This window comes from Coloeus monedula (genome assembly GCF_965178545.1).
Source record: "Coloeus monedula genome assembly, chromosome: 1".
NCBI lineage: Eukaryota > Metazoa > Chordata > Aves > Passeriformes > Corvidae > Coloeus > Coloeus monedula.
The window spans coordinates 135,540,015-135,659,656 of NC_138781.1; the positions used below are offsets into that span (position 1 = coordinate 135,540,015).

General features: G+C 39.7%; 4 protein-coding genes across 8 annotated transcripts; 1 reads left to right on the forward strand and 3 right to left on the reverse strand.

Moving 5' to 3' along the window:
• Window positions 1-1,919: 1,919 nt before the first annotated feature.
• Window positions 1,920-65,511, reverse strand: RAD54B (RAD54 homolog B; the record flags this gene model as incomplete). The annotated part of the gene is given in 16 exon segments (XM_082296877.1): window positions 1,920-2,146; window positions 5,100-5,300; window positions 5,624-5,690; window positions 7,107-7,368; window positions 9,469-9,650; window positions 11,041-11,331; window positions 11,920-12,059; window positions 12,579-12,786; window positions 19,310-19,535; window positions 20,248-20,410; window positions 22,825-23,112; window positions 26,159-26,231; window positions 26,235-26,359; window positions 61,520-61,691; window positions 62,345-62,498; window positions 65,455-65,511. Coding segments are annotated over 15 exon segments (2,763 nt in total). The 5' UTR covers window positions 62,483-62,498; window positions 65,455-65,511.
• FSBP (fibrinogen silencer binding protein) lies at window positions 41,531-47,487 on the reverse strand. The gene is made up of 2 exons (XM_082296896.1): window positions 47,073-47,487; window positions 41,531-42,879 (listed from the first exon to the last, which is right to left on the reverse strand). Exons 1-2 carry the CDS (start codon window positions 47,441-47,443, stop codon window positions 42,354-42,356), a joined length of 897 nt encoding a protein of 298 aa, XP_082153022.1. The 5' UTR covers window positions 47,444-47,487; the 3' UTR covers window positions 41,531-42,353.
• Window positions 65,512-65,734: 223 nt separating the features above from the next.
• Window positions 65,735-84,661, forward strand: LOC309574558 (RING finger protein 151-like). Of its 5 annotated transcripts, none has more exons than XM_082284335.1 (8): window positions 65,750-65,793; window positions 67,191-67,270; window positions 70,578-70,691; window positions 71,599-71,822; window positions 73,055-73,194; window positions 74,967-75,129; window positions 76,484-76,622; window positions 77,543-84,661. In XM_082284335.1, the coding sequence occupies exons 4-8, from the start codon at window positions 71,617-71,619 to the stop codon at window positions 77,774-77,776; spliced, it is 882 nt and encodes a 293-aa protein (XP_082140461.1). In that variant the 5' UTR covers window positions 65,750-65,793; window positions 67,191-67,270; window positions 70,578-70,691; window positions 71,599-71,616; the 3' UTR covers window positions 77,777-84,661. The 5 variants fall into 5 exon arrangements, with proteins under 5 accessions (XP_082140463.1, XP_082140461.1, XP_082140465.1 ...); XM_082284339.1 differs by having other exon boundaries at window positions 76,502-76,622; XM_082284336.1 differs by lacking the exon at window positions 65,750-65,793 and adding an exon at window positions 65,855-65,963.
• A 3,026-nt stretch (window positions 84,662-87,687) lies between these two features.
• On the reverse strand, window positions 87,688-112,812 carry VIRMA (vir like m6A methyltransferase associated). The gene is made up of 24 exons (XM_082277994.1): window positions 112,747-112,812; window positions 110,034-110,149; window positions 109,699-109,785; window positions 109,243-109,291; window positions 108,618-108,786; window positions 107,588-107,710; window positions 106,463-106,765; window positions 104,608-105,760; window positions 103,077-103,568; window positions 102,168-102,322; window positions 100,117-100,199; window positions 99,565-99,658; window positions 98,884-99,428; window positions 98,092-98,327; window positions 97,101-97,353; window positions 95,342-95,559; window positions 94,025-94,157; window positions 93,264-93,416; window positions 91,441-91,601; window positions 91,084-91,180; window positions 89,973-90,139; window positions 89,483-89,814; window positions 88,502-88,645; window positions 87,688-88,047 (listed from the first exon to the last, which is right to left on the reverse strand). Exons 1-24 carry the CDS (start codon window positions 112,807-112,809, stop codon window positions 87,890-87,892), a joined length of 5,484 nt encoding a protein of 1,827 aa, XP_082134120.1. The 5' UTR covers window positions 112,810-112,812; the 3' UTR covers window positions 87,688-87,889.
• Window positions 112,813-119,642: the final 6,830 nt, after the last annotated feature.

A 119,642-nucleotide genomic window follows, 5' to 3' on the forward strand; every position in this document is an offset into this window, starting at 1 on the left:
ATCAACAAAAACAGTCATATGAAACCAGTTAAAAAAAACTTTACTGCAGTATACAGAAATAAATAAAACACCACTCCTTCTGCTTTTTAAAATCAGGGTTGGTCTCAGGCAGGAACATGCAGTACACTTGTCTCCCTGGCAGCATGCCCTGTAACAGAAGTAACTGAAATTCTCCAAAATCCCCTCCTCCCATCTAAGACCTGGCAAGGAATAAACACAATATTGATTACTGTATCTGAGGACTGGCTTACAGGCCTCCCTGCCCAGTGTGATTCAGAGACCTGCAGTAGCCATTCTAAGATTAGCAGACCATTCTCTAAAGAGCAAGCCTTCCTGATCTCTCTTCTGACAGGGTGAGCACTCCTCCCTGCACCACTGGTGCAAACCAGCTCAAATCAGTGTTATTCCAGGGAGTGCCCTACAACAGTCTCAGCTCAGATGGAGCACACCCTGACCTGATAACCCTCAACACCTTGTCCTTGCTAAGCAAAATCCTCACAGCAAATAGGCACCACAGCAGCTGGATAAGCGTGGCCACCACACCACCACACACCTGGTGAAGAACAGGCTCTTCAGCAGCCAACCAAAAATGTTAAAGACTTAAACTACCTATTAGCATAATTCTAATTATTACCAAGAACACAACATGCATGCCAAAAAGATGTTCAGAATTTATGACTTTCTCAATAATTCTCTCACTTCGGTCTTCATTATTTCCTGGTGTCATCCATCATTAGAGTCAAAGGCAACTCAAAAAACCCTCTGAAATAAATATGGATGACAAATAGAGGTCAGTGCACATGGCTTTCAAGTACCAAAACTGCATTAAAATGCATGGAAAATGTCTGATGATGGGTTAGGATGGGCTGTGACTTCATTGACAGTCTAGGGAAAGATGGAGTACTAACAATAACACAGACAATAATTTTAAATGTTTTCTGAATTTTGGTTGGGCTTTTAGGCTCTGTTGCCACAGATACCAAATATCATCATGTGACACAATGCAGGATTATGACAACGGAGCCCTCTTCTTGCTCAAGGTCTTTCAGATTCTGTAAGTTTGCAGTATTTCTGAAAATTATCCATTCTTCTGCTCTTGTGGGCCTTTCAAAGTACTTCACCTAAAAACTACAAGCTGATTTTGAATGTTTGTGTCTTTAAAGAAGGGAAATACAGTCATTAAAGAATATAACATTAAAATGCTCAGTACTTCAGTGTTTGGCAAGATGCACCCTTAAAGGAGCTAACAAAATGAAGATAATACCATACTATGTATGTCTGAGAAATAAAGTTTATTTTCCCAAGTAAAAGCAATAGGAGAATTTCAGAATATTTTGACACAGCATCAAGACGTTGCCTCAGATTTTTGGACATTAGTAGCTATTGCTCTGAAATTCATTAAATTGTAAATTCAAGGGAAAAAAACATCTACCTTGTTATAAAGCTGCATTTATACAGATAGATAACTTCTCATTGTTACAGCAAAAATCCAACCAGAGTCTTGTTAACAAGACATGGATACACATGCATATACATGCATATAGCATTGACTAATTTATAAAATTCAGCTGAAGAGTTGCCAGCTTTACAAGCCATAAATCATTATGATCAAATGAAAACTACAAACCAAAGTAGACTTACAGTAGGAATGTGCATAAAAACAATCTTATTAGTTATGATATCACAGGAATAGAACACTGGAAAGCAAAGTTAGTTTTAAAAATCTGTATTATAATTACAGCAAGTATGATTAACTTAGTAATAACTGTAACTTTGTGTAAACATCAAGAATCACATTTACCCAGAAATCTCAAGGGAAACACACAAAACATAACTGGGCAAAAAGAACAATAGGTAACTGCACACCAGTTGTTTACAAGGCCTATGACAAGGAGGATGCAAGTAGTAGAGAAAGACACTTAAGTTTTATTAGGTGGGGAAGCTGAATTGGTTACATTCTGGAAAATGAAAGAAACATTCTCTTTTATCCTTTCAAGGAAAGGATCAGCAAGAGTCTGATGTTGCCCAGAGAAATGCTTCCATTGCATCAACTGTGACATGGAAAGTGGTTTCTTTGAACTAGGCTTCCCATGGTTTTGTTCAAGCTGGCAGCTTCTAGATATGGGAGGCTTTTCTGAGGAAGTATCTGAAAAAAATGATGCAGTAGACTAATCAGAGAAAACTAGGACAGAAAATTTCAGTGTGAATCGATAAGAGTTGGTGATAACAAATGAGCACATATAATCATTCTGTATCAACAAAACCCAAACATATATCCACAGTAAGAGGGGGAAGGCTGTTTCTTGCTCAGTGATTGAGGTTATCAAAATCACCATATGCTAGCATAAAGACAAATCCTTTTATACATGGATGGGAAAGAAAATATCTTATCTGGCAATTTCCTTTCTTCTGTCTTCCTAATTCTGTGACATTTGGCCTGCTCCCATTCTTTAAGTAAACCTGAATCTAGATGTATGTTGCAGCAAAATTCACTCCAGCTTCAATTTCTTCCCAGAGGAATCACTCCAGCCAGCTAAGAATAGTTTGAGTAGCAGTTTAATTGACTCAGCACACTAGATCTGTACACTCTGTACATCCAGATTATGCCAAGTTGTTCAGTATACACAATACTGTATATCACAGTAAGGAAAAGACTATTGCTGTGAAGCACAGAGAGATTAATTCATTTTTAACGTAGGATCCTAAAGCTCCAAATAGTATCAGGTCATTGCAGTGCACATCACACATTGATGGTTTTATGATTCATCTGATGCATGGGATACATGAAGAAATAATTTTGTATGGAAAAAAATTGCATCATTACTGTTACTGGTTTAAAACTTGTCACCAAATATTTTCATAGCAGTATTATGTGCTTTTTAGGAAAGACCAGTGATGTGAGCAGCACGACTCAGAGTATTCCTGAGTTTTTTAAAGTTTCTGAGAGCCCATAAAGACTCACACACACAAAACTTTCCTTCTGACTGACATATGACATTTGAAGTATATTTGAAATATATTTTTTTACTGGCCAGAAGAAAATTTAGAATGGATGCATTTACAGACTCTGCATTCCTAACTCCTAAAGTACCCTATGATCAAGTAAAACAATAGGCTTACAGCTTTGTAGCTGATCTGAAGGCCAGCAGAATAGCAAGCAACCCATCAGTATGATCCATGCACAGGAAATTTCCTCCTTTCAAGTTTTCTAAAGAAGACCCTAGTGTGAATGGACCACAGGAGATGATGGTTGTGAGACCTGTATTACATTGTTTGGCTCCTTTTCAGTTTATCTTTCGAATCATACTTGCTAGATATGGAAGAGACAAATCAGTGAAATTCTTGGCTTGTCTGTGCAGCAGAATCTACCCCCAATAACCTGGAATCTGGTTCCTTGATGCACTAATTTGACAGTTTTCTGTTCTAAGGAAAGGCAAAGAGACCTTTGCAGAGGTATCTGCATTCTGGGGTGATCAAACATGAGACCACGACTCAGAACAATTTGACTGGGGAGGCAGTGAGACAGCTTGTCCTCTGCTCTTTAGGAAACCAAACCTTCCCCTCACTCTATCATTACCACCACTTAAGTCTAATAATGGCCTTCAGGCTTTTCCTTGATTTACTGCCAAAGGGTTTTGTTCACTGGGACCAGGACCTACCCTTGAAAAAGTCACAGAATCCAAGAGGCCAATGTTGTGGTTGAATTGATAGAACCAATGTGTGTTCAAAGCATAAGGTAAGAAGTCGATGTTAAGACAATTGCAAGCTGCTAAATAAAAATATAAGCACCAGTGTTCATCACAGCAGAAACACAAATATTCTCTGGATTTCTGCACTCCAGGAGCCACACCTGCCTCACTGCATACAACTGGAAAAATGTGGCTAACATTTAACACAAAAGGTGCCTTTCCCACACAGATCCTGTAATAGTACCTAAGTGGAGGATGGCAAATTTACAAGATTACTTATGCAGAAACAGAATGTCTAATTTTTCAATCATTAAAGAAAGATACAAAGATGATTTAATCAGCATATGGAGCAAAAATAAAGAAGATAATAAAATTCTTATGGCTACAGAAGCCCTGTGCTATCACTAGCCATGTCCTCCCCATTTTGGGTAAATTAATATGAGAAAGAAGCACAAGTCTAACCTATTACCTGGGAACATGCAAACCATCAAGCAAAATAGTAGTGGGACTGCATTACTTCTTTTCTTGCTCCTGTCTATTGAGAACACACACTCTTGCACCCACTTCTGGAGTTCTTTTTATTGAGGTTTCTGTGTGCATTTAGACTACATCAGTATTGGTACCACACTATCACACCTGTAAATAATGTACATGGATATTTCATGCCCCAAAAAAGAAATATATCCAGGCAATAGACACTCTTTCCTTCAAGAAATTAGGTGAGCTATAAAAATCAAAATGGATAAGATGCAAACATAACTTATGATCATTTATTTTTTTAAATCCTGTTCCTAACTTAAACCTATATACCTGTACACAGCAAGTATGAAAACAACTTTGATATGCCAAAAGAACAAGAGACAGGTTCCTACAGAAAGGATAGATGTGAATATTTGCTACTTGGTTTTACAACTGCCAGGAAGTCTTCCAGCATGTCTCAACTATTTTAATCATTGTGCATCAGCTTTAGTTAACAGCTCAGAAATGAAGGCTTATATACAGAGAGTTGGCACAGACTTTCACCTGGTATAGCTGTCCTCAGATAAACTGCTTTATAACTTGACTGGGCAACCTTACCAGGTTTTCATTACTGTCCTTGAATATTTTGAAGCAAAATACCATATTGTGCCATTCGGTTGTAACAAATCATTAGTTGACTTGCACATAGCTAATTCAAGGACTTAAGAGGCATGATAAATGAACTAGTTGTTACTGCAAGGAATTAATCTTTCTTCACCTCATTTTGTGAAGGACTCCTATGGATTAGATAAATCAGCCACTACATGGAAGATTCCATAATGAACCCCTCCAATCCTCTTTTACTGAGCATCAAAGTTTTCTCCAGAGATAGACTATATATTAAGAATGGATTCCTCAGCAGTGGCTAGAGATAATGAAAAACAAACTCACTTTGATGGTCAATCTTTCCCATACAGTCACACTCAAGCAAGTCATGAGTAACACAGCTGGAATCTTCATGAAGAGTAAAGAGATTTTTAAGCTCCTCAATAGAAAAATGTGTGTGTTCAGATGTCTTGGAAAGGTCTACAACTGCCCCAGAAAGGTCTTGTTTGCTGATCTGTCTTTGATAAATCTTTTCTTCTATTGAGCCTGTATTGAAAAGAAAAACAGATGAACTGGCATAATTTTTGACCAGTATTTACAAAGAAGCCAAATCCATTTCTTCATAACAATATACATAGGAGATGTTAAATCACTATTTTCAGTTATTTAAGAAAAAGCAAACCAAAGGCAAGTGAATCAATGTGATGTCTCCATCTTAACTGAACTCAGAACAAATATATATTTTTAAAGAACAAATAATATGTATTTTTAAAGAGCAAATTATTTCCAAAAACACTCTCCCCCCTTTCTTTTATGGACAAAATGTCAACATCTGTCTCACTCTGAGTAAGCTGAGCACCATCTCTGACCTGTGGTTAGCAGCCTGTAGATATGAACAGTATGTTTCTGACCATCTCTCCACACTCTAGCCATTGCCTGAGAAAAGCAAGATGAAGAGCATTAACAACCTGCTATACAAGGATACTTTAACTAAAGCTTGTAGCCTTCACTGATTGAATTACCAGTTCTGCTCACTTGTTCAAAGAGATGTTGTCTGGATAATGCATTCCTCAATAACTCTCTGTGATTGTGTAAGTTTTCTGGTATTAATTGTAAACAGTTTTGAAAATATAATTTACTTTCTGACATTTATGCTTCTCTACCTTTCTGTATACTAAAGTAGGAAAGTAGGTGTTTCAATTGTGTAAGTTTTCTGGTATTAATTGTAAACTATTTTGAAAATATAATTTACTTTCTTCCATTTATGCTTCCCTACCTTTCTGCATACTAAAGTAGGAAAGCAGATATTTCAATTATTTCCTGAAAGAAATCCTCTCTTCATATTTGTTTTCCAACCATTAACAACTACTTAATATTTCAGGAATATTGATCATTCTCCCCCATCTCCAAAATTGTTTTTTTTGCTACAATACATCTTTAAAAGTGACTTTCACATTTCTTTTGAAATTCTAAAAATGGTTGTTTGCGCCTCCTTTATTTCTTAAACAAACAAAATGTAAAACTGAGTGCTGCTAGATGATCTCTTTTTTCTGAAAATGTATGGGTTACACCCACATACTCGGTACAAACACACACAACACAGTTTGCAGTCCCTGGCAAGCTGCAGCAATTCTGTCTGATTTAGCAGACTTTTTCAAGCAACAAGACAAGTGACCACATGAGGGTACTGATTCACCCTGGGAAGAGGAGTAAGGCCAAGAATCAGAGCTTATTTCAGGTATTAAGGACACAGCATTACTCTACAATAAAAAGTTTCTTACTGAGTTCAAAAAAAGATTTTTTAATTGTTATTTTTTAAGGACTATTTTAACTGAAGAGTCTTACGCCAACTAAACAATCCCTTGAGGCCAACAGTGCCTTTACAAGAATAGCGCAGCATTGGCTCTCTTTTCTTTCTTTTGGCATCACTGCCATGTGATTTTCTCATTCTTGCCATTCTGATCAGAGTCTCTCCCTTTTTCTCAGGGATTGCAAATCAACAGCAACATTTGCTATGCAATCTAATCCCATTTTCCTTTTAGAAACACAGCAACTCTCCAGATAAAAAAGACATCAAGAGACAAAGAAGATACGTGACTCACTCCTCCAAAGAAACCAGAATTTAATCTTTTTATTTTTTACTGCAAGAGAGCTTCTAATGATCCCAAGATATATAATAACACAGAGAAATATTTCTTCTTTTCTTAGAAAGTTTTCCCTCATTATTGTACTTGTCCAGATACTGTGTGATAATTGGTAGCAAGAAGACATGTAAAGCCAGGCAATTCAAAATCAGTCAAGAGTTCATTTGGTGCCCATCCCAACCCACACATACACAGTTGTTTACCAGACCTGAATATCTGTAGCTGGATTCCAGTCGATATCATACAGGATCAAATGAGATGCTCCAACCAGGTTCAGTCCTACTCCACCAGCCTTTGAACTCAGCAAAAAGATAAAAGCTGGGCTGAATTTACTGTTAAAAGTATCGACAATATGTTGTCTCTGGGAGACAGGAGTATGTCCATCAAGTCTAGTATAGGAGTATCCATAACGTTTGCATACATCTTGTAATATGTTTAATGTCTGAGTGTAATTGGATACCAACACGACTCTGTCAAACAGTAGAACAAAGTCATCATCCTAAACCTTGGTAAAATTAAAGTTCAATAACAAATTACTGAAGACATCTAAGAAAATAAAATTAAAAGTGAAAAATTATACATCAACCCAAGGTTACTTTTTCTATTAAATAAAACATTTCCTATTAATTAGAAGCACATACTAGATCTGGATGCCTTATACCTACTGTCAAGCATTCAAATGTTAAATAATTAATGCCTCCCTTTGCAACAGAATTTGGCATAATGCACAGATTGCAGGCATTCAGAACCAATCACCAAGATTTTTTTTTAAAATCTGTTTATACAAAATAACTGTTGTTAAGACAGCATTTGCAGAGGATGTTGTAGGAGCTAATAAATAACATATAAATATCTCTACTTACTGATAAAGCTACTATGAATTTCTACAGAAAAACTTACAAAATTCTAACAAAAATCATAATGAAAGTCAACTAGGAAAGCAGAGATTCTTTCCTGCATTTTATGGCTGAAAAGAATGGGGATGAAGACTAGTGAAAGATAGACACTGGGGTTTTTTAGAAAGCAAAATCAGTCTGATGCCTTACACTAATACCAAACTATGTTGGTCTATTTTCTCTGAAATTTTGCCTAAATAGGTTTTAAAGGTCTGAAAATCTAGAATTGCTATCCTCCCAGATACTGAGGATGATTCTACTAAGTAGACAAATATCTTTTGAATTTAAGCCATAAGTAAAAGAATAGAGCATTTTCTGCCAGATCTCATTTGGAGGTCTTTTGTAATCTAAACTAAATGTAATACATTTCATTATTTTTTTAAAATAATTTTGATTAAAAACAAGTTCTGAAGAACTAGACTAATAATTTCAGGGGAAAATGAAAATATTAACATTTTAGAAGTGGCTTAGAATATTTTTATTATTACACTTTACAACTGAACTACATCCATGACTTGTTTGTAAAGACTTTGCAAGACTTTTTTTGTCAATCAACACAACATTCACACCTTTGTTTTCACTCAAAAACAGAATATAAATTTCAGGTTAGGACTGGAACTGAGTCTGTATATTGCAAAAACTATTTAGTACCAATGAAAACAGAGAAACCAAAGAAAAATAAACATGAACTGCACTGAATTAAAGCAACAAAACTTAAAGGCATGAAGTAATGCCTCAACTCAACAGTTCCTAAAGCACTGCTACAGGGAGACGCACATTTTTCTGACACCCCTGGTTTCACTGACCTACACGAAACAAGGCCAGTACATTTAGCTATTCAGCTGACATTGGTTTCAATGGATGCTAAGTATATAAACTCCAGCAACAGGCTCAACTTTCTGATTTGCAAAAAGAGAATATCTTCATATTCCATTACATCAGTGTCAAGAGAGCTGCTGTTACTTCCCACTACTGAATTACAGTGTGTGCTATTTAAGCATGAGTTGAAATAAAAGTTAAAAGTTAAATACTTCTGGAATAGCTGGGCTTTAAGGCATGAGTCCATAAAAAATTGTCCTGGGGCACCAGGTCATGTGAGATTCCCACAAATCAGCAATCGCACAGAAATTAATCATGTGCATCCTATTACCCCATAATAAACAGAAGATTTCCTACATGTCAGTGGCATTTACCACAGGGGAAATTTGGGCATGTTCATCTGTTTAGAGTGGCTGCCCTGAACTTTAGAAAAGGCAGCAAGCAGTGAGCAGTTAAGCATAATTAAAGAGGAAATAACTTACAATCTAGTAATGAAAATATTTTAGTGCAATTTAATAGATTAACACATCTTCTCAAGAAGATACAAAGCATTGGAAAGCCTCTGCAAGTACAGGATGCAGCACAAGGGCTGTAGCAAACTATCTTACTTGCTTTACAGTGTAAAAAATACAAGTATCTCTATCTGGAAAAAATATGAAGAGCATCTTTAAAAATTATGTCAAATTCTAGTTCATAATTTAACAAGAAAGCCAGGAGTACAATGCATAAATTAATTTGGCAGCCCTGCAAACAGCTGCAATACCTTTATTTTGAATGTTACACCCCCACGTATTTGAAAAGCAAATCAATATCCAGAAGGTCACTCCCATTACCTCCCTTCTACCTTTCTTTCACACTTGCCTTTCAGAAGAGTTGAGCTCATGGATTGCTGCTAACAACTTCACCAGCACCTGCAATTTTCCTGAATCAGTTTCAGAGAAAGTGTCCGAAGTGTAACCTTGTGGGAAGACGTCTATTACACCTTCATAGAGGCTGGACTCATCATAGTCCTCAGACATAGGATCATGGCTTTTTTCCTATTGAAAATAAAAGGATTAAAATTCCATATCCCTTCTAACATGATTCTTTTAAAGATTGCTATATTTTTATCACAAAGACAAAAGGAGGCATAAAAAGCTGCCATAAAGCAATATATTATGTCGGCATGAGCATGACAACCTCCCAACACTGGATTGAAAGCAAAGTTTTAAAACAGTTATAGTGTTTATTTTAGTTTACACCCTTGTCCTGGGGTGACTCAGTCACCCTCTAATCTAAGACATTGTTTGCAGCTAAGTAGAAAGTTGAAATACTTAAAACTGAAAAATGTGTACACCTTCTCTACTTAAACAACCACACAAATGTATTTCCACAGTAAAGACATATCTAAACCTTAGGAATGAGAAGGAAATCAATACACTGTTTATTCTTTCTAAATCCCATAGTATCTTATTATGAAACTTCCCAATCATTCACTCTGTTTAGGAAAATATTGTCATTAAGATTCAGTTATACCACTGGAAATGAAGAAAAGCTAGCAAGCAAAACCAATAAAATAGCAAAAATATAGGTAATATTTTGCTGTACTTAGAAAATCAATGTTCCACAAGGAGGAAAAAGCCAGACTACTCAAATGCCAAAACCACAATGGCAATAAATGACTTGCACATACAGTCCTTTCCATCCCTATATTTAATAAAGGCTTGTGGTTTTGCATATGAAAAGTTTCTAATGCTTATAATACTATGAAGTAAAGGCAATGAACTTTACTTGTCAGTGTTGAAAGTCACAGAGATACTGTACTGTGGATATTCCACCAAAGTGATGAAGTACGTCTTTTAAGAAAGATTTACATTTCCACTCACTTTACTTGGACATCAGCTAGAGGCCATAGAAGTTACTATTACCAAGTTCTAACTATCATACTAATTACCTATAGGAATAAGAACATTTCTATATATTCAGTCCCAGGAGAAGTGGCAATGGAGATATCTAGTATCACAGACATCTCGAGCCTGCAGCTCCCAGTGTCATTAAGTTTGAAAAAGTGAAATTATCATGTGGACAGGGAGGTTTCAGAGAAACCAGTAGACAAAGTACATACAATAACCTCTAGTTAACAGTGTTCTTTGTAGAAATCACATTTATATGTATTTTTACAAATATTCAGAGTCAAGGTTAAGAGGGAAAATACATTAAGAAAGAGAAAACAGCATAAGGCAATAGGAAACTGGTGAGATACCTTCCCTGACTACATTAAGATTTATTAACATTTGTGCTTTTGAAAGCAGACTTCCTAGAGCAAGTTGTATATGAGAGTATGGAAATGACCTTAAGCAACATGCACATTGACCATAACACAGTTTTAGTGACCTGTGCCTGCTGAAATGGCTAATTGCAGGCACACACCTCCATGCAAATATATACCTTTATAGCTTTAAACAGAAGACATGGATGATTGCAAAGTTTTTTCAAAGCACCTATACACATTAGGTGAGGACTATTTTCTAGTCTGCCTTGTAGACAGGATGTAATAACATGAGAACTAAGCAGTTTTCGATACAATTCAAGTTGCAGCACTGCTGGTCGGCAGAAGATTATGCTCTCCTTTTTGGGGGGCAGAAATTTGTTTATAACCTCCTGTGTTCTTCTTAGAATAAAGAGTCTAGTGAGGCGTGTGAGTTCTGCTGCTCTTTTTACTCCTAATTCCTTTTCCTCCTAAAAGAACAAAGCACAAAATCAATTATAATCTTGTATTTCATCAGAACAATGTTCTGTATAATTTTAATTAGGTATTTAAATAACATTTTAAAAGTATGATACCACTTTTTGACACGGCACTGTAACGACCAATTCTTCTTCAATCAGTACCACTGCATTAGCTTAGTTCTATGTCTGGTTTCTAAAGTCTTAAACAAAGGAAAATAATGTCCCAGACAACATCCAAAGCTTGAATTATATTCTAGAATTTCTCGAGATGCAGTGAACACATGCAGACCTCGCAGTACTGCAGAGAAACTAAGAATGAATGAAGGAAGTATTGTCACATGGCAATGCACATGGCATTTCCAGGAATGCAGGTGCTGGAAGCACAATTGTTGACTGATAATTAATAGGCAGCCGAAATGAGGTGATTTTAACATGTGTGTACTCCTGCTCCCTTTGGAAAACAAGTGACTTTATGTCAAATAGGAAGGTGAAAAGCTTCAGCTACTATTAGCAGTCCCAAGCTTCACTTTACTCTAGAGAATGCAAATTTCACTTTACTATGGATTTTCTTCTATAACTGGAGTTTTAACCAAATACCTCTGTTGCTGAAGGTTCTCTAGATCTGACAATTGGTTCCTCATATATCTTTCTATACGTGGATAGAGAACCGAGTATTCCTGGATTCACAAACTCTATTAATGCATAAAATTCTTGCAAGTCATTTTGGATCGGAGTACCTTGAAAAAGAAAAAAAAAATTCTGGAATTGGTAGTTTTTTCTTTGATGGAAGTACATTGAATGCAGGGTTTAATGTTGAGAATGCATCTTGAAAACAGATGTTTTGTTTCAATGTGAATTGCTCTGAGTCCTGAATTGATCTAAAACTTTACCAGGAACAACAAGACACTGTACTCCTAACCAAACAGACTGCACATCTAATTGTTCTGACAAAAGAATTTTAAAAGTCAAGTTCTAAATCAATTTTATTAAATAACTACAATGAAAACATTGAATGTATGCAGAGTCCTGACTCCCTTACAGAAGATCCAAGCTCCTTGCTTGCCCCTGAAGACTGACAAATTTTGCTTTTATGTAAAAAAAGATTGGGAATAACCTGTTTTTACAAGACCAGAGAGTTCTTCATTTAATACCCATTTCAAAAATTCACACTGATCTCCTGCTGAATATCTTTTTCTTTTACCCCAACCTAGCACTATCAACATAAAAAAATATTCAAAGTAACTATAGATACTAACCAGTAAGGATAATTCTCCTCTCACAAGACAGACTAGTAAGGGCTGTAGTTGTCTTAATAGTGCTATTTTTCAGACGATGTCCTTCGTCACAGATTAGGAGGTTAAATTCTACAGCCTGAATTTGATCCAAAGATCGCAGCAGCATCTCATAACTGATTATCATAACTGAATAAAGTGGAGAACCGATGAATTCTTCTACTTTGTGGTCCTGCAGGCATAAAGGAAAATACATCATCCAACTATTTCTTTGGAGATCACATCCTTAAAAATCATCACATTCCTTAAAAATCCAGTAACTATAGAAATTTCTTCTTGCATGACACAAGGTATTTACTATCTCCTTCATGACTTCGGATTATTGATTCTTTCCTAATTTGCAAAGGAAATCTGATACAGCAATTTAGAGTTTTACCACCTCATTAAGAGAAAATTTATTATTCTTTTAAGCCTTCAAATCCTCGGAGACACATTACCATGAAGGTGAAAGGCAGGGAGCTCCTGTGACAGCTTCCCAGTGCTGGCATTTGGGTGAGCTTCAAATGAATAATTAAAGCCAAGATAATGGGGAGACACAGGTAGCTCCTTGTATATTCCCTTTGGATCTCAGCCTGGTAAAGTCCAGTGGGAAGTTACCACATTGTACCAGAATTCCCTTTGTAGTTTTTAATTGAATATTATATTATTGAATATGATATTATATTGATATTATTAAACCTAATGAATAGGTTCCAGGTATCAGATTGTAGAAGAGCAAAGTTCAGGTTGCTCAGAGCTCAGCTGGGAAGGATTCTGCAGGAAGCTTTCATGGAGGCCAAAGGAACTCACAAGTGCTGGGAGTTTTTCAAGAATGCTCTTCTGGAAGCATGAAAATAGTTCATCCCCTTTGAAGATAAGAGAAACAGGTGAAGCAAGAGACCCCCTTGTCTTAACTGTTAGCTTCTGAGTCAAAATCAAAAACAAAGTGTAGCAGTGATGGAAATGTGGATAAATACCTCTTGAGACCTACAAGGGCATTGCCAGGGCCTGCAGAGATGCAGGCAGAAAAGCAAAAGGTCAGCTAGAAATTAATCTAGCCAGAGACATCAAAAACTGCAAGAAACGGTTCTTCAGGTATATAAAAAACAAGCAGAAACAGAAGGAAAATATTGGCCCACCGATAAACAGGAGAGGTGAATTAGTCACAGCACATTCTTTATCTCTGTCTTCACCAGCAGTGCTGGGTTCCCTGCCCAGGGAACAAAAATCCAGGCTGATGCAAATACAGACCCACCAGCATCAGTGAAGAGTGGGGGGTGAGCTATTACAGGAGCTTGACCCCTATGGATTAATGGGCCCTGGCATTGCCCAGTGGTGTTAAGAGAGCTGACTGACATCATTGCAAGGCCACTCTGCATAACCTTTGGAGAAGTCAAAGGAGAGCAGGGAATATCCCAGAGGACTGGAAGGATAATATCACCCCCATCTACAAGTAGGGCTTAAAGGAGGAACTTAAAGTTATAGAATGAATCTTTATGGGAGCTCTCACTGATGCCTTTTCCTGGTCTTTAAAACCAAGAGTCAAACATGGTTAAAAGGGAAAAAGGGATTTTACCTTGGTATTTATTTTAAGGATCCTTAGATGCACTACGTCCAGGTTGAATGCACCCCAATGCACACCGTAATGCACACCCACAACAGATCTGGTATAACATTATAGGTCTTACTAATTAGCATATCTATCAAAGATTCCCCAATGACAGGCTCGAGTGAGCCCCTCCTCCCCAAGAAACCTTCCTCTGGATGGTTCTATTTTGTGTTCTGGAGAGGACCTTGGGGTCTGGGGCATATTGACCCCTAACTACGAAACTTCTAAAATGTTTAGTCTGTTAGCTTAACAAACAAGTCCAAGAATGTAGGCAAAAGCACTAAAGAATACAGAAGTTGTAAAAAGGTATAAAAGGGGTTTAAAAGAAAAGGCAAAAAATCATCATGGCATCATCACAATTCAGATGGAGCACAGGATTAGGAAAAGCCAACATGAACTCAGTAAGGACAATTTGAGCTTGACAACCCTGACCACCCTCTGTGACAAAGTAACCTGCTTGGTCGATGTGGGGTGGGCGGTGGACATTGCCTGCCTGGATTTCTCCAAGGCTTTCAGTATGGTTTCCCACAGCTCCTCCTGGAGAAACAGATGGGCTGTGGTGTGGATGAGTGCTCTGTGTAGTGGTGGGACCTGGCTGACAAGGGCACCCAGAGGGTGCTGGTCAATGGCTCCTTTTCAGATGGTCAGCGTGGCATGGGTGGGGTCCCCCAGGAATCGATGCTGGGCCCAGCGCTGTTTAATATCTTCGTAAGTGATTGGGAAGACGGGATCAAGTGTACCACTTGATGAAGTTTCCCAATGATACCAAACTGAGTAGGAAAGTGGACACTGTGGAAGAGAGAGCCATCCTGCAGGAAGATTTGGGTAGGCTGGAGAGTGGCTAGCAAGAATCTGATGAAGTCCAGCAAGGGCAAGCATAAGGTCTTGCACCCATAAGGGAAAACATAACCCAGGTGTGCAGCACGGGCCGGGATCTACCCAGCTGGGGAGCATCTCTGTGGAAGGGATCTGGGGATCCAGGTGGACAATCAGATCAATAGGAGCAAACAGTGCTGTGCTGGCACAGAAAGCCAACGGGATGTTGGGCTGCATCCACAGGGGCATCACCAGCAGAGATCAAGAAGTCATTATCCCACTCTGCTCAGTGCTCATCAGGCCACGCTGGAATACTGTGTTCAGTTTTGGTCCCTGCTGTGCAGAAAAGATGTGGACAGGCTGGAGAAGGTCCGGAGAAGAGCCACAGACTGGGAAGCCTGTCCCAGGGGCAAAGGCTGAGACAACCGGGTTTGTTCAGCCTTGAGAAAAGAAGACTTAGGGGAGACCTTATAACCTTTAAAGTGAAGATGGAGACTCCCTTTTTACAAGAAGTCACATGGAAAAGACAAGGGATAATGGGTACAAGTCACTCCTGAGGAAGTTCCAATTGCACATGAAAATTTTTCACAATGAGAACAATCAGCTGTTGGAATAATCTCCCCAGAGGAGTGGTGGAGATGTGGCTGGACAGAATGCTGGGTCATCTTGTCTAGACAGTGTTTTTACCAAGAAATGTTGGACCGCATGATCCTTGAGGTCCCTTTCAATGGGGTATTCCACAACTATTCTATAATTAATTTTGTTACTAGCCCTTAACATTGATGGGTTGGCCAACAGGTAAGCTCACCCTGGGACTCAGAAAATAAGAGTCCATAAGCAGCCCCAGAAAACATGTCTGTCTACTGGTATATTTCTAATCCTTCTATTACCAGTCAGAAAATGACTGCAACTATCTCCACTCATATACCCCTCAAGCCCTTTTCCTTCAACAGACACCAAGAATTTTCATGTCTGCTGAAGGAAATGCACACACTAAATACTGTAATGGGACGGTGAGCTTCCTCCAAGAAGGTTTCCAGAAATAGCTACATTTCTGTGTAGACTTGTAAATGTACTAGGATTGTTTACCTGTCTTGCAATTATGCATAAAAATGGAAAAACCTACTGTGGGCATGTCCCTTACCTTTCCATGTGGCTCCAGATGCTAATTTCGTGAATGCTTCTTCCTATGTCCTAGCAGTGTTCACTAACTAAGCAAGCTATGGGTGCAGCTGACAAGCTGGAGAACCTCTTTAATTGTGAAAGCAAATCAATCTAGAGCCTTAGAAGGTATTTTTATTTCCAAACAAGATCAGTTACCAAACACAGACAACTAAGTCTGGAGCCAGATGGTGTAATACATTGTAAAAGCAGCACCACTTAATTATCACAGCCTTTAGAGCCTCCTAGCAGATGATTCAGATGAATCTATGGGATGAGTCCAGCACATTAATCTCACAAAGTACCATGCAGTAGATCAGTCCCCCACATGCTGCTCACAAAGAGGCCCAGCGTGTCAGAGGAAGCAAGGATTACTAAGGACCAGGTAACAAGAACAAGCACCCATTTTCCCCAGGTGTTTGGAACTAGACTGGAGCTTTCCTGTTCTTTCCAGGACTGTAGTTAACTGCCTGTTTTCTTGTTGTATTTTTACTGCCATTTTCAAAACAGGAGCAGACAATTACCCAACACAGGAACAGAGAGACAGAGGAGCTCTGTAGGGAAGACCCAGTGTTGTCCCAGCCCACTATATAGGCTCCACATTGCAGCCTTGAAGACAGAGGCAATGCCTCTCTGAATTTCTCTTGGGATCGTCAAGCATCAGAAGATGCCCAGGGTTCAGAAATCATTTTCTTTTCCTACATTTTCAAGCTGTGAGCTGAGACTATGGGGAAAGTGCTGAGGCACTGGGGAACAGCCTCCAACATCTATCCCCTGGTAAAAGATCAAGTGTTCAGGACAGTTTGAACTCCTTAAAAAAAAAAGGCAGGAGAGTCCTGACTTATTACAAGCCTCCTGCAGCCAAATATAATGTATTTCCTACTGCATGTAACAACAGCAGTGGATGATGGATGAAAAATTAAAATAAATTTACAAGCTAATTTCAAGTAATTAATTCATACTCTTAACTGGCTGCAAGATATGTCTATATTATAGCCTCCATTTTAACAATTACCCCAAGTGACTTGACAGGTTTAAGCAATTTGCCTGGAGCCATGTATGGAGCAATTGTCAATCAGTATTAGAAGTCCATAATGTCCCAGACTTACTCTTTGAACAGACCTTTCTTTGCACTAGTTCAAATCCAATGTAGCTGGTGAAGTGTAAATTCAAAAATGCTGAATCATAAAGCAATGTAAACCTATAATTAATTATTTTTCCAGATATTTTCACTTAAAAACTGAATCGAAACCACTCCAGTAAGAAGTGATAACTCTGTAGACAGATAAAGGAATTATTCTCTCAAACACATCTCAAATGCTGAGAATATGAACTAACAAGACCTAAAAGCAACCTTTGTGGGGATGCCTGCATTTTAAAAGCAATGTTCTGTACACGGCATTTGCATTTTAACATAATTAAAGTGTAATCACATTTTAAAAGCAGATCATATCCTGGTGTTTTAAAAAGTCTATTACTGAAGGATTAGGATCGGTTTGTGGTGTTTCAGCATGAAAGTGAGGAAAACATTTTAAAAAGTCTACCAGTTCTTTGAATGCATTCCTTATAGACAAGAACAGAAAAAAATGTTTGAGACAAGTTCTTCCTTTTAAGTTATACTGGAGAAGTAACAGTATGGTAATTGCTGTTTTTCCAGAGAAGAAAGACAGTAAATTATTTTGAAATACCTCATTATACCCCAGGCAAGTCATACTGTGTCTTCCTTTTGCATGACAATATATTCCATGGTATTTGGGAACACAATCTTTAAAGCTGCTGAATGTCCCCAATCAAATAGGTCCAATGAGATGAGTTATAAGTAAGAGTATTAAAGTTATTTAAACTTAAAGAAAATGAAAGCTACTATCATTTTGGGGCATAGTAACTGTCATCAAATTCAGGCTTTCTCCTCCCAACATTACTCATAAAAACTGCAAGAAAACGCTCAATTATCTCTAACTACCCTTTTAGGTTAAAATGTTGCCATATTATATTTTGCCTTGTATCCATTTCTTTTAGGAAATTTCACATCTCCCATCCTAACCTATATTATATTACAGTTCCTGACAAGTCAGTTTGCTTCATTTCCACAACCTGAAACAAGTTACTAAGAAAAGCAAACAATGCAAAATACACCTATTACACATGCATTGTCTTCAGTGGAAGATCAGCAGTTTCAAGAGTTTGGCAATAATGAGTCAAATTTGAAGAAATATTTATTGCTACAAAATTTTGTACAGTCTACCAAGAAGTAAACTTCCATTGAAAACTTCTGTTTCATCTGAAATACTCATTCTTCCATACAGACAATAAGCATAATGCAAGAAACTAAAGGCAAATCTGGTTGATGTAAGGATTGGATAACCTTTAGAATGAAGTACTATTTGTTTCATCAGTCTACCTGTATGGAATTATTAGATTAAAAATAATTTTGGAATATAAGTATCTTTGTTGCAAGCACCAATGCAGGTACTGTAAGCTCTCCACTTCCTTTGAATTCATGAATGTTAATACCAGCAGGAACAGCTTCACTATAGGAGAGGACAGGGATCAGCATCATCCTGCTTCTTAGTAAGATTTGCACTTGTCTGCAATCTTCTAGAGATGAGAGATAGTCTCATTACCTAACACTGAGACTCTAGGCTTGGTAACTCATGAGACTTTAAATCATCTCAACAGAGATCTAATTCTTGACAGTGACAGTAATGGGAATAACCTCCTGAAGTACCCCAAAATAGGCAGCCAAAACAAAACAGAAGTTTTCAGTACAGAACAAAAGCAACTACCACAGAAACAGAGTACAAGGTAGATGCTTTGGTATGTAAAGCAGGGAAGGTGTGCACTTTGAGAGACAACAGAAAACTCCTTAAACTGAAGAGGTACAGAGACGAGCATGTCACCTTTTACAACTTCACAGGTGAAACCAGAGGAAACGTAAGACAGACATATGCTACCTGTGAGCTTGAGTTATGACCGACCGCAAAATACCCATATGGACAATTATGTGAAGAAGAAATAATGTATTACAAATAAATATTAACAGAGAATTACTAGGCTTGGTCTCTAGTTTAAAAAAAAAAAAAAAAAAAGAGGAAAAAAAATCATAATTCCTTTTGGAAATAAATCTTACCTGATCAACTGTAAAGACTTTGATTCTTTCACTTCCCAACCATTTCTGAAATTCCTTTTTCCAGTTTTTCACCAGACTCCCAGGGGTGACCACCAGTGCTCGCTTTAGCACAGGTTTGCATCCATAGGGCCCTTGACGGAGAAGAGTCCAGACAAGTGCAATGCATTGCAGTGTTTTTCCTAAGCCCATCTCATCAGCAAGAATAGCTCCAAACCTGCCACTAACTCTGCAAGATGTAATGAGGCAGTGGTAACATTTTAAAAGACATATTTATAATTGTTCACAATTGGTTTAGGGATTTGCTTCTGCAGTTGTTTTATGAAGTATAAAGAACCTATTTATACTTATTATGGTACTGTAATAAGTATACTGTAGGTTTTTATTCAGTTATAGTACAAGATCTTAGAATGAAAATTCTCATTTTCCACAGTAACTCATTAGTCCTCTAAAACTAAAGTTTAAATCTGCTTTTAGAACTAAAATTATTATCCAATACCTTAAGGAATCTATTACACTATAATTTATACTTTTGAAAACAATGCTGTATTTTTTTCAACAGGTTGAAATAACATCCTTTTTATTCTAAAAGCCTGAATTATAAATTACATTAATAACTTTGAATTATATGAAATATAAATCCCAGAAAGCAGTGTTCTTCAGCATGACTTTGATTTTATCTGTGTTTATAAAACTTGGTATGTAGAAATGACTGGCCTTTTGGTGCACTAGCATCTCATGACATCTGGCAAAATCATGGTAAGTGTGATGGTACATTTAGGTCAGAAAAAACTTGTGCAGCCTCTTTTGGGAGAAAATTACTAACATTAATCAACTGAACAATTGCTCAAAACTTCAAAACTTCCCAAGATGTCACATTTCAAACATGGGCATGAAAATACTATAGGTATTAAAAGCCAAAAGGATAATTATTACCTTACCTCATTCCCATTACACATTCATATAGAAATATAATTCCTTCTTTCTGATGTTGGCGGAGATTATTTGCAATGTAAGGATCTACAACTACATCCACCACAGGTAAACCAGCCTTATTGAACATCCACTGATGACTTGAATTTGGTCGTGGCATAACTAGAGAATCTTGAAGTTCAAAGCATAATGAAGTATTACACAAAAGCATTACTTTTAGTCTGTTAGCAAAATCCGTTAGGGTTAAAGTCAATGATCTAATGACTGTTAAAAATACTGTTTAATATATCGACCATTCTCAGACTGAAAATGCATTTATAAGTACCTAGACTGCCTTCTACATAAAAACATTTTTTTAAAGAGGTTTTCCAAATAGTTTGCATTCTTCTCAAAGGTAAAGGTGATAAACTGAGAAATATGACGGGTTTTTTCCTGATGAGGTGAAACCGCCTACCCAATAAAAGCTGCATGATGACTTTGAATTCAGAGTTAAATTAGAAAAAGTTCCAGAATACTTCTGAATTGAAAGTCTAAGAAAAAACCATAAACAATGACCTACAAAAAATCTAAATACTGCATTTCAAGGGGATATTCTTGTAGCTTCCCAGAAAGACTTCTCTGTCCAAGAAACAGAGAAGACAAGAAACAAGGCACTGATTTGCTAAAGAAAAATAAGGAAGGATTGAGCATGACCTGACAAAAACTGACACAGTGCATGAATAAAAGAAGTTGACAGGTTTGAAGACATACAGAGGCAAAGAGAGAATGAAGTGTTGAGCAACATCTGAGTAATAGTTTTGCTTGCCATAATCTGTTTACAAACATCATAGTTTTGCTAGACAATGTCCATACTGGGTTGCTTCTGCTGCTGCTACATACCTTCACTGAAAAATTGGATTGTCAGAGGACAGAATGAGAAAGCAATTTATAGCTTCTGGTATTTTTATGTCACTAGAGTAGATCTATACTGATAATTTATTCATGGGAATAGGTTGGTTGAAGGCTTGTATCAGTCAGGAAGATTTTGTTTCCTACTGACAAAGGGTTGAGTTCTGATGGATTAAATCAAACTGCATGTGTATATATTTAAGACCCAGTGGTAACAAAAAGATAACCTTTCTGACAAAAATTTGGATGAAAATGAAGAAGAAACAAGGCTTGGATAAACACTGGACTAAAAGCTTAGAGATTGTATGTGGAAGATGTAGTTCTGCATCTTTGTCAGTGTGCTCTGTTCTGCTGGCTTTCCGTTTTGTAGAAGGTGCATTTTAATCAACTGTAATCATAGACTTCAACATGAAAACCTCTGACTGTTTCAGTATCAAGGTCCTGGGCTTGTAAAGTATCCCAGTAACTTCTGCAAGAGGTTATGCAATCAGGCATTAAATAATGTGATTCTCCTGTGTAAGCAAACCTGAAGACAGAGAATCCAACCTATTGATGTCTTGAGGGCTCCCAAAATCTGATAGGAGGTATTCAAATTCACCAGAAGTCAGAGATGACAACTAGAATAAAATGCAACTTTTTAACAAACTAGTGCAGAAACAGTAAACAAGTAAATTTATGTGCTGAATATATTGGCTTTTTTTTGTAAGAATGTTAATGCAGCATCATCTCGCAACCACAGGAAGGAACATTCTTAGATAAAATGTAATCAAGTTAAATTAAGACCAGAAGCTGGTGTTAATCAGGATGCCCTACAAAAGGGCCAGTGATATCACTAATTACCACTTGATTAAGATTTCATTGTTTATTTACATAGCAGCTAGGTAACAGCTTCAAAAAGTCCCATATCATATCAGGATATGAGGTAAGAACTAGGATGGAGGTATTATAGTAAGAATGTAGAAAAAAAAGTATATTTTTAAAAATAAGAATGGCTCTGCTTAGCAATGTTTTTTACACTCATTATCTTCCATCTGAAAGACAGATTCACCAGCAGAATATAGTTCCTAAATGGTTTGTAGACAAAAGAATACTTCTGCTTAGATAATCAACACCACTTCCTGCACCTATCAAATGTTTATGGGGTCCCTCTTACACAACTGCTTAACCAGCCTGTTCCTACACAGTATGTGAACTCTTATGGCTCTTCAGCACACCATACTTCTAGCACTATAAAACTAAACATTTATTCCAAAACATATCTGGTTGAGTTTGAGTACTGTAGTTACACTCCCTGGATGAGATGGATCAGGAATTGTCAGACACAATTCTCTGAAAGTGGCATAACTTTTCTATTACTGATCCTCCTCTGCAATTACTGTGCTGCCCCAGGGGGAAGCTGGAACTCATCTAGAACTTCTAGCATGTGTCAGATTGTTTCTCTGATCAATAAACTCATTTCCCTTGGCAAAACTCTCAGAAACTACTCTAATGTGTTTCCACAGCCATCTGTAACAACTAAGAAAAACTTTATGCAGTGCAGAATATTTTACTTGTTAGAAACACACGTGACAAAACCCTAACATGATTGAACACTAGTACTATATGTCAGAAATACTTCAGTAATACATGGAATTACACATTCAATATTTTTTGAGAGTCAGAGGATGTTTAAATAAACTTTAAAATTTCAATCTTACTTGAAGTATTTGGATCATGGCGAGGTTTGCAGCTTTGAGAATCTTTGAGCATATTCTCTTTAGTACTGGGTTGACAGACATTTTTGAATGGTTTACAGAATGGTTTTGTAATAGTTTCAGATAATGCAGCTGGAACTGTGTCGTGAGTCCCTATTCCAGCCTGAAAACACCTGCCACTGCTGAAATCATCTGCTGAAATTACACCCATCACTTCAATTTCTTTTCCGCCAACCATCAGTGTTTGACCTTCATGGAGACTTTCTAGCTCTTTAGCTTTATATCCAGTACCTAAAAGAACATAAAAATTAATTAATTAGGACAACACAGCAAGTACTACTTCCTTAACACTAGTACTCATCTGCAGGAAGGAAAAACTGTGCAAAGGTATCTGAAACATACGATTGTTACACATAAAGCCTTTCCCTCCTTAACAGAGTGACATGTGAGTGCTAACAATCAGAATTAGATAGCAGAGTATATGAGCAAATACTTGGTCATCCTCATCACCAACTAAGTCTACTGAATGTCAAACAACTGCTCAAGAGACCTTTTAAAAATTAGCCCCACATTGTAAAATCCAGCAGTTTGCCTTACTAACCATCCTAGGTCCTTTTCCCTTTCTTTCATGCCCCCAAAAGAACTCTCCTAACCCCTCTCACTATTGATCTAAACAGGGTATTCTCTACTTTAAAAATAATTCTAAATTTGTTTTTTTACACTTAAAGATTCAGATGCACCTGAAATCTTCACTTCTACATATGCTCTGGAACATGCTCTGATTATTGCCAAGATTTATGAGTAAGTTCAATAGTTGTTGGGCTCAGTCAGGTGGGCATTCTCAGAGCAGCTACAAATACTACTGGTCTCATTACAAAATACAGCTACAGCTGCCACTTCCTTTTAACACAACAATGTAGGAAAGAGTGGGGGTTCCTTGTTTTAAAGAGCAGTCTACTGGTTGAAGCTCTCACACAAGAAACAGAGGACATATATAATTCATTTTATTAACTCAGAGATGTCAAAGCCACATCACTTCAGAATTCTTTATCTCAATTGTTGAATTTGTGTAAATTTAGATAAACAGGCTTGAATCCTTAGTCAGGCCAAAACAAACAAACAAAAAAGGCATGATTGTGTAGACCAGCAGTTAAATCACTCAGCTGTGAAGAAAGAAGCAAGGCCTCCCAAGGCACATTTTATCCAACAAACACCACATTTAAAGACTCCTGGAAGCTGTTTGCAAAGCTCAGGTCTGCCACTTCTAGGAATGTGAAAGGTTGGAAGGTGAAGGTCTGGGTTTGAATTCCTTTAAGAGGAAAAAATTACTGAGGTATTTCACAGCCTAAGCAAGTGCTGAAAAATAGTCTGGCCTAAAGGGAGACACTTTTTTTTCTTTCCTTTGAAAGTATTCAGAAAGCACATAGTGAACCTTGTTTGGTTCTTGAAAGAACACTTGCTTTCAGGAAAGAGCTGAAGATGCCTGAACACAAGAGAATACACGTGTCTTCCTGAACAGGGTGCTTGGGGAGGGCATTTATGATCTCCTTTGCTCTGCATTTTTGTTTTCTGTTATTGCCTCTACATAGCTTCAGGCTGAGCATACTGAATACAGGTGTATCCCTGTGCAGATTCTGGTCAGAAGAGTCTAATTCTAAGACAGGATGGGCTTTAAGGGTAGATGGAAACTGGGAAGGCAAAAAGCAAACCTACAAAGCTCAACTGTTTATGCAGCTGCCAGAAATAACCATTTCTGTAACATACAGCAATTTACAAGACAGCACGTCCTAAATTCTTTGCAATGCATTATTAAGGAATTAGGACATTGCAGGGGAGAACAGAAAGATGTTCTGCTGCCTCAAAAATGAGCTATAATCTGTGCTGGTTTTAGGTTCCCCTGTGCCATCCTTGATCCAGCCCTGGTAAGCCTAAGGAAAAAGAAAATTCTTCCTTTGCCTTTTTCTTCCCATTTAAAAATAATAATCCTGGAGCCTCATACACATTCACTATAAACTTCCCAGTATTACACACAATTTTGGAGGTAAGCACCACTACCTTTCCTTCTCACTCAGTGAGCCAAATAATTGCAGAAATTTAAAACTCACACTGCTTAAATTGGTCAATTTATTATTTTCTTAGAATCAATAAGAATTGAAAGCAACTCTGAATGGGCAAGTTAGCACTAATGACATTGGTATTGTTGTGCTCTCTAACACCATCAAACATGGTAAAAAAACTTTTACCAGAGAAAATCACAATGTTCATTTTTCTATTGTGTTTGCTGCTAATTCAAGATGACAGGACTTGAAAAAACACAAGAACAACAGGGTGGTGGCTGATGCATTCCAGGCATTACTCTCTTTCACTCTGCCTTTTTCAAAAACAAGCAAGTCTGTACATATATTGCTTTGCTATAAATAAATTCAAATTAACTTCTAAGTCACAGACTGATTTGCAAATCAAAACTGCCTGGTCCTAACAAGGCTCACAATGTCACAATTGTAACAAAAGAGCAGAGAAGCCATCTCTGACCTAAAATAAATCACATTATGCTTTGCAGAAACATTGTCCAATCCTACTCCCTTACAAAATATCTTTGGCTCCATTAGCAAAGTTAATTCTTGCTTTGCTTTCAGTAAAAAATTACTGCTTCAAGTTGATGGCAGCCTATGGTTTGCAAGTCTTATTTTTAACTCTGATATCAACCCAAACTATGTCTTACAGCAGCAGCTGCTGCTAAAACTACAAGACTAAAAATTGCTACACAGTTGACTTTGGCTGGGCTGGAAATGTTGCTGTTTGCCTGTCTTTCCAACAAAGATAATATTTTTAGCTGTTTGACTGGCTGAAATGTAGAGATCCAACCTCTGAAATTCCTGATTGCCCTACCGGTGACTGGAATATCTACAAGAAACTTACCTGTATCTTTTCCCCAGATTTTAACTCCTTCATTTCTTCATTATGTGAGCAACTTTAATCAACTACTCATCCCTCATTTGGCATTTCTGAATTAGTACAGCCATTGATTTCCAGATCCTCTCTTTGGACTAGCATTTGGTGCTTCTGTGAATAATGTTATTCAGCCTGCTCCAGCCTCCCCCATGCATCTGCCTTATATGTAATAAATATAAAGCTTTCTTGAAGTCTTCCCCCACCCCCCCCCCCCAAAAAAAAAAAGACAAACCAAAAGCAAACCCAAAATCTCTACTGTGTTTTCATCCTGTGGTCCACATTGGTATGAAGAACTAAAACATCTAAAGAGCTGGGTCTCTGTTATTCAAAGCACAGCAATTTTCTGCCAGGTGTTCCCTTGAGCAAGTATGCAATTCTACAGTACCTCTGCCAATGTCTTTGCCTTCCATATCTTTCAATATTACTGACTTTCCTTTTATCGTAAGAATAGCATCACCTTACCACTTCTTGTGCTTTTTCTTTGATGCCTTACACCACACGACACTGAAATATTTCACAAGGCAGTCAGGTGCTTCCTGAGCTGCTTCTTCCTTTGCTGTCCCTGATGTTGGCAAATACAGTGCATCTAAAAGGGAAATAAAATAACAAAGAATATCTCAGGTTCTCCTGATAAAGCGTACAGTCTTTTGCATTTCAAAAAAAAACAAGGACAATCTATACATTTTGTCTTATATAACAAAGTGGTATATTTCTTGTCCTTATCGTAAGTTTGGATTGAGACAGAACAGCACATAAGGACTCATCCTGAAAAAAAAAGCAAAAACCAAGCCAACATTCATTGTTTCAGAAAGTATGTACTTCCAGGGAAGTCAGATTACTTGTTGCACTAGTAAGTGAGCTCCTAATTTGACATACATACAAGATGATAAGAATGGAAAAAAAAATAAAAGGAAAGGCTGAAAAAAAAAGCAAAAGGGAAATGACCACAAGAGAAAATGAAAACAGGGTCCTCGTGAGATGGTGCTGGGCAATGTTCTGGAAGCAAGGACAGGAACAAAGAACTCAGAAAAGGGAACAAAGGAGTCCAGGAAACAGATCTGGAGCTGAAGTTATCTGTACTAAGTGGCAGAATAACCATAACTGTAATAACACAAAATATGATTTCAACTCCTTTCCTTGCACCCTTCAAAAATAAGTAGTTGTGAAAATCTTGAAACACACCATCGCTTGAGTATGCACCAACTCAAACACCGTTACTAGGCTTAGATTGATTCAGATTTGTCAGCAGTTACCTAATTATAAGTGTCATAGGTGTAAATACTAATAGGCAATATTTAGGTTAATAAGGTGAAGCAATGATAATAAACAGACAGCAATTGATTATAACATCTATTAAGAATAAACACAGGCTTTCAAGAGTTAGCAATCTGAGATAAGCAGTGGTAGAGAAGTCACCAGCATTACCTAAAGGAATATCTGTAGCATTCCTTTTCAGCACATGCACAGCTTCAAAGGGAGAATCAGACTAATTTTCATTAAAATACCCTCGCATGCTGGTTAAAAGCTTAAATCGGTTTGCTCCTTTGATTCCATCTGGGATTCAACACTATACAAATCTGTTACAGAAAAATGCTTAGGCCACAGAGTAACCTTTCCAAAATTTCCAAGTGTGCTGGTATTTAAAGGAGAAGCAGCAAAAGGAAATCCTTGCTCAGAGTAATGGTGCAAAAAAGAAGCAGCTTTACCCCTTCTACACCAGTCTACATATTCTTAAAACTGCAAAATACTCGTAAGGTACACACCTAAAATGAGTGCAATTTTTCAGACTAGTATTTACTAAAAAGGTATTATCTAAATGAAAAATGCTGTATTTATTGAATTGAATTTTCTTTCCAAAACACTCTAAAAGTTGTATTGTTGTATAGAACTCTATGCTAACTCAGTGCCTAAAGCAAATAGGATTTTCCATACATAGATGTTTCTTCAGTGCATTAGCCAACATCTGTAGTTTCATGCAGCAGATGTATCCCCATCTCCAAGGAATAACAGAGCAGCTACTGAACACTGGCACTTCACAGAAGGATAAGAATACGGAACAGAGTAAAACCCTTTTTGAAATGTAGTGAATTCTTTGTAAATCCTAGTAAATGAACTAGACAGTAACAAAAAAATCTTTGCAGCTCTGTAAAAAAGTTAAAAGGCTCTATGGGATCTTCAGTAATCACAAGTGATAAGATTTAGAGAAGTGAAAGAAAGGGGGTAAGAGAGAAAACCTGTACCTTGCAAAAATATAAAAGATTAATTTCATTCTATATTGAGCTTCTAATTGCAAATTGATTCAACCGATAAATACAAGATGGTTTTCTTTTTGTTTTTCAAACTGATTCTCTTAGTCTAATCAACAACTACTTTCCTTATTTTAAAATTTCGAACTATTACTGCAAGAACTGGAGATTTCACTGCAGAATTTTCTTCTTCTCTCTTGAAGGATGGCCATCCATAAACAAATGACCATCTCTTTGTCTCCTCCACTGACCTCCTGCATGAGTTTGGTGACCCCTGAGATCTGTTTTATGGTCATTGCTCTTTTACTCAAATCGTCCTGCATGGTATTATCTGAATCACCAGTAGATTAAATTTCAAGTCAATAATAAGGCTTCAATAATAAGTCTTTTCTTATCCCTGCTTCATTTAAAAAAATTAGAAAATCAATAATTTGGAAACAAAAGTGGAAATTGCTAGCCTTTTGTAATACTGACTTTTGCTGGAAAAGATTTCCAAAGCAACCTGTCCCCCATAACAAGCAAACTGAGCACCAATATTCCATGCAATACTACCATGTTCCTATGGGGAAAATGAAAAATTATAGCCTCTGCAATGTTCAGATATCTTCCCTCAATTTGTTTTCTGAATTATCACAACTTCTGTTTATAGAAATATTCAATAACAATGTTTCTCTGCTACATAAATGATCTTCCTTTTACCAACAACTACAGTATAGTTTCAGATAAAAGTGTAAGGTGGGTTTTTTTTAATTAAACATTTTTAAGTAAAAATAATTGCATCCTCTCAAAATTATCTTCCATATAATTTCCTTGCATAGAGAACCTAAACCTGTTTAGCAACATTGCCAATTAGGCACTTGCATTCAACCTTCTTATTATCTTATCAGTTTTGTTTGTATTCAGCTTCACACCTATTTAACTTTAAAGATTACTCCAGTGCAATAGCAGAATATTTAAATTCAATAGAGTGTCATGAGCTTTTCAGGAATTGAAACGAGACTGGTATATTATGCACAGGAACTAAGTTCAGTGTTTGATATAGGGGTACAGAGAGCAGTGGATTCAACAGAAACCCCTTGCTGCTCAGAGATCATAGACAGTATCTGAAACAGTTGGATTTGCTGAGACCCTGGAAGATAAATTGCAACTGTACCCTCTGAGTTCTGCTGTTAATCAGTTTGGAGTGAAAATAATAAGTAACAGCAACTTTGCATACACCACAGTATGAGAAACATCAGGAAATCATGCCCACTCATTTCACTCCCAAGCAGTCAACAGCCCAGCCTGGCAGTAAGGTTTGCTTAACCATGAAGAAACCGTAGCAAGCAGCATGGCTCTCCTCCCAAATGAAGGGCTTGGGAACTTTAAGGACGTGGCTAACAAGGATTTGAAAAGCTTCCACAAATAAAGCTTTCTCTCTCTTGTTGAGAAAACAAGGGCTTAGGTTTCAAGATATAAACCATAGCCTAGCTGATACAAGGAAAAGTTTCAGCAGCCTCAAGAAGGTGATGATTTACAGAAATCGGGACGGGATCCAGGAGAGGGGACTGGGAGCATTCCAATGGCAAACTAGTTTAACCAGTTTCTGATGAGCTGGATTTAGAGAAAATGCATCGATTAAGAGCGTTGGGTTACTCCCAATGCAGCAAGAAAGTAGCTGCATTATGAAAGACTACCCAAGGTAACTCAAGCGTTCATTTTCAGGGCACTGTGGGCTGTAGCACTGCAAGTACACGCGCGCTGCCGGGAGGAGTGAGCGGCATGCTCCAGTGAGCTGGGCACCGGCACCTTGGCCTGGGTGTGGTTTAATGGATGGCTTAACCCCATCCCACTGCAGGCTGCTGCCAAAGCCCATGAGCTCACCTTTCCTTCCCTCTCTCGCTCTGCTTCTCATCCACCAGCTGCTAGAAAGCCAGCTCAATGAATCCCATCAGCAGCTACAGTCAATATAGAGAGGGGGTTTGTGCAGTTTGGACCAAGGAGACTGGGAGGCTGCCCATTTTTTTGTAGCAGGTCCATACTTGAATTTCCACAGTGTAAGCATGTATGAAACAACAGGTGAGTTTTCCCTCAACTGCTCTGAATCTTCTCAATAAAATGTACTGTCACAATGCAAAATTACAGTTTAGAGAAGACAACTTTGATTCAAGTTGCGCTCTATAGCACTAAGAAATAATTAAGAAATAGAGGGAGGCAAATAAAAAAATCCGAACTGCAGTAAAAGGAGGCTGGGGATTTGAATGAATCAGCCCCAACTCAACGGCAGTGCTCTGCTGTAGCCTCTGCAGTGACTCTGCTCAGGTGCCATCAGTCTGGTCTATGGAGCCAGCACCATCTCTTTCTTCTTTCGATTAGACGAACTAATCGAAAAGCTCCTTAATGAAATTAATTCATAACTTTTGAGAAGAGAGGTTTACATAGCAGTTAAATGTCTAGGTGCCTATGAAAGATCTATATGTCACACACTCCTAAGATATCCTAGGAATATTTAAAGAAATATGAGTCAGATAGCATCATCTTTCACTTGCAAAGCAATTTAAGTCTAATGATAAACTTAATATTATGCTAACATGTAAATGTATATTAGTGTGCCTCCAAGATGGAAAAATATGCAATAACTCTTCCCACAGCACTTCTGTGAGACTTCAGGAGTAGTGCAAACAGAAGGAGTCAAACTAACTTGCCCTAAATCCACAGGAATCAATGACAGTTGGGATTCCATTTCAGAGTCATTTGATTACAACCCAGTGCTTTGTACCTCTCTTTCCAAGACAAAATATATTTGCAATTAATTTTGCATGTATCAGCATAGATAGTAAACTCACCTAAAGACTGATATTTCAAGCAGGAATATTTTCTTTGGAAAACACATCATTGTTCGAAATCCAAAATTATTTCTAAACAAAAATGCAAATTATAAAAAATTTTTAATATTTTTAAACTTCTGTGTCAAAGTCTCTTAATAATCTGAAATGCCAATCAAACTAGCCTCTGGATTCCTGACCATGCAATACTACAGGGATTTCCTTCAGTAGATTTTATTTTACACAGCTAATAACTTTGCCAGGCCTTCACCAGTCCATAGTACACCTTCCATGCTAGCTGTCTCAGTTGAAGCACATATATTCACACACATTCACAATGTCCATAAAAACTGGCAGTGAAAGAAAAATCACTGCTTATAAGAAAGAAAACACAGATTAATCCAGTTTTAGCCACAATGAACTCTTACTCCTTGTAGAAGCTCTATTAACTCAATACTCTGGAGAAGAATCTAAAAATCTGGGGAGGAGATAACACTTTTTCTTTTTTTGCTAAGGTAAAATTTTTCCATTCCTGAAAGCTAAAAGCTCTTAGAAGTAGATACAGTTTGCACATTCTCTGCAGCTTAATTTCCTGAGGATTACACACTGGACATGCTCTAACTGAGGCCGAGAATAGGCTTCTCTTTATTCACAGTTTTCACTGCTCAGACCAAAGTTGGGCTTTTTCCATAGTTCCAGCAGGGAATTTTTCCACGGCCCTCTCCTTCAGACCATCATCCCCTCTTCTTGGCACCAAACACGTAAGGATGGCAGAGAGGACAAGGACCAGATACAAGGAAGAGCAATTTGGGAGATGAAACCTGAAAAGAAAGACTATTGCTGGAAAGGAAGGCTGATGTTAAACCAGTGGAAAATTGACAACTGAGTAAAAGACTGGAAGTCTGAGCTGGAAGCTGAGTATGTAGGGAAAGGCTAGAAACCAGACAGGGAGTAAAAGAGTAGGAAGACAACATGATATGTTAGGAGGAGAGTTGGGGAGAACCACTCAGGCAGACTGGGACTGGGGTCCAATATGAGTCAAGGACCAGAGAGAGAGTTGGAATCTTCTGAGTAGGAGCTGGTGCAAAACAAAACTTACTGCCTCTCATCTCTGACCCTCAAAATGCAAGATTCACTAAGAAAATGTACAGCTGGAAAACACTGAGGGAAATCACAGGACCACTTGGGAGGAAAAAATGAGAACAGGAGCTGATTAGGCAATGACAGGGAAAATAGAAGTAGAAAATGACAGCAGTAGAAACCAACTGAAGACAACATGATACTTCAACAAAAAATGGCAAGCAGTTGAGCACAGAAGGGCACTAACCACACAAAGACATGAAGCGCACTCAAATAAACACAATGTCCTTGTAAACAGGGCCCATTTCTCTTCCCAATCATTTAACTTTTTCCCTAACTCAATTTTTAAGACTACCAAGGTGGTCTTAAAGGTAGTCAGCTTAAAAATACTGTAATTGTTCCACTATTCTATATAATTTTACAGACTCAGGTTTGGTAGGTGCTCTACAGGTGAATAGGGCAATGGAAGATTTAGGTGCAGCGTAAGAGATGGAGGTAATTAAGCTCCTGAACTGTATCCATTTCACAGATTATTCCCTGCAAGACAAACCCAAATCCATTCTGAGTTAAGGACCAGCATAAGACACAGAATCAGACAAATAACTTCTAGTGGACAAGTTCACAAAGGCAAAGCAGGAGCTAAAGCTTGAATCATTGTATCACTTTCCTTAAAGTCCCCTCAGTACATCCTGCTCTTCAACTGAAAAATTTTCAGTCTTTTAATTTCTTTGCTGTCAGCAAGCATGTGCAAAACTCACTGGGCAAAAAACACTGCGTGCTGTAATATTAATGGTCTACACTGAATTCGGTGATGTCTTAATGCAGTAATTTGCTTTATTATTCCAAAAGGGACAGATAAGGTTTTCAACCCTGATTGTCTTACATAGATGAAAACATCAAATAAATGGAATAATCTGTTTAGAAATATTAATTTGCTACAAAACCCAAGATAGCATCTAAAACCTTGTGGTACAAAACTATGCTACCTACCTGCCCACCACCCCTATAAACCATCTTCCATCAAGTGAATAGTTTTAAGGTTGAGAAGTCAAGCAAAGTCTGAAGGTGTCAAAAATAAGGTATTCCAGTGACCTGATCTGCCCCACTGTGCATATACATTCATGATAAAATCTTTAGAGAAAACATGCTGCACTACACTGCCATGGGACCTCTTGCTCATTCAGTGCAGAGAATTGAACTGCTGAAAAGGCAGGAAAAGTGGCAGGAAAAAAGGCTGTTGCTGCCTCTGCCACCCCTGCATTGCTTTATTGTAAACTGCAAAAGGTGTGGGATGGAGGAGGCTGCAAGGACAGATAGTCCCATCTTGTGGTTAGATAAGCTGAATAATGCCCTGGAGAACTGGACTTTACTTGCATGTCTTCTGGAGTAATTTAACCCCAACTTTCAGTAACAAACATTTGTCTGAGTGAGCGCCTGACTTGTGATTCAGTCTCATTTGTATTAATAGTGAATACTCATGGATGTAACTGGAAGCTGTGGTTGGGAAAGATTAAGTGTACAGTATCCTAAAGCACTGAGACAATGCAGTCCTCAATGATTCAGTCTGCACCTTCCATAAAAGTGGGGCTTTTTGGTGTTATTCTCTCTGTGCCTCAACTCGCGCTTTATCTCCTAGAAAGTGGAGATTACACCAACTTTTTGTCTCACAAGGATGTTGTGAAATGTAATTACATCTTGGAGGCACTCAGATATTATCACAATGAGCACCAGAGGAAAAAAATTAGCTAATTAATTCAAAATAGTTTGAAAAATGTGCTGAGAACAAGGCGTAGCTCTATAACTGAACAAAGAGGTGGAAAGAAAATACTGAATAGTGACTCACTGAGTCGACACAGTCCATTCTGTGAACTGGCAAGGGAGCCTACAGAAATACAACCCTTAATTATGTACTTAATGACTGTACCCAACAGAATGTGAAAACTGGGTTCAGGTTGTGCTATTTGTGAGTTTTTGAATACTTGAGTAAGTAACCTTTATTTTCAAATAGGAACGTTCTGTATACAATAACAGAGCTGGTAGATGTATTTAATTCGAACAAGTAGGAACAATCCTCCCATCACTATTTAATGAAACATTTACCTCTTAAGGGTATCAGCTGTAGAGGAAGGAGGATAGAGAGCACATACTTTCAAAATTACAGCTCCATGGAAGAAAACTATTCTTCCTAAAACTCTCAGCTGTCTAAAAATCCAACTGACTCCAGCTTTCACTGTAAAAATTTAATGAACTAAGCTGAAAGCTTCTATCAGGTCCACAGAAATAGATGTGCAAGTCCTATTATCAAAGGAAAAAGCAGCATCATTGAGAATTCTGAAAAGCTGCAGGCATAATTTGGTGCAGTGAGCCAGATCAGCTCAGTAAAACATTGGAACCACTCAAATGCCATCCAAATCGACTGTTTACTACACTCTTAATGTTGTCATCCACACTAAAAGTTGTTTTGATTAATTTGTCAAGTAAAGGGGGTTTTACTTCAAAAAATAAATGCAGAAGTGATACCCAAAAGCAAAATTTATTCTTGGGTTCTGTAAATATTGAATGTTATTGCCATAAATTATAGTGTATATGTGATATGAAAAGATTCCAAATATTTAAATTACCAAAAAACCCAAATTACTAAAAAATAGTTAATAGACTGTTACACAACCACAGGCTAATTGTAGTCTTCTCAAAAAGCAATCATTTTTTGAAGCAGTTTGCAGAGACGTTAAGTGTTCATACTTTTGTGTTTAAATGTAAATGGAAGGTACTCAGCTAAACCCGTATGTGCTACTTCGAAAATACGTGGTTTGGTATTCTCTTAAGCATTTCTTATTACTTCTATCATCTATTTTTTAGAAAAATAAACTATTTCTGTACTGTACCAAATCTCTGTTTCTAAAATGCAAAGACCTAGATCTGTAACAAAAAGCAAGCAGGCAGAAAGGAATTTCTTAAGATTACATATCCTTCATATTAACATCTGTTTTAATACATATTGGAAAGAAAACGCTTTTAATGTCCTGTTTGTGTTTGTTAATGGCCATCTTTGATTTCCCTGGATTATAGTAAAGAGTCCTTAAAATACAAGTAATCAATAAAACCTATGCCCACTGACATAAGCACGAAACACAACATATTCCTATCCTAAATTATTTAAACAGGACTGTTTAAAATTTATGACAGTACCCTGGGAAAAGGCACACAAAGGATGAGTCATATTTTTTAGAATTTTCATGTGTTATGCAGCAATGATTACTTGCAGAGTGGCTGACGAAATATTTGGAAAGGGAAAAAGTAATCTTTCCAAATCAAGTTATATAACTTTGATTTACATAAATGTAATCCATTCAGTAGTCCAACCAGAAAAGTAATATTTATGGCCCAAACACAAAAACCTAGAGCTTTAGTTGTAATTCTTACTAGGAAAGCAAAATAGAACCAGGAAGATGAAGGAGGGAAGAGAAGAAATTCATCATTATGGAGGTACGAGGTAATAACTGTGCTGCCTTTTCTGGCTCTGGATGTAAGAAAACTCAATACGACTTAAATTGCATAGAAATTCCAATGCAAATTAATAAGATGATTCCATGCAGGAAGCCTTAAATTCATGATCCCTTTAACAGAGACTACTTTATGTCAACCCTGCCTATTTTTGGTCCTGAGCTGACCACTTACATAAGGAAACGCTAGAAGACATGGAGATGTGGCAGCTTTCCATCAGCAGACCGGCTCTACTTGCTATTCCCAAAGTACTGCTTTGACCCTTGGTGTCACTTGGTGTCACATGTGTTCTCGTTGGGTATATGTGTGCCATGAACATACATGCATGGGCACGCTCATGAGAGAAGGATGAGATTCAGAAAAAGATTAAATTTATCTCTATTTCATCTGAAAACAATCTTTAGAGATGCCCACTGGATCTTCAGAGCTAAAGTATCTGAAACTCTCCAAGTATATTTAACTTCTACACTGCTGAAAAACATCTTCAGTGCCATCTCAAAGTTCACTTAGGAATTGTGCATTTTCCAAACTCATGTAAGCAAATTAGCACATAGCGTTACATAACAAAAACTTACGAAACGAATAGATTTTATCTAGCAGAAATAATTAGAACAGCAAAGGCTAAATTCCCTAAACAAACTTAGTTCAGTCCTTTTCTGCACACACACTATGCAGCACTCTGAATCACAGAGCTATATGCCATATTTTCCAGGCTATTACTGGTCTTTCTGCAAAAGAGACGGGCCATTACCTATCCAGCTGGACAGTCCAACAGCTCTGAAATCCTTATTGCCCCAAAAGAAGGGCACTTGTCCTTGAGATCCTTACTGCCATCTGCCACTCTCTGGATTGAAACAAAGTGGCTTCCTCACTGAGGCTGTCTGTCCCTTTACTGGCAAAACTACAAACACATTTTCTTGCTTCCATTCAGGGTGTGCACAGCTGAGAACTCCCTGATCCACTCTCAAGAGTGCAGTGTGCTCAGGCTGGACAGGCATTCCTAAGAATCAGTTATGGACTATACCCGAAGTGCAACAAACTTGTTCTGAAAATGACCACCTTCTGCGTTTGCTAATTAATTACAAATTGAGCCAAACTGAGTGAGGTTTTATAGGAATGGCCAAAGATCAGTTTGATGCCAAGTTTCAAGTACTTTCTCAAAAGCACAGGGAAACTGGAACACTACAAAGGAAAGATGATAAAAATACAGTACATGCTAAACAGAGTATTCTCCCTGCAATTTGTTTCACAGGAAAAAGATGAGTCATAAACAAACACAAACGCATACATAGAACACAGACATTACAGCCCAAGAGGAGGTAACACAGCATAAAGTAGCTTGGCCACACTGATAGTTAATGCTGCTAAGGTCATCTTGTCATGTACAACCTACTACCAAAGCCTCCTTACAGTGCAAAGCAATGCAAACATCACTTGGGTGAAACCTTCAGAGTTTAAAAGTCAATTTTTTGGCGGGATGACTTACAGTACAGTCCGAAACAAACGCCATGTTACAATAGAGAACATGGCAACAGCAATGGTAACATACATACTGGTTTTAGTCCTGTATCTCTGTTACGCACCACACATAAATGTTTTGACTTCACAAATGGTATTCTTAATAGTACCAACAAGTGGCCTATGTAAAATTTACCTGCAAACTGCTGCTGAGTTACAATAAATTACTTCTTTCACATGACATCTTCAGTGATTAATAACAAATAGAACTCAACACTACCACAAGTTTTTATCTGATGCAATGCGGGACACAAACAATACTGTAGCAACTAACCACAGGCAGTCCAACATCCCTTCTCCCCATCCCCAAACTAGATACACGTTTTGTCCAATTGCTTCTGTTAAATGAAAGTTAAAAAAAAAAAAAATTAAAAATCAGTCATTTATAAACTGGTTTACTTATTTCAAGCATGCAGACAGTTCCAAACTTTGAAAATGCATAAATTTTGAGACAGCAGTAGCAATACAGACAAGGCTCTTACAACTACATACAAAGCAAGTAAATGGCAAACAGAATACTGTAAACTAAATGACTGAGCCTTAACCAAACTGGGTCCTGAAGTCAACCAAATCTGGACGGGCAATGTAATCCAATGTAAGCCACTGGAATTACCTTTTCATGATATTTATGTCAAATTATGCTAATTATTGTGCCTACCTATAAACAAAAATCAAGAGCCAAAAGGAAATTGCCAGGAAACAATGACTTCTTTTCAAAAAAAATATATAATTGCGTATGTAAAATACAAAAGATCAGTAGCATTTTTCAAGTCTACAGTTTTGTTAAAGAGCAAATAGAAATCATAAATTATGTGGAGTAACTGCTGATTAAGCATTCAATTAAAATTATATGGTATTTTTCTTGCGTGAGTAATTCAGAGTCAAACAGAGTCAAGGTGCTATACTAAAGAGATATTTGAACATACCAACAAATCATTCTGTGTAATCACTAGGATAAAATAGTGTGAAAATCCCATAGCATGGAAGAAAGGCAGCGGCAGTGGGGAATGCCAATGCCTACAGATGGCTGAGATTTCCTTGGGTTCTCTGACCCTCACCCACCTTCCCATGTACATGAATCAAAAGCAAGGTTTTCAATAATTTTACCACTGAACTGCAGGTTTTACAAGGAAGATTTCACATTTTGTTAGTTAGCATTCAGTGGAACTTCAGGAAACTGTATCTTTATTATGGAGAAAACTTTACCCAGACAAACTGGGTGCCAGTTAGGAGCAACCATCACTACACACAGGTTGACACCAAGGCAAACACTTTTGGTTTTAGCAGAGATAAAACACAGAAACACAGGTCACAGAATGATTGACATTTAGTCCTGTGTTATACAGTCTGCTAACTGACATTAACTACTGTAAAGAGCACTTTTTTTTTTTTTAAATCTAAGATACAGACAGTAAGATTTCTTAAATGATTTAAGACCTGGATATTTAAAACAGAATAATAGCCTTACTTGTTAGGAATACACACTGAGAAGCTATATTTAATGCATTTTAATGCTAAAAGTGTTCTTTTTAGAGGCTTCTTTATATTTTCATATGCAAAATGGAAAAGTAATCAACATCTTAGGAAAACAACATTTTATCATCTTCTTGAGTAACCTTTTAATATTTAATTGAAGTTAAAATTGACATGGAAGCATCCTAAGCACTTAAAAGTAAGACATAGGAAATGTCTTAGCCCAGGTATCACAATTCCTTGTTTCTTACTCCCACTCAGAAACAACTCTTGTTTAATTATAAGGAACTTAATGGCTTTGACTATTGGAAATCCAGTGAGCACAAGTCTGCCCAAAGAAGACAGTATGCAAGCTCAAGTTTATGCATTTTCATTGTAAGGAGGGGGAGGGGCGGAAATCCCAAGTCAGAAAATGTGTAGAAACATAAATGAAAAGAATGAATTTAAGCTAGTGAGGTGGAAGGTGTTAGAAAACAGGGGTATGACAAGTACAATTAGCTACAAGCAATCTCTCCTGGTCTTGGAGTATTCTCTCTTACCATTTTTACCTGATAAGAATTCTGATCTGAGGCAAGCATTCCACAGGAGTCAAAAGCTAACAGGGTGAAGCAGGAACAAAAAACGCAAGATAATTAGGCAGCAGAGATGAAATTATAGACTATTGTTAGACAATTACTTCGATTGATGAAATTACTCAAGATGCCATCACAATTACCACAAAGTTATCATAGTTACAGTTTTTCATTCTAATACTAAACATAAATCCATTAAATGTTTGGAATTAAATTACTCCTACAGCCTGTTTATTGCCGTTATCTTAGTAGAAGGACATGAACATATGGTAGAAATTTGTCCTTGCCTAAAATTACTCTGCTTGTACTCTGTACATTATAAACATGCAGACAGGGAATGGCACTGCCAGATGTAGTGAAGGGAGTAAGAGGATAAGAATGAGGGTGAAGGAGGGAAGGGCTTCCTACCATCCCTTTCACACATGCTAGTACAGTATCGTTTGCTGGAACAGTAAAAATTCATAGCACTTCATGGTCCAGAAGGACCAGCCACAGCTGTGGTGCATATACCCAACATTAGGAATACATGGAAAAAAACCAGGAACAAGCACGGAGAAGTGAGAAGTCTGACTCAGAAAGATAACCTGATACTGTAAAGCAGATGTGGAGTGAGAAAGAAATGCAAATCCACCAACACAGAGAGGTATAATATATAGGCAGCATCACACTGCTCTGAGAGAGCAATATAATGGTACTGAAGGAGGAAACACTTCTCTAGTGAAAGGAAAAAAACACCATCGCACTAGTAAAGAAAGGAGCAAGCTTCATGGACACTCAACAGATGCCTCCCCTTTTCCCAAGCTCCCCAAAAGTCAAAAGAAACAAAACTGAGAACACAGCAAATGAGAAGCATGAGACCTCTGAACTAGAGGTGCTGCTTGCAGGCAAGAATTAAAGTCTTCCACTAACAAGTGACACAAAGTCAGAACAATGAAACATGGAACACCCACTATAAGGGGACAGTGTATTTTATTTCTTTCCCTTTCCAACATCAAGAACACAAGGGAGACTTTGCTCGACGCAGAGTCCTATTTTTGTAACTAACTTGCCTGCCAGTTCAGAAATTACTATAAGCTTTCCAAGACTGGAAATTCATCTAGTCCTAATCCTTGAAATAAAAATACCATGCCAGTAGAAACTCTGGAAGTCACCTCTTCATCTAGCATCAAAAGAAAACATTCTAAAGTCTCTAGAGTATTTTGGTGGCCAGTGTTAAGAGTACCTATAATTCAAAACCACTGCAAGACAATGGGAATTATTTTCTGAACTACTAAAAACTTGTTCATTTGCATGACACATAAGAACAGACATAAGACATAGAAATTAATTCCTTACCACTGGAAACCAGAATTCTGATTTTTAACTGAAAAGATAAGATCATACATTTCCAAATTACAAGACATGGGCAGATAATTTTGTGCTGTTTCCTATTTCTGAGAAGCAGGACAAATAAAATCCTTATTTATTTATTAAAGCCAGCATTTTGATTCTTGTAAACTCAAAGAAGTATCTCCTTGAAGCATTTCCAGCTACATAAAAACAGATCAACGTCCTTGAACTAAGAAACACAGCAGAAAGCCAAGGACCGTACAGGAACAAAGGCCACTTATCCAGGCACCATCATTTTCAGTACACACAAAGATTCCCAAAACACTTACAGTACTCTCAAGAAACGAACTGAAAAAGTATTGGGGAAATCCATATTGCCAACACTTGTTTTCACTGTTCTATACTTTCCCTCAGTTTGTAAACAAAAGACTTGCTTCCTTTACTTTTCCTACCTGAAACCTGTTAAAGTTACCCTGGGCCCTGACAGTCAAGATTATTATATCACATAATTTAACTACCGTTCTTTAAGCTCCACTAGCTCCTCAGCTACACTCACATGCTTCCAGTCTTCAGTTTTCAGTAAGTACCTACCCCTGTGGTAGCTGATTTACTCAGAAGACCAACAACGAGGTGTGAGGCTTACCTCATTGAGAGTCTGCTGATGCAGACCAGTGCCCCATGCTTGCATGCAGAGGTTTGTGGGAGTGGAGAAAGAAGCAAATTCAGGAAAACAGTGGTGACAGGAGAGGAAGAAATAGTCTCCTTCCTATTGCTTTTGTTCATTCTGTTGTTGGGGCCCTCTGAGATGGGAGGCACTGGAGGAATTACATTTCCTTTGTTCTCTCTTTTTCCTTGATGCTGTCCTTCATTTCCTTTTCTTGCTGTAAAGGTTAGAGGAAGGGGAAAGCATTGTTACAGGGAATAAGGAGACGGAGGTCTAAGGCAGTTGTGGATCCATTCACAACAGGCAGGAGACTAAGAATTATGAAGAAATTAATCATCTGGGACTGATATTTTCCACATATTTTTCTTCCAGTTACGAACGTTGATCATTACTACAGAGGAAACAGCTGCTACCAGGACAGACAGAAGAAGAATCAATTTTGTTTTCATTTGGGGCTTTTTATTTGAAATGAATCGAAATATCGGAACAACAGCATCTATAAAAGGGACCCAGAATAACACAATCTTCTGTTGACTTCAAGTCACAAGTTACTTACATACAGAAACTGTTTTATTTCAGTAGCTTATAGTCATAGTGATATTGATCAAAGGCACCTGCAACTGTCTTGGTTGCACATGCACTGTAGTAATTATGCATGCAAATGAGCAAAGTAGATATTCATGTGGTTGATCACCAGTATAATTACTATAACTGAATACACAATCATGGTAACTGTACACACAAATTACACATGCATGCAGTTTTAAAAACCAAGTGTTGCATTCATTGTCTCTATTTGGATAACATCCTATGGAAACACTTCTCCACTGGAAACAATTAAAAAGTATTAACTTTTAAAAAGATGTACATTTAATCAACTGTCTACTGAACATTAAAAAAATATAACAATCCAGTAATTTTGTTTTCCAAGCTGACATATCAGCAAAATGTCACTACTGTCATAAGATTTAACAACTTGAGTAAAACATTTAAACATAGCCTCTTATTTCTCCTCATATGCATTCATTAACCTGCAACTGCATTAAGATATTAAAGGTGATTATTTGAAAAAATAATGCATATGATCAAAATTTTGAACAAGAGCTGAGCTAAATTTCCATTAGCTCATCACAACTCTAGAGATAAGTGGAAATATTTTTAAAGTTTGGATTTTTATCAATCTAAACACTTAAATGTACAGGATTTCATTATACTTTAGACCAGAAGAGTTGGTGCATTCAAACCCATACAAGGTATTTTTCTAAGGTACTTAAACAACATATGCTTTCATGTCTCAAGCCCAGATTTTCATCCATCCATATTAACATAAGAAACGATTTTGCATTTATTATTAAGTACTTCAAAGAATATGACGGAAGTAATAAAATATTTAGATATTGCTGTATTCTGGCAGATCACGGCGTAGTCGTATAGCCTTCAGCTTCTCTACTTTGATTTTTGTTCGCAATAGTTCTTCTTCCAGTTGCTGCTTTCTTTTCAAACCATCCCTTTTTTCTTGGACATAAAGACCAATTTTTCTTTGGTTTTCTAATATTATTTGATGCTCTTCTTTCAGCATTTGTAACATCTGTGGATCATAACCACACATTGGTCTAAAGCGTTCTCCAACCTCAAGCCTAAAAAACTCATCTCTTCTTGGTACAGGGGAAGGAGACATCATCACTCTCATATCAACTGAAGACACTGATGTTGAAGGAGACCTTTCCATAATATGCACCAGCTGGTGTTCTTCCTCTTGTTCTAAGTTCTCATTTTGCTGTGAGTCTATAATCAAAGAAGGAGGAGGTTTGACATCCTCTTCCGACTGCAAGTCCATCATGACTGTCGCAGGATGGTGATCCAACATTGCCTGTGGTGAACTGGTACCAGCAATTGTTTCTTTATCGATACTAGCACTAGAACACACAAAATCATATTTAAATAATCCATTAAAAACTATTTTAAAAGGCATAGCTGTAAGTAACCAAAGCTTCATTTGAATACTACTCTGCTATCTACGCCTGGGACTCTATTTCATTATCTAAACACCACTTGTGCCTCTCTTTCTTTCCACCACACACACAGCCCTGTCTTACTCCAATTTTATTGCTCTGAAGGCAGTACACCCAACAGAGAACTCATCTGGTAGGCCCCTCTGACACTGAAGAAGCAAGAAGAGCTATCAGAGACAAATGAAAGTATAAAAAAAAAAGCAGCACCAAGTCATGCAAGTAACAGAGGACAGAGTTTATATAATATAAAATATATAATATAATTGATAATATACTTATCAATCTCCCCCTGTTTTAAAGTGCTCCCTGTTCCTGATTCACGCACCCAAGTATTTGGGGTTTTTTTCAACGTAAAATAATCACTAAATAAAATTACACAAAGAGCCTTGGGAAAAGAAACCAGAGCCCAAAAGACAACCCTTGCCAGTAGATTTGGGAACCAAGCTAATCCTTGCTCCTTCTCTTTGAATCGTTGATCTTAGCATTTCTTCTGAAGCTTCAAGACACAGAAATGCTTCCATTAAGAACAGCCTGTAGTTCTGTACATTTCTTTTTGAAAGAACAACACCCACTTGACTCATTTGTCTTTCTGTAAATCCCTGAGTCAGCAGCATCTCAAATGATGATTTGACATTGCATTGGCTTTAATGATGATAATGGCTCAAGCTGTTCCTGACACTTGTCTACCATCAGTTGTGTTTGAAACCCTACACTTCTGCACATCACTCCTGTATTCAGGTAATGCTTTTTTAAGCCAGATCAGCTTCTTGATCTATTACTGTACAGATCTACAAAGAATACTTGCAGCATGACTGGGAAGGCAGTATAGAGTTACATGGGAACAGGACTATATTAACTTAGGATTGACAGCCAAGTCAGTGCACCCTCATGGCTGGGACTGTCTAAAACAGAGGCTATAACTGGTGGTTGCAGACTCAAGACATTTCTGAACCCTTCGAAGACTACTGCTAGCAGTCAAAGGCAGTAAGTGGATCCATGATTAACCTAACATTCACAGACGCTCCCCAACTCTGAAGGACTTGAGTTGCTGTCTTAAATTTGAGGGTGAGCAATGCAGTTTTTCTACACCGTAAAATGCCTTCAGAGCCCTACATGCCACACACTGAGAAACTACCTGATTATTAACACACCGGACTGGTTAGTAAGAGATGTGGGTTCAAATTCCCAGAAGCAAAGAGAAATTTAATTTGTACATCCTGTTCTCATGTAAATGCACTAACTCCTTAATGAAAAGGTGGCATGATCATAATTTCTGGATGTCCCATGGTCTTCTAAACTCTTGGTTTAAAAGAAATAAGCAATCACAGTTGCAATTTCTGAAGGACCCTGACCTAGCCTGCCATCCATTAACATGAAAATGCATTTTCTATAATAAAAGCATGAAAGCTTCTCAATACTCAGTTGTAAAAATGCTCATCAGGGTCAGAGCAATATATTTTCCAAAAATAAAGCCTGTCAAGCACACAAACTATTTAAACTAAAGATTCTTTTCAAAAAACCACCATCCATCTGAAGCAAGTATTGAAAACTGACCTTTCATTAATCCCCTGAAGAAAACACCACGATAATCTTAGTTCTATTGACTGTTACCTGAGCTGCCTATGAAGTATCAATTATATCACCTTACTCACTTCTACCTCATGTGACAAAGCTTCACTTTTTCCTATATGCTTCTTTCTCACATTGTTTTAGTCCTCTTAGCATCAGAAGCATTATCCTGCACACAAATTTTCACTTGTTTTCCCCAGTGCTGAGTGCAATTCTGGGCTTCCCCCCTCTTCACAACCACAGCTTCTAATAAAGCTTCTCTCCTTCTCATTTGCTGGCTCCTGGCCAGCTTCTAGCCTGAGAAAAGTGGAAACAACCAGCAGGAGAAGCAGGTCATTCTGACAAAAGGAAATGGAGAGAGAGCAGAAAGAGAAAGTGAACGAGGTTAAATAGAAGAAAGATTTTTGTCTAGCATAGACTAGAGCCTCCAAACAGTGAAAAAAAAAATCCATCTCAGTGTAATCCACACAGAACTGGAAAAATTAGCAGATCTCCAGGTAACTCTGATGAGGCTTTTTTTTTTCCTTAGTCAGCCTCTTAAGAGGAAAACAATTAGACAGCAAAGAGAGAAAGAAGGAATTGAGAAACAAAAGAGCTGCCTGTATGGTGGTTACTAATGTTGTTTCTGACAACTTGACTGAAAGAAAGACAAACAACAGTTACCACAATTGGGGCATGGTGTTTATAACCCTGCAGGCACCCATGATTCACCAGGTTTTGTTTAATCACAGCGAGCTAGAAATTGCTTAAAGGTGCGATTACAATTTGGGCTCGTTATAAGCCGTATTTCCCTCCTCCAAAACCTAAGTCACATCCTGGTGAGTTAAAACCCAACACTGGGTTTATAAAGTTAGGGTAAAATGCAACTCAGAGAACTATCAAGTAATTATGTATTTGGGCAGGGGAAAAAAAAAAATCTTTTAAATTATATTCTTTTCCTTCAGCCCACAGTGTAGTGGCTGTTCCTAGGAACAACCATTTTGGGTAAGCAGTAAGCAAGTCAGTGTTCCCAGACCCATAAAAACCTGCAAAAAAATGTTTAAATTACAGGAGACAAACTATGGAGATCATTAGCTCTTAATCATTCACTAAAAGCGTCAGTGCTTTTTATAAGCCAATCTACAAACTAAAGTTCTCACACTATTTTTTTTCCCTCCTTACAAAAGTTGGTAGTCAAGACACTGCAACCTTTATTAGCGCAATTAAAAGCCTCATTTTGTTCCAGAGAATTCTTTGGAATGGTTCCTCCAGGGGCATTCACCAGGAGCAGCAGCACAACCCAGTTGCTTTAGACTTCTTTACGCAAAGGACCCACAACAGAATATTTTTAGAGCATCTGGCATGTTGGGATTTAGACAATTGTTACCATTCAGTTCAACCAGTGGCACCATGAACCCAATTCAGCAAGTGTGCGCATGCCAGCTTTTCTTAGAGTGTTACGCTGCTGCACTCACTATCAGTATATCTGATTAAAATACGGAAAGTTCGCTTCCCATTAATCTGCTTGGGAAAATAAGGAAAATCAAAGCTTTCTCAAGGTTGCTGTGGAGTTATTTGACTTCCCTCCCCCACTCCCTAGCTTAGTTTTTGTATCTGGAGGAACCAAAACCTGACCCAGGCATTTTTTGATCCCTCGAGGACCAATACAGAACCAGCAGAGTGTTACAAGTCAGATATGAGGGGCATTAGCCAGCTGTGGGAGAAAGCCTGCACAGTGCCTGCCTGTATTATGTCTGGCTCAAATCTAGACAGTGTGTCTCACTTTACTGAGCAGTAAAAAAAAAAAGAAACCGTGCAAAAAAAAAAGAAAACTTCTAGTGCTGTACCTCTCAGTTTCTCTCTGTATTTAAACTACCTCACGTACAACACAGAACTGCTTGGAGTTTAGACTGCAATTAGCTTTGCTCCAGCTTCAGGGAACCACCGTCAATGCAAGAAAAGTATAATTTAAAAAAAACATTTGCACTCACAAAGCCACTGCAGTGTGGAGAATCAATTTTTTTTCTTTAAAGGGTTGGGATTAGCTAAAACATAACATGCAAACACCAAAGTAAATGAGAGAAAAAAGGTGAATAACGTTTCTTAGCTCTGTGAACTAACTTTATTAAAAATCCTACATAAACTGGTAACAGTTCCATATGTTGCAAAATGACTGCAGTATTACCTTAAATGGAGGAGAATAGCCATCACTTTGCCAGTGTTTGAATAATCTGCCTATTAAAAGGTAGGGGAGGGGTAGAGGTTGGAGCTACTATTTCTCTTTGATTCTCTCTTAACCCTCACTTTCCAGAGTATGACAAAGACTCTGAAACAAGCTTTGAAAGAGCTGAAAAAAATTAATGCAATGCTAAGTCACCACAAAGCTTCTCATAAAACAAAAGCAGTATTATTTTTGTCATTGTTTCCCATTTGGGAATTTCTCTGATAAACACTTCCTTTAGGTGCCTGAGCACAAGCAAAAGCGTTACAAAGTAGATAGGAGGCGCCATAATTTTCATTCAGTAACAAAATAAAAAGAATTGTCTCACCTTTGAACACCGCTCCTGTCTCTTAAACACACATTGGAAATCTGTGGAATCATCTCCACAACTTTCTTGGTTGGCTCGGAAATGCTGCTTTTACAATCTGAGTGAGTCTCCTTTTGCTGCAATAGCTCCTGTTTGGCATATTCTTTGAGCCTCTTGTACAGCGTGCGCAGGCCCTGTGCAGTACGAGGAGGGCGATCTACTCCGATGGCATTGTAGTTATCAGCTATGATATCCCAGCATTTGTTTTTTTCCACTATTACAGAATGCTTATTGGTATGTTCCTCGAGAATTTTAACATACGGCTTCACGAGTTTTAGCAAATCGAGCTTTTCAGATAAGGTAAAATTAGAAGATCTGGCCTTCCCAACCATTGTTATCTTTGAATTAAGGAAGCCGTTCCTGGAGCCACCATGCAGTCCCTAGCTCTGCTCAGCTCTTTTTCACAAACAGAAAAAGATCAGGCTTAACTAGGCTAGTCTCATTTAGGCCCACGCCTACAAGGGAGGGTTTATTAAAATTCCTTCAGCTTAAGCTGACGCAGGTTCAGGAAATCTGCTTAAGCCAAGCCTGACCTACATAAGGCTTCAGACTGAAGAAGGCGAGAAGAAACAAGCAAAATACACTTTTGTATGAAGAGACCAGACATACGCAGGATTTAAAAACATAAAGGTTTAAAGATTAGCACGTTACCCAGCTAAAAATTACCTAATTTAGCTGGAGTAACAAGCTCTGACACATCTCCCCAGCTCCCTCACACAATCTCAAACTGAAACCGTGCTGGAGATGATTTTACGTGTAACGACGTCTCCCCCAAAAAAGCAACAACTGCTTTGTGCGAGGCAGGGCGCGTTACGGGGAGCGGGAGGCGGCGGCGCGTGTGGAGAGAGCCCCGGCAGAGCCCCCGGCGCCATTTGCATAGAGCTGGTCCTGCTGTCAGTCACTGCGGGGCGGCATCTCCCCCAGCCGGCTGGTTACGCTCGGACTTCGCCGCAAAGCTCGGCTTCTCCCGCACTTGGCAGCCGGCGACAGCCACCGGCACGGGGGCTTCTTAAAGAACCCGCTGCGCTCCCCAGCCGAGATCCGGCACCGGCAGGAGCGGCATGAACGCCTCGGTGCGAGCGGGCCCTGAGCGCCGCCACGCCGGCCCTGAGGCGGCTCCCGGGCGAACCCCGGCATCGCCCCTCGGCCGGGGGCTGCGAGGCGGCACCGCGAGGGCTGGGGCTGCCCGCAGTCGTGACAGATTTACCGAGTGCGTTACAGCGTGTGGTTACTGGGGTTTTCATAATATCCACCAGCAAACAACCGACTTTTATTGTATTTATCCAGGCGTTTTTTCAGGATTAAAAAAATCTGATTTTTATTAACAAGATGTGCCTCCATTTCTAATGTTTGCTCAACAACCTCTCACCTTAAAGCAAACCTTCACATAAAAACGCGTGCAAGGCTTTAAATTTCTGTGGTCTAAACTAGAGCAACAAAACGGAGAAAGAGAAAAACCAGCAGATAGAAGGAAAGGTGTTCTCAAGTACAAAAAGCAAAAACTAAGTTTCAAAAATTACGTACTCCACTGAAAGGGTCCGGAGGGTGGGAAACAAACACCACTTTAGATAGTGGCAACAGCTTCCTAAGCTTAACATGTCCAGCCTTGAAAACAAGGGAGCCTAGAGCAGGGGGAAGGAAAGAGAAATAATTATAGCTTGAAATATCCTAAGGCTATGAAGATCTAGGTATAAACTTGTTTGCTGTAAGGGGAAAAAACGCAAAGCAGACACAAGCCGCATTCAAAACAAGAAATTCACACTAAACAAAGGGAGACTTTTAACTGCTAAGAATCAATTAGCATTTAGAACAACAAGCACTTTTGGAACCATTTCTAAGACTTGGCTCGTCAGTACCACCTAACAAAATTGTGACCAGTCCACTTCACTGACATTGCTTTCAAGCCAAGATTAAATAAAGCATTTTATAGTCTGAAGCCTATTACACTTGAATTTGAGAAACAAAATACTCTTGTGGTTAGAAGCACTGTACGAAAACCATTACTTATAAACACCTAATCCTTCCCTATTTCCCTTCACTTTGCACTTTACTAATATTAATAATATAAAGCTGGTGGTTAGAGTTTTGGGTTTTTTATTTTATGTTCTTAGTTGTTCTTCAGTAACTGAAAAAAAAAACTGGATGCGCTTCACATAGTTTAGGCTCTGGCAGTATCAGCATTGAGGGGTCACAGGCAAGCCTACACTGTACTCTCCACTGCTGAAGCAGTTGTGCAGTGCCCACCCAGGCGCCTGACTTTTTAGTGACAAAAATAAGTCAGTGATTAAAGGCTCCTCCCCACAGACACAAAGAGCACAGATGAAGTGTCGGGCAGAGGTAACCCCAAGAACCCAAATGAAAGAAACCAAGCCCTCCAGTCCAGCTGCTCCCAGGCCCCGGGGGTGACAGATATACAGAGTCCACAGGAGAGGCTCTCTCTAGACCACCTTGCAGACTGAAGGAGGGGGTTACTGCCCACTAGGTATGGGACTCATTGTGAGATGCCAGAGAGAGTATTTTGGGATTGCAGAAGGCAGTACAAGATATTTAGAGGACGAACTGATGGCAGGACAAGGAACAGTGAACCATGAAAGTGGTTTGGGCAAGAACAAGCATAGGAGGATACTGGGCGGGGGGAAAAGGGCTAAGAGGGGCCAGGTGCATGTAAACAGGTGGCTGCCCAGTATGGTTGTTCAGCCATGCCCTGGGCCTGATCACTGCAGATTGTCCTATCTGCTTATTAAACTAAATTTGTAACTGCTTTCCTGGGTGAGGGGAAATCTCCATTGGGTGTGACCATGTACAAAAACACAGATGTCAGCAACTGGAGTTGTACCACAGGTCACGGGCCCAGGCTGCTTGAGGCACCAGAAAGCAGAAGCCAGAGCCCAGGCACACTGCCTGGATACCTGTGTCAGTGTGTGACCTCTGGCAAACTCCAAGGCAGACTAGCCAGGCAGAAGGCTTGGGAGCCAAGCAACAATGAGTCTGGATCAGACACTGCAGAGACCAGAAGGTCTGAGATTTGGCTATTGGAGGGACACCAGGACACCTGGGGACAGGCCACTGGTCAGACCAGCTGCCAGAGAGACCCAGTGTGCGTTTGTGAGTCAACTGGAAGACCAGGGGATCCAGGGACCAGTAACTGATCAGAATAAGAATTTAAGACCACTTGCTGGAGGATCCATGTTGTATACATAAGCATTTGCCATAAATAAGCTTTTTTCACAGTCAGCCAGTGAATGGAAAGGCTGAGGCCATTGAAGCTGCTTGTGCTTGCGTGAGTGCTGAACTTTCTGATGTCTGGCTGTATATACATATATAGAGTGCACATGTGCCTCTTGAGAATACATCCTTGTGGTCCTGGCCACGAGGAGCTGCAGCAGTTTCCTCTATAATGGGCTACCAGATGCAGCAACTCCTAATATTAGACTTACCTAGACTTGTATTACTCTATTACCTTCTTCGTGCTTAATGTTGCTAGAGAGACTAAGTTTCCACACTAATGTAATTATAGCAAAATAGTGTTATAAAGTTTTCTTTTGAGCAAGGAGTGCTGATGGAATGCCTGAATTACATATTGTTCTGCATTAGTGTAAAATAACCCTTGTAAAAAATGAAGCTGGCTACCTACTAAGATTTTTTTTCTTCCTTTTTTTTTTTTTCCCCTTTTTAAAACAGCTCTGCTCATCAGCCTAAGGTCATATCAGTACTTGGATGAGAAATCAGAGAATGTGAAAAGCTTGGATATTAATGATACATACAGACATCTTTGAGCTAAAACAATAGGTGTAGCTCCAAGACAATTACAAAAACCAGAAATGTTGCCACAATCCACCCTTCATTCTACACCTTCCACCAACACTTACACTTACGCAACACAGTGCACAGCCAGTTCAGCAAGATGATCTAGGTACAGAATAATCTATTTATTTTGCAAGCATAATAATTTAATATTAATTTAATAATTGGTTTAAGTCAACATAAATGTGGCACATTGTCAAAACAGTAATTTCTACCTCCCCCCAACTGTGTCATGTTCCTGCCCCTTCACTGTGCTGATATGAACACTCACAAATCTGGACGACTCATACTAATAATTTTTTTCTGAGCTGGGTTAGTTTTAATGACCCGCAGTTCCCTAATCCAGTATGCCACAGGACAAATAACTCACAAAAAAAAATATATTGAGAAAGCTTCTTCAGACTCTATCTGGATCATTGTAGGGTGAACTGCAAACCATATTCCTAGAGACTTGTATTACCACAACTGAGGGGACAGCAAACCACAGGTAGCAGGAAAGAAATTCTGGTCACCACTGAAGAAAATAAACATGCATCATTTCACTGCCTTCTATACCTCCTGTTTTTGCTGTGAAAAAGTCTAGAATTAATACCAGAAAATTATACAAACAGTGCATCCCAGAGAACTATTGAGATGAATGAATCACAGCTATAATACAGTCAGGAATTAAAGTAGCCAAATCACCATGAATTGCTGAAAAAGCTCAATGGCCACAAGCTTTACAAGTGATAGGTTTGTATCACAGCCACTGACTGCATCAAGTGGCCCATGTAAATTTAGGCACATTATAAGACAGAATACCCTGAAGTAGAGAATGACTTAAATCACAGGAGCTTTTTGGAGGGAGAGGGAGGATCCTTTGTCACACAGGACTGAGGAAGAATCTCTCCATGACAGACTTAAAAATAAGGTACATGAGACAAAGGAAAAAAGACATCTGAGAGAACTGAGGATGCCCTAAGAAAGAATGTGTCTGGAAAGATGCAGTCTGGAACAGAGAGCAAACATGAATGTTGAAAGGAATGACACCAGCATAAGTGATTCAGGCTGGGACCTTCTAGTGCAAAAAATATCAAGTCAACAGATTGCTAAATCCTGTGAAGGTGCTCTGCCCACAAAGTGCTAGCCCCAGGATAAGTCTTAAGGACTTCTGTTCTTATTTAGTAATACGCAAGCAAATCAGCTCTGCAGAGACCTGGAGTTAGCATTTACAATCACCTAGGAGCCTGAAAATCCTCAAGAACAAGAGGATGATTGCAAGATTTGAATCAAACCTAAAATGGAACCCTGGTACCCATGTGCTTAGAAAAAAATGTAGAAAGATTCAGCAGCTAGGATGGGGTATGTTACACACCACTGAATATAGTGAGCTATTATGGCAGTAGAAACATTTGGCAAGTATCAAAGCAGTTGCTCACTCTTGCAAATGACTTTGGCAGCTGCATAAGATGAGAGTGTCTATAGGTAGTAAGGGCTGCAAAACTTCCATTAGCTCATCATATAGTCCTCTACTGACATGACAGCAAGACAGTGCCAAGTCACTTGATCTGCCTGTCTTTAAGAGCCTGCTTGAGCAAAGGGTGGGTGAGAAAACTTTCAACTCCAAAGATTTCTCATAGGGACAGTTGTTTCATGGGAGATCTCTAAAGCTAAGGGGTGCAGGCATTATTCACTAAGGAGGGGGTTGAAGAAGTTCTGTGAACCAAAAGTCATAATACAACTCCACCTGGAAGTTACAGTGCTTAAATACATTCACACCAGACCCTTTAGAAATAATACTTTTAGGTCATTCATGTTTCAAATGGCTTTCTCATGTCACTTGATTTTTTTTTCTCATCTTCATCAGCACTTTCACCATCAGTTTTATACTTTATTGTTCTTATCTTTGCTGTACCTGGATCTCTCAGGCCACTCCTTTCCTTTCTCCTGCAAAATTATTCCTAAACCTCTGTCCTGCATTGGAGGTGAGACAAATAAGGGAAAATTTTACCTCTTCTTTTTCCTGCATCTGTTTTTGTGATCAGCTTCTAGCATGTATTAACTTCCAACCCCTAATAGTTCTTGCAACTGCTACAAGCACACAAACACACAGAAGTTAACAATGCAATAATTACCTTTACACAACTCTCTTTAAACTAGCCTGAATTACATCCAGCCTGCTCCAGAGCTCTTATCAGATAAAATTCCAAGCATAAAAGATAAATACAATTCTGTCCCTTCTGCTGATACAAGGCATTCTCTCAACATCTAGCCCACTGAAATTGGGAATATATGAGTTAGCAAATTAAAATGCCCCCCATGCCAAATTTTAAAGAATTTATCTTCATCTCAGTGTGACATTCCAAGACCCACACATTCAGATCAGTAACCATCCTTCAAACTAAGTTTGGCTTAAAGCTACAGGACTCTAAATTATAATACTATGTGACTGTACAGCTCCATGAATTCGCTCTTCACTTTATAAGTCGTGTCCTTAAAAACAGAAAAGTAAGAGCCCCATTCTTTACAAATTAAGAACTGTGTCCATTCCTAATGCATGCTTATACCTCTCTGATCCTCTCTTCCAACGAGATTTTTGATGACTAATCAGAAGCAGCTGAGAAATACAGAAAGGTTTGAAAGTCTGATTTTCTCAGGATATTTTCCCTAAATTCTCACATCACTAGCAAGATAACCCCTAGGAAAAGAATTAGTGTAACAGAAGCCAAGTTTCTGCAATTCTCCTGTTTTGTTCATAGAGAGATTAAAATTTTGGAGATTATGCTTTTACATACTATCCTGAAAATACTACCCTGTGCACTATTCCCTGCATTTGACAGAGGAACAGCTTTCTCCATTCTTCTAATCTTGCTCAGCAGATATTTTGAAGCCAGTGAGATAACCATCTTATCACTATCTTGTTGGCTCAAGGAAAGTCATATTGTGACAAAGCTTCTGTTCCAGGGAAAACTTATGGCCCAAAGCCAAAAGCTGGGACTGCACTCTAGTTAGGCTGGCATGGCAACAAAGGGGATCTAAACAATGAGCACAGCCACAGAAAGATTTGACAAGTAGCTTTGAAGGCATCCAGGCCTAGTTTGTCATAATACTCATGCTAGCTCAAAATAACCTCCCAGTTCCCTTCACTAAGGCATTTCTTATCCCTCCACCTGATAGCTGCGCTCCCTCTTCTTCCCTTAAGCCAACCTTCATAGCTATTGGAGACATGAGAGCTGGGAATATACACATACACCAACCCTAAACAATCCAAACTAGGACTTTCCAAAGGAAGGGAGAAAGGAAAATAAAAACACACATGAGAAAACATGAATAGCCGTGTATTTCTCTTTAGCCCATCTTACATTCACATAGCCTGATAACAGATTTTGAAAATTAAAAAAAAAAAAAAGAAGAAACTATGTATACCGCTCCCCCTAGAATGAATGAGGGAACAGAAAGAATTATTACTGATAAACCTGAATCCTTTAAGATAGTCTCTATGCAGAGTATTTTCCAAGTTCCTTATTTTTAAAGTTACAGTATTAGCTAATTTCTTTTTCTGTATATTGCAGACTATATTCTGTGTGTTTCATGCAACTCTAGGAGCTAAATTGTAATAAATATATTGGGATAGTAAGTTCATTTCCCAACACATCCCCTGCCAACCCTTGGAAAGGGGTGTTTGCTTTATATCTGCAGTTTCAAAAGTAGACCTCTCTTTCTGCACGAGTGTTTAAGCCTTTCTGCTTGTTTACAAATTTTAATTTTCAATAACTTAATAACTTCAAAAGAAAATGCATGAAAGATTATCATCTGTACATGGAGCACAGCTTTCTTCAATAACAGATATATCACTACTCAAAAGTAAAGAACCTGACAATTTATATTTTTCATTGTAAAGAAGCAGCCACAGTTCCATTTGATAGACAAGTTACTACTGCAAAACTTTCATTTTAATCCCTCCAACTTCTTTGGGAAATGTTGAATATCTTATATTGAATATAATTCTTTATTTTCTGATCATGTAATACCCTTCTGATTTCTGGTTTCCTTCCCCTCTCCTTCATTATCTTCATTAGCTCAAATACAAAGCACACTTAACTGGGGCAAATGAAAAGTACATTTCTCTGCCAATTCACTGCTCTTTTCTCCCATGTGTGAATATCTTGGTTATACCATCTATACTTACATAAAGCCTAGTTATTCACACGGCAGCAAGATATGATCATACCAAATTATAAATTAGGTTGTACTAACTGTGAAAATACCCCACTAGAATTAAGCAAATTTGCATTTGCATCAGTGTTGCAGATGGCTGTCCCATCCAGGAAAGCAGTTTTGCAGTTGCTGCACGTTATATGAGATGTTGTCTTTGGTGGTGAAGCTGCTGTAAAGTTCCTTCTTTCCATCTCACTCTTGGCTGCTAATTCTACTAGCACCGTGTATCTCAGCACTCAGCTGGGGCGCATCCCAAATTCAAGATGAATAAACACCGTTAGGAATGTGACAACAGCCCAGGAGAACACCAAGTGTGCACAATCAGCTGGGGAAACACTAGGGAAGGCCTTAAGACAGCAGCAGAGTAGAAGACATCATTTACACTGCAAGGAAGAGCACCAAGTGAAAGGTGTTGTCTTGAGGAGATGTCAAAGAATCCCAAAGCTACAGACCAGAAAATACAAGACCCACTGTGACTGATGGATAGGTGAACACTTCTGGAACCAGCATCCAATCAGATACGGCCAATTTATCTTATGATGTGTTTAGATCAATCCAGTTTTATTAACGAGTCCCCATCTCTTGAGATCAAACAGCCACAGATGACACCTAAACAGTAAAGAAACTATCCTGAATTGAAAATAAACTTGTCTATAAATTTGTCTATTCATTATTATAAACTATTCTGTGCAGAACATTGGAGGGAAAATGAGGACATTTTAAATCATAAAGATCTAGCAACATAATTTGATACTATTTTGAATAAGAAATTGTAACAAAATTTATAGACTTGTAAAATCTTACTTGCAAACAATGCAGTAATAAATTACTTACACTCAGGCATCCAGTCACATCTTAGCTGTTCTAAGGGGTGCTTGGTAATTATTAAGAACTACACATGATTATGGAGTATCTTTTACCCAAAGATTTAACTGCTTTACCAGCTGTTTATAAAAACATTGGAAGGGCACACAGAACTGCAGCTACACATGCAGCTCCACCACTAAAACAGGACTAACTGAAATATCTCTTCTAGTTCATCTGTGAAGTACAACAACAGAAATTAAATTAATACTTGTACTTTTGCAGATATCCAAGTAATTCTAGGAATAATCTGGTTCATTATGAGATGCCAGGCATGAATGTTTTTAGTTGTGTTACTAGAAACCCTAAGTAGGCAGTTAGACTGAAACTGGACAATATGAAAATCCTGAAAATAAAATTTTTTAATCCCCTGATTAAAAGTGATAGGTAATTGATTGCTACTATCATAAATGAACAGTGGATTTTCTCTTAATATTCACATTAATTGGTTAAAAGGATTTTATTCATATCAAGTGATAAGAGGTATCAGATAGACCTGTAACAACGGTCTATAAAGATGAAGGAACAACATTATGAAAAATTAAGCTTAAGTGTACAAAGCATCCAAACCTTACAGACGAATGTAGTCAATAAACATTAACATTCCAGAGAAGATAGAGAAAATATATTCAAAACCATATGCAAATAATAAGTACAGTTAATATCATCAGCATGAAAAACATTCAGAAACATCTGCTTAGAGATATAGGGTGAGCACATTAACCCTGTAATGAAATACAATTACAATTTGTCCTCAGTGTTAGCTCAAAGATAGTATCTGAGTATGACTTCTGGCAAAGTCCCTCTTGGAAGATGCATTAGCAGATGCCACTGTGATGGATGAAAGACAAGGTACTCTTGAACCAAAAACCAACCAAACAGGAGGTGAACTGTAACGGAATAGAACTCTGTATCCAGTTTTTCTGTTCACCTACATCCGGTTCAAACAGTGAAATCTCAGTCTAACTGGAATGTTGCATCTAAGTGTTCAGGTGAAAGAGCTATCCATTTCCACACACTATATAGTAACCCGAAGGGCAAAACACAGTAACATTCTTCTAGATTAAAAGTACCAACAGAAAGCAAGCTATAAACTCAAATAATAAACATAAATCAAATTATGTATGCTTTTATATAAATGAAATAAATATATATTAAAATCATTAAATTGAAGGCAATGTGGGTAAAAACCTCAGTTCTTGCGAATCCCACTCACTAGTAATGCTGAGGAGATACTAAATATAGTTTAGGGATCTGCCTATTCATTGTTTCTTCAAATTAGCTGTATTTTGAATTGTTATTGCTAATAGAACCTCAGAATGTCATGATGACAAGTAGAAACCGAGCACTTGAGAGGTGCAATAATATCCTTCAAAACACATTTATGGTTTTGTTTTCAGTTACTGGTAAATAGTTTAGGAATACTTAAATAATTTTCATTTTTAAAGAGCATGCGCACTTAGCTGATAGAATTCTTTGGAGGCATGTGAAAAAAAGTATTAATGATAATGTCAAATAAATCACCTCTCTCCCAAAGATCCATTGTGTCAACAAGTACTATATTCTGAATACAAAACAAAGGTATCAAAGAGCTTGCCATGTTCTTTGCCTCTTAAAAACAAGCAAAATAATAAAGCAGTAGTAAAGTTCATTTTCCTAAAAAGATATGTAACATTATTTTCCAGTATTCAGAACTTACAATCACAAGTCATAAACTGTCCAATGAACATGTTCAATACCTTACAGTTCAAACACTCTTAAAATTACAACACTATATGTAGGTTTCATTCAACTGTAGCTACAAACTTATTAAATGTCTCTGGAAATACCTCATCTCACAGAATTTCAGAGTCTCTTGCACTTCACTTTTATTAATGACATTTCAGGGAAGAAGTTTTTTGAAAAGAAGCTTAGAAAAACAAGTATTTTTTTTAAGCCAGATATGCAATAATTTTTAGATTTATTCCATCTAATCAAATCCTTACTTGTCTGCTCCAAGAAATGGACACCATGTGTCAGATAACTGAGTTTTTTTGAAAGAATGCACAGCATTTTCAGGGCTGGGTTTCAGAAAGATTAGGCCTATGAACAGTGCAGTTGTCCAGTGGTTCACAGGTGTTTCAAAAGAATTTCAAAGGAACCTGAGGTATTTATTTTCACATTCCACTGCTGCACTGGAAACCCAAACACAGCAGCTTTGAGTGTGATATAAAACTATCAAACTGTTTATCATCTGCATTAAATGATAAGGAGACAATAAACTGAAATAATGCATACACATCAATCTTAAAATTATTTTAATGCCCCTTTAACAGAGAAGTATGACACTCCAGAGACTGATAGTCAAATATAATTCCATTATAATATTAATAATAAAAAAAACTCCAAACTGACTCTGGCTTTTGCAACTGGTTTCCATTACTTCTGAATTTCATACCAAAGCCAGCTTTGACAAAACAATTTAACTTCCCACTACAAAGAAGGTTATGATTTACATAATCAATGTAATTGCGACATTAGCTGTAACGAATAGCAGACAAGTGACGTAAAGGGCAGAAACTGTCTTGGAAAATCTAAGTTATTAAGAAATTACTTAAGATTTAAGGAAGCCTCAATACAGGATTGTTTTCTCACTACAATGCTTGCATCACCAATGAACCTGAAGACCATAACTAACATTTACATTAGACTTACTTCCTTTATACCACATTTCAGGACAGCTCTTCAAAGCCTTGGAGGGTTAGCCCCATTCTGCAGGCATGGAAAGAGCTTTGGCACAAAATGCCTTGTTCAGAAAGGCAGCAGCACATCAACAGAAGCAGCTCACCCAGTTTCACTCCACAAAGTTTTGGTTATTTTCCTAAAGTCATCACAGAGGACCCACACCAGCTGCACCCAGAATTCACGATACTGAAAAGACATTTATTATCTTTTCCACTTCACAACATTTTTTTGCTGGAATGACTGCTGACTTCCCAGATTTTTTGGAAATAAATCCACTACTTATCTTTCAAGTGCATGGCTAAGCAGAACTAGCAGATACAAATTTTTGCAGATCTACCTTATAAGGAAGCATGACCTATAGGGAAGCATGACCACAGACACTGAAAATTTTCTTCAAGTGTAAGCTTCATCAGAACAACTGAAGTTTCAGCATGCAGCAGATAAACACAAAAGCTGTAAGACTTAAAGACATACAGGGAAGCTGAATTTCCCCACATTAGCTCTGCCAAACAGAGTTCATACACTCTGGGTCACATAGCATGCCAGCGGCAGCATCCTATCACGGCTATCACACCCCCATTTTCTGGGGCTGAAACCCAGGAAGAAGAGTGGGAAAGGCTCTCTGAAGCACCTTACAGAATGGAGGGGGTTTCTGCCTACCAGGGCCTGGAATTTGTGCAATCTCCAGATGCTAGAAGGGGCTTTGATAGAGAAAAAAAGAAACAAAAACCACAAAGACGCAAAAGTGATAGATGAACATGGTTCAGGGAAGAACAAGCGCACAACAATAAAAGGAAAAAGGCAGCCACTTTTAAACAGATGAAAGTCAGTAAGCTTCCTCAGCAAGGCACTGCATCCTGTTGCCAGAGCAAGTCCCATCTTCTTACTAAACTACATTTCTAAATATTTTCCCAGGTGAAAGCTGGAGCTGGACCACACATAGGTCATAGGGCTCAGGTACCTGATATGTCAGCAAGCAGAGAGGCCAGAGACCAAGGACACTGACTGGATATACTGTGTGAGATTGCTAACAAATACCAACATGGACTAGCTGGCAAGTAGCATAAGAGGCTTGGGAGCTAAATATTGGAGCAGCCATGAGTCTGGGCCAGATACCGGGGAGACCAGAGGGTCTGAGAGTTGGCTACTGAAGGGACCAAGAAATCCATGCAAGTCACTCGAGAGACCAGGACACCTTGGGGGTTGGCTCCTGGTAAGTTCAGTTACCAGGCAGACGTGTTTGTACATGTGGATCTCTTGGGCACAAGGCAACTGGGAGATCACTGAAGCCAGGAGCCCACCACTAAGTAGACCAAGTGGCTAAGACAAGTTTCTGGCAGGGCCTGTAGCATTCTTGTACCTGTGGGAGTGCAAATCTGCAAACCAGCAACTGGAGTGGGAGCTGTGGGCCTCTGTGACTCACGTGCCCACAGCTGGGGTGCCCAGCAAATCAAGGAGCCAGCTACTGAACAGACTGAGTGCACAAGGTCAGTTACTGGAAGGATCTGAAGTCTCTGTGTGCATGTGTATTTACATCTACATACAAGTGTAATCATTTGTTTTTCCACAAACAGGCTTTCACCCCAAGCAGCCAGAGAAGGGAACAGGATGTGTCCACGGGCACTGCTTTTGCTTGCCTGAGTGCTGTGTTCCCTGTCTGTGGTGGCCTATGTTACCAGTCATGTGTATGTGTGTATAGGACATACATAAGCCTATTGGGAAAAATTCCCTTTTGGAAATTAGCCTCACTATTGGCTGGACCTGGGGACACGGAGCTGTATCAGTTTTGCTTCAGTCAGGCTTCAAGATTTAAGAAGTCTTATAATAAAATAAAATATGACTTTGTTAAAGCCTTCCAACAATTCAAGGTGGTAAGTGGCCCTGAAATGCTCTTTTAAAACTTCACTCACTACACAAAGTATTATTAATTACATGAACCTTAAACCATCGTTATCAGTGTAATTAATTATGAGGAAACAACAGTGAAATAACTGTAAGACAGGTATTTAGAATGCCTGAGCTGGCTCCAAAAGGAGCAATTTTCATCCATCAATGTTAGTAACCCAGTTCAAGTGCAAGGCTTCCAAGATGTACTTGGCTCCTGAGGTCATACACTTGGATTCATACAACACAGAACTGTGCTGTATCTGTAGTCAGGGCACACCAGGACTGGGAAACGAAGACACTCAACCCCACAATGTTGTTCAGGTCCATCCAAGTGCACTTGCTACAGTTCAGACACTTCAATGTCTTTGCAGTGCTTACTACCCTGGTTTTTCGGAGGCATTTATTACCAGGGCACAGCTGATGAAGTGCACACCCACAAATGAGCAAAGCCACTTCTGCACTGTGGCTAAAGTTGGCTTGAGCCTTAAGTGCCCACTGGAGACACTGAAGAAAAGAAATCCTCATGAATTCTGAAAAAAACCTGAATTCATTCAAAATGGTTAGCCTTCTCTGTATGAGGTCATCAAGGTTTCCAAATTACAACACTTTCCCACTATTTAAGGTATCATAATTCTTGTATTGCCTTCAACTGTAGATTAGAGTGAGTTGGCTATAAGGCTCTTCTGGAAGACGCAAACCTGAATATCAACATTATCAACTGGCTTCCAAAACACCTTGGTTCTTTCCTTTTGTATTAAAAAAGTCATTTAACACTTGTTTCTTTTACTCTATCCAGTAGAACACCAAATAATGCCACCATTACACAGCCCTTGTAATAGTACTTCACAAAAGTTTAGTATATGCAGCCTATCATTCATAAGCTTTAAAATTCTCTTATCATACATGGTAGTAAAAAAGAAAGAGCATCTTACCAGCTTTGGGCACATTTAGCATTTTCATTTCTGCCTTGCTACACTTGTCAACACTGAAACATGCTTTTGTCTTTACTTTTCCAGTTGATTCCAAAGACTGTGTAAAATTTTCATTTTGATTCTGGACGTTTATTTTAGAAAGCAATGAAGCATCTCCCTCTTTCTCATCTATCTGCAAAAGAGAAATAAGTTCACAATAGCATTTTCTTCATGCAGGTGAAGAGAAATAGAGAAAAGAGCAACAAGAAGGGATCTCAAGACATACTAATTGTCATTATCAAACTTGCTACATAAATATATACATCTCTACAAAACTGTGTGCATCACAACAAAAAGTAGGTGCACACAATACCAAACACCTATGTAAACAGTTTATGAATTTAATTTAATACAAGTCTTCTGTAGATAAATAAAAATTGTGATGCTTTTCTGTGTCAAAGGTTTCAGAGAAAGTTCCTTTGCAGCAGAACTGCAACCCAACAGACTGAGACTTTAGTACAAGTATCCTGAGTTCTTAACTGCTTTTACAAAAAATAAAATCCAATAAAGCCCATGCCAAGATGCAATCCCCACCTCCTTTACACTTGAGAATAGCATTTGGGCTCAATACTGATTAATTTTATTTATTTGAAAAACATTTTTCTGCAACCACTCCACAGTTAGAGAAACCTAACCTGAGAAGCAAGATCAAAGGTACTGAGAGTAAAGCTATCAAAATTTTTTCTGAATATATTATTAAACCAGAGATTGATTGTGGTGAGCTCAGATGTTATCTTTTAATCACAATACTGTACAAAATACTTTTTAGTGCACTGTTTGGTTTACCTCCTTTAACTTCATTTCTTGGTCCATCTCCTTAGTTTCATTCTTGAGACAAACAGGAATACACTTCCCTGGTGGTATAAACCTTGGCTTTTTGCCTGCATTTCCTAGGACTTGACTTGGAGCTGCAGATCGCCTCATATTTAACTGTACTGCTCTGGAGGGTGGACAGGAAGGAAGGAAGCAGATAAAGACAACTATAGTCAGGATAGGCTTTAAATATAAAAATGTATCTATAGATGACAACATAAGCACTATTTCAAAATATAAGAGAGCATAAAAGATCTTCAAATAACAGTATTAATTCACAAGCATAATAAAATTTAAGAAAAAGTAGTATTGTTGCAATGCTTTGTTTAAGTACTAAAAAGGATCAACTACAGCAAATACTGCAGCTGAACATCTCATTTTTCATTTTAAAAGCCACTAATGCAGTTCCAATAGCAATAAATGCTCTGGAGATGCACAGTATAGGGCTACTTAACAAACTTACACCAGTTTATAAAAAGAAAAATAATTTTAAGCAAAACTTACTATTCTAAACATTTGAAACATAATTTTGAAAAGCCCATTATTAGTGTACAATGACCAATGAATGCTGAAGGTATGTCTCATACCTGGGAACAGCCTTTTACATTAAACAGTCAATTACATTGGTCATTCAGGTTCACCATAATAAGATTAACATTCAGCAGAAAATTATCTCAGAATTACAGTGGATATTATTGCTCCATGTTATGTCCACTTGAACAGTGGAAGGAATGTATTAGATGTTTTCCCTCAAAATGTAAGACCATTATTCCCCTGAACAACCTTAAGACAAAACCAAACATATGCCGATGTTAATATGACAAAGCTTACTCTGCAACCACTAAAATAACAAGGTATAATCTTAATGCTTCAAAGTAATAGACAGGAATCAAACAAAAGAAGAAAACTCCAATAAAATTACACAGCAGCTGAAATGAAGAAGGCAAGCACAACTTACAGTACAATTACAGGTTTAATTCTCCATTTACACATGTTTATTTTAAATGATCCCCCCAACTACTAGGTTAAAAACAAACCATAATACAGATTGCAGAATCAAACTTCTGTACTATCTCAAAAGCACATTTGCATCCTGCTGCAAAAGCCAGTGTATTTCTGCACCTTTTTTGGTGCTACTCTGCACTCCAGTGGCTTCCTGTGGCACAACCACCGTTCTTGCCAAGGTCTGCACTGAAGCAGTTTGCAAACACGCAGGCACTGGTAGCAGGAGTACTGCTCTCTCCCCAGTACGAGTACAATTAGTATATATGTGATGCTGTTATTAGACATAAATCTTAGGGGCAAAATGGCCTCAACTGTTGTCACTTCCACTGTGGCTGTTACTAAAAATACAAGGAAAGAAGCCTCTGACTGTGTCTACAGCAGTGCACTTAAGTTAGGCCTACCTGACAACAGTGATAGCACATGAATTTTAGTTAACCCTATGCAGTAAGGGAGTAGCTTGGTTTTTATAACAGGAGTATCTGTAGCATGAAAAGTCACTGTGAATACTGCAAAGGTGTCAAGAACCTTCCAGGGGAGCAGACTGCAAGTGCCAGTGCTGAGCACAGCCAGCTTCAGGTGCCATGTGAACCTGGAACGAGTTCTCTACCCAACCTACACTACACAAGAGACACTTGGGAAGACAACACAGGACACCCCATGGCTCTGCATGAGGACTGTGCATAGCATGGCTGCAGTGCTACACTAACCCTGCCCACTGCACTTCTGGTTCTGTGGAATGGGAAAGCTGCGCAATTCATAAATTGCACATATCCGTGCTTAAAGTGCTCTGGTTTTCAAATCCATTTAGACATTGCACTGTCATTTGGTCTTAAACCACAAAAACAGACTCATTAGGAGATTTGAAAATTACTAAGACATTTGAAGAAACTACCCTTTATAACTCAGTAACTTCACTGTTACCAGTATTACCTACCTGCAACTACAAAGACCCTTACAGGTTTGTGGGGTTTAAAATGAAATACTGCATCCAGAAATACATCTTTGTCTTTAAAATAACAGGTTTCATAAAATGTAACAAAAACATGTTTAAAAAAATAATAGCCAAAAGGTTTACATTTTGTCCCTTTACTCCTACACAATAGAAACAGAACATCGTGGATGTACAACAAACCACTGATGCCAGATCTTTTAGATGAGATCAGAGCAGGTGTAGCAAGGGCAAGGAATAGCTCCACATTACAACTAAATGAATGAACATGCAAATACGTCCTTTCCTCAGAGACAGCACCGATACACCTGAGAACCTTGTACTTTCCTTACCGTTAGGTCTGGCTGCAGGGAAACAGCTGCAAGCAATGCAAAAAGCACTGCTCCTAGCTTTTATTAGCAACCAGGCCTGGCCAAACCCAGTGCACCATGAAACCACAGCCCAAACCGTCTCATGGGTGCAGCTGGTTTGTCAGGCATTGAATTCAGTTTTACTTTTATCCTTAAGGGTACATTAATAGCTGCATTAAAAATGAAATACACATACAAAAAATGCTTCAAAGTTTTACACATCCAGCTCAACACGGTGCGCACGGAGCTCTGCTAAAGGCAGCTACAATACCCATATCTCGGCCCAAACTTAACACGCTGCTCCTTGAGTGTTTGAAGGGGCACTGCCGGCACAGATGGAGAGGCAGAACAGCGGCTGTGAGCAACTTCAGAGACATGGCACAGCATCAGCTTTTACTCAGTTAAATTGCAGGCAGAGAGCGCACCGCCTTGAACATCAATATTACTGAAAAATCGCCTCAGATCAGAAGAAGCTGTAAGGAATTTTTACAAGAGCATGTAGTTATAAGACAAGGAGGAATGGCTTCAAACTGAAACAGAGAGGGTTTATATTAAATATAAGGAAGAAATTCTTCACTCTGAGGATGTTAAGGCACTGGAACAGGTTGCCCAGAGAACTTATGGATGCCCCATCGCTCAAGGCCAGGTTGGATGAAGCTCTGAGCAACCTGATCTAGTGAAAGATGTCCCTGCCCACGGCAGGGGGGTTGGAACTAGGTAATTTTTAAGATCTTTCCCAGGGTCATTTCCACCGGGACCCCCGTCCGTAGCTCCCGTACCTGCGGTCCCGTCGCCGGTCCGTCCCGCCTCTGCACTCAATTGTCCCGCCGCGCTCTCCCGGCAGCCCCACCGGCCGCACCGCGCATGCGCCCTGCGCAGCCTTCCCTTCCCGCCTAGCGCGCGTGCGCCGGGGTGGTGCGCGCGGGCCGTCCCGCTGAAGGGAGCGGGGAGCCGCCCCTCCCGCCCTCGGGGAGCGCTGCTGTGCGCGTGCGCAGCGCCGCCCCGCCGCTCCTGTGCCACACACAACATGGCGGAGCGGCTGCCGGCCGCGCCGCCGTCAAGCGAGAGCGGCCGTAAAGGGAGCCTCGGCTGCGCGACAGCGAGCGGCGGCGGGCGGGGTGAGTGAGCGGGGCCGCGGCCCCGGGCGGGCCGGGGGCGAGCGGCGGGCGGGGGCAGCGGGGCCGGAGCGCGGCCGGGCCCGGGGCGCTGCGCGGGGTTTGTCCGTAGCGTCCGTCAGGGCCCCGTGCCGGGCTGGCGGCGGTATCGCTGGCGTGTGGGGAAGGGAGCGGTAAGGGTGTGTGCAGCTCTAATGTTTGTCGCTGCTTGAGGCCGCGCAGGTGCTGCTCCTTGGTGTCGGGTCGCTTCTCCAGATGTTTCCAGGCCAGTTCTGTGCCCTGTGCCCAGGATCGTTGTCTCTCCCTGAAGCGCCTTCCCAGGCCGGATCCGGAGGCCTTTCCCATTCTACCTGTACAAAATTCCCCTCCCACAGCTGCGAGGGGAAGTTTCCTCTGCCCTGGTCGTGGCTCGGGGTAGCAGATCGCGGCCCTGGGCAGCCTCGGAGCTGGTCACAGAATTAATTAGGTTGGAAAAGACTTCTGAGATCATCAAGCCCATTCCAATGTCTGACCACCCTTTCCGTGAAGAAATTCTTCCCGATGTCCAACCTGAAAGCCAACCCCCCGGCACAGCTTGAGGCGATGTCCTCTCATACTTTCGCTGGTGGCCTGGGAGAAGAGACCCTCACCTGGCTACAGCATCCTTTCAGGCGGACTGATAAGGTTCCGCTCTGAGCCTCTTCTTCTCCAGGCTAAACAACCCTAGCTCCCTCAGCTGCTCCTCATAGGACTTGTGCTCTAGACTCTTCACCAGCTTCATTGTCCTTCTCTGGACTCTGGTCTGTGAAAGGCAGGTCATGGATGGCACTGTTCTGAGTAGGTTTTGCAGGACAGCAAGTGTTGTATAAAAATGTTCTTCGTCAAAATAGTTATAGTAATTATGTAGTTCCTGGTAGAGGCCTTAAATTGTCTCATATTTATTATATAAGTTTTTTTGAAAAAAAATCAGCTGTCTCCATCAGTGTAAGGTGGTATTGCTGTCCATTTATTCTTACCCTCCTCTGTTCCTTTTCTTTTACACGAATGTTCATCAGGCTCCCCAGTCTGGGGAGCTGAGCTGAAGGAGTAGCTCTATGGCATCCTTGACCCCGGACTGCTGCTGTCTTTCTTCCCTTTCTGCCCTGGCTGCAGTTTCTTATCCCTGGTCATGCCCTGCTTATGCAGTCCCTAGAGCTTTTGCTGAGCCATCTATAAGAAATTCTAGCCTAGCAAACCGAATCAGGGAGTAGTTGTCTGTATGGTAAGTCGCATGAGCCAGTTCAGGAAAGGGGCAAATTAAATGTTCTGACTGATTCAAAGGAGGAGGTAAAGGGAGGTTGGGACCACATTAATCAGTGGATAGATAGGCTTGGGCTACTGTAAGAAAACTTCCAAAGGTAATTTTTTTTCCCCCAATTCAGTCTTAAAACAGGTCAGTTACCCAGAGTGATCGATCACATCAAGTGCTTGAGAAACCACTTGTAACATCACAGTTGAAGGGGTGAGTCTGCCCCTTTGGGCATTAATGTTGGCTTGAAGTGGCTTACAGTGCCAGTGTGGCATAAAACACGCTAAAATACTGCTTCTGTATAGCAGGATTTAAAGTACAGTGTGTCTCTGTGAAAATAAAGGCTGAAGGAATGTCATCTCTCAATGTCACCTCATTCCTGCGCTCTGCATAGACTGTTCCTCCAGTGTTTCAGAAGATGCTGTCTTAACCATGCACATTTGCAGTTCTGTCATGATTCACTCCAGCCCTTCAAACAGTTATGCTTTGTTTTGTCACATGGAAAAGAAGCATTTTTTAAAAATCAGAAGCTACTGTAGATGAAAAAATGAAGGTCACTAATTCCATTTCAGTGTCCTGACTTTCACAGTGGAATAGCTTTCATTAGTGCCAGGCATTTAGCAAGCTATGTGATGATGTTTTTAGGAACTATATCCAACTTGTATTCTCCCTGTTATCATATCCACACCAAATCTCTGTTTGAGGGCAGTGAAGTCCGCAGCTCAAGGCTAGTTTTGGGTGTGCATCTGCCTGGCAAACAACATGGGATGACAACTATTAAAAAATTGCTTGATATCCGTGAAGTCTGGAGGAGATTTTTTGCTTGTCCAGAGCTGCAGGGAAAAATAAAACATGAAACAATAAAAAGCAAATAGCATGTCATAGTTTGTGTGCTTTCTCTCCCAAACAAAGAAATCCCTGTACAATGGTACCCTTACATTGGACACCCTCCCCTGTGCACTCTTCACACAGCCCTTTTAGTCCAGTGGTGGTTTTTGGTGTGGGGTCTTCTAAGAGCTTATTGGATTCTCTCTCCATCTCCGTGCAGGCAGGCCGTTAACTCTTCTTATCTTGAGTTGCAGCTTCTGCTGATGACCATGAGCTCTTTATCTTCTCATTTGTGCTGCTTGTGCACCTGCTCCCCGGTAGAGCATGGGAAAGTAAAACAAAGTCCTAGACTTAGGATAAATATTACTTAGCAACAACTAAAACACTGGTGTGTTGGCAACATTCTTCTCATTCTAAAGGCAAAACACAGCTCTGTACCAGCTACTGGGAGAATTGCTAAGGAAATTAACTCAGTTCCAGCCAAAAGCATGTCTAAGCAAAAGACCACAGCTTTCAGCCTAAGGCTTCCAGCAACCCAAGCTACGTATGGTAAGCAAGTAGATAGAAGCAAACAGCATTTTAAATCACACAGCATTATAATTCTAAGTGACTCGTTCTATTTAGACGTTACTTGCTTAAGCTAAGCAACTGGTATCTCTCAAGAAAATAATGTAATTTCTATGTGTAATCAAAAAGGGAGTATGACAATTGATGAATTGTAGTAGAATTGGGAAAATTGGTTTTGAGACCAAATGGAGGAGATTGTTCAGGGGATAAGCAGAATCTGAAACTTCATTTTGTGAAGATACTGAGTAAAGTGATGCTACGGTCCCGTGCTGGTAACACGATGTCCCGGGCACCGAGCAATCTTCTGCCTGCCTCGAGCGGGGGTGGACGGAGACCGACCATGGCGCAGGAGGGCCAGCAAAGCACCTGCTCGGGTTTGCCTTGCAACCGGTGTCGAAAGCCCGCAAGGAGGGAGGAAAAAAGCAGAGGGACTCCTTCGTGGAGGAAGGCGTTTATTGCAGGGAAAAACCTACAGAGAGAAGCCAAAGCTGTGTGGCTTGCAGCGAGTCCTGTACTTCCAAGGTCTGGGTGTGGAAAACACACAGCACCACAATTCCAGTAGAACAGAAACTCTAGGACAGTAAAAATACTTGGTTTTGTTCTCTTATCTGTCCTGTAAAGTTTTCTAAAAGCAGAATCCTCTAGAATCCACCAAACCAAATCAAAGTGTTAGGCTTACAGTTCATATTATCAAATCTATATATGCTGTTTAAGTCCTCCAGCATAAATATACTGTATGTTTCAATGTTTTCATCAATACTGAGAAATAATACTTCACATTCTCCATACTGATGGTTAGCATTGTTCTCTGCTTTTTAAACTTTCCCTTGTAGTGCCTGCTGTCCTTACAGTCACAGCTTTGTGCCAAGATAATTTTGTTCACGCTGAACTAGCAAAGTCCTGAGTTTCCTGTCTTTGCAGTAGACCTGTAAAAACATACACAAAACAACGGTGTAAAAAGAATTGTTTGACATCTCTGTGATATGGTATTTTCTTAAGCAGATTCTTTTAAGACACGGTATGTCCATGTGGCTGAAGGAACAGCATATCCCTGATACCTGTAATTTTAGCTTCCCTGTGTTGTTGGTGACAATGTAGCCACAGAAGCACAGAGCAAAATGCAGTCTGTAAAATCTGCTAGGGATGTGGTCAGGAATCTATGTGGAGTGCACTCCCTGCTTCTCTAGCAAACCTGTCAGTAGGTCACATGGCCAGTAGGTGTCCCAGCTAATCTGAAGCTAGCTCAAGCATCTCAGCAAGCCATGGTATTGGCTGTGTCATAAACATGCCAGTAAAAACAAAACTTGGTATGGAAACCTTGCAGCAGGTTATGTGTTTTGTATTTGGGTAACGTGCATGCTTGCTTGTGTTATGTATGCTTTTATTACAGCTTCTATTAACTTCACTCTTAGCAAATACCCTTTTAACACAAGCACGTTTCATAATCAGTGAAGATACTCTGATACTTAGATATATAAGAACTTCTAAATTCCATATTTATGTTGTATTCGTGAAGAGGAATTGCAAAGTTCTTTTTTCCCTTCAGCGTAAAACTTGACCTTATTTATTAGAGATCCTCACAGTTGCCAGTTATCAACTTAAGGGATTTAAGCAATGACATTTTTTATAATATTTTAAGTGAGCAACCTTAGTTATGCTACATATCACAGCAATTATATTTGCCAATACAACAAACTTGATTGTAATAGTTTTGTTTTAAAAATGAACTGCCTGTCATGACCAGATAAGAACAGGTTAGATAAGGAAATTCCATCTTTTTGAGGAATATAATTTTTACCAGATTTCAGTTGCTACTTTTAAATAATACTGGATTCTGTTGTCTTCAGTCTTACAAACAAAACTGGCTTCAAAATTGATCATCAGCAGGGTGTTCAGTTTTGTGATAATTATCTGCATCAGTAGTAATTGAAAAAGAGCCTGGTGTTTATTTTCACCCTAATCTAGCCAATTTTCCTGTTTTGAATTGTAGGTTTTCAGTGGCTTGTTTTGGAAAACTAGGTTTAATGGTTAGGATAGCATCTCTTCAGTAGCTGGCTTGTTAGACATAGGACTCAGTAACTTAGGAAACACTACTGAGCCTTACTCTTGCTAATGTTTTTCATAGGCATAATAAAGCAGTGAAGAGAAACTGAAGGAAGTATTACATGCCTTACTGATCAGAAAACTGTTTCTGAAGTATTTGGGCAAACTACCTGTATATGTAGTAAAATCTACAAAGGTAAGATCTCTTCCTTTTCTCTTTTATTTAGAAAACCTCACAACTAATGAAAACCTCTTTCACGAGTCTCAATGGCTTTACAAAAGTAACTTTGTATGTTGAGGAGCAAGGTGGAGCCTAAAACTTATTCTTTTAAGTGAGTTCTGTGGAGTCTTACCAAATTCCACAAGGCTTTTTACAGTAGGATTTGGATGAAGGCAGATTGCCCATTAGTTCTTCTTCACAAGGCTTTCAAATCCATTTAAAAGCTTCTCACTTTTATGAAATAGATCATGTAGGAGAAGACAGTAGCTCTTCATGATTTCAGGGTTAGCTGAAGTTTTGGCTTCCTTAACTTCCTGAGTATTAAGTATGTCTTTAGGCATGTGGAGATTTCATGCTGTTGCCTCTGAAATTGAGGTCTAAGTGAGAAGAGAATCTTTTTTTCAGTGTGAGAGCAACATCTTATGTGATGTGCAGTTCATAAATCCAGGATCTGCTAGCTGAAAGCGCCACAGCTATTGTTGCTAAGAACACTGTTTTGTAAGTTTGGTAGGCATTACACGAAAGTATTAAAATGGAAAGCAAACATTTGCATTTGAACTTCTGTGATGTTTCTGCTTCAGGTAGAATTCATGTAAATAGAAACTGTATGTTTCACAGTGGCTGCTACAATTATGTTTAATAACAGACTTCAGACTATCTTGATAGAAAATTGTGATTCTGACGTCCAACAGTGCAATTCTCAAATTCCAACTTAAATCAGAAAGTCTCCTAAGTATGTGTTTGTTTGCATTCACACATGTACTTCTTTATTCACATTAAGGTCTCCATGTTTTTAGAATTGCTTTCAGGCTTCTTTGTGGATCTACCCATGCAGATTCAGCACAAAGACTGCTTTATTTCTGTGTTTGGGGTTTTTGAATAGGTTGAAGGTGTGGAGAGCATGGGTTATGATATTGAGCGCTTTGTGGGCTATGTTAATGAAGGGCTGTTGTGCTCCATCTGCCGAGACGTGTTAGAAGATCCACTGCAGGCTCCTTGTGAACACGCTTTCTGCACTGCCTGTATCCATGGCTGGCTTGTTCATCACAGTAACTGCCCTGAAGACAGACAAGTGATTGATGTGTCTTTGCTACGACCTCTCTACAGGTATCCAATAATCTTGCTGTGTGTTGGAATTGCATTAATTTAGGATTTCTCAGTTTTGCTTGCACAGCTTCATTTCCTGTCGATACTGTCACTCAAGACTGTCTTTATCCAGTATGCCCATGGCAGACACCGACTACTTGCATGAAAGCATTAGCATTTTCTATTTATTATAACTTAACTTTTAGGGTGTTAGGATTTCAAAACTGAAAGAACACTTAATTTGTTCTCCACCTTTTTATATCTTGAATGCTGATTCTAGATACCTGTCTGGATATTATTCTGAATGTTCTTTACAGCATCAAAACTTTTCCATACATGATTTTAGAGAAAGTCAGCAGAGCAACTCTTGATGACAGTCGCTACACACTCTATATCTCTTTTCTTTTCAGTCTTAGCTAGATGCTGTAGTGGGGTTTGTAATTAACAATTCCTAGAGATATGAACCAAATTTCTGACCTTCAAATTCTTTTTAAAATAGATCTTTAGACATAGGGAATGTCTGTTGTGAGCCACCTTGTCATGTAAAGCAGGCTGTTTTCCCAAGTGCCTTCTATAACTGGTCAGGCAGTTGAACCAGATGATTGTTGTTGGGCCTTTCCAAACAAACTGTTCTATTTTAAATTGTTAATTCCTGCTAGTGTCAGCACAAAACACTTTCAACAGTAGACGCTGCTTGCTGTTTAACACCTGCATTGTCTAATCTTGCTCAGATAAATAGTTACATTGTATTTAAGGCCTCCAGCTGCAGTAAATTTAACTTCATTAGTACTTACAATGTAATTTTTCATTAATGAGATTTTACTATCTGGAAGTTAGCTATGGCGTAGACAGAGCTCTAGAGTTTAATTTTTAGATTTTGTCTGTACTCACTGTAGTCCTTTAGTCTGGCATGTTTAGAAACACAGAACTTAAATGACAGTGAGTAGCCCTGGTGTTTGGTATTGATAGTATCTGCTGAGCCAGTAAAAGGTCACGATTAGAAATTATTCAAAAATAAAGATTTCATTTGCACATTTAAATTTGGAGACTGGCTTTTCCATTAACATTGTTTCTTTCAGGCTGTTTTTTTCTGGTATGGTCACTTGAATTCTTAAAAAAAGAAATAAATTAAGATAGTCATAATTTTTCCTAATGGAGATTAGAATCTTGCTTTTTTTTTCCCAAAAGTTGAAAATAAAAATTTTTCAATAATGTTCCCAGATTTAAGAACAAATTCTTTTCTTTGCCTGTAGATATATGAAAAATGATTTAAACCGTCTTCAGCTACATTGCAGAAACAGGGAGTATGGCTGTGAAATGGTTTGTTCTCTGGAGTCTATAGACAGGCATGAAAGGGAGTGTGAGTACAGTCAGATACCTTGCTCCAATGCTGGTGAGTAACATCAAAGAAGTTGAGTCCTTTATATTTAAAAAACATGTTTGTCATCTTCCTGTCGACAGAACAACAATAATAGCCATTATTTTCTAACAGAAATTCAAAGCTTTGGCATGATCTGCTCTTTACAGCAGTGTTATTGAGCAAAATATAGTACCAGTTTATGGTAGTTGTGATGATTAGCAACTGTTTCTTATCCAAAAACTAACCAAAATGAATATGATGAACTTCAAATGTATGAAAATGTAGTAGTGCATTAGTTTTGCTTTCTGTCAAGTTATGAGTTTGTTTCCCAGTTCTGACTGCATGTTCTGATGTTTGAACGAATGCAGTAGCCCCTGCAGAAGACTTAGGGGTCATAATTTATTTATAAAACACCTGGTTGCCTGGTGCATGTGCAGCTGCCAACTCTGTGCCATGATTTTAACAAGAACGTATCTTGGAAGGAAGAATTATTCTAAGCTAAATTCCGGTTAGAATTGTTCATGTTGAGGTTTTTATTTAAAACAAGGTTGCACCTCCTGAGAAAGAAACATGCCTCTAAAGAGGAACATACTGTTACAATTTCCCAGTTGATTTCATTTGAAATGTTGTATGATCCTAGATAAAGTTAATTTCTAATTAATGATGCTAAGGGCATAGTTGAGTCTGCCGTTGTAATTAATTATGAGATGATTAAGGTGTTAGAATTGCTCTACTGGAAGTTGTAATTTCTCTCAGAAGTAAGTGACTTCTGCAGATGCTTGATTCATGTGTTCTACTTCCTACAGAAACTGTAGTGTTTTATGGAGTTACCACGCTGGGTGTCTGGTGTTTGGGGTGTGAAGGCTCTCACATCTCTTGAACTCTTTCCCAAGAATACCTGGAATATATTTTGAGTACCACAATAACAAATCATTATATTTATTAGTAAAGCTTTTCTAGAGAACTCTTTTGTCATTTTCTGGCATGGTTTGTTGGGAAGTTTCAATACTCCATTGTTTCAGTTTCCTTAAGTTGATATTCCCTTCAAATTAAATGCAAGGGTGTAGTGCAACAAAGAGTGCCTCAAAGATTAAACTACAAACTTCATAGATTTGACTTCATAAGTTAAGACTACAAACTTTAAGTTTAGAGTTAAATGTAGCAATAGTTTATATAGTGTTTATTTTTTATTCTTTACATTTTACTTTTAATCACCACAGGACTGCAAAGTTGGTATCCTAGAATTTCTGTGGAAATGTTTCTATCTTTGTATGAGTTATTAAACGTTCATAAATAAATGTTCTAACTTATTTATGTGGTCTAGTACATTATGGACAAGACCATCAAATCATCTGGAAAACAAGTTTACATTCCATCCCACCCACATCTGTCTTTACTACATCTTTGGACTTTTCCCTAAGTTTGATAGTGTAATATTTTTTTACACATGTGCATTCTTTATCAATTCCAGTCATTGCAATCTACGTCGGAAGCACAGGCAAGCTGCTAGGGTCTTAGCTTGGCATCAGGATTGTCATTACTGAAGTTAATTTAATGCCAGACCAGCAATAGAAGATTTTATAGAAAATAGCTCCTTCCAACCTTTCAGTATTTTCAGTTAATGGATAAGTATCTTAATGAGACTTTTAACAGCGTTGTATTAGTAGCTACGTGTGTGTAACTGTCGTATTTCATATTCTAAAGAAATCACTTTTCCCAGCTTCCTTTCTGGAGTGGTTTTGTTTGGAATGACTCAAAATGCTTTTGTTGTAAATGACTGTCTTGCCTTGCTCTTCCTTGCTCAGGTTGTACGGTGCAGATTGAGCGGCGTAACATGGACGGGCACCTGGCGGTGTGCGAGTACCGGAGCCGGGAGTGCCCCAATGGCTGTGGTTACACCATTCTCAGCGCAGAGGACACGCAGCACAACTGTGTGGCAGAGCTAAGAACTGAGCTGGAGCTACTTCGGTACAAACCTTCTGTTCCTCTCGTGTTTGTGTTGGGCTGGGCTTAAAATCGCGGCATGAAGCACTTTGAAATACTAGCACTAGATTCTGGTATGTGTTAAATGGTCCATTAATTACTTGATGCTAATGGGCCAGAATTTTATTATGTGTCAGCACAGACTTTAAATTCTTGCTGTTTTGAGTCTTCTGTTGTTGGGGTTTTTTTTTGTCCAAGTTACTATAAATCTTAAAATACCCTTGCTTGCAGTTGAACAGAACTGTGAGCTTACTATGTAAAATGACAAAAAAACTAAGAAAACTGAAGTTGGCAATTTAATGTGTCCATTGGCCTGTTGTAGACACAAAGTCACATTATTTAATAATTGTATTTAGTTTATGTTTTTACAGATAGAGAAGATAAAAATCTGTAATTATTTTGGCAGATACAGGTAGATTCAACTGCTGAAGATCTAATTTTGATTTTTTTTAAAGTCCTGGTAGATTAATAACAGTCAGTGAATATGACTCTTCTTACCAGCATCCTTGTTTTCCTCTTATATATGTTTCTGTAGCTTTCCCTTTTCATTATACTCCAGTTGGACTTTTTTTTCCCCTCATGCTCCTTCCTATTTGTATCTTTCAGCTCCTAAGTGTTGTGCTTTTGAACACTGCTGTGAAGTCAGGCTCAAATGTGGTTTAAATGCGTTGAGACACAAGGGATTCTGCTACCTGGTTTCTGAACTCAAAAGGTTAATATAGTGCCAGCTGGTTTTGGCTGTGGAGCTGTGTGAGTGACTAGGCTGTAACAGTTTACTGCATACTGTCATTTTACTGCATGGTGTCCACCATAAAAGTGAGCACAGATTGCACAGAACCATGGAATCATTTAGGTTGGAAAAGAGCTCTAAGATCATTGAGTCCAGCAATTAATCCAGCACTGCCAGGCCCACCACTAAACTGTGCCTATAAGTGCCTACCATGTCCACACACTCAGGCTGTCTCACTTCCTTACCTGTTTAGTGGTACTATAGGATTCAGACTTTTTATCTTGGCTGCCTCTATTTCATAACACTTAGCAAGCACATACTGTAGGCAAGCAGCAGAAAATCACCCAAAGTCATAAATACACATTCTTGAGCTCATGGAATTACTTGAGGAATATGATATGATTGTCCCTCTATAGGCTCTTCATGGGCACTTCAGTGCCCCTGGGCACAAGGCACTTCTTTATGCCAGTTTTTTTTTTAATTAACAAGTCATGCTTCTACAGGGGCATCCTGTAGAGCTTGATGGGAATCAGATCAGGCTGTTTGGCTGCAAGAAGGCTTTCTGGAATTTGAAAATCGTTCTTTTCTCTGCTTACAAGACTTCACAAGGAGAAATAAACTTTTTAGGTCAGAAATGATCTGCAGAGTGGAGGAGGCAAAACATGAGATGGAGTCAAGGTTAGATTCACAGAGAAGGCATATGGTCCAAAAAGAAAGTATTCTGCAAAATGAAATTGAAGAACTAAAGGTAAATACAAACCTTTTTTTTTCTCTCTCTCTTAACAGTCTAGCTGTTTGCTTTTCCCAGTAGCAGTTACTTATTTTGTAAGTAAAGTCTCATACAGAGGAAAATGGTATTAAGTATGGGAAGCAAAACCAACAAAGCTTTGCCAGGTTATTCAGCTCTATGGAGAAGCAGGCTGGATGCTGTATTGCTGGGGTTTATCTGCTTCAGGTTCACTGGAGCTCACCTGGGTACTCCATCAGTGTCTGTGCATGCGTAACATTGTCAGCAGATCAGTCTGAAACTGATTTCAATGTCTAAATGTAGAGTATACATCACAAACTGGATGTAATTAAACATCCAGCTCCATTTTTAATTGCTGTCCAAAGTGGCTTAGTCCAGAGCTGACACAGAGCCCTACTGCCAACAGTGGTGTTTGCACTGTGGTTCAGAAGGTTGGAAAGGTGCACAGTAAACTTCATCAGGCAACAAGCAAGGCTGTCTTATCCTCTTAGTCATCCTGTTTTTATTATATCACAGAACAATGATTTTTAAAGCAGTGGATGTGCTTTATAGTTTACATTTTTATTTTTACTAGATTTGACATTAAATCCTTGCAGAATGTATCTGAACATAACCAGAACCACATTTTGTTTGGATTCTTGAAATAGAAAATAAAAGCAGCAAGAGGGTAAATCGGCTGTTTCTTATCATACGTTGTAAGAAACTTTTTGAAAAACACGTTGGAATCTTTAGAACAAGACCATTCCAGAAGGCGAATGCTGGATTGTGTCTCAAATTGTTTATATTTGCTATCGAAAAATTATTTCCGTGTTCTTTATTCTTAAGACTCCATCGCCCTACGTGCATGGCCAGCTCAACTTCATCGCGCCATCATTAGAAGAGGGTTTGTTTCTTGCAGTGAATTTGTATTTGCATTTCAGAGTCAGATGTCACGAATGATGTCAGATGTGCGGTCTCTGATGGCTGCGGAGAGACAGCACCGTCAAGAGCTGGAGCAGGCAGAGCTGGAAAAACGGGAGTTGATGGAGCTGCTGAAGGGGCTGCAGAAGGACTGTCGATTAACTACTGCAGAGGGAAGCAGGAAGTCAAATTTCCGTCCTTTGACACGACTAGAGAGTGTGAAAAGAAAACCTAGGGAAGTTACAGTTATCTAAATAGTACTAAGCTCAAAAAGCATTTTCTTCAAATACTGTCTTCTGGCAAACTGCTTTCTTTGAATGATTGGTAAATTTTATATAATTTCTGACTTACTTGTTTTCTTTTAAAGTCTAAATTACAACTGTATTTCCTTTGGGGCCATAAAAACAAACAGAAGAATTTTTTTCTGAGGGAATACTGATCATTAAAACCAGTAATTGGAAGACATATTTTTAGCTAATGGGGAGGAGACTTGATTCATTCTCTCTTTACTGTATCACTTACAGGAATCTTTCAAGCCTGAAAGCTACAGCCTTTTAAAGTTAAAGATATGGACTATTATAGACCAGGAAGAAAACAACATTTAAATACCTATGTTTCAAACAAAAAAGCAAATGTGACCACTTGGGATGTGCTTAATTTGGGGAAAAGTGAATAGTAGAATTAGTAAGTCAGTAATAGAAGTTAATAAGATTTTGTTTGTTTGTAGTTTGTAGAAGGTCTTATTTCAAAGGTTGAAAGCAAGCACTTTAAATTGTAATTCTTCTGCTATGTAAAGCTTCGGGTGAGATTGACTGTTGCTTTAGAGCTTCTTCTCATTTCCCAGGCTGATACACACTTAAGAGACTAATGCTAAAGCCCAAGGTAGTAGAATGATCTAAAACCTTTTAAACAGATGTGTGAATAACTTTGAGTTTGTGGGAATGGATCTGCTTCTTATTTAAAAAATTGAAGCTTTTATATGTGAAAGTATCAGGAATTTCTACAGGATCTTTTAAGCATAAGACCAGTCCATTTGGTACTCAATGTCTTTAAAGCATATATAAATACTTAGAGTATCTTTTATTTTCTTGTGGCGGGTTTAAGGCTACTTGATATGCACAAGAGATAAATATTTGCACAGTCACTTGGGCTTCAGACATCTGTGTTAGTGCTCAAGCACTAACACAGGGCTGCAGGGAGTGCCAGAGCCTGGCACTGGCATCTGAGGGTAACAGAACACCTGTGTGAGTGCGAGCAGGTCAATGATCTGCTCTGCTTAGTGCTACAACTCAAAGAGGAGATGGAAGGGTTAAGGGATGTTAGAGCATCTGAGGAAGAGATTGACTGGTAGAGCCATACTCTGCCTCTCCTGAGGCAAATGTACCAGTCACATGCACCTCGGATAGTGGAGGATCGCTAGAGGTGAACCTAGGGTGGCAGGCCTGTGATGGGGGCAAAAGCATTGGCCCGGCTAAAGTGCATCTACACCAATGCACCATGTGGGCAGCAAGCAGGAGGAGCTGGAAGCCATTGTCCAGCAGAAAGGTTTTGATGTTGTCACCATCACAGAAACGTGGTGGGATGACTCGCATGACTGGAGTGCTGCAATGGCTGGATATAAGCGCTTTAGAAGAGACAGGTGAAGCAGGAGAGGTGGTTGGATAGCACTGTACAATGGGGAGTGTTTTGATTGGATTGAAATTGATGATGAAGATGACAAGGTTGAGTGCTTCTGGTAAAGATCAGGGTGAAGGTCAGCAGGGCAGACATCATGGTGGGAGTCTGTTAGAGACCACCCAGCCAGTCCAGGCTGATGACGTGTTCTACAAACAGCTGGCAGAAGCCTCACAGTCACCAGCCTTTGTACTCAGGGGTGACTTCAACTTGCCAGATGTCTGCTGGAAATACAGCAGAGAGGAAGCAGCCTAGGAGGTTCCTGGAATGTGTGGAAGACATCTTTCTAACTAACACAACTGGTAGATGAGCCTAACAGAGGAGGGGCCCTATTGTTTGTGGCAAAGAAGGACTGGTGGGTGATGAGATGGTCAGTGGCCATCTTGGGCAGGGTGACCATGAACTGTTAGGGCTTTCTGTACTGGGTGAAGTGAGGAGGGGCACCAGCAGAATTTCCACCTTGGGCTTTGGCGAGCTGACTTTGGCCTGCCTAGGGCATTCATTGACCAAGTCCCTTGGAAGTCAGTCCTGAAGGGCGAAGGAGTACAGGAAGGTGGATCTGCTTTAAAAAGGAATTATTAAATATTCAGGAACAGACTGTCACCATGTGTAGAAAAACAAGTTGTCAGGAAAAAAGACCAGTGTGGTTAAACAGAGAGCTTAAGCTGGAGTTTAGGGGAAATAAAAGAGAATATATCACCTCTGGAAGGAGGGTCAGGTAACTTGGGAGGACTGTAAGGGTGTCACAAGGTCATGTAGGAAGAAGATTAAAAGGGACAAAGCCCAACTAGAACTTGATTTGGCCACTACAGTTAAAGACAACAAAAAAGTTTCTATTAATATTTTGACAGCAAAAGGAGGGTCAAGGAGTGGCTCTGCCATTAGTTGAATCCAGAGGGTGGTGTAGTGACAGGGGTTGAGGAAAAGGCAGAGGTACTTAATGCCTTCTTTGCCTCGGTCTTCAATATCAGGATCAGTTATTCTCAGGATGCCCAGCTCCCTGAGATGGAAGTTGTTGATGGGCACATGAGTGAAATCCCCATAATCCAGGAGGAGATGGTTAGTGACCTGCTCTGCCAGTTAGACACTCACAGGTCTACGGGCCCTGATGGGATCCACCCCAGGGTAATGAGGGAACTGGCAAAAGTATTTGCCAAAACACTTTCAATCATCTATCAGCAGTCCTGCTCAACTGGAGAAGTTCCATCTGACTGGAGATTAGCAAATGTATCACCCATCTACAAGAACGGTTGGAAGGATGACCTGGGGAACTACAGGCCTGTCAGCCTGACTTCGGCTCGGGCCAAGGTTCTGGAAGAGATCATCCTGAGTGCCATTACATGGCACATGCAGGACAACCAAGGGATCAAGCCAGGCTTTAAGAAAGGCAGGTCCTGCTTGACTGATCTGATCTGCGACCAAGTGACCTGCTGAGAAGGTGAGGGAGAGGCTGTGGATGTTGTCTATCTAGACTTCAGGGAAGCATTTCACACCATCTTCCATAGCACCCTCCCAGACAAACTGGCTACCTGGGGTTTGGATGGGTGGACTCTCCAATGGATAAAAAATTGGCTGGTTGTTAGGCCCAGAGAGTGGTGGGGAACGGAGCTAAATCCAGTTGGCAGCTGGTCACTGGTGGTGTTCACCAGGGCTCAGTATTTGGGCCAGTTCTGTTTAACACCATTATTAATGATCTGGTCTTGGGGATTGAGTGCGCCCTGAGTAAATTTGCAGACACCACCAAGTTGGATGGGATGTTGATCTGTTTAAGGGTAGGAAGGCTCTGCAGACAGACCTGGACAGGGCCGATGAATGTGCGACGGACAGCTGCACGAGGTTCAGTAAGGCAAAGTGCTGGGTCCTGCCCTTGGGTTGCAGCAACCCCATGCAGTGCTACAGGCTGGGGGCAGAGTGGCTCGAGAGCTGTTCAGCAGAAAGGGACTTGGGGGTGCTGGTTTACAGCTGGCCTAATATGAGCCAACGTGTGGCCAGGTGGCCAAGAACGCCAGTAGCATCCTGGCCTGTATCAGAAATAGTGTGGCAGTGATTGTCCCTCTATATTTGGCACTGGTGAGGCCACACCTTGAGTGCTGTGTCTAGTTTTGGCCCCTCACTTTAAAAAGGGCATTGAAATGCTTAAGCATGTCCAGCAAAGGGCAACAAAGCTCATGAAAGGTCTAAAAAGCTTGTCTAATGAGGAACAGCTGAGAGGGCTGGGTTGGTTTAGCCTAGAGAAGAGGAGGCTCAAAGGGGGACCTCTTCACTCTCTACAACTCCCTGAAAGGAGGTGTAACCAGGTGGGGACTGGTCTCTACTACTGTGCCTACAATGAGAGGACAAGAGGAAATGGCCTTAAGCTGAGACAGTGGAGATGCAGATTAGATGTTAGAAAAAAAATTTTCACTGTTAGGGTGGTCAAGCATTGCAATAGGGTGCCCAGGGAGCTGGTGGAGTCACCATCCCTGGAGGTGTTCAGGAGTTGTCAGGATCTGGGGCTGGGCAATGGTTTAGTGGTTTTGGGGTTACAGGAGTAGTTCTGGGTTGACAGTTGAACTTGGTCTCTTCCACCCTTGATGATTCTGTGACTCAAAGTTTGCAATAGAATTTTTTAACAGACTCACAAATCAAGGAGGCATTTGTCTGTAAGCACTGCATGAGAAATCTGTATAGTTCAAAGACTTTCTCCAAACTTCTTATGCAGCCTGTTCATGATCTTTTCAGTGCTATAACTAAGCCATATTCTCAGCTCATCAGTGGACTAACTATAGAGGTATCTAGCCTTCTGTTTACTGAATGTGTTAAATCAGTTTTGAAGGCTCAGGAAAATGTGTGCAGGTTCAACAACCAGAATATGTTAGTTTTATAGTTTAGAAAGCAACTTCATTACTGTGCATGCCTTGCTGTCACTCAGAGCAATGCTTTTATAGCTAATAGCATAACCAAAGAGAGAGGCAGCAATCTTCTTTAGCACATAGTCTACATTATGAAGACTTGTGGTCAGAGCTGTCTGAATTTCGGGCATTAATAATTCCTTCTAACTTGCTGTTTCTTTAGTACCACTGAGGCAGATGTGCACATATTCAGGTCTTAGTATTTAAAAACTGGTCTTGTGTATTTAAAAACTGATATAAATAGCTCTTCTGTAAAAGTGGGTTTTTTTCAGGGAAAAAAAACACATTCAAAGTAATTTAGAGTATTTGGGACACTATAGCAGTCTCACCAATTCATGGCATAGCACATCTCTTAAGCAGCCATGTTTAATAATCTCAAACAGTAAACCAGTAGCTATAATTTGGGAAGACCTTCATTCACACTAAATGTTCAGTGGTCAGTTCACTTAATCAGTGTGTGTATTAAAGCAATAGGTAGAAAGTAAGAATGCTGTTACTCTCGTGTTCTAAACAAGCAAGCTGTGAGTATCTGTGCTCTGCGTGACATTATTGCAGCATTCATGCTAATTTTCAAGCTTTTTGGCAACATCAGATTTCATGCTATTAGATTTAGTTAGTGCTTTTCTGTGTATCGTAACTGTGTGGTGGTGATGTGACTTTATCTACTTTGCCTAATGTAAAGAAGAAAATCACTTCAAAATCCTTTAGAACTCAATGAACTGGATCATCTTTCTTGAGTCAGAGGGCAGTAACCCAATCTTTTCTGTTCCGACCACAGAAGAAAGCAAGTTATTAGCTCTGTGCTTTCCCCATAAAGGGATCTCTGCATTTGTTTGCTTTAGAAACTTCACCCACTTATTTATGACTAAATTCCTCCTAGCATGGGAAATAGGGTTTATTTGTTTACTTAGTGTTTGGTCTGCTGTCTTTTCCCTAAGTGCTGGACATGAAACTGTGTGAGAAAACGCATCCTGGATGGTAAGGAAGGACTTTCTGCTGTGCAACCAAGCTCTGACAGTCTGAACTTCCAGTGTGGAAATATGGCCCACTGGCTGCTGGAATGGGCTGTCACTGTGGGTTTCCTTTAGCAGCAGAGAAGCCCTTTCAGAGATGTTTTAAATAGGTACACAGTAGCTAATGGCATCAGGTCTCTCTGGTGGCTCTAAGCTTTATGCCATTCCTCTGGGTTGGTAACGGTTCTGCACTTCACATTTTCCTCTGCTAATGAACTTCTCACAGGGTGGCATTGCTGAAGTATCGTCATCATTTGACCTGTCTTACAGCTGACTAGACTGACATGAAAGAGCCTGTTACATTAATATTTCATCTACTTGCTTTTCCAGTGTCATGTATTATGCAGCTCTTAATAGTGGTTGGCAGAAGCAAGGGATTTTTTTTCTTTCTTTCAAATAGTCTGTTAATCCTTTCCACAAAAACTAGGACTCCAAATATTGTACTAGACCTGACAGAAGTTAAAGATACTCACTTGGAAATGCTACTTCCTTAGGCGTGATCATATTTTAGAATTATATGAGAGACACTGCTAAAAGTGCATTACAGGAGGGTTCCAGCACGGAATTACTGGCATTATTATTCTCATACTAAATCACACTTTAATCAGTTCCATTTCCTCACAAGTGGAACTGCTGCTCAAGTGGACCAGTAACTGTGCAAATTGTTGTATTTTGAGTTGCTGCTTCTAGCTCTTTGCAGCTGGAAGAGGGAGAGCAAAGAGAGAGAACACATAAATGTGGTGTGACTGTTCCCTCAGCCCAAAAGCAGTGATGCGGCTGCACCAGCCTGTGGCACCAGGCTTACCAGTGTGAGCTGCCAGCGTGTGGCAGGGAGTTAACATGGCATTAGAATTAAAAGGAGATTAAGTCTTTATCCAGTTAGGTGGGTACACAATGTCAGAGTACCAAGCCTGGGAGATTCACAAACAAAATTCTGAGAGAGCAAGTGGTTAAGTAAAGTACGTGGAACTTTAATCTACAAGAGTTTCTTGTCAGCATAGAAGGGAAGGGAATTGCACACTCAAGCAAAATACCTGCTATAGTGATGTATTTTGACTGGCCAAAAGTGGTTTTATCTGAAATGTTCTTAGGTGTTTGTATGAAGTAATGTATTAATAGACCCCAGTTGCAAACAGTTCCTAATTTACAGAAATGGGTAGCCTTGCAAATGAAATTTTCCATGTGCTGTCTTCTTGGATGTTTCTGGCATGGTGCTTCTCTACAGCCACTTTCCTTAGAAGTGCTGGGTAGTATTGACAGGGAGCAATACTAGCCTTGCCTTTCCCCCGTACTGTTGTCAGATGGAGTACGGTAGGTCAGGGAGATTTTACCACGTAGAAGATGCCTTTATAAACACCTACAATTCTATGCAACTTTCTATTAACAGAGTAAACACTGAACTGTCTTCCAGCATTATGGGTCGCTGCCAGTCTATTTACGTTTTCTACCTTTATATGCACAAGGATAAACCAGTGCTAAACAGATCTTAATCTCTAGGCTGTATAAGAAACAGTAACACTTTGTATCACTTTGAAGTACACTTTGTATAAAAGTTGAACTAATAAAGGGTCTACATCATAATTAACACACTTCGGTTCACTTCATTCTGTACAGAAGTTTGAGTACCCTCTGTATCAGATGGAATGGCAACATTTAGGTACACTGGCCTGCAGAGCACGGGAGTCATGAATGCACTACAGTTACAGGTTTGGTGCCCTGGAGCAGGTAAGGCTGCATTTTCCCTTGTAGAGGGAGCAGTAAACAAAGCAGGTGTTCAGTCAAACTATCCCTTCTCCAGGATTTCCCTCCTGCCTCATAGATGGGAGTTTCTGAATGGGATGAGCAGCTGCTTGGAAGGCAAAACACTGGCAAAAGTTGAGAATTCCTGGAGTATGGCACTCCAGTCCTGCACAGACAACAGGAAAATGATGGGGCAAGAAGGGAAAAACTCTGTCCATCAAATGCAGGGATCTCATCCCTAATGCAAATTTTTATGGCCACTACAAAAACCCAGGTGGGATATGAACATGTAAGAAGAGCAAAACAACAAGCTGTTGTATTTGCTTAAACATGAGCAATCTGGACACGGGGCACTCAAGCAGGAATTTGCTGCATGCAGGCCTCAGCCTTCACCATCTAGACACATTCTGTTACCCGATGGAGGAGCTACTCAGCAGGAAAAAAAAGGCTGAAAGCTAACATGGCACAACTAGAGACCAGCCTGGGAGCTGGCAGATAACCTGTTTATCTCCTACACCTCTCCATCTGCACCTGGCCCTCAGCCACATTACAGACTGCATTGCAGCTAAAGATTATGGAGGCAAAAAAAACCACACACAACTTGTCTCACCCTTATGCCAAACACAAACTGTGCTTTTGTCTGTCCGTGCTGCATTGGAGATCTCTGCCTCACTCCCCCCCTGCCACTGTTCTGCTCATCAAGTAAGCACAGGAATCTCTAAAGTTAGCCACTTCCTGGTGCTCCAGTCAGGAAACAAAACCTGAAAATTTCTTTTTTTAGCCAGAGTATCAAAAGCAAAATTAAGCACTTTAAAGTGTTACTTACTCACAGTAGCAATCCTATTTTAAAGGGCAAACCAAGTAACACCTGAGTTTTAAACAGCATTATTTCATGCTGAATTTATCCATGAAAGGAACCACTTTGCACTGAACAGTCACAGAACTAAATTCATTAATTAAAAAAAAAACAAAACAAACATGATATACACACACTTCTTTTTTCAAGTTTAACTAAATTTACAGAGCTTTCATACACCAATGTAACCAACCCTTTATTTCCTCCTAGTTTGAAAATTATTAATGTGACATGCTGTGTATTTTAAACTCTGAAGAACCAGTACTCAATATTTATATATTTTTTCCATGCTTGACACTTTTCTTTACTTTTCATTTCAAATTCCCTGACAGAAACCAAATGATTTATATCCCTGCTAGTTTCAAAAACAGTAAAATTTCTAAAAAAATAAAACCACCTTAAACACATGGTATAAAGGAGTGAGTCAGCTTTAAAAATATTTATGCAGTGCTCCTTAAAAAAATAGCATTAATAACAGTAATGCCTGTGAAAGCTCCACCCATTTTATTTATTAGTAAAATTACATCTCCCTGTTATTTTACCATTCAGAAAATTGTTTGGCTTCCAATCTAAATCTGTCCATGTTATTTTAAATAAGGTTAAACCCTTTATGAACCAATATTGTTCCCTGTAGGTACACCCAGTCAATTCATGGAAGTTTCCCACTTTCATAGGTTATTCAAATCACCTCCCAAGCAATGGGACACTGTCTCAGAGTCTCCACACAGAAAAAATACAGCTAATAGAGGCCTTCTATGTATCAAACGAAAAACCTATTCAATTTAGTCAGGCAGTATAAAGCTAAAAAAATTTCAATTTAACATAATACCATAATTCAGAAACACTTAAAATAGGGTGTTAAAGTTCATGAGTCTAGGCAGACAAAATAAGTCAAAATCACGTAAAACAAGAACTGCACCGTATTTAAGTAGAGTAAGAGCCCTCCAAAGCACTTCTGTAATGTCAACAGACCAAAGCATAAGGGAAAAGCAAGCTAAGGCTGACAGTGGAGCTCATCTGCAAAGATTGCATATGCCCTTTAAGCAAGACTACCACACCCCACCCAAAAATACAATGACTACTGAGTATCTGTTCATTCTATGAAACCCATGGAGCCCAAAGGAATGCAAACACATAAAACCTTACTTCACTGAATTCAGTATTAAAATAAATTTAGAATTGAATCTAGTAGTGACACTTCTTTATGAATTCCAACTCCTCAAAGTTTTTCTTTTTGCACTGTATCTCAGTCTAGTTGTAGGAACAAAACTCCAACCCAACTCTTCATAGAGAAGGTTTCACATCACTACCTCACTACATGGTTGCTCAGGTTATACACCTGTGTCTCTGCCCTCTCCTCAGCTGTGTTGGGCAGAGGAGAGGCAGGCAACAAATTATCTCCAGGTTCTCCAGTGATATGAGTACCATGCTTTTTAACTGAAAGTATACAGTGCTTTCCAATGAGTAACTCTTGTGCTCCTTATGCATGGGCTGGAGTTGTAAAGTAAGTGACGGAATGTTGACTTATTCTCCCTTAAGTTAGTGAGAGATTTTATTCAAATTTTACCTGGTGTGGGACTTAGAAGTTTCTAATCTCATTACCCAAGAAGTATAACAAAACCTACATAAATTACATTTCCATTTGTATTCTTTAACAGATTAATTAATTTCAGTCATTCTTCTATCATCAGGTACTTCACTTGATGGCAGATACACTTCATTCATTAATAACCCAGACCGGCAAACAAAATAACAAAGGAAAAAAAGGGTGAATGGCTCTAAACCTGAGAGAAAAAAACAAAATTGCCTTACATACATATTTTTTAATTTTCTTGCAGTAATAAGTCACACACAAAACACTTGCACCTTTCTTTTGGCACAATTAATATTTAAGAAGTCCTTCAAGTCTTAACTCAAAGAGCTGCTTTACTGAGTATTGTCTACTGAAATCCACAAAAAAATTGAAACATTCTTTCAAAAGGAACAAAAAATTTACAATTGTACACAAAAAGTCTTGAATTTTATTGAAATTTCAAGTCTTGTATCAAACAAAAGCTTTTTCTTCAGACAAAAATATTCTCTTGGTGTCCTCCAGATACCAGAAACTCTGAATTGGTCCATTAGTGACACTGCTTTCTTTGTCATCTTCACAGAAGTCCACAAGGTTGAGCTGTTCCACCATTAGGTCTTATTTTATCGTGTGAAGGAACGTACATGACGACCTCTTCCACTGCCTCCACTAACAAACTTTCCTCTTGAGCCACCACTGCTACTACTATTAGCACTTGTCCAAGACGGTCCAATTCCTCCGCGGCCTCTGGAAGCACGATCGCGAGGACTCGGTCGGTAGCCTTAAAGCAAAGAAAAGTATACTCAGTTGGAAAAAAAAAAAAAAAAAGCCCTAGGCGGAGAAGCTGCTGCGAAAGCGTAAGAAACAAAAAGAGGATGAGATACAAACAGCGTCTGTTTCCTCCTTTTAATTTTCACTTTTCTTTTAGGCAAGCACTGCTGCTTTAATTGCGCTATGATTACCATGGAGGTACGAAGACAACCGAATGACAAAAGTCTGAGTGCAAAATTAAGATTCTGCGATCAAGTGTTCAATTCAGCAAGTTCTATGGGTTACAGGGCAGGTCGTATGAAAGCACGTATTTGACACAGTCTCAGTGACAACTGTTCATATATGCTTAAAACATTTGCTGAATTTCAAGGTGTCTGCAGCATCCTTGCATGGTTTCATTTGTAAAGCAAAAATGAAATTCAAGGAATTCTCTATAGTTCGATGCCCATATGAATACCATGTACCTGCTGAACTTAATGGTCTCAGTGGTGGCAGTGGACCCCTGTTAAAATTGCTTTGACCACCTCTACTGTCATTGTAGGTTCCCCTGGGTGTACTCTGTGCACTCCAGCTTGAGCCTCGAGCGCCCTCACGACGACTGTAATTTCCTAGATAGGGAGAGAAAAACCAACACACTGTTGAGCAAACATCACTGGGTTTGGGTTTTTTTCCATTTCAATCTTCACAGTACTCAGGGCGGTAACATAATATTTACACAATTTGAATAGATAAAGATACTCTGTATCAACATACCCACAGTATTCCAACTTGAAAGTCTACAAATTATTCTGCACAGAATCGGGGGAACAGATCTATTTATCAGGCAAGGACTCAAGTTTAAAAGAATTCACATTATCTAGTGTATTAACACAGATTATACTTTCAGATTTTGGGGTGAAGTAAATCCTAGTATTTCTAAGTTTATAAATGGAAGCCTTTTCTGTTTCTACTTTGCAAGGACTTGCCCTAATTATGGGATGGAAGGAAAAGGAATGCAATCTTGTCTATGTATGAAAGAAACTTAACACTCTGTAGGCGACAATCTCCAGGTTCACTGAAAATTTCATCTTATTCTTGTCAGGATCTTCCATCTTTTTATTCCAAAGCCTCATTTTAACCCAGATATGTACTGTGTTGCTTGATTTCAGGAACTACCATGTCACAAAAGGCAGGGAAGCACTCCAACAGTTTCTAAAACAGATGACTCCTTTTGTAAAAGAGAGGCAGAGAGGCAGCATGGGAATTCACAGCCTTGTTTCAATTGCACAGCTTTGGAGGTTCTCACCTTCAAGAGAGCCTTTCCTAGTGCTAAACAACTCATTCCAACAACACTGCTTCAGGAAGATCTCACACTGGGGATGATGAACTGCTAGGAAATTAGGTTAGTATTACTGAAGCAATTTTAGCATGCATTTACTCCAGTTCTAGTACAGGAACCAACATACCTTTTGAAGCAGGTGGTGTAAAGAACCTGTTCTGACTGTGAAAAGCTCCTCGTCCTCCACGATTCCCTGAGAACCCACCACGCGAAGAAATCTTCTGTGACACTTTTGGTGGCCTTTTGGCTGGTGGTATCCCATCTGGAGCAACCACTTCTTTGCTCTCTGCAGCAACAAAATCATCCACATGCATGGAGGGCGGCCTGCTTGTGTTCTGTTTCCTCTGACGGAAGATATCGTGTGGTCGAATTCCTTGTCCAAATCCTCCCCTTCCTCTTCCTCTGGGTGGTGGCACAACATGAGCTCTCTTTGCAGGCTCTATGTACTCAGATTTCCCACTGTCATGACAAGCCATGAGTTAGTTAGTTAATGTAACACTGTACTACTGATGGTCAGGCATTCTCCATATTGGAGATGCAATTTGAAAGGTACTGGACATTTTGACAACATACAAATCAGTGCTGAAGACACTGTTAACTCATTAAACTCATTTTACCTTGAAGTTATGAAGGTCTCATGCTTGTGCTTGCCGAGCTTGAAGCCTTTTGTGGTTTTTGTGCGTCCAGGAGATGATGGTTCTGACAAAAATGACCTCTCCAATTCAGCTTGCAAGTCAAAGTCACTGCAGCCCTTCTCTGACAGTTCAATTAAGTCAACTTTTACCTTCAATGAGAGAATTTAGTTTTACCAAAACATTCATTACTAGCACCTCCAAAAAACAAAAAGAGGAGCAGTAACAAAACAAAAAAAGCAGCAGAGCTGCAGCAAAATTATCTTGACTAATCTGAACACAAAAGCAGTGAAGGGCATAGCTCTCAAATATGAACATCTGTCTTGTCATTTAATGACCTGCAGTGGGATAATTCTCTTGCTTAAGTTACAGCCCTATAAATTTATAAATGTCACTTGTATACAAGAATCAACCATTCTGGTTTTGCTTAAGAAATTAAAACACAACTATATTGCACATTAATTAAAAGAGTAAAACTAAAAAAAGAATAAAGGCAATGAAGTCAACAGAAACTGATTATTTCTCACACAAGAAATTAAGACATTGCCAATTCCTTAGTTTTAAAAAACCAAGAATGCAAATGTATTTTTCACTATTAGCTTTAAAGTTTAGATAATAAAAGTTTCAAAAACTGTGAAAAGCTTTTGTTCATGTAGTTTCATTTACTACTGCCATGTTTCCCACTTTTGTCACATCACAGCAAAGATTTAAATTTTAAAAAGTGTAGCTATCAGGCTTTTGTGGATATTACTGCAATGACAGAAGACAAGCAAGGAGAAGAAATTAGATCACATTCTTTTCTACATTTAATACAAATTGATGAAAAGCCTCAACAGCAGTGCAAAAGCAGTTTGGGACTGACACAGAAACTGTTCCCCTAGGGTACTGCAAAAGGTCCTGATTTTGTAGCTGCTTCCAAGTCAACCTGAAGGCATTTGATAGCCCCTTTACCAAATGCCAACCTCTCTATCTGGGTTAATTTAGAAAGGTGAGCTCAGGAAAACAAACCATTTGGCCATATGAATTTCTGATGCTACTAGTTCAGATTACCCCTCATTCTTAAATCCACTTCAGATATGTTATTGAAGCCTTTTACCATATCCAAGTCAGTGTCTATTTCTTCAGCCTGAAAGGGTGAGAACCACATGGACTTCAGCTGGTCATCCATCACATCTGCCAACACGTATGTAGTCCTACAACAAAACAATGCCCAAGGCCTGTTTGGTTATGAACCACAACCAACTGCAAGCGTACACAGCACCACAGAACCTGGGGTGAACATTGCTGCCTTACCCTTGATGCTTACATGACATTCAGTACATTGGGCCTAGTGGGTAGTAGTGACAACAGTGCTGTTTAGATCCTGTTTTTAATATAGTTAATTTATGTATGTATAAATTACTCCATTTTCTTAAGTAAATCACAGGTAAGCTGACACACTTAACCATTTTACCTGTTGTTAAACAAATTCTGAAGAGAGTCTGGCGCAGAAAGAGTAGGCTCAACATCTTGGTCACTCAGTGGACAAGAATCACCTGCTGATTCCAACATCTGCCTCACTCCAACAATGTTGTCCAGTAAGGATTCAAGGCCATCATCTTCCTTAGAACGATCCTATGTCAACACAGAACAAGTCAGAACTTTTTCTCCTCCTCAGAGAAGGAAGCACACTCTGCTTATTTATACAAAAAGGGGGAAGGTACTATACAACAGTCTATCCAGCCACAAATAGTGAAACCAAGACACTCAAGTACACAAACAACAGCAGAGAGCTCCTGGATGTGATATTATACCACGTCACCACACAGACATTCTAGGTTTCATTCCCAGTTGATGCAATATCCATTAAAACAGTCCCAAGGAAGACACTGCCCCAGGTTTTATTTAAGAAGCTCTCTGTTAAAGCATTCCAGTGTCCTGTGTCTGCTGTTTCTCATTCGAAACAATTGTGGCTTTTAATCTCTTACCATAGATGTAGGCAGCCAGGGAAGGGACAGAAGGGAATATAGCACTGGAAAGGCATTTGTGATCCTTAGGCTGTGAAGCAGCTGTTTCATGGACTCTCTTAAAGTAGCCATCTATTGCATGGCTGCCATCAGTTACACAGAATCAGATTTGAGTATTAGTTTGCAGTTTTAATCACAAAAAGTTGGATGCATTGAATTTTGCATGTCCTCTAGTCCAATCCCCACCCTCACTGCTTGAAGCAGGACTATCATCAAAGCCAGATCAGGTCAGCCATAACTTTATCCAGCCATGTCTAAAAAAAGTGCCAGTGACGGAGAGCCCACAGCCACACTGACCTGTTCAGTGCTTCACTTCTCTCTCAGTCATTAACTTTTTTTTCCCCAATGTCAACCTGAACCTCAGAAGCCACAATCTGGGGGCATTGCCCCTTGATTTATCATTTGGAATTACCAAAAGAAGTTTGATTCCACCATCTTTGTTACTATCTCCCCAAATAGCTGTGGGAAACTCTGAAATAGCTCCTGCACCCTCTTAACCAGGCTAAACAAGCCCAGCTTCTTCCTTCTCTCTCTCTGTAGCACATGTGCTGTAGGTCCCTGACCACCTTGGTAGAACCCTCTCCAGTCTCCCCAGGTCTCTCTAGAACTTGTGAGAGGGCAAAGCTGGCTAAAGGTGAACACAACACTCTACATGAGAGGTCAGCAGCATCCTGTGGAGGGAGACAGTAAGGTCCCTGGAAGTGCTGACCATGCTCCTTCCAGGATGGCTCAGAACACACTCACTTGTTTCTAGTGACCGTGCACTGGCAGCCCACATTCAACCTATCAACCAACATAACCACCCAGCCCTTTTCAGCCCAGCCTGCAACAAGCCATGGAACTATCCTCCTTTCACTGCAGACCTTTGCATTTTTCCTAATAAGTCACACAAACTTTCTGCTACATCAATCCTAAAATGTTTATTGAGGTCTCCCTGGATTGAGGCTTTGCTGTATGTCAGATTAGTCACCCCCCCATCCTACAAATTCACTGAAGATGTATCCATTTTTCAGGCTTCTGATGAAAACATCCAACAATATCCAGCCCCCAGTATTAATTCCACTTGTTACCACCAGTAACATCAAGTAACATCAAGCCATTGCTAGGCCAGGGCTCCTGTTGCTTATTACATTAATAATCTGCTTCACCACTACCCTACACCCTCTGCTGTTGGCATTTGCTGCCTTCCATGACACCATTAACTGTCTCAGATCTTAGGACATGCATACAGAAAACTGCAACATCAACCTGGTTATTTGAATTCTTTTACCATAACATGTTTCTCCAGATCAAGAAGCAGGTTTTCTGGGGTTTCTTCTTTGTTCTGCAGTAGATGTTTTAACTCTGCAGTGGTAAGACCCAGCGTTCTGCCTGGATGGGATCCATCTGTTTCCATAAGGCTTCCATCATCTCCACAACATCCCTGAAATATTTGACAGTTGGGGAATAAGTACACAAATGTTGTATTTGTGGACTGCAAACCCCTTTGAATTCAAACACACATTAGAGCAAATCTAGTAAAATGAGTTACCTCTTGATTTAAAAACATATGATGCAAATTATTTTAACGAAGTACATTTCAACAGGCAAGTTTATATACTGCATCAAGATGAAAGCAACCCTTTCCTGTAAAAGATGAGGTCTGTATCACAGAATTAACAAGTATTTTATAGTCCTTTCTATACTACATATCAATATAGCAACTCTCTAACAGGATGCTGTGAATCTAAAACTGGGACACCACAGCATACTATTCACTTAGGAAAGTGAATCGTAGGAAATCAGTATGAACCGATACGCCCTTCTTCCCGCTGAAAAACCCTCTTACTAACTAAACATACATTCTGCCCAGCTCTCACAGATGTCATTAAAAACTAAATAAAGATGGCACTGACACTACTGATGGAAAAGCCTTACCCAGCAATCTGCAGAATCAACTGATTTCTGAAATAATTGTTCCTGAACATGTCTCACACCGCAGGTTTCAGAGAAGTGCAGCTGAGTTTAAGTATTCAATACATATTCACTTACCAGCGTATCAGAGTTTAGAATCTGCCGCATAAAATCCAAAAATGAAGAGGCGAGTTCACCCGTGTCTTTGCTGAAACTAGTTATTACTCGCTTTAATACAGTGTACAGAGCATTGCTGTGTTTTCTTAGAGAGCTGTTTGAAAAACAAAGAGAGAAAATACTTTATTAGTACATACATTGTTACCATTCCACCATAACTAGTTATAAGGAAAATAAACTTGGCAAATTTTACAAGTATCAAGTTGATCTTTGATTACAAAGCTGGAGCTTCACTATTTTCTCTGTACTAGACTCCCATTTTCACCAGTACCCTCTGCATTTATTTCAGACTGCACATACACAGCTATATATACTACCTCCAAAACATTCAAAAAATTATAATTTCATCTTCGGCAGAAAAGGGACTGAAGTACAGAAATACAGAAATATGTGTTTGCACAAGGACCTTATGTATGAAGCAGGATCATGCTTGCAGCTACAATTTCACTGCATCCCATGATGCCTAACTGCAGAAAACAAACTGTAAAGGCAACATGAACACAGAAATAGCAAGGCTGTGTACTGAAGCTGACATCTGGACACATGGGATCACAGAAAGAACAGCATCTGTAACTTGCTAATTTTTCATTGGTGGTTGTACGGCTTCTTGCATCCAACAGCACTACTTAAAGTGCTTTGAACAACACTGTATTGACAAGGCTCCTTTTTCTCTCTGCAAACCTCACCTTTTTGCCTCTGCACCTCAACTTCAGCAAACAGAAACAGGTCCAAATATAGAATAAAGAATCCGGTGTCAAAACAACACAATATGGTCCAATCACGTATATGTTCTGTTCCAAGTGAGTGGAGTTAACAAAAATAGTTTGGAAAAAAACAAACTCATTTCTAAGGCCTTAATTGTCTGGAGGTCAGAACACTCGGGGAAGTACAAACTGAATCTCCTAAAAATAGAGGAATTACAGACAGTTCTCCAGTGTTCCAGATGAGAGCTCTGTGAGTGTCTCAAAAAGGAAAGAACAAGAGCACTATATCTCATTCGAATCCTCCAGGCTTGGAGTGGGGAAACAGACTGTACAAACCTTTTTTCAATGCTTTGTTTGCTTCTCGAAATAAAGTGCTTCTGTGTGCATACTGCAGAAATTACTCAGAGTGTGAAGGAAGACCAAAATACTGAGTAAAACACTGAGGTCCCAAAGAGAAACAAAAGCTTAGGTGCCTTATCCTCAACATTTTCTACTAAGCATGTAGGAAATTATTTTGCACTACAGAAGTTTTTAAACAATTTTAAGCTGTCAGTGATATCATAAAATACCATACCTCTTCAAGTGGTAGAAGCCATAGTCATGCTCTGTAAGGAACATCATTGTTCGGATGCATGTCAGCAGACAACTGTAACTGCTCTCAGAATTCATTAATGTTTCCATCAGACAGTCACAAATTAAGGGCATCAGCTCTTTGCTTGGTAAGGAGTTGGAAAGCTGCTCTAATTCAGACACAGAGCCTTCTGATGAACTTGGTAAAATAAGTGCAATATCCTAAAAGAATGATTATTACACACATAGTAAAAATGCATTCTGTATGCCTGCAGTAAGTATAAACCATACATGAAGTCAAAAGCACTGAGTTCTTTCACTATCCCTTTATCATCTTATTCCAGTATTTCAGTTATTACTGACCAGCAAAATACTAATCTAGAGAATTCTTTTTATGCAGTTCTGTTAAGGGTTACAAACCATTATTTATTTCTAAAACATAAAAGATTCAAATTCTGAAATATTGTAGCAGAGCCACAAACAAAAGCCAAACAGTCATTGGGTAACATACACAGTTTCCTGCCTAGGTAGTCAATGTGTCCCTCAATCTCAAAACACTGGTCAAAACACAGGAAGAGGCTGAAGTCCCTTGGCTGGTTCAGCCTACAGAAGAGAAGGCTGAAGGGTGACCTGACAGTAATCTACAAGTGCCTCAAGGGGAGCAGCAGCAGGGCAGGTACTCTCCTCCCTCTGGTGACCAGCAGGACACAAGGAAATGGAATGAAGATGCATCAAGGGATGTTCAGGTTGGACATTAGGAAAAGGTTCTTCACTGAGAAGTTGGTCAGTCACTGGAACAGGGTCCTCAGTGATGTGGCTAGGCACCAAGCCTGTCAGTTCAGAGAGCACCTAGATGACACTCTTAGTCATGGTTTAGTTTTAGATATTACTGCAAAGGACAGGGAGTTGGATTTGATGATCCTTATGGGTCCCTTCCAATTTGAAATATTATTTAATTCTGTGGTTCTGTGAAAATTAAGAGGCTGCAGACACCACCTAGGAAGTCTAGCACCTACTGTCACTTCCATATTTTACATAAAATAAAACAAGACTGATTTTCACAATGAATTTGTATGGGCAGAGAGATCTTGTTTATATGCAAACGGCTGATTATCTCTACAGACCAACAACATCCAAACATCTTTTGTGTAACTGGGTAAGCACTAGATCAAATAAATACATGCACTAGTGACACAAATAATGACATGCAAATCTGTGCACACGTTAATGAGAAACTACCAAGGCTAGTCTATAAATCAATTTTCAACTAACATTTCTTATCTTGCTCTAGAGAAACTTCTGCCTTTTTTTAATGGAGGAGTTTTATGGTACCAGCATAGCATACACATCTTTATACTTGGAATACATTTTCAAGAGGTTTCAGTTAGACCCCTAAGAGATACATATATTTTTAACTAGGTAAGAAGTGAACAGTGACAACTCAAGTTTTGTCAGTGGCCCACATGGAGAAATTACACCCATCTCAGCTGATAGGAGAGGCAATCTTTGTGCCATTCAGTTTCTGGTCTCTGATGAGCTACCAGAACAGTGGAAGACAAGTCATGAAATGGAAAGCATTTACATTCAAGACCAAGAAGGCAGTAAATCTGCCAAAGCAGCCAACCATGTACTTTTTCTTCTCGTGTTTTAACGATGCTGATTATTTTTAATTTTGGAAAAAAAAAAGGTACTTAAGAAACAATCTCATTTAATTTGTCTGCTACAATAATCAACACACATTATGCATTAAATACAGAAAATACCTGATCACAGAGGGACTGCAAAAGGGAAGTTACATATTCAGCACACTGTTGATGAGTAACATTGTCCCCAGCTGATCGCATCAAAGCCAAGAGCTCCTGGAAAACCTCTGCATATTTTTCATCTCCTTTATTAGTTCCATTGATAAGATGCAAAATAGCCAATTTACAAGCTTTATGTGAAGCCAGGGCATCCAATAAAGCGAGCAATCGAGTGGTCTGTCCAGTGTACTGTTTCTCTTTATCTTCTGTGTTGCTGAAAGGGTAGCAGTGCACTGTGAAAAAGCTGTTTTAAAGTGATCTAAGAAACTACAGAAACAACCATCACAGGAGTCATATAATTCTGCATTTTAGAAAAAAATCCACCTAGTCTGCATACTTAAACTTACAGTTCCATTTACTTTTTGCAAACTGCTCAACTTTTACTAAAGAATTTCTGGTCACATCATAAATTAATTAATCTACTATGCATTTAACACACTGTAGGGCATCTAATTGAATAAGATAAATATGCTTTTATATAAACAGTATCTCTGTGGATAATGGTGCTTTTAAAGGAAGAGCACTCATTGTTTCAAAACCCTCTGAATCTCTATCATTCAACTTCCTCCAGTTTACAAACATCTACACATATGTAATCCCAGTATAGCAAACCTTACTGGCCTACTTTTCTTATTCGTGTCTTACAGGTCCTTAAAAGCACTTCATAAGTGAGATGAGGCTTTGCAAGGCCAGCCTGAAGAAAACCTTCCTAAAATACTTACCACAAACATACAACATGAAACTGTCTACATCACAACTTAAAGGATGAGCTGGTTCTCTGGCAACCTTAAGCATTACCACGACCCAGCACATAGCACCAGACTGAGAATTCATTCAGCCCATAAAGAATAGTATTTCCAAAAGTATTTTCCTCCTGCAAAATCTACTCCGCAGAAGCAAGGTGAATTTAACAGCTCATTAACGAAATCTTTGCAAGAGAAAACAAAAATACCTTTGCAGGTCTTCTACAATTAGATCCAATACCGTCCTCATGATGAGGAGAGCAGTAGGTGAAGCCAAGTCACACAGCTGAACACAAATACGCCTCAACATATGCTGAATGGGCTGGCAAGACGAACCGGAGAAGGATCGAACGATCTCCTGTATCAGCTTGGCCTGCACATGGAGGTGCATACTCCACAGCTTCCTGGTGTTGAGTGCCACTGCAATATCATGGGCTTCTATTACCTGCAGGAATAGAAGGGCAGCAGGGTTTTTCCTGTCAATTTTTATGGTAAAACCTGAATTCTATCACAACGTATAAACAAAAACTAAGTATGAGTACTGTCCTCATTAAAAACATGGAATGCCATTTTCACTGTCACCAAATGACAGGACATGATGCCAGTAAATTAGGTATTCCTTCAGGAGCATGGGTTGTCACACACCTTTTATGCTTTCTTATTAAGGATCACAAATCCAAGATCCATGACAAAAGAAACAAGAGCCTTAATATACCAAGTTCAGCATTCAGAGTTAAATTAAAAGCTTTCAGAGACAGTCTAGATACTCTCACAAGGGACAAAAGAACAACATATGACTGCTAACTTAAGAAAATGCCAAATAATACCAATTTTGTTTCTGCTGAAAAAGACTTACCTACAAAGAATCTGTATGAACACAAATGCTTTGCAAGAACTTTAATTCATCCTTTCACAAATCTGTTTTTTCCACCACTACAAAAATGGTCAAAGGATTATAAACAATAAAAATTCTTTAAAAACTAAATACATCTAAATTATACCTGAGTAGTTTGCATCGGCAGTGGAAGAGGCAACAATTCTGAAAGCAGTATAAGTCCAGAGAAAAAGCCTTCAGGAATTCTCAAAATTGAAGAGAGAACTTCCTTCAGCATTAAAGACCAAGTATTGTTCGCCAAAGTTTCCTCAGAAATGGTAAGTTTTTCATTAACACCCTGTGTAAAAGTCAGTAAGATATCAACAATGTCATTCTGGATTTTTTGTTCATCACTATCTAAGCGGCCTGAGAGAGGAATAGAGCAGAGGAGCATGTGTAAAGAAACAAGTGCTGCAGGAACACGCATGTCCTTGAATTCAAAGGATCCACCCCTCAGCAGTTCTGTTAGCATTGTCTTAAGGAGAGTAAGTGTGCAGCGGGCCATAGAAATAGTAGTAACTCTGTGCAGCGTGGTGCCCATGTTGACATGGAGTCGCCAAGGCTGAATAAGGATGCTGTTCAGCTTCTGTAACACCCGGATGAAGGTGTCCATTCCCTCAGAAGAGAAGAGCTGAATAACAGCAAGGTTCCATTTAAGGTCTTTCTGTTGACCTGTACAGAAAAGAAATAACATTTCTGCATGTCTAATTTCTCCTGGGAAATCACAGTTACACTTTAGCCAGGTTTAAGTAGAAGACTCAAAGAACTAAGGTTTGTACTTTAACCTGTACAAATACATCAGCCATACCTTCTACCAGCGGCGGTGGACATGCAATATGACAAAGAACACGAAGTGCAGTGGGAAGACCAACTCCATCTGGGGTCATCAAACTGTCAATATTCTTTTAGGGGAAAAGAAAAAGAAAAAAGGGAAGAGCCTGTATTACAAGGAAGGACTTTATGAGTATATTGCTACCTTAGTATTCAAATTCTGTATTTAGTTACTGTAAGTATATCACAAAATTTAAGTTTAATTATTTCGCCTTTTGGAAAGCAGTCATATATAAGGCAGAAACAAAAAAAAGAGCATCAACATTTGCATTGTGATTTACAGGAAGCTAAAAGATTTAAATGATTAGACCTTTGCATTGTACATTTACCTTAGATTTTGTTTCAATAAATGTAACAATGCAAGGCCCAGCTTAGATCATAAGCTTTAAAAAAAACATCTATTTTGGATAACAGTATGTATTTTTAAATATCACATGTTAGTACAAATCTAAGACAAAATACCAGACTACAAAAGGTCTAAGCTTATAGAACATAAGTAAAAGATAGCATCTACTTGTATTTTACTGACCTGTTTGATATATTCAATAAGATTTGGAATACAATTTATTTCAAATCTAAGGTTTTTCAAAGGTTCAAGCCACTTGCTGAGCTCTAGGGGAAAAAAAAGTCTTAAGTCAGTGAATTCATGATCATAAAACCTTTTTCAATCGAAATGTATCTAATTTACACAATAGGTACTAAAGCCAAGCGTGAAATGTGTGAGGCACGCTACCTCTGTAGCCAGCTGAAAAGCATCAACAAAAATAAAAGTTTAGAACAGGCAATATATGCATACAGACAAAATATGGCTCAAGTCAATCTGAAGGCTCAATTAATTTTCATCTACATTATCTGTAATTAAACATTTTTTATGAAAGACACTAAGGGGCACTGTCAGCTAAAGAAAAGAACCCAAACACATTCCCCTTAATGTACAGAACAGGTTTTTTACAAACTGAGTACAAAACTTCTATTAAATGCCCACATGGAGCCAATCTCTGCTCTGTACTCCACTCATGCTAGAAGTCCTTATAGATTATCGGTCTCTCTCTTAGTCCAGAATAACCTGAAAGTCCCAGGTTTTTGGAACAAGAGATTTGAAGATTTAAAAACCATTGTTCCTGAAAGTATTTAAAAGAACATGAAGATCAACTGGATATGAACTGATGACTCAGACTGTTTTCACAATCTGGTTTCATAAACTAGCCCTGCTTCTCATAAAACGGTCTGATGATCAGGTGAGGAGTAAAATGAGAGCATGGCAGAGGAGAGATTCAAACTAAAACTTTGAAGAATTCTGATTTCTTCCAGTGCATTTAAGTTTTGGAAGAAATTACTGGTATGTCTAAACAAGTAACCAGTGCAGAGCACAACTTTGGACATCAGAGTTGCGACATTCAGATGTCAGAATAGGCCCCAGCAGGATTTTTCTGAGTGACCCAGGTCTGATCTGAAAGTCAACACAAGCTGACACCAAGACAGAGCTTGGATGTCAAAAGATGTAGTAACAGGGTACCATGGACCACCATGCCTGTTGGCCTAGGTGCCTTAAAACAGTCCCAGGATTATTTATTAGTAAAGACCCTGTCAGACTACATCACTGTCCTGGTTCCAGCTGGGATAGAGCTTATTTTCCTCCGAGTAGCTGGTACAGTGCTGTGGTTTGGATTCAGCATGAGAACAACATTGATAGCACATTGATGTTTTGGTTGTTGCTAAGTTGTGCTTACCCTAAGTCAAGCACTTTCCAGTGTCTCATGCTCTGTGAATGAGGAGCTGCACAAGAAGCTGGGAGGGAGCACAGCCAGGAGAGCAGACCCAAATTGGCCAAAGGGATATTCCATACCACAGGATGTCATGTTCAGTATGGAAACTGGGAGAGTTGCCTGGAAGGGGCTCATCACTGCTCAGTAAGGGGCTGGGCATTGATCAGCAGGTGGTGGGAGATTGCTTTATGTATCACTTGTTTTCTTGGATTTTATCTCTTCTCTCCTTTTTTACTACAATTATTACTGTTGTTATCATTGGTATTATTAGTATATAACATATATCATTATATTATTAGTATTATTATATGTTACTCCTTTTCAATTATTTAACTTCTTATCTCAATCCTTGAGTTTTACATGTTTTTCCCTGATTCTCCTCCTCATCCAGCTGGGGGTGGGTGGGGGAGTGAGCAACAGTGGTGTGGTACGTAGTTTCCAGTGGGGATTAAACCACAACAATAACAACAGTGAACAAAAATAAGATTAGGCTCACTGACTAGCTAGTCCACTTTTACAGAAATTTGCTCTCCTATTACCAACACAGTTTGAATAACTTCAAACTTCCTCTAATTATCCAAAATTCATGGTAGCTATTTTACTTGCAAAATAATTTAAGTATAAATAATTTCCTATTTAACTCTCATTAGGAGAAAAAAAATTACATATTATCTCAGTGACTCAACTGATCAGATGCAACTGGAAAAGTAATTTCATTATCCAAACCAGACAACTGTGAAGCACCAATTATCCACATAAAAAAGATTTCTTCTATACATTCAAACAATTCAGTTGATAATTACACATACAGTACCTTGCAACTTGGTGTTATTTTCGTCTGCTTTACAAATCTTCAGCAAAGGCGCTGAGTGCTGTTCCAGCATTTGGACATCACTGGAAGACTGTACCACCAGCAAAACAAGGATGCAGGCATAATTATAAGCAACTGACTTCTTAGACTTTGAGTCCCTGAAACAACAATAAGGAATTTCTTTAGATCTCAGCTAATACAACTGGATATCTGTTAGATTTTCGTTATTTGACCCCTAAAAATCTACATACAGAACTTTTACCTTCAACAAGGATTGCCCCACATAATTATCAATGAAAGAAACCCAAACAGTTTCCTCCTATGCTTTTTGGTGAGTGAACACTTTCTGCTACATTATACACATTCATATTTACTTCAGCATCAACAAACCATGAGATCCAGCCAAGTGGCATGCAAATATTTTTCTGTAACTTCATCTGTTTCACAAATCATTTTAAAATCACTGCTACCTAAAGTAGTACAACTGCCCGTCCAGAGAAAACAGTGACTATATTTAACATTTACAAGAACTTGAAGAATTGAGAGATCCCCACCCCAGAGTAGTGTATACTCTGTGTACCCAGTCAAACCTTTTGTTTGTTTCACAGGCAACATTTTATGCTTGAATGAAAACTGCCTACTTACTGATTTTTTCATATAACCAAAAGTCTGCCCTACATATATTACAAGAACTTTGTTGATGACCTACACAGATTTGGGGTATTAAATACTTGATTACAAATGACAGGCCTGATTTTGTATTACATTCTTCTACTTAAAAGTTGTTCTGGTTTTAAATAAAAACATCATGATCTAAAAGAAAAATATTTTAGATGTACTGAATTATTAATAAAAGATAGATACTTTTAAAATGAAAAAAAACTACAGGAAATAAATAAATGCATACATTACCCTAAAGCTTCTTTGGAATAGTACTCCATTAAAGTAATAAGACTTTGGAGATTTTTTTCCAGGCTGAATACATGAGCTACAGCAGATCTTCCTACAGGGTTAAAGGTGATCAAGTAAAGGTTGTGAAGTGTTCCCAACAGATCTGAGTGGTCAGTCTCCTCGCTGGCTGTGCATCGCTGGAAGTGGCAGAACAATTCTGAAATGCACTGTAATGTCTGTGTTGAATGCAGGAGCCACAGGGCAAAAGTGTCCTCGTTGGCACCATCTGACTGCAGACCTTCCTCTTGATCTGGATCAGAAAACTGACAAAGTGCTCTAACCAACAAGTTTGTTGCTTCGTGCTCAGAAATAAAGAAAAGAAGACCCTTCTGTGACTGTGCCAGGAAACGCAATATATCTCGGACAGCTTGAAGCACACCTGGATGTGCACCTGTCACTGGAAGAGACAGCAGCAAAGTAATGCATTCCAAGAAGTGGTGACTATGAAGATATCTGAAAAAAAAAATCAAACCAAAACCAGGAAAAGAATCAGCAATGCTACAAAATATTTGTGCACACTGCACAATAACATTATATAAAACTACATACCTCCTAGCTTCAGTACTTATTGCTCTGTGGACTACAAGAAATAATAACTAATTATGAAGTAGTACAAAATTTACACCTTACAAAACATAATTGCTATATTATTTACAAGAAATAAATCCTAGAATTCTGATCTTCATAAAAAAACCCCAAACAAAAAAAACCTCAACCCTATATACACACAAAACAGGACATTATATTTTATTAAATCTGCTGCATCTGAATTGTCATCAATGCCAGATTCAATGTTTTAAATGTGCTAGGAAATCAATCATTATAGCATATCTAGCAGTGATTTTTGAAGACTCTTTGTGTGTAGATACTTGTATTCAGCCATGACCAACACAACTATTACCAAAGACATCTGTCAGCATTTAGAGAAATACTTTCCAGACAGAAACTTGCAAACAGAGAAGGAACCCATGGGATGTTTTAACTGGCTGAAGGCAGGCAGGCCTCAGCTCCTCTGCCTGTGCTGTGTAACAATGAGCTACGCTGACACAGCCGCATGACTTCTGAGTCTGGCTTGCATCTTGCCACCTCAACATGCAGACTGAGGGATTCCAGACCTATTTTATCCATAAACATAGACATGCTCCAAAATGACAAATGAAATACCCTAGGTTTACAACCGTTTTCAAACTGGACAGCACCTAGCACAACTGGTCAGCATCTATGAATGCGACTGAAGGGCAAGCATGTTACCAGTAATAAGGAGATGTTGACTTCTGGCTAGGTGCGTTCTAGGTTGATAGAAAGCCAACAAAATAACAGGTACATTGACTTATCGAACTCTCTCAGACTTGATATGCACAATCTAGAATCTTCCAATAAAGAATTAAGTGAAATATCTAGCAAAGTGTTATTCAACAAAGTCACCTCTGAAATACATCTCTACCAAGCTGGAGGAAATACACTCTAGAAATTGAATTTGCAACTGCCATACCTAAACAGGACAGGGTAAGGATCATCCCTTTCTGGAGGGCCTGTAATGCGTGCCATGGTTGGGAAAGATTTCACAGGTGGCTGAATCATCGTATGAGGAGCAGTTTCCATCAAATGGAAGATCTCTTCAAGAAGACTAACAAGTTTTTCCATCTCTCCTTCACTTATATTAGAAGATTCCAAAAGATGATCCATGTCCATAGGAGCCTCCACATCATTTTCATATTCTTGGTTGGTTCTTTCAAGTCCTGCCAAGTCCTGGTCCTGCTCTGGCTCTGTGTGGTTAGGAAGAGGAGGAGTGTTCTCTGCTAACTGATCAACCACCTTTTTAATGTCTGACAGAATCTCGTAGAAGTGACATTTCTGGAGAATTGCAGAACCAGCTGTAACAACTCGCACAGTCTGATCTAACAGTATGAGTTCCAGGAGTTTCTGATAACCACTTTTTTCATGTACATCTGCGCCGCCTCTTAGAAACATTTCCATTCCCTCAGTCATACTAATGACACTATCCAAAGCTTTAAAAGCATTAAGTTTAAGGGAGGATGATACATGATCTGCAAACAACAGTTCAAACAACACATTAATAACTCCTGCCTGCAAGAGTGCCGTTATTCCTTGAGTCCCACATTCTCCTAATGAAGATACCAATTTCGTCCCAGCTTTGAGTTGTCGAACGTTCAAAGCAATGGGCTGTTTGAGAGCCACCTGAAGGTTTAAAGCTTGAAGGGTCCAGTCAACTAGCTGGGTAATATAGTCTTGCTTTGTGTCTTTCACCAGCAGGTAGCTCAATTCTTTTACTATTAAACTTGGAATTTCTTCTAATGCAGTGACCCACTTTGCACCCCTTTCCTCTTGATATAATTCCAACAGTTCAGTTAATTTAACTGAGCCTTCCACTGCCCCTGAATTTTCTTTTTCTGGGTCTTGGTCCTTTATTTTAGCAACTTCATTTTCAAACACAGTCTTGTAAGGGCAGCTGAAGTATAAAAGTGGTCCAAGCTCCTTTTCAAAAGGTTCATATGTCACAGGAGGCACAGATGCCAGATCCTCGGGAGTATATTCAATATCAAAGCTTGGATATTTAAATGTTTCACGTTCCAGATCAGCAATTACATCTTCATCGCTTGAAATCTGCTCATAGCCATCATCTCCTAAAAAGAGAAAGATTAAATTGCCAAATCAGCTATGAATAAACCAGATCATAACTTCAGAGAATATCTTCCAAATACAAAGTAATGATTTATTTTATACAAATATTACTAGCTAGAGAACAATCACACTCTAACATACAAAAAGCCTTCTCTTTCAAGATATGAGTGAAAGCGCCATCTGACAGGTTTTTTTATGTAATAACAGTCATTTAAAAGAATGTATAAAGCAAAAAGTTTAACTAGAGTACACATTACTACAAGTATGTTGTCCAATTTTCCTCCTGTGATTGCATCTATCATAAAACTTCCAGCCCGAAATTTTTGCATAGACATGGGTGAGATCTTTAAGTAATACAAGAAGATGGCGACTAACTTTATTACACAAACAATTTCATTTGGTTTTTACTTAAATAATCTTTCACCCCTTTCCTACATTTTTAAACAAAATGTAACAAGACTGAATGTTCATTCTCACCTATACAACTGCATTTATTTTCCTCTATTTATAGAAAGTTTTACTATAAAACAATAAATATTCCACAGCAAAATACTGTTCTTGAGAGAGGTCAGGACCACAGATAAGGCAATGTTGCAATAACCAAGGGAAAAATATTCAGTTCCCTTTGCACATATTCATCATGAAGGTGCTGCCATCAAAATTTCATAAACCTCAATTTTTTTTCTAAACTCTTTACAACTTACCATCACCTTCTTCCTCCTCTTCACCCTCTTCTTCATCTTCATCATCTTCCTCCTCCTCCTCTTCTTCCTCATCAGCAATACTCTCTACTGTATGACCATCATCATCATCATCATCATCATCATCCTCATCCTCCTCCTCCTCAACATCCACATCATCATCATCTTCCCCTTCTTCTGGTTGATCTTCCTCTACTTCTCCATCATCAGAATACTGGCTTTCTTGATGAATGGATGTTCGATCAGGAGAAATCGGCTCAAAGTAATCCTCCCTATGGTCCACATCATCTTCTTTTTCCCCAACCACTAAAAATAAGATACAAAGTTTCAGAAATAAGAGGATTTGTCTGAAATCCAAAGACATCAAACAGGACTGGCCCTATGAGTGGATCCCATCTGGTCCCGTACACTTGGGCTGACCATTCCCTCCTTGATTATTGAGGGCTCATTCTCCTCCCCATGTCTGTCTTCCAGCCCAGGGTACCTGGAGAGTGACTGATCTTCCAACTAAAGACTGAGGCAAAGAAGTCATTAACTACCTCAGCCTTTTCCACATCCTTTGTCATCATGTATCCCCCTGCATCCAATAAAGGAGATTGCCCTCAGCCCTCCTTTTTTTTGCTAACGTATTTATAGAAATATTTTTATTGTCTTTAATAGCAATATATATGTTTTAGCTTTCTGCATCACATATACCAGAGATGGAAAAAAAGGCATCTTGAAAATCTTCAGGTGATTTGACTGAACACAATCACTTAGTACAGCAAGACTATGCATATGTAGAGTTCTTAGCACTTTTAACCAATACAGAGACTGGGTAACTTGGCAGATGCTGCAGAATAATGGAGAAGGACAACGGACAGCAGAGTCAACAGAACACTGATATAAAACATGAGCAGCATGTTCAACAGTGCATTGATCAACAGCCAATATTCTCAATCTACTATCTTTTAAAATGATGCAATTTAACGGCCAAAACTTTTTTTTTCCAAATCCCTTTCCTAAAACTGAATCTGTCCAGCAGAAGTAACAGCAGACAGGAAACTTCACACTGGGAAGGAACACAGAATTCTGCCTCCTCTAAGCAATGATGTGCAGCAAATAAAACACAGTCTGTTCTCATTCTACCTGACACTGGCATAGGTTCATCCTCATCATCATCAGGAGGAGGAGGGCCTGGAGGTGTCCTTGGTCCCCTAGGTTGTGGTCTTGGAGGACTGCCATTGAATTGGTCTTCTTTCTCTCCATCAACTATATTTATTGGGAAAATAAAAACTTGCTTTTAATGAAACCACAGGAATAAAAGCAGAAAATTTTGGGGTTTCAGTGCTACTTTTGACTAGGGAACACCATTGCCCATCTTTTATTTTATCTTTATTCTGCATTAGGTGAGGCAACTTTCCAAAGTCACTTTTGATTAAGTAATTTTTGATGTAAACAAGAACTACATCAATAAACAAGTTTATTAACACTACCGATTTTTTAATATAATACTTGTTTAAAACTTACATGAGTAATTGCCAATTTTGGTTTTGACACTATTCATATTGTAACTCTATCAATAATATCTGAATTGCTTCTAAAAAAAGTTTACATTTTACTCAACTGGTTTTTACAACTGTTTTTTACTACACATAGTATTCAAATTTTGAAGTCTTCTAGCCATACTTTGAACAATAGTTCTAATTTTAAATCTAAAACCAAAATTGAAGCAGAAACTAGACCATGGATTCTATTCATGGCTGTTCCAAAACCAGTGCTGAGCACTCTTTTGTAATGTACTTTATACCAGTCAGATAAGCAAAGTTAACTACCACTGTGAAAATTTCTTGTTATGATTTTAATACTATTCTAATCACTTTTTTTTGATATTCCAATCATCATTTTGATGAGTTCACACAAGTTAAACTGAATTTTGACTATCCAAAGTAACAAGCAACAGATCAAATGAACCACTCTCATAAAAACACTGGATGAGACCCTACTTAAAATCATTCAATGTAAATCTAGAAGACCATATAAAACTAAAGACATAATAAAGAAAAATGAAAGCCACTGTAATCTTAAATGTGGAAGAATTGGGGATTTGATTTTCAGATGGGATACTGTAACACTGATTTTTAAAAGAAAACAGTCTATGTCTTCCCCCAAGGCTCACCATGTTTTGGATTTCTTTTCAATCCAGGCTGTTGCTGGGGAGGTGGAGGTGGAGGGGGTGGTGGAGGAGGTGACTCTCTCTCATGAGTTATTACCCTGTCAACTGAGCCATATATTGCCAAAGTCAGACAGTTGTACCACCCTCTAAGAACCAATCCATCCGTGTTGACCTGTTTGTTTTTAGAAAAAAAAAAAGAAAAAGCACTTAAAGTCAACTTCAAAAGAGTTACTCTAGTATCACTGCATCAATATCTGCATAAAAGCCAAAAGAAAAATCCAACATTAAAATACCTCTTTACCCCACATTTTGAAAAGTGAGAAAACTTTGAACACATCAATCATTGCAACAAATAATCTTTCTCTAAAAGCATTCAATTCCTTGCACTATAACTACTGCCTAGATAGATCCCTAATCTACTACAGCCTATTAATGAAAAAAAAAAAAAAAAAAACAAAACAAAAAATCACAAGACTCTAAAATAGAGTATCTAAACTACAGGCAGGTTTTAGGAGAAGGTTTGAAACAACAAACGCTTTACACAGTGCTAACACACCACATGCAACCATATTTATACTTAAAAGACAGATATGCAGGGAAAGAAGAGGTTTAAATCACACTGTATTACCTTTGCATTGGGCCTGAAAATAATTGAAGTGTTTTCATCATATTCAAGGCTGTTAAATAAAAGATACAAAGTCATGCTTCATTAATATAAAGCTTGTTTACAGAAATAAAACACAGCACTACTAATCACACAAGCCAACAATAAAACACTGGACAAATACATACTATTAAAAGCAAGAGTGCAAAATCACTTATTTCTACAGAATTCTTTGCATTAATATATATGGGCTCTGTAAATTTAAAAATAACATAAGCGTTTCTTAAATTTTAAGCATAAACCTCTCTCCTTCGAAACAGATTGGAGGAAAAGAATAAGAGCACAAACTAGCAAAGTTCAAACCAAATACGAAAGTCACGGGAGATACAGGATTGTCTATTGTGCATTTCCTGCACTATAAAAATTGTCAGGAAGAAAAGGTAGATAATGAAGTCACACACTAATCTTGAAAGAACTTACCTTCCCAGCCGATCAAAAACAGGGGCACTTGGTTTGCTGACATTGTTGAAAAACAAGTCCAGTTGAAACGAATGGGGGGACGTCTCTCTAGAAACAGATTAGAAGTAAAATTGAATTAGATGGGTTCCTTATCAGAGTAAGCAGGACTACAAAGGAAAAAAAAAAACACAACAAAATTATACTGTTTAACTGACTCCCCAAAATAATTACAAGTTCAGCAAACACATAAATGTATTTTACATTTTTATGTAGGAAGGTCTATTGAGATAGAAAAGTTCAAGAAAAAAATAAGAGGAAGATTTTCCTGAATCTGATACCTGGTATCTTTCACTTACCCATAAGCCCTGTTGTCAGGCAAACTTGTGTGAGCTCTCACTCCTGGAGGAATGACACGGACTTCATTTATGTAAACCACGCATGGAAAACGAACCACATCAATATTGGTACTTTGCTACAAAACAAAGAATAAGCAAAGTCTAGGAAATGTAAAACATGAACAATACCATGTACTTGTGTTCTCTACTAATGGAACTAAGGTTGCAATCTTAATAATAAAATTCAATTCTATAAAATGCTAAACACTGACAAACACAGAAAAATTAGACAGAATGTTGGAGAGAAAAAATGTATTTTAATATAATGTGGGCATTTTTCATATATTTAACACTATTTTTTCATAGAAAATATTACTGATTTATTTACTTAATTTACTACTTTTATTTGAAAGAATCTTTTAAACAGTACAGGTTGTTTTCACCAGACAGAAGTATGTGTGGTACAATCCTAAACATTAGCAAATATCATATTTCAAATATAATATTAGAAATTATAATGGTACTGTAAGCCAATTTTGCTAGACCTGTACAAAAATTCCATATGCTGTCTATTTTTCTAATTTTGCAACACCTGAAAACCTTTAGCAAATATCATTTCTGCTTACCACACAAAAACAGCAAGTATAAAGAATTCTTATACACTCCAAAAAGATGTTTGAGCAAACTAGGAAGTTATTAAAGTTACAGTGGCTTTCCATGTAGCAGCTACCAAACAATTAATGCTGGAAGTCTCTCACTAAATTCACCACATTAGGTCTTACTGCATTTATCCATCACGTTTACCATATATATGCTCACAAAACAGTACACATATATAACTTTATGTTCAGCTGTAAACATATAAAGACTTTCTTAGCAGAATCATGTTTCCAATTAGCAAACTGAATTAGCAGACTTATAGGAAAAAAAAAAAACCCAAACCACTGATCTAAGTGTCTACTAACACAACTAAAAATGAAAATTACAAAACAGGTTGATCTGCAGTCGAAATGTATCTCTTTCACCACAATCAGAAAGCAAATGAAACCAGCAGAAAGCAAGGAAGTACTAAAATTTTTAGAAAGCTAGTAAGCAATGAAACAGGTAAAGTGGAGTTTTAAAAGCAGTTTTTAAGATACGGTTTTGGGCATGTATTACTGTCTACTAACAAGAAACATCCATACAAACATTTTTAGTACACAATGCAAGACCTTGGCCTATGGGCTGATGTGTTAGAAGCTGGATGGTGGAAGCAAAGGAATCCGACTAGGACAGGAGCACAGACACAGGAACAGGGCGAGTGCAGGCTGCACAGAGTGAGGGCTGCAGGAGATCGTCTGTGCCTCTAAAAAAGATCTGAGTCATGCAGGAGACTCGGATTCCTGGAGGAAGGGCTGCTGCTGGGAACCCTCATCCCCAGGAGCACCGCACAAATACAGACAAGTTCCTCTTTAAACGATACAGGATTATACCCTGACAGCCATGCATCAACATCACCAAAACAGCAAGTTAATTCAATTCATTTTTCCTACTAAACCTTAAGAAAGACCCTCAACAGTAGTTAAACTGCATAGCTAAGCTAAATAAATAATTTTATTCAGAAACACAGCAGGAACTGTAAGTTCCAGTGCAACACTCACAATCCAAATAGTGGAAAAATTAGCGTAACATAAAGGCTTTCAAGAAACACGTAAAATACAGAAGGTTCAGGTTTGGATAATGTCACTGGCAAGAACGAAAGTGACAGGAAATGATTAAAAAAGAACAGGATTAAAAAAGTTCAAGAAGAGAATATAATGTCCTGGAGAGGTACAAGAGTGGCTACTGCTTCTACCCAGGGGAACAGCAGTGGCTAGCATTCCCTGCCTAACATTGTCTCAAATAGCAGAATTAAAAATACCCATGGGTCTAGCTGATCCGGACAGCTAGATAACTTTTCAATCGCATTTAATTGCGGCATGAGCTCAAAATACTCCCTTTTCTTTCCCTAATGCCTATCCATGAACACAGTCGAGTTATTCTATGGCTCTGTAACATCCTTCTCATGTTCCAGTACACAATCACTTTTCCCCTAATAGTCCCATTCTTCCTCCCTGAACAGCACATCGAGTGGAGCCCCGGGCAAACCTGCTGCAAAACCAGCAGTTTCAAAGACGCTCAGGATCCCAACAGCCTCAAAGGGGAATATTTGCAAGATCTACCACTGCCAAAAAAGCTTGAAATACTCATTTTGTGCGAGAGGCACTTAAAGGGAATAAATCTAAGGGAATATCTCACAAACATACAAATATCCCTCCTCATCATCAGCTACACAAGAGCATCAGGAATCTCACAAGCGGCCCGGCACGGTCCTCTAGTCGACTTCTTTCATTACCGCCTCCTCGAAGCACGTTTATCTTCTTTGTTTCCCTCTCGCCTCTGCTCCCCATCACCTCTAAACCCTCGCTGCTTTCCCACCACCCTCCGCCCCCTGCCAGCAGGGCCAAGGGCTACCACGACAGCGGCTCGAGCAAGGCTTCGTGTCAGGCGAGGCGGGGGGGAGGCGGCAGCCGCCCCTTGACGGCACCTGCCCCAGGGCTGCTCCTGCCCGACCGCCACCGGGGCCCGCCCCAGAGGGGATTCCGCGCCCCGGGGGAGGCCCCGACGCGAGCAAGGGGGCGTCGGCAGCAGCCCAGGAGAAGGGAGAGGAGGGAAAGGGAGGTGAGAGGAGCGGCGGACCCGAGCCCCGTTTTACCTCCGCACTCTGATGCTTGAACGTGTCCAGGAACAGCAGCTCGGTGGCAGCATCCGCCGCCATCTTGGCCGGGCCGCGGGAGACGCGCTTCCGGCGCGCGCGCGAGCGCTTCCGGGCCGCGAGGGGCGGGCGCGGCGAGGCTGAGGGCGGGGCCGAGGCTGAGGGCGGGGCCGAGGCTGAGGGCGCGGCCGAGGCTGAGGGCGCGGCGAGGCTGAGGGCGGGGGCGAGGCTGAGGGCGGGGCCGAGGCTGAGGGCGGGGCCGAGGCTGAGGGCGGGGCCGAGGCTGAGGGCGGGGGCGAGGCTGAGGGCGGGAGGCGGGGCGGGGGCGGTGCCGCCGCCCGCAGCGGTGTGAGGGGCGGGAGAGCCCGGGTGCCTCGGCGCTCACGGAGTTACAGAATGAGTTAGAGATCGTCGAGTCCAACCTTGCACCTACTAAAACTCGGGCCGCAGTCGGGGCTGTGAGCAGCGGCGCGGTACCCCCGCTCCCCACAGACCCCAGTCCCCGCTGGGCGTCACCGCAGTCTGCACCCAGCCTTTGCCTCCGCTCGGTTTCACAAGCTCGGTGCTGGTCAATTTCAGCCCCGCCTGAGAAATTTCCTTCGCAGCCTTTCCCGTGCTTAAAACAAACTCTTTTCAGGTGTAAGAAGTTGTCCCTTCTCTCAAGTTCGTGTAGCGCAGCTCCTTTCAACCTTTTCTCGGCGCCAGATGTACCCGTTTAGCATCCATTGCCTTTCTGCAACAGCGATCAAGTTGTACAAGCACTGGGGACACCAGGAAACCAAAGCCAGCCTGTGGCCAGGAGAATGATGTGGAATTAGTCTTACGCAAGCGGTGTTGGTTACACAAGTTTTCTGTACGAGGTCTATGACAGCAAAGCTGCACCATGTGCCTTTGGAGGAAGCTGTAAAAAGATGTGTTATATCTCTGGGTTGAAGCTTCACCCGAATACCTGCACTTTCCTTAACGGTGATTGTTATGCCTTGCTGTCTTCATCTTGTGTCTGAAGCAGCTGCTTAATGAAATACACTGGTTTATGTGTGTATTGGGACTTCACAAGCCCCTTTTCTGTTTCAGTAGCTGAGCTTGCTGCTCTCTCAGCACTCCAAACTTTCACTTACACCAGGAGCAGCAGTCCTCTAGGTTGTACTCCACATGAAAATGTTGCATCACTTTAAACAAGGCTGTGGTTCAATATATCCATTTGCAGTGGTGAAACTAGTTCAGGAAGTTCCTGTCCCCACAGCACGTGTTGGAGAGCTGGGCCACAACATGCAATTCCCCAACCAGTTCTACTGGCACACCTGAAGAGGTGTTTTGTGGCAGTGCAGGGAGACTCATCAACTAGGATTTCTTCTAGGTTCACTGAAAACATGGTTCTTCCCCATACTATCTGAACATTTGAACAGATGTAGTTAAAGCACAAATCCTTTTAAAGAAATATTTCAGAATTTGAAAACCGAGGAGCATCCTTGGCCATGCTGGCAGATTTGCCGGCTGTCATTCTTGCCCCAACCTGGATCTCTCTCTCATCCTGATGAATTACCAGATCTAAACTCCTGAAGTAAAATACAATATCTTTATGTAGAAAAAAACCCTACTCTTTATATGTATTTTACTGAAGTAGCACAATGCTTTTTGACACTTAGCATAGCTGGTTTTGATTATGTTTGTGGGCTTTTTGGAGACTTCAGTAGGGCAGCAGCTTTGCAGATCTACTCCAAACATGGGCATCATCGTGTGTGCCATTGTGCCAGAGGAGCCCCGTCCCAGTCAGATGACTTCTCTCCTGGGGTAGCCTGGAACAGTATTGCAACCAGGTCAGCCAGTCAGAGTCATTTAAGTAACTGGCAGGGGAATTCCAGCCCTGCCTTTTCATCTGCAGTGACTCCCTCGCTGCTGGGAACAGCTGCAGCTCTGCATGTGAACAGAATCAGCTTTGCAGGATTAAATTCAGATGGCTCTGTATGCAGTGTCATTGACTTCAGCACATAGCTGGGCTTACAGGTCAGGCATTTCCTTGCTGCAAGGTAGAACAGCAGTGCTTGAATGTCACACACAGTTGCACAACATCAAGAAGCAATTTGGGTATTTTGGGGGGTATTTTCTCCACTGATGAAAGTGGAGAAAACAGAATTTGTTTAGGAACAACAGTAATCTTAGAGACATTTAAAAAATGATAGCAAACATGAACACATTCAAAAAAGAATGATACAGCTGATTCTCCAATTTCAGTTGTAAGAAGTTGATATTCTGGAAGGAAACTGGGGAAAAGTTATACAGGTGGGATACTTGTCACAGGCCAAAGGTCTGTGCAGGAAAGGATAACAGAGTTGCAGGTGGTATTGGGGTGAAGACCCTCCTGTAGAGGAATAGAGCAGGGCAGGAGATGCACAACTGGCAGAAAAAATCTGGACATATTGAGAAGTGCAAAGTCACCGGTTTGTTCAAACAAACTCTGAGGAAGGGGATCAATGGGTGAGAGAAGGAAGCTTCAGAAAAATGGGGGAAATAAATAAGAGGGCATGTGAGTTTCTTGCAGTGTTTGAAGGTGGGGTGTTAGGACCAGCTCCTTGGCAAGAAGAATGGTGTGAGTAGTTTCAGAACTGTCCTGTTACAGAAAGTGGAACAAAAGAACATGCGGTGGGAAATCACCAGAACTAATACAAAAAAATGACAGAAGAACAGTTACATTGAGATTAGCAAAAGGGCTGGGCAGACAGACAGCAAGCAGAAAAGAAAAGGAATGCCAGAGAGGAGATGACTACAGCAACAGTGTCCTGGGAGGAGCCTTGAGAGGTCTCCTTGCTTCAAAGCACCCTAGTGCTTTCCTGTAGATAACAATACTGATGTCATCTGGAAGGTGACACTTCATGCAAGACTATGCTTAACCAGTCCCAGGACTAAGAATGACCAGGGCCAAGCAACTGGAATTGGGAGTACACAAATGCCAAGAGCCTGGGCAACACAACACAGGAACCTGACCAACTGGTGCATGTTGTCAGACCAGATGCTGCAAGCATGCAAGAAAGAGGATGGAATGGGAACTGTGACTGGAAAACAGGTGTTTTAGGGAATGTGTTAGCCAAGAAAGAGAAAAACAAAAGGTAATGGCGCTACAGTAGCAATTAGTGACAAGCAGCTTCATAAGCAAATTAATAAATAAAACAAGGTTAGCCAGTAACCCAAAAGACATAATGGGAATTAAAAATACTTTCAGGGTACAGTTTCACCTTTGAAAGGGGTTACTATACATAATGCAGCCTGCTCTAGCATTAATTTGGGGAGTCTCATGCTCCTAGATGGAAAGAGACAAGATAGGATGACACAATAAGGCAGAAAAGAGAAGAATAAAAGAAATGCCTAAGCCAGAACACAACAAATCACAAGTAAAGGAACAGGTGCCCATCCAAAAACTGTTCTCACAAAGACAAGGGCTGCATCTCAAAAGCCAAGCTGGCACTGAGGAAGAAACTGCCTAGGACAGATGATTAAGTTTCACTGAAAGACGAGCAGCCAACCAAGCCAGAACTCTCTGTCTGGCATGCTCCACTGTGAAGTAATTTCAGAAACGTACTTCTGGATTTTTGTACTAAAGTATAAATGTTTTTCTAAGAAGTTGCAGTAAACTAAGACCTGAAAGGGAAACTGCACAAAGAAATCCTATGCTGTTGAATTCTTCTGCTCCAGGCTAAGAAGAGGTCACAAAGCAAAGTCCCTGTGTGGGGACCAACCCCACTCCTCAGATGCTGAGTACAGATCACCTGCAGCCACTGCTGAGGACATACATCCCAGACCTCCACAAATGTTTTACTCAATGCATCAAAAGTCGGAAGACAAGTGCACAAAGAAAACCAGGTGCTCTAACTCTCCAATGAATAGGGCACAATTAGCTTAGGTGTTTCCTGATACCAGATTCGCATGGCAAATTTCAGCTGCTGCCTTAAAAAACTAGAGGGATTTATTTGACATTTTAACCCCTCAAATTGCAGTCTCTGCTACCAGTGAATGACAGTTTTGAAATCTTGGACCAGAGAGAGCGAAAATTACTCCAGCCATTGTGTGTCGTGCTTGAATTTGGTGTCAGTCCCCACAAGGAGAACCAGGCTGCACTAAACCACAGTAGGGCAGGAAGAGGATGCCAGGCACTATGTGGACACGTCACTGGGCGACAGGATCCCCAGCAGTGGTAAAACACATCTGCACCGTTCCTGACAAACAAATGTGCAGGTGTTAATAAAAGGTGGTGCAAGCTGTGAACCTGCACCAACGTAAGGAATGGTGATGAAGAAACACACAAGGGGCACTATCATCAAGATGTCCAGCACACAACTGATAACCAGGTTACACGATGGGTGAGCAACTGGCTCACAGGTCAGGTACAAAGAGTTATAGTGAACGGAGTAACATCAGGCTGGCAATCTGTCGCTAGTGGGGTTCCACAAGGCTCCATCCTTGGCCCAGTTCTTTTCAATGTCTTCATTAAAGACTTGGATGTGGGACTCAAAGGCATACTAAGTAAATTTGCTGACAACACCAAACTGGGAGGAGCTGTTGACTCCATGGAGGGCAAAGAGGTCCTGCAGAGGGACGTTGGCAAATTAAGAGAGATGGGCAATCACCAACTGTATGAAGTTGTCTTGGGGTGACTTTGTGATGCGTATCCCCTATCACTGCCCCATGCCCAGAAATTAATTTTTTTTTTGCTTTTCTATGCCTTTATACCGAGCCTGAGAGGGGGAAGGAAAAACTGAGCAAAACTTTTTCAAAGCAGTTTGTTTTCATGTTCCAAGGTCACACAGAGATAGAGACCTTTTTTTCAGTGCGGCAGGAGAGGGAGAGGGAAGGGAAGCACCCAGCTTGCTCTTCTTTCCAGCCAGCTTTCAGCAGTTTTTTTTTCCTCAGCTCCTTTTCCTCTGGAGAGTTGAACTTTTGTTTTTCCTGGGACTTCATTTTTTTTCCTGTTCTCTCTGCTGGACTGTTTCAACATCAGAATACATTTGGAGGACTTTCCACTGAGGCCTTGGCCCTGGAGGTGGGCCCACCACCCCATCCCATCTCCAAGGAGGGGGAGAGAGAGATCTATGGAAGGACTCTGAAATTTTCCCAGGTTTCTCTCAGCAGAGCGGGAGGTTTTATTATTTAGCATTATTATCCTTTTCCAGTGTGTTTGTTAAATAAATAGTTTTTATCTCTTTCACTTTCCTTCAAGGAAAATTTATTTTTCCCGAACCTGGTGGGGCAGGATGGTTGTGACCTGCCTTCTCTCAGAGCATATATTTCTAGATTTGGCCAAACCAGCACAGAACTTTAACAAAGGCAGGTGCCGGATTCTGCATCTGGGATGGGGCAACCCTGGATGTACAAACAGACTGGGAATCAAGAGCATAGAAAGGGACCTGGGGGTCCTGGTTGGTGGCAAGCTGAATGTGAGTCAGCAGTGCCCTGTCAGCCAGGATGCTGTCAGCCCTGTCCTGGGGTGCATCAGGCACAGCATCGCCAGCTGGGCAAGGGAGGGGATTGTCCCGCTCTGCTCTGCACTGGGGCAGCCTCACCTTGGGTACTGCCTGAAGTTTTGGTCACCGCAATAAAAGAAAGATACAAACCTCTTTAGAGAGTGTCCAAAGGAGGGCCATGAGGATGCTGAAAGGCCTTGAGGAGAAACCTTATTAGGAGTACAGGAGGAGACTGAGGCAAGACCTCATTACTGTCCTCAACATCCTCACAAGGGGCAAGTACAGATCTCTTCAGTCTTGTGACCAGTGACAGAACTTGAGGAAACAGCATGAAGCTGAGTCAGGAGAGGTCTATGTTAGATATCAAGAAAAGATTTTTCACCCAGAGGGTCATTGGGCACTGGAACAGGCTCCCCAGGGAAGTGGTCACAGTACGAAGCCTTCATGGGTTCAAGAAGCACTTGGACAATGCTCTTAGGCACATGGTGTGACTCTTGGGGTGTCCTGCACAGGGCCAGGAGTTGGATTCAGTGATCCTGATGGGTCCCCTCTAACTCATTATATTCCATGATTCTGTGATCTCAGTAAAAATTTCAAGAAGCAGCATCTCAATGAAGTTGTAAATTAACAACTGAGTTCTTAAAGAATCAAGTGTATTACAGGATTTCCCTGCAGAAAGTTAGTGTTGTTCACCCTGCTTTCTGTGATTTGTCACCAAAAAAAAAAAAAAAAAAAAATTGTGTTTGAGCATTATGAATTTAAAATAGAGATTTTAAAATAGAGATTTCACCGTGAAACGAGAGGTTGTCACAAGGGCCAAAATCACCAGCTCATCGAGGGAAGACTGCGACGGCCAAACCAGCCAGCTGTTAACACACACGACTTCATCCGCCGTGCCAGAGCCGTACAGAAGCTGCGATGCCGCTGCCTTCAGGACGACAGAGGAAAAGGCTTCACCGCCCTGAGCCTCTGGTCTGCCTCGGCAGGAGCAGCTCCCGGGGGCAGCCGGCCCGCACGCCGCCACAGCGCTCCCAGGCACCACACTCGGCCCCGGCGGCTCCCGACCAAAGCGGGGGACCCGCCGGAGCTGTCACGAGCGGCGTGGCCATCTCCCCTCGCCTTCCGTCCGGGGGACAGGGCTGCCGGCGGACGCAGAGCCGAGCTGCCCTCTGCGGCAGGTCCCGGCAGGACCGGGCGCCCCCGCCCCGTCGCTGAGGAGTTGCACCTTCCCGGTGCAGCGCGCCTCGACGGCGGAAGCCGCAGCCCGGCAGGGTCCGGGCCGCCGTCGGGGCACGCTGAGGCTCCTCAAGGGCCCGGGGCTGCTCCTCCACCGCGGCGCCCCCGCGACCCGTCCGCAATCCCGGCCCCCCGCTCCGGCTGCCGCCCCCGCCGCGCTGCCACGTCCCCGCCCGGCGGGGCCAATGGGCGGCGGCGCCAGGTGTG

Excerpts from the sequence above, each read along its gene's own strand:
- FSBP (XM_082296896.1), bottom strand. The coding sequence starts at position 47,443 with ATGGTTGGGAAGGCCAGATCTTCTAATTTTACCTTATCTGAAAAGCTC. Across the intron at positions 42,880-47,072 it reads GACAGGAGCGGTGTTCAAAG|TGCTAGTATCGATAAAGAAA; the intron begins GTGAGACAATTC and ends TGTGTGTTCTAG.
- LOC309574558 (XM_082284337.1), top strand. The coding sequence starts at position 71,617 with ATGGGTTATGATATTGAGCGCTTTGTGGGCTATGTTAATGAAGGGCTG. Across the intron at positions 71,823-73,054 it reads TTGCTACGACCTCTCTACAG|ATATATGAAAAATGATTTAA; the intron begins GTATCCAATAAT and ends CTTTGCCTGTAG. Across the intron at positions 75,130-76,483 it reads ACTGAGCTGGAGCTACTTCG|GAGAAATAAACTTTTTAGGT; the intron begins GTACAAACCTTC and ends AGACTTCACAAG.
- VIRMA (XM_082277994.1), bottom strand. The coding sequence starts at position 112,809 with ATGGCGGCGGATGCTGCCACCGAGCTGCTGTTCCTGGACACGTTCAAG. Across the intron at positions 108,787-109,242 it reads TTTTCAGGCCCAATGCAAAG|GTCAACACGGATGGATTGGT; the intron begins GTAATACAGTGT and ends AAAAACAAACAG. Across the intron at positions 107,711-108,617 it reads GAAAAGAAATCCAAAACATG|TTGATGGAGAGAAAGAAGAC; the intron begins GTGAGCCTTGGG and ends CAATAAATATAG.